Here is a 137,980-nt window from a genome sequence, read left to right on the forward strand (position 1 = left end):
CAAATGCAGTGGCAGGACAAGTGCAAGCTGTACGTTTCCATTACAAATGGAGAAACTAGAAGAATAGAAGGGATAACAAGCACCAAGCAAGTTAACAGAACACATTACATTATCCCTAAAGGCTTTGCAAATAATCCTCTGTTCTCTGAGACCATTTACACAATGGCCCAGCCCTCTAGACTCTAGGTATTGGCCACACTCTCCAGATTCTGAGCGGAGGCCCCAGAGCCCTGGGGTTCAGCTCTGCCTTCCTGACCCACTTTGATGGCAACTCTGCTCCCTCGACTTTAGTCATACCATTCTCCTGGTCCATCTGAGTGGCGACTCCACCCTTAGAAACACCAGAAGTCATGGCTCCACTTTGAAATCCCAGAGGTCAAGGCTATACCTTTTGAGACTAAGGCAGCTCAGCTTACAGTGTTCCTTGTCTCTTTTAACCTCTGCTTTTTGGCTTCTTGGCCCTCTGGCCTTATGCCCACATCTGTCCTATTGGGGCAAGTGTTCCAAAGCTCAGTAGCTCCCCCGATAAGTGCCTGGAGGCACTCCACTCTGCCAGGAATCCTCCAGCACACAGGCACTCAGCTCTCTCGCTTCTTGGGTTGACTTCAGCACTGCCTGGCCCTGGTTTCCTGGGTGTGCTGCTCCTGGCTCCCTGCTGCTGCTGGTCCTCTGCTGCTGTTTCTCACCATCGGTACCTTCTCCGGTGTTACCAGTTCTCCTCACTTCCTTCTGAGTCTGTCCATTTACAGTTTCAAAACCACTTCCACATTTTAAGTATCTGTTAGAGCAGCACCCCATTCTCTCGGTACCAAATTCTGTCTTAGTCATCTAGTGCTGCTACAACAGAAATACCACAAGAGGATGGCTTTAACAAAGACAAATTTATTTTCTCAGAGTCTAATAGGCTGGTGATCCAAATTCACGATGTCAGCTCCAGGGGAAGGCTTTCTCTATCAGTTTTGGAGGAAGTCTTTGTCACCTTCACTAATTGTGCCCTATTTTATTACTAGCACTTATCACCTCTAACATAATAAATATTTCCTAGTTTATTACATTTATTATCTATTGTCTCTCCACTGGACTATAAGCTTAGTGAGGACAGGAATTTTTGTGTGCTTTATGCATTGATATATCCCCCGATCATAGATAGAACACTTCCTAGTGTAGTATGTTTTAGGTAGTTCAATATTTGTGGAATGGATGCATGAATCCAAAGAAAGACAGCTCGAATAGGGAAACTCTCTGCTATCTCTTCTCCCAATAATGGAGGCACAACTGTCATATCTCTGGTGATTCCAGGGCTTTCCATGCATCTCATTTGCAGCCAAAGCTGTAGACTGGGATTTCCTAACTACTCTTTATGCTGGAGACATGCACGTGAAATGCTCCATGTCCCCCTCCCACCACTGAGATTCAAGTTGACACCCCTCACCCAGACCCAACCAACATCCCCTCTTTTTTGCTCTTTTGGGCACTCGCTGCATCTGATCTTGCGATGTCAGCAAGGGTCAGAAAGCCCCATGGAAAGAAAGAAAGGCCCCCCCGTGTCAAATCTGCGCCCCAAAACAGACACCAACCCCATCAGAAAATCCCAAGGCCACAGATCTTCTCATCAAATTTGTCTCAGAGGTGTCTCCTATGGAAGAATTCTGAGCTGACCATAGGGTCATGGAGCCTCACCAGGTCTAGAAGGAGGGAGTCACAAGTTGGGCCTGCGTGTATTGAGGTCAACACTCACACCCGTGCTTATGATAGAAGTAGACTCGGCCACTTCTGACTTCACCAATCCGTATTACTCTCCTTTGTACCTTGGTGGGCTGAGCACAGGAAGGAGCTTTTGGGAACCCAGCCATGGCTCTGGCTACTGCTCTGATATCCCGGTTGGGTTTGGGAATGAAGGATGGTTGCTCTAGGCACTTTTGATCCCCACCCCTCTCAGAGGTATGGCCAGTTGAATTGATGTAGATGTTTCTTCTTTATTCCCTGAATCTTCTTGAATCTGAATTCTTCATTTGGATATTCTAGGACCTCTCTCCTCAGGCTGGGATCCAGGGACCAGCAGCACTGGTAGCACCTGGAACCTTGATGGAAATGTAGACTCTTGGGCCTCAACCCAGACCTCCTGACTCAGACTCATCATTTTAACACGATCCTTAGGTGATCTGGGTGCACAGTGAAGTTTGGGAAGCACCATGACTGACCTGGATCTCAGAGAAATCAAATATAATGCATGTGAGTTCTTGGGCCCATTACAAAAGGGATTGTCATCCCTGAGATCTGGTTTGGCCCCATCTTTCTGTCAGTAAGTGAGATCTCTTCGGTTCCTTCTCAGGAGATAAGCCTTCCCAGCTTCTAGTTGAGGTCTTAAAGAGAAGTACTTAGTACCAAAGGACATGAAAAATAAACTTGAAAGAAAAATGTGTTCATTTCGAGGAGAAAACCCAGTGCAAAGTGTTGCATTTATACTTGGTATATTTTCAATCTCAGAGGAATTCACAGTTTAAATAATTCTGTTAAAACATTTTTTGTTAATTGACTGCTGAATTAATGTCTACCACTGGGACATGGAAACAACACTGATTTCCTCAACCTTGATAATGTGAATTTATCGTATTATTTCAGGAAGAAAATGCACGTTTCTTCATGAACGTGTAATTTAAATAGGGAATCTGCAGAGTTTTATAACTGTTTAACGGTTTAAGCAAGGATAATGAGATAAACTTAACAGATTCTTAGTGTGAATTCCCTTGGATTCACTTGTCGGAAAAGACAGGCAGAGGAGAGTTAAAACATATAGAAACAGTATGCTTCAAAAGCATTGATGATATGTCTTTTCATTTCTGTAGAGTTGTATGTGACTGTTGACAGTGTGTACTGCCCTGGTGGCACAGTGGCTAAAAGCTCGCTTGCTAACCAAAAGATTGGTGGTTCAAATCCACCAGCTGCTCCTTAGAAATCCCATGGGCAGCTCTACTCTGTTCTATAGGGTTACTATGAGTCGGAATCAACTTGCTGGCAGTGAGTTCGGGTTTTTTGTTTTTTTGGTATGTTCCCGTTTATATATGAGTTAAAAATTAGAAGAACCAAAAAGATAGCGTTACTGCCATGGCTACTGACTTATGGGAACCAAGATAAATTGTCAAGTGAAGAATGGTGCAGAGAAACATGTGGGTAGAGTGTGACCTAATCTCCAGAAAAGCAAACAAACCATAAAGCTACGTGTGTACCTGTGACTATGCATATGTGTTCCAGCAAACAGGAATGTGTGAAGAGGTACACATGTGTCTTTGAACATGGACACCTTGGAGAAGCAGGTAAAATTTACACATGTGGGGATAGCTCTTATTATAATTCTTATAAAGATCTGTGTTGTTAAATGTGTTATAATAAGAATACAAGAGTTTTCAAAGTAAAAAAAAATCATAGAAATATATATATGTATATATTTAAAACAGTTTTATTGGCTGTTATTTTATATAGGCAAAACACTGTCATCAATACTGGATTCAGAGACTTTCACCACTGGGTGAAGAGCAAACTCAGAGATGGAACAAAGGTCTCAGCAAATTTCTTGCTTGTTCTTGGAGCTAATGACCTCTTCTGGTCTCTATACCTGGAAATGGCCAAAAAGAGTTCTGTCAGGATTAATGCAGTCATTGTTCAAACATCTACTGCATGTACATGTCTTCGGGGTAAGGAAGAATGCTGGACACCATGTGCAATTCATTAAGTAACAAGTGGACCATTAGACAGTTCTTTCTCTGATGTCCCACTACCACGTTCCTCCCCTTGTTGCTCTACTGGAAAACCCACGGTATACATTGTAGGCCTTTTTTCAGGACTCAACATAGAGGAAGTTAACTGGAAAGATACATCTTTTAAAGATAAAGAAGATTTTGTCCACAAGGTCTTTAGACAGGTGGACCTCCCAGGCAGCCTCTGCATAGGATGGGAATGCAAGACCCCTCTCACTCAGTATCTCTGAGCATTTCAGTCTTTCTGTTTCTTTATCAGGAGACTGCAGAATTTACCCACTTCAGAACCCTTGCTGCCATCAACCCCAACCAGTCCCATATAGGACCCCTCACTTCCACTCTGAGAAATAAAAGTAGGACAGCCTGCAGGTGGAGGTGCCTGACCTGGAGTCCCTGTCTATCCTTCCTTACCCCTGAGGGCTTCCCTGTGCCAACTGGGGTTTCATTTCCCAGGGTGGACATACCTCTGGCACTTCCAGGGCTTCCCAGGCCCTGGAGCTTGATATTGAGGATGGGACTTGGGCTTTTCTGGGCCTGCAGAGCCTGGGCCTCAAGCTGCCCCTTCCTACCCTCAACCTTTGGTTATCTGTACTCTGGCTGTCTTTACCAGGTTTAGGAGGCCTTGCCTTCTCTTTTGCTCCTTTCATCTCAGTCAGGCTTTTCTCTTCCAGTTCTCTGATCTCGGGGCAGTTCAGGCTAGACCATAGAAAAGAGAAAGACGAAACAAGTGTCACTGATTATGTGTGAAGACTGCTGGGAAAGGAATTGACTGTCATTGGCTTAGGGCTTTATGCCCACTGCTCACCTGCAGGCAGGTTTCCCCACAGCCTACTGTCTCATTGGCTCCTTCTGCCACAAAGAACTTGGTGATGCCCCCTTCACCATCACACTTCCCTTAGACCTGTCATTACAGAGGCTCCCTCTCAGTCTCCCAAGTCCCACTGAAATCCCATTTCACTTTCCCTACTAATGCTGTGCTCATCCTCAAGGCCTCAAGAGCTCACCATCCAGATGAGGCCTGTCCTTTCCTCTCCAAGAGAGCCTCTGAGCAGACCTGGTGTCTATGGTCAGCTGTCCTGAGGTTTCTTCCATCCAGTTCCCCCTCGGGCTGGAGCTCTCCATGCAGTTAAGGGGGTGGAGTGGGGTGGGGAGGAAGGCACATGTGAGGGTTTTACAGGTGCAGTGGGTGAAAGGAGCCTGAAAGGACGTCTTTCCAGAAGGGCCCACATTTTGAGGCCATGCCTGTACCCTCTGTAGCCAGGTCTCCCACATCTGCAGCAGCACCAGTAGGTGCTGTAGCCTCTCCAGCCCCTGTCTCTGCTCCTCTAGATGCTCCTGGAGGTGCCCGGCTCTTCTTGCCAGGACTCCAGGATGCTGACCGAGGCTTAGGTATTGTGTAGACTGGAAGCAGAGCCGATGGGGCTGTCTTTGAGAACTTGGCCTCAAGACTGGGGGCATCTTGCCTACGGAGGCAGGGGATGTTTTGGTCTGCCGGACCACGGCTACCCCCTTAACTGTACACACTTGGGTGAAGTACACATGCTTGACTCATGGCTTCTCTGGAGTAGCTTGATGAGTGAGATATCTGTTCAGAGGAAGCTGAGAAAGAAGACCTCTCTGATTCTTAAGGAGTCTTCCTGGACCTGAAGCTTACGTTTTTTGCTTCCGATATTCTAGCTTGAGTGGCACTTTCCTCTTGGGTTGAGACTTCTGATAATAAAGAGTTAACTTACATGAACCCTCTGGGCACTGGGTCCTCAACTGTGACCCAAGACCCTGGTTTCAGGTGTCCCTGGGAGCCTCTCCATCATCACTGTCCTCCACCTCTGCAGGACCTGTGGTTTCTTCCTTTTTCCCTGGGGACCTTCCATCTTTGGGGAACATCACTGTGGGAGACCAAGTCTCCTCTGGGAAATCTTTTGTGATATTAGCACTTCATAACAGAAGTCTATAGTCTTTCAAAGGACTATAATACACTGATAATTTCTATTGCAAAGAGAGGGTCTCCACATTAATTTTTTTGGCATTTGTTGAATGCCAAATGAAATTGTTCCTTTGGAACTTGAAAATGACCTCATTTGCCTGATCTTTCATAATCACACATGACTTCTCTGAGAGACATTTTCTATGAAAGTGATTTTCATAACAGATTTAGAGTGTAAACAGTGAAACAGGAGAAATTGTCATCACTTTTTAAACTTTTTTCAGCCTTCTTTTAAGGGAAGGGTATTTATAGGAGGAAGCATACTTAGAAAAATTTGTATTTTATATGCATATAAAGCTTCTCCTTGTATCCTTAACCAACCCAGGGTAGAAGGTTAAAATTGCCCTTTTCTGAACAGAAGGTCCTTACCATGCTGCTATGAGAAGCACTCCTTCAGGGTGATGCAGAAACAGATGTCCATTTCTGAGAGTTTTGATGCCACAAACCTCAGGTGGGCAACATACAAGAACCTCACCTGAGTGTGTCTGGGTGTGCTGTAATGTCAGCCTAACGGTCTGTGCACATTTCTGAATATGAAGGAAGGATTGGTGAGTTAACGAAGAAATGAATGGAAGCAGTTTGGGAGGGGAGTGAAAGCTCCAGGGACAGACAGAAGATGGGATGGGGGACTTGTCAAGAGGGTGTCAGAAAACCAGGAAGGAGCAGGAAGCACGGCCAGGGGAGGGCAGCATAGGCTAGGGGGCAGCAGAGATAATGGTAGTGGGGAGAGCAACAAAACTGGCCTATGATACAGTGGGAAATTAGTAATCCTAGATGAAGCTCAGGTTAAGTCAAGTAGGAATGTAAAAAATTCTATCCTGTAGCTATCTTTGCTGTGAGGGATTTAGGTCCTTGGGGAGAGGTGGGGAGGAGACATAGGAGGAAAAGGCGCGTTCCTGGGTCTAGGGAAGGAGTGTGAAAGACCTTCTTCTGCCCTAACAGGCTGGGGCTGCATGGTTCACAATGATGTGGGCCCTGTGCTTCTTCACACCACCCACTCCTAGAACCTCCTGAAAATTTTCTTAGTTCTTCACATAGTATGTTCATTCCATTTCATTAGAAAATATAATAATGCAATACACTTTTCCCTCACCACCCTTTCCTCAGTCCTACATTCTCTGTCCCAGTTGTACACTGGCTTCCTTCCTTTCCATCAGGTTTAAAGGCCAGAACAATTGAGTATTATTTCTGCACTTATTCCAGAAATTTCTCAGAATCCTAAGTTTGATCATTGATTTATTCCTGCATTTCCCATGGACATTACAAACTTTGGTGAATTATCTACTAAATGACAGGAAATGCTTTCTTAGGTCAATCCTCCTTATGACCCTATCTGTTCACCTCAAATCCTTCATCTTCTCCTGTCATAGCTCTGATTTCTGTGGAAATCAGATCCCCTAGTTCCCTAGCTCTCACCCATCTGGGAGATTTTTCCTCTCACCCTTATTTAGAGTCTTAGAGAAAGGCCTCTTCTTTGTTTATCACTGATTCATCCTGTCTGGGTGAAGACATCCAAAAAATAATGGTACTCTGAAGGATCTCTATCCCTCCTCCCAGTTACTGATGATATCTGAATCTTTCATGACTTGGAGACTCTGATGTAGCCCTGAATTTCCTGGATTTGCTATCTAAAGACACTCTCCTGCAGGAGACCTCAGATCGACACCCTCTCCAAAGAGCAGTTGACATCTGAGCGAGCACCAAGACTTCCATAGCCCTTGTGTGACATCATTGTTGACACTGCTCGGTTCTATGGGCCCAGTTTGAAGCAAAGCTGGGCAGCAAGGAAAATATGGCAACTGTTGAAGTAGGGGCTTGGGGGCTGGGAGGAGGGAGATTATATATTAAAAATAAATTAAAACTTCTCTCTGCACTCAAAGAGGTTACCATCCCTTGGGAGGGAGAGAGAGCATACAGGGAATGAAAATAGTGTGAAGGGCAGTTGCTTCCACCAAATCCTCTCATTTAACTCAGTTTGAATCGTCTCTCCAGCCCTGGTCATACAACATCCACTCTGCACCCTTTTCAGGTCTCCTTAGCCTCTGAGGCTTCACACAGGCTCTTCACTCTGACTAGGAGATGTTGTCCCCCTTCCCATCTCCTGGCCTACTCTCCCTGGTGAAGTATGTGGTGAAGAGAACTGACCCTGTTGGAACAGGTTAGGCTTATGGCCTCACCAAAAAGCCCTAAGACTCAGGACTTTTATGCAGCCAGAATAGGAGGTTTAGGAGTTGACTTGGGAAAGCCCATGACCTCTGCTTCTTCCAGACTCTATTTTTGTTTTGGATGCCATTTAGAAAAAGATCCTGGAAATGGGGAGATCTATTATGGAAGAAATTAGGAAAGTTGGGGAGGTGACGAGAGAGGTGCTGACTTCTCGGTAGAAAATAGAAATTACAACACGAAGATGCTAGGGGCTCGTTTTGTGTGACTCCCAACTGTATAGGAGGGAGGACTGGTTGGAAAACAGAACAAAAGACGATCTGTGCCTGTTGACAAATGCTCCAGTGGCTTCACTCTGTCTCCTCAGAATGTTCTCATCAAGCCATCCCTCACCTCGTACTGAAGCCTCTAGAGAATTCTTGGGGTTTCCTGGATTCTGGGCCTTTGTCATCCCTTAACTATCCAACCATATTCCCAACTTGGTTCAGGCATCACTTCCTAGTTGAGATCTTCCCTGACCCTTTTCCTGGTAAATTTGTCCACTTCTTCCTCTGTACACCTTTGTATTTAAGATGCCCTTTACCACCACATAAAACACAATTACATTTACTTGCCACAGATGATTTTAGGAAGGTCGACACATTCTCCCTCTCTCTGTGTCCATGCCTTCTGTGAGACTCTGGAGCGCCTTTCCTCAGCAGCAGGAGTCTTTCTGCACCCTCATTTGAGGCTGACCTTACGGTTGCTTTGGCCATTAAGATAGTAGTGAACCGGATACAAGGTGAGAGTTGAAAGGACTTTGCATTGAGACTTGCCCTTTTGTTGCTCTTAAACCCTGAGAACCCATGGGAACGGACCCAGGCCAGCCTGCTGGATGGTGGGAGACCATTGGAGAGAGGATCCAGCAGTTTCACTGAGTTGATTTTAGACGAAATGGCTCCTAGCTGACCTGGAAGCGAACTGTAGACACATGAGGAAGGCCTGCTGCGAGTCACTGTGCTTGGCCCAGATAGGAAGATCCCCAAATTGACAACCAGAATAACTCTGAGCTTAGTAAGTGGTTGTTCTTTTAAGTGCTACATTTTGGGGTCATTTGTTACACAGCAATACACAACTGATACAACGGTTAACTTGGCTCTTTCTCTGATCAGGCAATGAGGGACCTTCTCTGAGTTATCTTATCATCAAGAGTACATGGCATAGGGTCTGACATGTAGTCAGTATACAGTAAATCTTTGTTGACTTAATGGATAAATGAATAATATGAATCATAAGTGTGAATCTGCATAAAATCCTGTGTGAAAAAAAGCATGATATTTCTTTAAATAAACTGAATTCCAGCTCAGAGCAGCCTGCTTACAAAATTGGGGGGCGGGGGGGGGGACGGGGTGGTGGATTTTCACCTTACTTATTTTTAGGTTTCCTCCTCATCCAGATATGCAATAATTCCTGGGGTCTAATGAAGGACCAAGGTTTGGAGACAGGCTTCAAAACACCCATTGCCCCAGCCTACGTGGGTGATTTCTCTAGAAGTATTGGCTCTGCTCCTTCCATTCCTAGCTGGAGCAGGAGAACCTTGGCAGGGCTGCGAACACCATGATGGGGTTTGTGTACCTATGTGCCTGCATTATCCTTTGAGGTGCTGCCGTCTACCCCAGGGCACTGTCAAGAAGCAGGGCCAACCCCTTTCCTATTTCTAGGACTCTGCTATCCGACTCTCACTCCTCCCCTGGGCTTCAGTTCACGCAGTGTGATTACTCCAGTGAGCTGAGGCTTTTACAACAGGCTCTTCAGAGTCTCAAAGTTTCAGAGGTTCAACCCTGTGAGTCCAACTACCTCCTTGAAATGAGACAGGGAAGGAAGAAAAATATAGGAAAATTTTATTTTGAATTTAATGTTTCAATAAATTTTCTTGCCATGTGTTTTGAAAGCGTCCTGCCTAAAAATTCCCCCTGTTCTCTTGCAATTTGCAAGACAGTGAAAAGGGAATGTTTGATTGTGTCATAATCTGCAGAGGATGTAAAGCACACGTGGGGTCCATTCCTCCCGATGCTCACACTAGAGCACCCCACCCACTTGGAAATTTCTGCAAGTATTTCGGAGTCCCTCACACGTCCACAATGAACAGCTTTCAAATTCTCCTAAGCAGGAATTATTACTGTCACAGCCTGTGACCCAATAAGCAAGGTTATGCATGGGTCCAGTTGTGCCTTCCCACTAATCTACAGTGCACCATTTCACCTGTCAACCACCACATCAAAGACGTAGTGAAACCCATGTGAAATTGCTCGCCGTACATTGTTGCTGTTGTGTTGTTGTTGTTAGGTGGGTCTAATCAGTTCCAGCTCATACTGACCTTATGGACCACAGATGGAAACACTGCCCAGTCCTGCACCATCCTCACAGTTGTCACCATGTTGGAGACCACTGTTGCAGTCACTGTGTTAATCCATCTCATTGAGGAACTTCCTCTTTTTTGCTGAGCTTCTACTTTAACAAGCACGATGTCTTTGTCCAGGGACTGGTTCCTCCTGATAACATGTCCAAAGTACGTGAGACAGAGCCTCATCATCCTCGCTTCTAAGGAGCACTGTGGTCATACTTCTTCCAAAACAGATTTGTTTCTACTTCTGGTAACCCATGGTATATTCAATATTTTTTTGCCAACACCATAATTCGAAGGTGTCAGTACTTCTTCGGCCTTCCTTATTTATTGTCCCAGCTTTTGCATGCATGTAAAAAAAAAAAAATGCATATAAGGCGATGGAAAATACCATGGCTTGGGTCAGGCCCACCTTAGACCTCAGAGTGTCATCTTTGCTTTTGAACACTTTAAAGAACTCTTTTGCAGCTCAATCTGCCCAATACAATAAGACATTTGATTTTTTTGACAGCTGCTTTCCTGGGTGTTGATTGTGGATCCAAGCAAAATGAAATCCTCTACAACTTCAGTCTTTTCTCTGTTTATCATGATGCTGCTTATTGGTTCAGTTTTGATGATTTTTGTTTTCTCTGTTTTCACCATACTTATTCAATCTGTACGCTGACCAAGTAACCTGAGAAGCCAGACTGTATAGAAGAATTTGGCATCAGGATTAGAGGAAGACTCATTAACAACCTGTGATATGCAGATGACAAGACGATGCTTACTGAAAGTGAAGAGGACTTGAAGCACTTAGTGATAAAGATCAAAAACCACAGCCTTCATTATAGATTACACCTCAACATAAAGAGAACAGAAATCCTCACAACCAGACCACTAAGAAACGTCATGATAAAAGGAGAAAATATTGAACTTGTCAAGGATTTCATTTTACTTGGAGAGACAATCAAAGCAGCACTCAAGAAATCAAATGACGTGTTACTTTAGGCAAATCTGCTGCAAAAGACTTCCTTAAAGTGTTAAAAAGCAAAGATGTCACTTTAAGGACTACGGAGTGCCTGATCCAAGCCATGGTGTTCTCAACTGCCTTATATGTGTGTGAAAGCTGGACAAGGAGTAAGGAAGACCAAAGAAGAGTTGGTGCTTTTGAATAATGGTTTTAGTGAAGAATATTTAATGTACTGTGGACTGCCAAAAGGAGAAAAAAATCTGTCTTGGAAGAAGTACAGCAAGAATGTCCTACTGAGCAGTTACATCACTCTTATAGGGTTGCTGTAAGTTGGAATCAACTCAATAACAATGGGTTTCATTTGGTTTAAGTGGCGTTCAAGGCAAAAATGTTTTATATAAATATCGCCAAATACATTTCCTAAATATAAATTGATAATTTATATTTAGGAAATGTATAAATTTTGTTGCATTTTTGATTTTATAAGAAAATAAAATTTATAACTCTTCAGGGTTATACTTTATCTATATTAATGGGGTGCCAATTATACTTTCTGAGCATTCTTTTTAGTTTATATGATTTTTCAGTTGAGTCTAATAGTGTTTCAGGATGATTATATCATACATAAATACCATTCGTTTTTGCTAGCTTTTCAAAGGTAAGATATTTTTGGTTCCAGTGTTGATATCCAGATCTACGATTTCCAAGAAAAGTGTTGAGTATTTGATCCTTAATGTTTGATTCTAACATTGATGGAAAACATTAACAGTGTTTTATTTTCCATTTAAAATATGTATGCATTTTATCATATTACAGATTTTTTTCTGCCTCTTCTAGACTATTAAAAAAAATTAGTATGTTTGTATTTAGTGTTCTATGGGAATTTGTATTATTTTTTACCAAAAATGTTTCTCCTCCACTGATGTGATGTTGGGGTTTTTCTCTAATTTGGAGTATTCATTGACTTCTCTCTTTCTCTAACATCTTATATACAACACTTTCTGTTGGTTGTATCTTCAGAATAGATTCCATATCTGCCCACTTCTAAATTACTCCCTTGCCAACACCCTGGGCCTGGCTGCCATTACAGCTTGCTCAGACACTGTAAGGGCCTCCTAACTGCTCTCCCAACTTTCAATTTTTCCCTCTAGAGTCTAATCAGACAACAACCAGGGAGAAGTTCTTAAAACATTACTCAGGTGACATGTCTCTCTGATCAAATCTTTTCAAAGATTTTAGATAAATCCAAGTCCTTTAGGCTGCCATGATAATCTTTTGGACATATCTCTCACCTCACTACAGAGCACCCCTCTCTCCCTTGATTTCTGCTGTGCATCCTCCTTGTTTTGTTTCATTGCCTCCAGGCCTTTGTACTGGGGTTGGTTCTCTCTCCTAGTATTTTTTTTTTTGTTTTTTTTTTGCATATTTTCCTGTTGGTTGTCTCTCCCCTTTCATTCAGATCTCTGCTCAGATACCACTCTTAAGAAAGGACTTTGCTGACCAACTAATTTAACCTATAAATTAACATTCTACTTCAATGCCTTGCTCATTTTGTAAGCATTAGCATTACTTTGAGTTTTACTGTATCTCTATTTGTATATGCATTTTTGTGTATTTCTACATTGGAATGTAAGTTTCTGATGGGTAGAGAATTTGTCTGATGGTTTACTTCCATTTCTATGGGACCTGAAACAGCAGTTGACAAACAATATGCACTTACTTAATATTTTTTAATGAATGGATGACTGTACTGGTCCTATTGTAGGACCATCTTAGGAATTTTGTAATTACAAATATATGTTTAAAATACAGTATCTTTTTATCTACTGATAGCACACATTTTCTGGGATTTTATTTATGGTGTTAAATAATATGCATAAGTGAGACTTGTCCAACTTTATATTTTTGTTCTCTTTGTTATCAAATGTTTCAGTGATAATGCCATAAATATTCATGATATATTGATAACAATTAAGTAGCAACTACAATATACCAAGCAGTGTTCTACACATTTTGTTTACAATAAGTCACTTAACTTTCACAGGGAGTCCCTAGTTGCACGAATTATTAAGCTCTCTTTGCTGTTAACCAAAATATTTGTGGTTTCAATCTGCCCAGAGGCACCTCAGAAGAAAGACCTAGTGATCTACCTCCAAAAGGTCACAGCAATTGAAAGCCCTACAGAGTACAGTTCTGCTCTGACACACATGGGTTTGCCATGAGATGAAATCAGTTGGATGGCAACTAGTTAATCCTCACAACGTCAAGACCTATTACTTCTATTGAATCTGTTACTGTTATTACTGCCATTGTACAGATGACAAAGTTGAGGCTCAGAGAGGTTAAGTAACTTGTTCTTGGTCATGCAACTAGAATTTGTATGATTATTATTAATCTCACGGTTTTGTTCTATTTTGTATTCTCCATTGTCTAAACAGAAGCATCGCAAAAGGGGGGCAGAGGAGGGCACGTGCGCCAGGGTCCAAGTCCAAGGGTGCAGCAGACAAGGTACAGAATGCTTTCAGGCGCCGCAAATATGAAAGCCAGACAAGAGGGGGAGACATTTCTGCTGACTCATCAACATCTATTCGTCTTGAAATTTGGGATAGGGAAAGGCTGAACTTAGAGATTGCCCCTGGAAATGCCTTACCCTCACTAGGCCCTGTGTCTGAAATATATTACAAAGTATAAGAATTGCAAGTTTCTTGATATTTTGATAAAAGTAACATAAAAATTATATGACAGTGATTTGCTTTGGATTTTACTAGTTCAGTAGCTTTCTAGTTTAGGTATTTTCTATTCAGTATTTTTTTGGTATTTTATTGATTATATTTTGTTAATGTATATCTGTGAACAGACTTACACGCGTGTATATGAACGCACACATGCATGCACACACTCCTACACTCGTGAACACACATATCCACTCAAGGATTTCATGGATAAAATTATAATATTGACATGAAGGTAGATCTCAATAATTCTTGAGATATAGAAAGTTAATGGTTAAGAAGACTAAATTCCACCAATACTGTTTATATATTCTATGCAAATCTAATAAAAATCACAACAAAATTTGTAAAGAAAATGACAAACTAATTCTAAAACTTACGTAGGTATGTAAAGGCCCAATAGTAGCTAGAGTAGTACTAAAAAATAAGTAACAGCCCCTACCAGATACCTGACATTTTGTAAGAAATGAACAGTGCTGTGTCCTTACTTAAATAAACAGACTTCTCATTTGACTAAATCTAGTTTATGTCATTGTTTAATTTCTATCTCTATGCTTACAACTACCAAATTTATATCTCCAAATAGAATCTCTTCCCTGAAATCTATGGTTGAATATCAACTTCCAAGTTAATATCTCCATGAGGATATATATTAAGTATTCAAAATTGACTTATTTGAAGTTTAAAGGTTGATTAGGCTCTCCAAGATATTTTCCTGCTCAATCTTCATCCTATCAATAAATGATGCCTTTATTCAACCAAAGCTTTAGTAGCATCCCTGACTCCACTGTTCTCTCAAAGAATGCATTATTCAGCATTTGCTCATTGTCTTCAGGATTTTGCTACTTTTGCTATTTTCCATACTTGATGGTTCAAGTCATCATACTTACTCACCTGTACTTTTGTAATATCTATCTAAATGGTCTTACTGTGCCCATCTTTGTACCATAAAGCACATGGAATAATCCATTTAAAGTATGTTAGATTTTATTAAGGTTCTATTCAATTTTACAAAAACCTGAGTTGAATGGAAAGCTTTTAAAACTAAACTCAAGGCCCAACTCCACCTGGCCTCCATTATTGTATGCTCCTCAATTCCTATTACATCACTGGGCTCTTTCATTGTATTACAGCTATATTTTGCTGAGGTTTCTTCTATTTTAGGGCTTTAGCCAGTTCATTTGCTTTGAGCAGTCTGCTTCTAGAAATGATAGAGAGACTTCATCCCTGAACCAGTTACTATCTTGTCCTTTTACCCTACTTTTTAAATTTTTCTTCAGATAGCAAGGCACCATCTAACTATATATATGTAATTATGTGTATCTATTTCTGTCTATCTACTACTAGAAAAAGAATTGATGCATGCAAACTCCAGCGTTGATGAAGAATGTTGAATATACCATAGACTCCCAATAGAATGAATGTTAACTCATTCAGTCGTAGAAGAAATACAACCAAAATGTACCTTAGAAATTAGGATGGTGTCTTAGTCATCTAATGCTGCTATATCAGAAATACCACAGGAGGATGGCTTTAACAAAGAAAAATTTATTCTGTCACTGTCTAGTAGGCTACAAGTCCAAATTCAGTCGTCAGCTCCAGGGGAAGGCTTTCTCTCTCTGTCTGCTCTGGAGGAATGCCCTTGTCATCAATCTTCCCTTGGTCTGGGAGCATCTCAGTGCAGGAATCTCAGACCCAAAGGACATGCTCTGCTCCAGCACTCCTTTCTTGGTGGTATGAGGCCCCCATGTCTCTCTTCTCACTTCTCTCTTTTGTATCTCAAAAGAGATTCACTTAAGACACTACCTGATCTTATACATTTCATCAACATAACTTCTGCTAATCCATCTTATTACATCATAGTGATAGGGTGTACAACACTTAGCGAAACCACATCAGATCGTAAAATGATAGGCAATCATAGAATCACACAAGGTAATCATGACCTAGGCAAGTTGACAGATATTTTGGGGGAGGGACACAATTCAATCCATGACAGATGGTGAGACTTCAAATTGCTTACTTTGAACATGTCATCAGGAAAAACCAATTGCTAGAAAAAGGTACCATGTTTGGTAAAGTAGAGAGCCAACCAAAATGGGGGAAACCCTCAGTGAGACGGATTAACCCAATAGCTGCAACAATGGACTCAAAATACCAAAGATCATGAAGATGTTACAGGACATGGCAATCTTTCATTTTATGATGCATAAAGTCACCGTAACTCGGAACCAACTTGATGGCAGCTAACAACAACTAGAATGCATATACTTTGACATCCTGCTTTGGTATCTGAAAAAAATATTTGTGTCCAGAAAGTATTTCTTGGATGAGTGAATGCAACTTGTGTAGATTAGATTATTAGTCACCAAATATTGACATTATTCCCCTGCTTGCCCCCCCCCCACAGACCTACACTGTCTCCATGGGAGGAGTATATTTCCTGACCCATTGACACTAGTCTTGGCCATGTTACTTGGTTAATGGAATGTGGATATGAGTGTGAGTGTGGTGTTTCCCAGCCTAGTCTGTAAGAGACTTCTCCTCTGAAAGCTTGAAGTTCTACCATGAGATGAACTTGCCTCAAGTGTCTGCCGCCCCTTCAACTTGTCCAAGGAAATTAAGAGATGCATGGAAACAACCTGAACTCAAAACCTAGCTGATCTGTAGAGTTGCATGAAATACTTTTTATTACTTGTCACTAAGATTTTGTGGTTGTCTTTTATGCATCATTATTGTAGTAAAATTCTGACTAATATCCCAACCCAGTGCCTTCGAGTCGATTCCATGACTAATATAGGAACATGATATGGAAGCCAAATACAGACCTAATGGTATATGAAGTATATGATTAATTCACTATACCTAGAAACAAGGGAAAGGGTTATCCTTGGTGCATCCTGAGTAGCGGGGTATTTCTCATCTCTTTCACGTCAGGATTTGCCATATGACTTGCTGGGCAAATGGAATATGAATGAAGTGAAAGATTCCACATTCAAACAGAAGAATTAAGTGCCATTTACCTGGTTCCATCCATATTCCTATGCATTTGCCATGATAGTGGCTAACATAAGAGCTGCTAACCAGAAATGAAATTAGAAAAGATGATAATACAGAGCAGATTTGCACTTGACTCACACCCAAGAGGTATTATAAATGAGAAATATCCCCACATTTTAAGTCAATGAAACTTGTGGATTGTCAATCAACTAGGATAGAGTTCAAGCCCAGTTCTAAGGATATAACCTAACCATTTCACCAATAACAGTAATCCCATTTGTCGTGGTTATTTCTGGAGCATGAATTAAACCAGATGTTGTCTAATTAGGTCAATTGTTTATTTATTCTAGAAGGGGTTCATGCACCTGTAATTATTATACAAGTTTGAACTCAGGTTTTTTTTTTTTTTTTTAACCCAGTTAACACAAATTTTAACTGATTTAGTGATAATGCAAAAAAAGTGCTTTTGCTGATGATAATGGTGATGATATACACCCGTCCCAACCCATATGTATTTTATATAATTAATACTGACAGAAGCTTGGGTGAAACTTTGACTTGCTCTACAAACATGACTAGAAACCAGTGAGATATCACAGGTGTCTCCTATGAACAATAGGCATATTGGTTTTTACAGACCCTAAACCAAAGATGTCTCTATAATAGCTGACTTGAATATCATATTTTTAATACCATTAGGTGACCATTAATATATATATATTTTTATTAACTTTTATTGAGCTTCAAGTGAACGTTTACAAATCAAGTCAGTCTGTCACATATAAGTTTACATACATCTTACTCCGTACTCCCACTTGCTCTCCCCCTAATGAGTCAGTCCTTCCAGTCTCTCCTTTCGTGACAATTTTGCCAGCTTCCCTCTCTCTCTATCCTCCCATCTCCCCTCCAGACATGAGATGCCAACACAATCTCAAGTGTCCACCTGATATAATTAGCTCACTCTTCATCAGCATCTCTCTCCCCCTCACTGTCCAGTTCCTTTCATGTCTGATGAGTTGTCTTCGGGGATGGTTCCTGTCCTGTGCCAACAGAAGGTTTGGGGACCATGGCCGCCAGGATTCCTCTAGTCTCAATCAGACCATTAAGTATGGTCTTTTTATGAGAATTTGGGGTCTGCATCCCACTGATCTCCTGCTCCCTCAGGGGTTCTCTGTTGTGCTCCCTGTCAGGGCAGTCATCTATTGTGGCCGGGCACCAACTAATTCTTCTGGTCTCAGGATGATGTAGGTCTCTAGTTCATGTGGCCCTTTCTGTCTCTTGGGCTCTTAGTTGTCGTGTGACCTTGGTGTTCTTCATTTTCCTTTGCTCCAGGTGGGTTGAGACCAATTGATGCATCTTAGATGGCCGCTTGTTAGCATTTAAGTCCCCAGACGCCACATTTCAAAGTGGGATGCAGAATGTTTTCATAATAGAATTATTTTGCCTATTGACTTAGAAGTCCCCTTAAACCATGGTCCCCAAGCCCCCGCCCTTGCTCCGCTGACCTTTGAAGCATTCATTTTATCCCAGAAACTTCTTTGCTTTTGGTCCAGTCCAATTGAGCTGACCTTGCATGTATTGAGTGTTGTCATTCCCTTCACCTAAAGCAGTTCTTACCTACTAATTAATCAGTAAAAAAACACTCTCCCTCCCTCCCCCCCCCCGTGAAATATTTCATAGTTTGGAGGAATCTGGAGGGCATTATGTTGAGTGAAATTAGTCAGTTGCAAAAGGACAAATATTGTATGAGACCACTATTATAAGAACTCAAGAAATAGTTTAAACAGGGAAGAAAATATTCTTTGATGGTTATGAGGGTGGGGAGAAAGGGAGGGAGAAGGATATTCGCAAATTTAGATAGTAGACAAGAACTATTTTAGGTGAAGGGAAAGACAACATACAATAAAGGAGAGGTCAGCATAACTGGACTAAATGAAAGGCAGTTTCCTGAATAAACCAAATGCTCCAAAGGTCAGAGTAGCAGGGGCAGCAGTTGGGGGACCATGTTTTCAGAGGACATCTAGGTCAATTGACATAATAAAATCTATTAAGAAAACATTCTGCATCCCACTTTGGTGAGTGGCGTCTGCAGTCTTAAAAACACTATCAAGCGGCCATCTAAGATGCATCAATTGGTCTCAACCCACCTGGAGCAAAGGAGAATGAAGAACACCAAAGATACAAGGTAATTATGAGTCCAAAAGACAGAAATGGCCACGTAAATCCAAGACTACATCAGCCTGAGACCGGAAGAACTAGATGGTGCCCATCTACAACCGAAGACTGCCCCGACAGGGAATGAAACAGAGTATCCCTGACGGAGCACGAGAGCAGTGAGATGCAGACCTCAAAGTCCCATAAAAAAATCAGACTTAATGATCTGACTGAGACTAGAGGAACCCTGGAGGTCATGGTCCCCAGACCTTCTGTTGGCCCAAGACTGGAACCATTCCCAAAGCCAACTCTTCAGACAGGGATTGGACTGGATTATAGGATAGAAAAAATAGTGGTGAGGAGTGAGTTTCTGGTCTCAAGTGGACACATGAGACTATGTGGGCAGCTCCCGTTTGGAGGGGAGATGAGAAGGCAGAGGGGGACAGAAAGTGGCTGACTGGACACGGGGAATACAGCGTTGAGAGGAGTGTGCTGTCTCATTGGTGGGAGAGGAACTAGGAGTACATAGCAAGCTGTATACTAATTTTTGTATGAGAGACTGACTTGATTTGTAAAATTTCACTTAAAGCACACACACAAAAGATGGAAAGAATACACAGAGTCACAGTACCAAAAGAAATGGTCAATTTTCAGTCGTTTCATGAGGTGGCATATGATCAAGAACTGGTAGTAGTGAAGCAAGAAGTCCAAGCTACACTGAAGACACTGGCGAAAAACAAGGCTCCAGGAGCTGACAGAATACCCACTGAGTTGGTTCAACAAACAGATGCAGCACTGTAGATGCTCACTCCACTATGCAAAGAAATTTGGAAGCTAGCTACCTGGCCAACAGACTGCAGGAGACGCACGTTTGTGTCCATTCCAAAGAAAAGCGATCCAACAGAATGTGGAAGTTATCAAATGTAAATCATAGTATTAGTAAATATGGTAAACAAAGAAACTCTATCTATTCTACACTGAATATGACATTCTATCCCCAGGAGATCTAGTGAGTTTATGATGTTGTTGTTAGGTGCTGTTGGGTCAGTTCCAACTCATAGCAGCCCTATGTACAACAGAACGAAACAGTGCCCAGCCCTGGGCCTTTCTCATTGCTATGTCTGAGCCCACTGTTGCAGCCACCGTCTCAATCTGTCTCATTGAGGATCTTTGTCTTTTTCACTGACCCTCTACTTTACCAAGCACGATGTCTTTTTCCAGGGACTGATTCCTCCTGATAATATGTCCAGAGGACGTGAGACCAAGTCTTGCCACCCACCTTTCTAAGGAGCATTCTGGCTGTACTTCTTCCAAGACAGGTGTGTTCATTCTTCTAGCAGTCCATGGTATATTCATTATTCTTCACCAACAACATAATTCAAGTTTCAGTTCTTTTGTCTTCCTTATTCATTGTCCAGCTTTAGCATGCATATGAGGCGATTGAAAATATCATGGCTTGGTTCAGGCACACCTTAGTCCTCAAAGTGACATCTTCAATTTTTAACACTTTAAAGAGGTCTTTTGTAGCAGATTTGTCCAATAAAATATGTCATTTGATTTCTTGATGGCTGCTTCCATGGGTGTTGATTGTGGATCCAAGTAAAATGAAATCCTTGACAACTTCAGTATTTTCTGTTTATTGTTCCAGTTGTGAGGATTTTTGTTTTCTTTATGTTGAAGTGTAATCCATACTGAAGGCTGAAGTCTTTGATCCTCATCAGCAAGCGCTTCAAGTCTTCTTCATTTTCAGTAAGCAAGGTTGTGTCATCTGCATGTCTAGGCTGTTAATGAGTCTTCCTCTAATCCTGATGCCCCTTCTTCTTCATATAATCCAGCTTCTTGGACTGTATGGATTATATGTTTTTTTAAAGACACTGAGTTTTTGGTAATTTACTATGGCAGCCCTAGAAAATGAATACAGAGCCCTTCACCAAGAACAAGTCAAGTTAGCACCAAAAATGCTCCTGTAAGGGTAGCCACGTAACATGAGACATGGCAGTTTTAAAAAGTATGAAGTAAAACTCTCAGCTTTGACAGACAAAGAGCTCCTCTAAGACTAAGTTCACTGCTGTTGAGTCGATTCTATCTCATAGCGACCCTAAAGGACAGAGTAGAATTGACCCACAGGGCTTCCAAGGAGTGGCTGGTAGATTCGAACTGCTTGAATAAGTATTGTGAAAAAATACAACCCTGACACACAACTTTTCTGAGCTTAGTATTAAAACAAAACAAAACAAAGTCGCTATCGAGTGGATTCTGACTCATAGGGACCCTATAGGACAGAGTAGAGCTTCCCCACAGGGTTTCCAAGGAGCGACTGGTAGATTCAAACTGCAGACCTTTTGGTAGCACCCAAATGCATAATCATCGCACCACCAGTGGCTTTCAAATCAGCTATAGGCTGATGATCTCCAAATTCTTAGAACCTGGAAAACTACTCTACCTCAGAGTGGTATCCACAGCTGGGAACTGTTCTCCACACTTGGATGACCTCAGACATCCAAATCTAACATGTCCAGAAAAAATCTTTTGGTCATTTTCTCAAGTTTGTTCCTCCATGGTTTTCCACATGGTAGAGAATGGCTCTGGTGACCATGCTCTCATGGTAGCCTGAATTCTAGAAGTCACCTTTGATTCTCCATTCCCCTCATCCCGTACGTCTGATCCACCAGCAATTCTTGGCAGCTCAAGCTCCAAAGTACACCTCAAGCCTGCCCACTGTTCCCACCTGCACTACCACCATCACTCCTCACCCTGACCACTGCAGAAGCATCCTGACTGGTCCTCTGTATTTGCTGTCTTCAAGTTCTCCTGGGCTACAGTTAATTCCTGGGACACATTCTTTCTCAAGACCATTGAACAATAGAAGGAGAAGGGCATTTAGTTGTATGCTACCTCCTCCGCTTGAGCTGCACGCCCCTCAGAAATCACTTTTCACTGTCCACTCTATAATGTCTCTATTCCAATTTCCTGTCTTTGGCCGCACTGCTTTGATAGCGTGCATGGATGTGTGCTTCAGGGGTCATGTAGACAGCTGCTTGGAGGAATTTTTCTTAGTACAATCATGGTTGTGTGCCATCAAGAGATTCTGACTCATATCAACCCTGTACGACAGCTTAGAACTGCCTCACAAGGTTTCCTAGGTTGCAGTCTTTATGGCGCAGCCCTGGTGGCACCGTGGTTAAGAGCTCGGCTGCTAACCAAAGGGTGGACAGTTCGAATCCACCAGTTGGTTCTTTGCAGAAAGACATGGCAGTCTGCTTCTGTAAAGACTTACAGTCTTAGAAACCCTATGGGGCAGTTCTGCTCTGCCCTATAGGGTCACTATGAGTCGGAATTGATTCAACAGCAACTGGTTTGGATTTTGTTTGGTTAGAATCTTTATGGGAGCCCATCTCCAGATCTTTTCAACTCCTGAGCTGGTGGGTTCCAACGGCCCACCTTTCAGTTAGCCAAGCACTTAACCGTTGCACCTCCAATACTTAACTCTGCGCCGGAGAGGGCCCTCTCCTGACGTCTCCTGTCTCCTCACCCCGTACACCTAGGCCTTGTCCTTGCTTCTAGACCCCACCCTCCCCTCTGGAGGCCCAACCCCCCCACGCCCGCCCCACACCCGGGCCGCTGGGCGGGGCCGGCAGCCATGTTCCTCGCCGTCCAGCCAGTTACTCCCGGAAGTGCTGGGACGGGTGGTGAGGGGCCCGGGCAGGTGGCGCGCCTTACAGCGGACGGTGTTCGTGCTGCTTTCTGTGCTGTATTTTCTGAAAGGTATGAAACTCCGGCAGCTGGGTGGAGGGACCCGCTCCCAGACTGAACAAGCCCGGCCCCTCGAAGGTGTGGAGGGAAGGCGCCAGGAGGGCGGGTCCCAGTCCCAGCAGTCCGTGGGCTCCAGAGGTTGGGGAGTCCGGACGTTGGGTTAGCAGCTGGCATCGCCCCCTCCGGGGTACCCCGTCCCGAGTGATCCCCAGGGGCGGATGCGGCGCGGGGGCGGGCGGACGCAGCCACTCTAAGGGCTGCGAGAGGGAGCCTCTGGCCCGGGAGACTCAGCTGGTCTGCGAATTTGCATCCCCGTGGATTTGCGGGGGGGGGGGTCTAGCCGCGGGATCCAGCTGCGGAGTGCCCTCGGGCCTGGGGGCTTGAAGGGCTTGGGGAGAAAGGCTGTGTCCAGGGCTGCGCCAAGGTCCCTACTCTGCCCGGGGAGGGTTTGCGGGCCAAGCTGGGGGATGGGCGCCTGTCCCCCCGCCCCCCACCTGCTCCCTGTGCCAGGGGGGAAACCAAGGCCCAGAGTTCGCCCGGGGGGGTGAGATTCCAGACTGAGGGCGGGGCACTCGCCCCCATTCGTCCTCCCACCTCCACCAGACTCCGTAGGGTGCCAGGGACAGGGGAGAGAGGGATCCCCCGCCCAAGGCCATGCTGCCCCTTATTGTTTTGGGTGCTGTGCCTGGGAGGCTGAGGCACCCCGCGCCCGCGCCCGCGCCGGCTGGTCTACTCTCCGGGCTGGGTCGTCGGCTTGGCCCCGGCCCCACCTGGAAAGGAAGGGGTCCTGGGAATCTGTGGAGCAGCGTGGGGATCCTACTCCTTGTGGATGCAGCAGCGATTCAGTGTCTGTTAACAGTGTGGATGCCGGGTCCCGCTCCCCCTCTGGGTGCCGGGGGTGGGGGTAGCAGGAAGGGGTCCTGAGCAACCAGGTCGTTTGTTAACTTAAACATTTGTGCGGCGCTGTGTACCGGTCGCTGTGGACGCGATCTCTGGTGCTGAGGGGATTTGAGGGTTCCTCACACTGGCGGGATTTGGAGCCTCTACCCTGGTGGCAGTGGGTTCAGTGGGTTACCCTGGTGGCGTAGTGGTTAAGTGCTAAGGCTGCTAGCCAAACGATTGGCAGTTCGAATCCACCAGGCGCTCCTTGGAAACTCTGTGGGGCAGTTCTACTCTGTCCTATTGGGTCGCTGTGAGTCAGAATTGACTCCACGGCAGCGTGTTTTTTTTTTTTTTTTTTTTTTTTACGTTGGAGGAGATTAGGTGTCTCTCGGGCTGACTTTTGAAGGTCTGGAGCTGGCCGTTTATGAGGGTTTATAAGGGTTTTAAGCGCTCCGGCCATGGGCACCAACCCGATCTTCCAGCCCCTGCGGACGGACTGCCCCCCCCCCCGCCCCGGGGGGATTGGCTGCTCTGGGACCCCGAGCCCAGAGGGCAGTGAGAAGCTGACAAACGTGAGTGATGCCCTGCAGGCTCCAGTCGGCGGGGCAGCCCTGCTCACACGGTCTCAATACGGGCAGTCGGCTTCGTGCTTGGGGGGTGGTTTCCGGATGTTCACTCGTGTCCCCCCACCCCGTGCAGGGCGACAACTCTGCTCTGGACGGGGACCTAGTAGAGGCCTGCAGGGCATCAGGGTGTGGAGGGGCAGAGCTTGGGCGGGGAGGGCGCGGCCCTGCAGGTTCCTGTACGTGACCACGGCAGGGGGATGCGGGTCCTGAAGGCTGGGCCTGGTCGAGGACCCACTAGGTCTCGCAGAAGGAGTGGGTTAGGATAATAACAGCATTAATGGGAGTATTGAGAGAGCGCCCTGGGGCGTTGGGTCCCTCGGGAAGAAAAGCTTCTGCTATCGCCACTGGAGCGGTACCCAGGTCGGTCCCGGCTTAGGTCCAGGAGGTTCCCATACTCAGAGGGCCTGGTGGGCAGAACAGAACCGGCGGTGCGCACGCCCTCTCGCGGCCTTGCACCGAATCGCTGAAGTTTAGTGACAGGCGATTCTAAGCCATGGTTTTGGAACTGAATAGTGAAGCAGAGCAAAGAAATGATGCAGTGCCTTGATGGAACCGGTGGAGACAACAAGAAGCAAAGCACAGCTCAAACTTCAAAATTCCACTGAGTGTTAGTACGATTTGGAGGGAGAAAATAGACGGAGAGTCGAGAGGCCCAGAGATGCAGAAGGGTTGGAGGATTAGGGTTAGGGGTTAGGGTTTGGTGCTAGGGGTCCAGGTTTGGGGGTTAGAGGTTTGGGAGTCAGGTTTAGGGGTATAGGTTTTAGGTGGTTGGGGGTTGGGGTTAGGGCTGGGGTTACTAGGCTAGGGCACAAGTGGTTTAGGGTTAGGGTTAGAGTGAGGCTGAGGTTGATTCCCAGTCTTGTGTACCGTCTCTTCCTTCACCAGAGTTACCACATATGTGTCGTTTAGTTGGAAACCCTGATGGCGTAGTGGTTAAGAGCCACCGGTGCTAACCAAAGGCCTGCAGTTCAAATCCACCAGGCGCTCCTTGGAAACTCTATGGGGCAGTTCTAATCTGTCCTATAGGGTCGCTATGAGCTGGAATCAACTCGACGGCGGTGGGTTTGGTTTTTTTGGTTATTGTTTAGTTGGCTTTTCTCTACCCACTCTTCGTCTCCCTAGTGAACATCAAAGATTGTTTCTGTGCGTAAATGTTTTCATGATAGTGGTCACTTACTGTATATGTCGTTTTGTGATTGACTTAGTGTGATGCGCTCCAGATTCATCCATGGTGTGAGATGTTTCGGAGATTCATCATTGGTCTTTACTGTCGTGTAGTGTTCCACTGTGTGTATGTACCGTAGTTTGTTTATCCGTTCCTCTGTGGATGAGCACTTAGGTTGTTCCCATCTTTTTGCTACTGTGAATAATGTTGCAGTGAACACGGGTGTGCATATGTCTATTCCTGTGACTGCTCATGGTAACCCTGGTGGCTAGTGGTTAAGTGCTATGGCTGCTAACAAAAAGGGTTAGGGTTTGGGCTTAGGGATGTTAGGGTTAGGGTTGTTAGAGTTAGAGTCCTTAGGGTTTGGTTTAGGGGTTGGGGTTTGGGGGTTAGAGTTTAGGGTTGGGTTTTTTGGTTAGGGTTTTGGGTTGGGTTAGGTGTTAGGTTTAGGGTTTGAGGTTAGAGTTTGGAGTTACAGGTAGGTGTTAGGGGTTGCAGTTTGGGGTTTAGGGTTTTGGGGGGTTAGGGTTTTGTGGTTTAGTCATTAGGGTTTGGGTAGGTTTTAGGGATTTAGGTTTAGGCTTGGGGTTGGGTTGTTTGGGATTTGTGGGTTGGGGTTAGAGGGTGGGTGTTAGAGGGTTGGGGTTTAGAGTTTGGGGGTTAGAGATTGAGGAGTCAGGGTGAGGGGTTAGAGGGTGAGGGGGTTAGAGGTTGAGAAGATTATAGAGTGAGGGAGTGAGAAGGTGAGGTGTGTGAGGGGGTGAAGGTTAGGGTTTAGGGTTAGAGGGTTTAGGCTTAGGGTTCAGAGGCTTAGGGTTGGGGGTTAGGGTTTGGGGGTTCAGAGGTTGGGGTTGGTGTTGTGGTTAGGGTTAGAGGGTTAGGGTTAGAGGGTTAGGGGTATAGTTTAGAGGTTTAGGTTACTGGTTAGGGCTAGGGTTTAGGGGTTCAGGTTTAGGGGTTTGGGATGGGTTTGGGGTAAAGTTTTAGGGTTTAGGGTTAGAGGGTTAGGTTTAGGGCTTAGGGCTTAGAGTTTAGGGTTTTAGGACTTAGGGTTTAGGGCTTAGGGCTTAGAGCCTAGGGTTTAGGCCTTAGGGTTTAGGGTTTAAGGCTTAGAGTGAGGGTTAGGGCTGGGGGCTGGGTTAGGGTGTAGGTTTTAGGGTTTAGCGTTAGGGTATTAGGGTTAGATGACTTAGGCTTTAAGTTAGGGTTTAGGGGTTAGTGGTTGGGGTTAAGGGTGTTAGTGTTTAGGGTTTTGGCATTTAGGATGTTAGGGTTATATGTGTTAGGGCTAAGGGTGTTAGGGTTTCGCGTGTTAGGGTTTTAAGTGTTATGGTTTAGGGTTTAGGGTTGTGTTAGGGTTAGGCTTAGGCTCATTCTTAGGTTTAGGGCTAGGGATTTGAGGTTTAGTGTTTGGGGTTGGGTTTGGGGGTTGGGGTTAGAGGGTTAGGGTTAGAGGGTTAGAGTTAGAGGGTTAGGGTTTTGGGTTAGGGTTTCAGGTTAGCATTAGAGGGTTAGGGTTCGAGGGTTAGGGCTAGAGTAGTTAGGGTTAGGGTCGTTAGGGTTAGGGTTGTTAGGGTTAGGGTGGTTAGGGTTTAGGGTTAGGTGTTAGGGTTTAGGGCTTACGGTTAGGTTTTGGGTTTCGGCTTTGGGGCTTGAGGTTTGGGTTTAGGGTTTCGGGCTTAGAGTATAGGGTTTAGTGTGTATGGTTTTTGTGTGTAGTGTTTTGGGGTGTAGGTGTTTAGATTGTAGGGTTTAGGGTATATGGTTACGGTTTGGGTTAGGGCTAGAGTTCAGGGTCTTGGTGGTTAGGACCTAAGGGCTTAGGGTCTTAGGGGCTTTGGGGCTCAGGGCTTAGGGGCTAGAGTTAGAGGGCTAAGGCCAGAGGGCCAGAGGGCCAGAGGGCCAGGGTTATGGTTTGATTCCTGGCTGGCAATTTTTTTCCTTCAATATTTTATATAAGTCATCCCATTGCCTTCTTGCCTCCATGATTTCTGCTGAGTAGTCCAAGTTTATTATTATTTACTTTCCTTTGTTGGTGACTTCTTTTATCCCTAGCCTCTCTTAAAATTCTCTTTATATTTGATTTTGGCAAGTTTGATTGTTATATGTCTTGGTCACTTTCTTTTGAGATCTACCGTATGTGGAATTCGATGAGCATCTTTCATGATATCAGGGAAGTTTTCTGCCAACAAATCTTCAACAGTTCCCTCTGTATTTTCTGTTAGCCCTCCCTGTTCTGGTACTCCAATCACTCATAGTTATTTCTCTTGATAAAGTCCCACATGATTCTTTGGATTTCTTCATTTTTTAATTTCTTTTCTCTGGTTTCTCTTCAAATATATTGGTCCCAAGTGCTTTATCTTCAATCTCAGTTATTCTGCCTTCCAGTTCTTCAATTGTGCTCTTCTTACTTTCTGCTGAGTTTTCTATCTCTGTAATTTTATTGTTTATCTTCTGAATCTCTGATTGCAGTCTCTGTATGGTTTCTTGCAGCCTATTAAATTTTTAATTATATTCTTGAGTAACCTTTTTAATTTCTTCAGCTGCTTTATCTGTGTGTTCCATGGCTTGTTCTGCATTTTGCCTCATTTCCTTCCTGATGTCTTTAAGAGTTCTGTATATTAATCTTTTGTATTCTGCATCTGGTAATTCCAGGATTGCACCTTCATCCAGAAGATTCCTTGAGTCTTTGTTCTGAGAGCTTGTTGAAGCAATCATGGGTCAGCTTTTTTTTTATTTCAATAATTTTTGTTGTGTTTTACGTGAAAGTTTACAAATCAAGCCAGTCTCTCACATGAAAACTTATACACAACTTCTTACATATTCCCAATTACTTTCCCCCCAATGGGAGAGCCCACTCCCTCCTTCCACTCTTTCTTTTTGTGGCCGTTTTGCCAGTTTCTAAGCCCCTCTATCCACCCATCTCCCTTCCAGGCAGGAGATACCAACATTGTCTCAAGTGTCCACCCAAACCAAGTAGCTCACGCCTCACCAGCATCCCTCTCCAACCCATTGTCTAGTCCAATCCATGTCTGATGAACTGGCTTTGGGGATGGTTCCCGTACTGGGTAAACGGAAGGTGTGGGGGCCATGATCACTAGAGTCCTTCCAGTCTCAGTCAGACCATTAAGTCTGGTCTTTTTATGAGAATTTGGGGTCTGCATCCCACTGTTCTCCTGGTCCCTCAAGGGATCTCTGTTATGTTCCCTGTCAGGGCAGTCATTGGTTGTGGCCCGGCACTATCTAGTTCTTCTGGTCTCAGGATGATGTAGTCTCTAGTTCATGTAGTCCTTTCTGTCTCTTGGGCTCGTTATTATCTTATGTTCTTGGTGTTCTGCATTCTCCCTTGATCCAGGTGGGTTGAGAATCATTGATGCATCTGAGATGGCCGCTTGTTAGCATTTAAGACCCGAGACGCCACATTTCAAAGTGGGATGCAGAATGTTTTCTTAGTAGATTTTATTATGCCAGTTGACTTAGATGTCCCCTGAAAACATGGTTCCCAAACATGTGCCCTTGCTTTGCTGACCTTTGAAGCGTTCAGTTTATTTAGGAAACTGCTTTGGTTTAGTCCAGTTGTGCTGACCTCCACTGTGTTGAGTGTTGTCCTTCCATTCACGCATAGTAGTTCTTGTCTATCTCTTTAGTAAATACCCCTCTCCTACTCCCCCTCCCTCCCCCCTCTCATAACAACAAAGGAATATGTTCTTCTCAGTTTAAACTATTTCTCAAGATCTTATAATAGTGGTCTTATACACTATTTGACCTTTTGCAACTAATTTCACTCAGCATAATGCCTTCCAGGTTTCTCCATGTTATGAAGTATTTCACAGATTCGTCACTGTTCTTTACCGATGTGTAGTATTCCATTGTGTGAATATACCATAATTTATTTATCCATTCATCCATTGATGGGCACCTTGGTTGGTTCCATCTTTTTGCTGTTGTAAACAGTGCTGCAGTAAACATAGATGTGCATATATCTATTTGTGTAAAGGCTCTTATTTCTCTAGGATATATTCCGAGGAGTGGGATTGCTGGGTTGTATGGTAGTTCTATTTCTAGCTTTTTAAGGAAGCACCAAATTGATTTCCAAAGTGGTTGTATACCATTTTACATTCCCACCAGCAGTGTATAAGTGTTCCAGTCTCTCCACAGCCTCTCCAACATTTATTATTTTCTGTGTTTTGGATTAATGCCAGCCTTGTTGGAGTGAGATGGAATCTCATTGTAGTTTTGATTTGCATTTCTCTAATGGCTAATGATTGAGAGCATTTCCTCATGTATCTGTTAGCTGCCTGAATGTCTTCTTTAGTGAAGTGCCTGTTCATATCCTTTGCCCATTTTTTAATTGGGTTGTTTGTCTTTTTGTGGTTGAGTTTTAGCAGAGTCATGTAGATTTTAGAGATCAGGTGCCGGGCGGAGATGTCTTAGCTGAAAACTTTTTCCCGGTCTGTAGGTGGTCTTTTTACTCTTTTGGTGAAGTCTTTAGATGAGCATAGGTGTTTGATTTTTAGGAGCTCCCAGTTATCTGGTTTCTCTTCGTCATTTTTAGTAATGTTTTGTATTCTGTTTATGCCATGTATTAGGTCTCCTAATGTTGTCCCTATTTTTTCTTCCATGATCTTTATCGTTTTAGATTTTATGTTTAGGTCTTTGATCCATTTGGAGTTAGTTTTTGTGCATGGTGTGTGGTATGGGTCCTGTTTCATTTTTTGCAGATGGATATACAGGTACGCCAGCACCTTTTGTTAAAAAGACTGTCTTCTCCCCAATTAACTGACACTGGGCCTTTGTCAAATATCAGCTGCTCATATGTGGATGGATTTATATCTGAATTCTCAATTCTGTTCCATTGGTCTATGTGTCTGTTGTTGTACCAGTATCAGGCTGTTTTGACTACTGTGGTGGTATAATTGGTTCTAATATCAGGCAGAGTGAGTCCTCTCACTTTGTTCTTTTTTAGTAATGCTTTACTTATCCACGACTTTTTTCCCTTCCATATGAAGTTGGTGATTTGTTTCTCCATCTTTTTAAAAAATGTCATTGGAATTTGGATCGGAAGTGCATTGTATCTATAGATGGCTTTTAGTAGAATGGACAATTTTACAATGTTGTCTTCCTATCCATGAGCAAGGTATGTTTTTCCAATTACGTAGGTTCCTTTTGTTTTTTTGCAGTAGTACCTTGCAGTTTTCTTGGTATAGCGGTTTTAGTTTTTGGTGAGGTTTATTCCTAAGTATTTTATCTTCTTGGGGGCTGCTCTGAATGGTATTCATTTGATGATTTCCTCTTCAATGTTCTTTTTGTTGATATAGAGGAATCAACTGATTTTGTACGTTTATACTGTAACCTGAAACTCTGCTGAACCCTTCTATTTTAATAATTTTCTTGAGGATTCCTTAGGATTTTCTGTGTATAAGATAATGTCGTTGGAAAATAGAAATAATTTTACTTTTTCCTTACCAATCTGGATGCCCTTTATTTCTTTGTCTAGCCCAGTTGCTCTGGCTAGGACCTCTAGCACAATGTTGAATAAGAGCGGTGATAAAGGGGATTCTGGTCTGTTTCCCCTTCTCAAGGGAAATGCTTTCAGGCTCTCCATTTAGGATGATGTTGGGTATTGGCTTTGTACTAATACCCTTTATTATGTTGAGGAATTTTCCTTCTATTCCTATTTTGCTGAGAGTTTTTATCATGAGTGGGTGTTGGACTTTGTCAAATGCCTTTTCTGTATCAATTGATAAAATTATTTGGTTCTTGTCTTTTTTTATGTGGTGGATTACATTAATTGTTTTTCTAATATTGAACCAACCTTGCATACCTGGTATAAATCCCACTTGGTAATGGTGGATTATTTTTTTGATACGTTGTTGAATTCTATTGGCTAGAATTTTGTTGAGGATTTTTGCATCTATGTTCATGAGGGATATAGGTCTGTAATTTTCTTTTTTTGTGTTGTCTTTAGCTGGTTTTGGTATCAGGGTTATGCTGGCTTCATAGAAGGAGTTAGGTAGTATTCCGTCCTTTTCCATGCTTTGAAATACCTTCAGTAGTAGTGGTAAGTCTTCCCTGAAAGTTTGGTAGAACTTTGCAGTGAAGCCGTCAGGTCCAGGGCTTTTTTTTGTTGGGAGTGTTTTGATTACCTTTTCAATCTCTTTTTTTGTTATGGGTCTATTTAGTTGTTCTACTTCAGTGTGTGTTAGTTTAGGTAGGCAGTGTGTTTCTAGGAATTCATCCATTTTTTCTAGGTTTTCAAATTTGTTAGAGTACAATTTTTTGTAGTAATTTGATATGATTGTTTTAATTTCAGTTGCATGTGTTGTGATATGGCCCATCCCATTTCTTATTCGGGTTATTGGTTTCTTTTCCTGTATTTCTTTAGTCAGTCTGGCCAGTGTTTTATCAATTTTGTTAATTTTTTTCAAAGAAGCAGTTTTTGGCCTTGTTAACTCTTTCAATTGTTTTTCTGTTCTCTAATTCATTTAATTTTGCTGTACTTTTTATTTTTTGCTTTCTTCTGGTGCCTGACAGTTTCTTTTGTTGCTCTCTTTCTCTTTGTTCAAGTTGTAGGAACGGTTCTTTCATTTTGGCTCTTCTTTAATATGTGTGCCTTTATTGATATAAATTGACCTCTGAGCACTGCTTTCACCGTGTCCCAAAGGTTTTCATAGGAAGCGTTTTCAGTCTCGTTGAATTCTGTGAATTTCTTTATTCCCTCCTTAAGGTCTTCCATAACCCAGTCTTTTTTGAGCAGGGTATTGTGCAGTTTCCAAGCATTTGATTTCTTTTCCCTGGTTTTTCTGTTATTGATTTTTACTTTTACGGTCTTTTGTTCAGAGAAGATGTTTTGTAATATTTCAGTGTTTTGCATTCTGCAAAGGCTTGTTTTATGACCTAATATGTGATCTATTCTAGAGAATGTTTCATGTGCACTAAAAAAAAAATTATACTTTGCAGCTGTTGGGTGGAGTGTTCTGTATAAGTCTATGAAGTGAAGTTGTTTAATTGTAACAATTAGATCTTCTGTGTCTCTATTGAGCTTCTGACTGCATTTCCTACCCTTCACCGAGAGTGTTGTGTTGAAGTCTCCTACCATAATTGTGGAGGTGTCTATCTCACTTTTTAATTCTGTTAACGTTTGTTTTATGAATGTTGCGGCTCTATCATTGGGTGCATAAATATTTAATATGGTTGTATCTTCCTGGTAAATTGTCCCTTTAATCATTACGTAGTGTCCTTCTTTATCCTTTGTGGTGGATTTAACTTTAAAGTCTGTTTTGTTGGAAATTAATATTGCCTCTCCTGCTCTTTTTTGATTGTTGTTTGCTTGATATATTTTTATCCGTCCTTTCAGTTTTAGTTTATTTGTGTCTCTAAGTCTAAGGTGTGTCTCTTTTATGCAGCATACAGACTGATCGTGTTTTTTTATCCAGTCTGCAACTTTCTGTCTCTTTATTGGTGAATTTAGTCCATTTACATTAAGTGTAATTATAGATAAGTATGAGTTTAGTGCTGTCATTTTGTTGCCTGTTTTTGACAATTTCATTTTTCCATTTACTTTTTTGTGTTGAGTTTTCTTTGTAGAATGTGTGTTACTCCCTTTTATAGTAGTTGAATTTATTTTGGTGAGTCGTTATGTTTATCTTGGTTTTTATTTTGAAGTATGGAATTGTTAGACCTCATTGTGGTTACCTTAATATTTACCCCAGTTTGACTAAGTAAAAACCTAACTTGTTTCACCCTATATCACCTTGGTTTCCTCTGCATATGTAAGATCTATGCCTCCTGTATTTAGTCCCTCTTTTTTGACTGTTGTAATCTTTTACGTAATGACATCAATGATTCCCTGTTTTGAGTAATTTTTTTTTAATTAATCTTATTTTGTTTTTGTGATTTCCCTATCTGAGTTGATATTAGGATGTTTTGTTCTGTGACCTTGTATTGGTATCTGATATTATTGATTTTCTGACCAAAGAATTTCCTTTAGTAATTCTTGCAGTTTTGGTTTGGTTTTTGCAAATTCTCTAAGCTTGCGTTTATCTGTAAATATCTTAATTTCACCTTCATGTTTTAGAGTTTTGCTGGATGTATGATTCTTGGCTGACAGTTTTTCCTCTTTGAGTGCTCTATATATGTTATCCCATTGCCTTCTTGGCTGCATGGTTTCTGCCGAGTAGTGCAAACTTATTGATTCTCCTTTGTAGGTAACTTTTCGTTTATCCTTGGGTGCTTTTAAAATTTTCTCTTTATCTTTGGCTTTGGCAGGTTTGATGATATGTCTTGGTGATTTTCTTTTGGGATCTATCTTGTATGAGGTTCGATGAGCATCTTGGGTAGATAGCTTTTCATCTTTCACGATGCCAGGGAATTTTTCTGCCATCAGATCTTCCACTATTCGCTCTGTATTTTCTGTTACCCCTCCCTGTCTGGAACTCCAGTCACACGCAAATTATTCTTGATAGAGTCCCCCGTGATTCTTAGGGTTTCTTCATAGTTTTAAATTCTATTATCTGATTTTTCTTCAACTATATTTGTGTCAATTGTCTTATCTTCCAGCTCCCCCACTCTGCATTCCAGTTCCTCGAGTCTGCTCCTCTGACTTCCTATTGAGTTGTCTGATTCTGTGACTTTATTGTTAATCTTTTGGATTTCTGAATGCTATCTCTCTATGGATTCTTACAGCTTATTAATTTTTTCACTATGTTCTTGAATGATCTTTTGGATTTCTTCAACTGCTTTATCCGTGTATACCTTGGTTTTTTTGTAGATTGCCTTATTTCATTTGTGAGGTCATTCCTGATGTCTTGAAGCATTCTGTATACAATTTTTTTTTTATTCTACATTTGGCAATTCTAGGAATGTATCTACATCCGGGAATGATTTTGATTCTTTGATTTGGGGCTTTGTAGAAGCAATCATGGTCAGCTTCTTCATGTGATTTGATGTCGACTGCTGTCTCTGAGCCATCTATAAGATTTTGTAATATTTTCTTTTATATTTGCTCACTGAGTCTTGTTGTTTTGTTTTGTTACAATACACCCACATGGGCTACTAGATTGTGGTATCGTGATTGCTGTAGCTTTTGAATCACTTACGTCCTATTACCAGCTTGCCTGAGCTGTTACCAGGTATATAAGTGTATGAGTCCATTCACTATTCTTGAATAGAATCAGCTCAGGTGTCCTGATAGCTGGTCACCTAGTGTGTGGTGTAGGCTCTCACCTATTATCTTAGAGGAGTAGTGGTGATGGTTGTATGTGCCAGTTTCTATTAGTGGCAGGGGGTCACATTTCGAGGAGGGCAGGATGCTGACAGCCTTCCTTCAAGTGTCAGTGAGGTAGGTGTGGCTCTATTCTCTAGAGTGCTCTGGTGGGTGAGCTCTGCAGCTGTATCTTAGGCACCCAATACTTGGGTAGACGTCACTATTCTCAGACCCCTCTAGCAGGTGGCTAGGTGGTGTGGGTGGAGTTTCAGCCTTCTTTTCGCTGGTGTGGACCAGTGAGGGCTCTGTTTAATAGGTACAGAGGTATCTGACCTCCAAAACTTGCCTTTCCATTGCTGAGCTAAAACAATTATGGTCAGATCTCTATCAGAATTGCCTCTGCATTATAATAGCCACCTAGTTACCTGTAGGGTGAAAGCCAAAGACTATGGGTCTCTTAATGCCTGGATGGAGCTGATTCTGTATTGTTAATTGCAGCTTAGGGAAGTCAGGGAAGGATTTTTTCTTTGATTGTTAAATGGTACTTTTCTCAGGCCAGGAGAATGGGTTAGAAAAGAAAGAAGAAAAAAAAAATCGAGCAGTGCACTTCACTCTCTGGCACAGGGAATTCCAGTCTTAATGAAGCTGGCTGGGGCAATGAGGGGTGGAATCAGATATATAGAAGAGAGTAGCCTGGCAAAATATACAAAGTTACTTATGTTGTTTGGTGAGGACTGTTTTTTCTGAGATTCCAGAGCGTTGTGTAGCTTGCGTGTGCTGGCTGTATCCCTGCTGAGACTGTCCCAGAGGGTTAGGGTTAGCGTCCATGCTCACACCATCTCAGGAAGCCACAATCAGCTCCCCTACACTTAGTCCAACACCCAGCACCAAGGTTTCCTTTCTGGGGCGCTGCACTCCAGGCTCCAAAACCAGTTGCTGCTTCCCCGTGGTTTTTCATTTCCCTGCCAGCCGCGTCTGTGTGGAGCCTGCGTGTGCTGCCTGGGTCCCCTCTGAGGTTGGTCCTGAGGTTAGGCCTACATCCGTGCTTCCCTGTCTCAGTAAGCCACAATCAGCCCCACCACTCTGACACCAGGAAACCGCGAGGGCTCAATGCTGTGGCGTGGGACTCTGGCTCCGGAAGCGGTCGCTGCTGCAGTGTGGCTTTTCACTCCCCTGTCACTCAGGTCAACTCCTTAGCTCTGTGTTTGATGGTCAGGGTTTGTAGATTGTCCTTTATGTAATTAATTCACTTGTTTTTTCAAGTCTTTGTTTCAAGAGGGATAAGCGGAAGCTTCTACCTAGTCAGCCATCTTGGTCCTGCCCCCGTGTCTGCCTCTTTATGTGATTTGATATTGACTGTTGTCTCTGAGCCATCTATAAGTTATTGTATTAGTTTGTTTTATGCTTGCTTTTTGTATCCTAGCTTCTTCCTTTGTTTAGTTTTGGTATACCCAGATAAGCTGCTTGAGTGCGTTAGGTTGATTATTTTCACCTTTGAAGCTCTAATGTACTATCACCAGATGGCTAGCACTGTTACCAGGTATAGGAGCCTAGGAGTTCATTTATTTTTCTTGTATGGATTCAACTCAGGTGCCCAGGTAGTTGGTCATAAAGTGTGTGGTACAGGCTCTGTCCTACAGTCTTAGAGGGGCAGGGGTTATTGGTGTAGGCAGAAGTATCTGGCTGCAGTAGGGGGTCAGGCTCTGATCAAGGCAGGGGTCTGACAGCTGTGCTCTGAGTGTCTGTGAGGAAAGTGCATCCCTGTTCTGTAGAGCACACGGGTGGGTTCTGCAGAAGGGCGGTGGGTACCCAATGCTTTTGGTTGTAAGTTCTGGGCGGTACTACTTACCCTTGGAGCCCTGTCACAGGTGGCCAGGTATTGTGGGTGGAGCCACCAGTCCTTAGGCCCCTGATGTGGGTAGGTGAAGACCCTGTTTAATAGGCAAAGCAGTGTCAAACATCAAACACCCATCTTTCCACCGTCCAGCTGAAACCATTGCAGTCTGGCAACAAGGGCCTATTCTCCTGAAATGGGCCCACGCAGGTCCATGCTGGGGTGAAAAATATTCAAAGCCCATGGACCGTTTGTGCCTGAACAAGAGCTACTTCTGTCCTGAGCTCCCCAGCTTAATTGAGCTGGCAGATTATCTTTCCCCCAGTTGTGAACTTATACCTTCTTCAAGGACGGAAGAATGGCTCAGAGTGCTACCGGGGCCTATCTCAGGCCCAGGGAAGTTGACGGCCACTGAAACCGGCTTGGGAGTTTGAGGAGTGGTAAAATAAACACAAGTAATTAGCTTTTGCCGAGAGTGCCATTCTTCTCTTGTTCTGGAGGTGTGAGTAGTCTGTGCAACTAGCTGTCTTTCCCTGAGTGAAGCGCCTCTGGAACGCTACTGCCAGCCTCACTGCAGTCGCTCCAGGGAATGGTGCCTGAGGGTTCCTGGCAATTCAGGTCCAGTAACTCCTCTCCCCTTCCAAATAGTCTCTCCCTCCCCCTGCCGTTGAGTCCATTTTCTAACTTTGCCTTTGATGTTCAGGGTTCCTAGCTTGTCATAAATATAATCGCTTCACTTGTTTTTTCGGGTCTTTTTTGTAAGAGGGATCACTGGCAGCATCTCCCTACTCTGCCATCTTGGCCTCGCCTCTCTAATATAATCAACAATTTTTTTTAAAAAGAAAGAAAAGAGTGAAACCTGTAGAAACAACAAATAACAGAATGAGATCCACAGAAAAACTAGATATTTGAACTATCAGACAAAGACAGTGAAATAACTCTATTATGTTCAAAGAAATAAAGGCAAGACTTAGAAATTTGGCAAAAAACTAGAAACTACGAAAAAGATCAACTTAGAAAGTCAACTGAAAACTATAGCTGAAGTTAAAATCTTAATGTATGTATATAACAGCAGATTACAAATGCTGAAGAGAGATTTAGTGAACTGGAAGACATGTTGGAAGAAAATACAGGCAAAGACAAAAGGAAAAATATATATAATATAAAAAGGAATAAGATACAGAGAATACAATGAGAATATCTAGCATAAAATACTTTAAGAAGGAAGAAAAAGAATGAGGCAGAAAAACTGAGATCATGGCTGAGAATTTTCCTCAAATGATTAAAGATATCAAGTCACAGATTCTAGAAGACTTACAAAACCCAAACCAAAAAAAAAAAAAAAAAAAAGAACAAAGCCACTGCTGTCAAGTTGATTCTGACTCAAAGCGACCCTACAGGACAGAGTAGAACTGCCCCGTAGAGTTTCCAAGGAGCGCCTGGTGGATTCGAACTGCTGACCTTTTGCTTAGCAGCCGTAACGCTTAACCCCTACGCCACCAGGGTTTCCTCATAAGACCCATGTAGGGTAAATACAAAGAAATTCATAGTAGGACTGCTGAAGCTAAAGACAAAAAACCCCACAAAAAGCAAATAATTGAACACTACTAAAAGATTATCTTTAAAGGACAAACAAAGAAACTGACCGATGACTTCTGTACAGAAATAGTGAAAACCGTAAGACAATAAGATGGTATATTTAAATTACAGAGAGAAAATCCATGGCAACCCAGAACTCTATGCTGAGGAAAAACATCCTTCATGAACGAGCAAAGACCTTTTGTTTTCAGACAAACAAAACCTAGATAAGTTAACATCAGCATGCCCACATTAAAGAAAATTCCAAAGGTATTCTTCAAGCAGAAAGAAAATAGGGTAAAAGGCTTAAGATGCAAGAAGGAATGAAAGTTAATGAAATGGGTAAAAATAGAGGATTACTGACTGCATAACATAATAAGAATAGACTTTATTGGGTTTAAAATATGTAAGAAATTAAAATGTATGATAACGACAGCATTTTGACTTTTATGGCTTTATGGTCAGGAAACATGCTGTGTAATATTTTGATGTCTTGGATTCTGTTAATGCTTGCTTTGTGGCCTAATACGTGGTCTATTCTCAAGAATGCTCCATGAGCGTTAGAAAAGAAAGTTTACTTGACTACCGTTGGGTGAAGTGTTATGTTTAAGTCTATGAGATCAAGTTGGCTGATTGTGGTATTTAGGTCTTCCGTGTCTTTATTGAGCTTGTTTATGGATATCCTGTCTGTCATCAGAAGCGGTATGTTGAAGTCTTCGACTATTATTGTGGAGCTATTTCTCTTTTCAATGCTGTTTGAGTTTGTTTTATGTGTTTTGGAGCCCTGTCATTGGGTATGTAAGTATTTATTATGATTTTGTCTTCCTGGTATATTGACCCTTTAATCATTATATAGTGTATTTCCTTTTCCTTTGTGGCGGATTTTACTTTAAAGCCTGTTTTATCAGAGATTAATATTGCCACTCTTATTTTTTATTGTTGTCTGCTTGATATATATATATATTTCCATTCTTTGAGATTTAGTTTGTTTATGTCTTTGAGTCTATGGTGTGTCTCTTGCAGTCTGCATACAGACGGATCATGTTTTTTAATCCATTCTGCTACTCTCTGTCTCCTTATTGGTGCAATTAAACCATTTACCTTTATCATAATTATTCATAGTTATGAGTTTAGTGCTGTCATTTTCTTCTTTTTTGTGAATGTCTTGTTGACATTTTCCTTATTCCACTTAATTTTCTCTGTTGAGTCATTGTTCTTTGTGCATTTTCTTTTCATCCTCTTCATTTTTGTTGCCTTTGTATTTACTGCTAATTAATTTTTTCTGTGCTGAATCGTTTTTCTTTTTAGTCTTTCATCTTTTTCCTTGTTGTTGCTTTTGTATTTGCCGAAAATTTATGTTTTCCTTGTTTTAATGTGTAGGATTGTTAGTTTCCTTTGGGTTACCTTAACATTTACCTCTGTTTTTCTAAATTTAAACCAATCTTTTATTTCTTTATATCGTCTTGACTTCCTCTCCATATGAAAGATCTATGACTACATTATTTAGTCCCTCTTTTTTCTCTTAATGTTGTCATCTTTTACAGATCGATGTCTCTGTTTCTACATTTTCAGTGTTTTAGCTTTGATTTATTTGTGACATCCCTACGTGGGTTGATATCTGGTTGTTCTGTCCCGTGTTCTAGTCTTGGGTTGTTAGCTGATGTTATTGATTTTCTAACTGGAGAACTCCCTTTATTATTTCTTGTCATATTGGTTAGGTTTTTAAAAATTCCCTAAACTTCTGCTTATCTGGAAATGTCCTAATTTTACTGTCACATTTGAGGGACAGTTTTGCTGGATATATAGTTCTTGGCAGGCAATTTTTTTTTTTTTTTCCTTCAGGGCTTTGTATATGTCCTTCTTGCCTGCATGGTTTCTGCTGAGTAGTCCGAGCTTAGTCTTACTGACCCTTCTTTATAGGTGACTTTTTGTTTATCCCTAGCTACTCTTAAAATTCTCTCTTTATATTTGGTTTTGGCAAGCAAGATTATTATATGTCCTGGTGACTTTATCTTGGCATCTACCTTGGGTGAGGTTCAGTAAGCATCTTGGATAGATATCTTCTTATCTTTCACAAGATCAGCGAAGTTTTTAGCCAAGAAGTCTTCAACAATTCTCACTGTGTTTTCTGTTATCCCTCCACCCCCTGCCCCGATTCTGGTGTTCCAATCACTCTCGATAGAATCCCGCATAATTCTTAGAGTTTCTTCAATTTAAAAAAATTACTTTATCTGATTTTTCCTCAAATAAGTTGGCATCAAGAGCTTTATCTTCAGTCTCACTAATTCTGACTTCCAGTGCCTCAATTCTGTTCCTCTCATTTTCTATTGGGTTGTCTAATTCTGAAACTTTATTGTTACTCTTTTGGATTTGCTTGCTGTCTTTCTATGGATTCTTGCAGCCTGTTACATTTGTCATTATACTCTTGTGTAACTTTCTTAAGTTCCTCTATTGTTTTATCTGTGTGTTCCTTGGCTTGTTCTTCGTTTTGCCTGATCTCCTCCTGGATCTCTTGAAGGGCTCGGTCTATTAATCTTTTAAATTCTACCTGCAGTAATTCCTGGAATTTTTTTTCATTTGGAAGTTTTCTTGATTTGTTGTTTTGGGAGCTTCCTGAATCCATCATGGTCTGCCTCTTTATGTTATTTGATATTTACACTTGTCTCTGAGCCATCAATGAGTTATTATATTCATTTATTTTATGTTTGCATACTGAGTCGGAACCTACTTGATGGCACTGGGTTTGGTTTTGTTGTTGTTGTATTGTGTCCTAGTTTCTTGTTTTATTTTAATATGCCCAAATAGGCTGCTTGGTTGAGCTAGTTTGATTATTGGCACCTTTGAAGCTCTTACATCCTGTCACCAGGTGATCAGAGCTGTTACTAGGTATGTGAGCCTAGGAGCCCTTTTACTTTTCTTGTATGGATTCAGCTCAGTTGTCCACATAGTCGGTCACCAAGTGTGTGGTTTAGGCTCTCACCTACAGTCCTGCATATAGACAGGGTTGATTGGTGTAGGTACAGGTGTCTGGCTACTATGGGGGGAATGACTGCCCCTGAGTGTCTGGGAGGAAAGCATGTCCCTGTTCCCTAGAGCACATAGGTGTGTGGGTTTTGCAGCCAGACCATGGTCACCCAATGCTGTTGGTTGTAAGGACTGGCATTCACCACTTATTCTTGGACTCCTGAATTGGGTGGCTAGGTGACGTGGGTGGAGCCACCAACCCTCAGGTCACTGATGTGGGTAGGTGAGGACCCTGTTTAATTGGCAGAACATTGTCAAATATCCCAAACCTGCCACTCCACTTTATAGCTGATACAGTTGAAAACAGGCTTCAGGTATATACCCTGTTGTAGTGTGCTAATGAGGGCTTATGCTGTTGAAATGGGCCCACACAGGTCTATGCAAGGGTGAAAGGCACTCAGAGTCTTTGGACCCCTTATGTCTGTGACTTCCCTGAGTTCCTGGCTTAGGGAAGCTGGCAGATTATTTTTTGTTGTTTGTTCCTGCTCCAGGGCATGTGATAGTTCCTACTTCTGGCCCAGGGGACCCAGAAATAGCTGAAGCTGGTCTAAGACTAAAAACAGAGAGGGAGGAAGCAGATAAATGGGAGAGATGTTCTTCCCAAAGGGGATGATTTTTGATTTGTGTGGCATTTTAAATGCATGTACTTATCTTTTGCCAACTTAGCACTGCTTTTCACTGGTTCTGGAGGCTTGTGTAGACTTTCTACCACTCGGTCTCTTCTGATGTGAAAAACATGTCCCGAGCGTCACTGCTTGCGTCACCGCACATGCTATTCAATCCAGCCTGCAGGGTGCTGGTTTCTGCCGGGTCAGATCTGTCCACCTCTCACTGCTTCTGAACCATATCCCCCTCCCCCTGCCACTAAGTCCAATTCTGTAACTTCACCTTTGATGTTCAGGGCTCCTAGATTGTCATATATAATCGATTTACTTCTCTGGGTCTTTGTTATAAGAGGGGCTACACAAAGCATCTGACTATTCTGCCATCTTGTCCCCACCCCTACAAGAGACATTTTTCATCACATTCCTGAATCTGACACTATCACAGAAACTTATCTCTGAGAAAATGAAATAGGGATGAGGCAGTAGGCAGAACAAACCTGTTGGGTTGGAGTCGATTGTGATGCATAATGACCCTATAGGTCAGAGTAGAACTGCCTCATCGGGTTTTCAAGGAGCGGCTGTTGCATTTGAACTACTGGGCCAGAGTATATTTGGAGCACTGGCAGTGCAGTGGTTAAGAACTCAGCTGCTAACCAAAAGCTTGGCAGTTTGAATACATTAGCTGCTCCATGGAAACCCTATGGGGGCAATTCTATTCTGTCCTATAGCGTTGCTATGTGCTGAAATCAATTCACCAGCAATGGGTTTGGTTTTTTGGTTTACACGCCTACATGAGTAAAATTTGTCTTGAATCTCTAAACTTAATTCTAATGTAAGAATGAAATTGTAGCACTTCTCCATAAAGCTTTATCTTAAGTCATCAGGATAAAAACCAAACCCACTGCCGTCGAGTCGATTCTGACTCATCCCGCCCCTAAAGGCAGAGTAGAACTGCCCGATAGAGTTTCCAAGGAGCGCCTGGTGGATTTGAACTGCTGTCCTCTTGGTTAGCATTCGTAGCACTTACCCACTGTGCCACCAGGGTTTCCTCGTCAGGATAAGCCTGTGCTGGTTTATTGGGTACCTTCAGGAATTCTTCATCAGTTATATTCACATTAAGAAGGAAAAAAATATCAGAAGGAACTTCATACATCTTCACCCTTCATTTCATGCAAGATTCAGGTGTGTCAGTGAGGATGGTTGTGTGAAATTGATCCCTGGCACTCAATACTTCTGGAGCATTTCTGTCATTTACTTGTTTCTTTTAATGCTTCTGCAACAATAAACTGCTTGATAATCAGTATTTGGCAGTATTTGTTTTATTGTGTTTTCAAAATATTCTCTTATGTAAATATCTTGTTAATAGCTGGTAGAGATCCATGCATGTCTATAAATTTACTTCTCAATCTTGGAGAATTGACTCATCAAATGAAAATGATGCAATATATTATTATACATAACAAACATAAATATATGGGCTGTGTTTCCATTTTGTTGGTGACGTTTTAAGCTTCTGTTCTGGTATCTCCTTTTTGTGACTGGTCTTCAGCAATATTCTCTGTGGCACCTAGAATCTGAGTGTGTGATTCCAGGATTGCACTCGTTGCTATAGCATGTGCTTCCCAGTGGGTATTAGAAAGACATTTTAATGCTGATCATTTCCTATGAAGAGGTCATCGGTGAATACAGATGGCAAAAAATTTGTAAAATATCTGAATAGAAGAAAAAATCATTTTTTTTACAAAAATCCATTGTGATACATCCTACAAAATTAAGTGAATATGCAGCACCTTGGTATGAAAATGGCATATTCATTACATTCCAGAATTTTCTGTTGCATGCCTTTATAATGCAGTGACGTAATGGCAGCATTGTCATAGGATTGGTCTCTGCACTTAGAAAAATCAATTTTGCAAACTTCACGTAATTAGTGAAACACTTGCTTTGCAATGTCTTTACCAGTATGATTTTTTAGATTTTTTAAGCTAGCAAACGTGATAAATCACCACACAGGTTTTCTATCTGTTGGAGATACGGATCTTTAAACAATACTTAGCTGGCCTGTATGAGAAGGCTCAGAAGTGGAATCCACAGACAAAATAAAATATCGAGCTATACTTATTTCACTGACAGTAGTTGATTGAACTTCATCACTTATCAAGATTATAATTTTTTTACACATTATTTTAGAATTATAGGATGGATTGCCCTTTCCTGTGTTACCATATTTTGAGATGTGACTTGCTAAAAATAGATCAAATGAGCAACAAGTTGAAGCCAACTTTAAAATTTTCCATTTCGTGGGGACCCAAAGACTTCATTTCTTTTTCACGAAGATAGTCCACATTCAGTGATTGTTAGGACAACAAAGACACATTACAAAATGGCTTTTCAATACTGATGTTCATTAATTTGTGATTCCAGTTCATAAATTAAGCCAGAACAATGTGTTTGGTTTAAATATGATAACATGATCTCTGTGAATTGAACTATTTTCATGTTTACCGATCCTATTCAATTTGCACCAATTGCTAAATTCATCTGTAACAATTCGAGAATTAAATGAGGATGAGGGGTTTGTTTGTTTGGTTAGTAGGTTTGCAAACAAAACAATACACAGAGCTGTCTGATGGAGATTGCAGTAGCCACTCCCTCTTATAATTTTCATCATTAACTTTGCACTCTAGAAAAAATTCTGGCTACAGAACTTTGTTTACCGTCCAGGAATTTTCAACACAAATTTACAAGTGGACAACTGTGATGTTGACAATCACTTGGGCCTCTTTTGATCCAGTAATTTACTTCATTGGAAGAAAATTATTCCACAAGGCAGGATCTGCATTTCTGTTATTTATGGGGTCTGCAGATGTGACAATTTCATATTCTTAGTTTCACTTTCTAGATCATTACTAATTTCTTTTTTTTTTACTACAGCAAGAAATAGTTGCAGAATTTGGAACAAATTCGGTTATATTTGTATTGCCATCGTTAATTTCAGCACTAGTGGTACTAGTAAGATGATTCCCACCCATTAAGCACGTACCTTTAATGCAAGAAGTCTCTGCTGATTTATTACATTCTAAAAACGAATTTTGGAATAGTCTTTAGGGATTCACAGATCATTTTCTTTTTATCTTCTGCAGGCTTCCTTTTTTGTACGGCACTTAGTTATTGCCGTTTCATTTTGCCTGGATTGAAAATTAATGTCACTTTTTAAATTTGATTCTGCCATAACAATAAATTTGAATAATAGAAAATAAATTTATAAAACCGGAAGTTTATAAAATAAAATTTACTTTAGAATTTAGACATAAACACAAAAAATTTATATTTGAAAATTAAATAACTCATTGCTGTGGATTAAATTTTAACTAACAGTGACCCTATTGGACAGAATAGAACTGCACAGCAGGGCTTCTAAGGAGAGGCTGGTTGAAACCTTTTAGTTTCAGCCAAGCTCTTAACCACTGTTCCACCAGGGCTACATTTGAAAATTAGTAAGTAAAAACGTTAATTTGGACCATGAGATTTTGTTCTTCAGGTCTTAGATAGTCCAAAGAAATAGTACATGATATCCTTCTCCATGGACTAATTCCTTCTGAAAACAGGTCCAAAGTACGTAGGATGTAGTCTAGCCAGCCATCTTTGCTTCTAGGCTAGGGTACATTCTGGTTATACTTCTTTCAGGATAGATTTTTTCCTTCTTTTGGCAGTTCATGGTATATTCAGAATTCTTCACCAACACAATTAAAAGGCATCAATTCTTCTACGGTCTTCCTTATTCATCAGCCAGCTTTCCCACACATACGAGGCCACTGAAAACACCTTGGCTTGGATCAGTTGCATCTTAGTTTTCAAGGTGATGTCTTTGCTTTTCAACACTTTGGAGGTCTTTTGCGCCGATTTGCCTGATGGCAGTGCATCTTTTGATTTCTTAACTGCTGTTTCCATGGGTGTCGATTGTGGATGCAAATAAAATGAAATCCTTGACAACTTCAGTCTTTTCTCCGTTGATCATGATGTTGCTCATTGGTCCAGTTGTGAGGATTTTTGTTTTCTTTATGTTGAGGTGCAATCTCTACTGAAGGCCGCGGTCTTTGATCTTCATCAGTAAGTGCTTCAAGCCCTCTTATCTTTTAGCAAGCAGGGTTGTGTCATCTGCAAAATGCAGGTTGTTAATGAGTCTTCCTCCAATCCTGATGTCGTGTTCTTGGTAAAGTCCAGCTTCTCAGATTATTTGCAGATTAAATAAGTATTGTAAAAGAATACAACCCTGACACACACCTTTCCTGACTTTAAACCACGCAGTATCACCTTTTTCTGTTTGAACATCTACCTCTTGATCAGGTTCCTTATCAGCACAATTAAGTGTTCTGGAATTCCCACTCTTCGCAATGTTATCCATAATTTGTTATTACCCAAGCAGTCAAATGCCTTTGCATAGTCAATAAAACACAGGTTTAAATATCTTTCTGGTATTCCCTGCTTTTGGCCAGAATCAATATGGCATCAGCTGTGATATCCCTCCTTCCATGTCCTCTTCTGAATCCTGCTTAAATTTCTGGCAGTTCCCTGTCAATGTACTGCTGCAGCTGCTTTTGCATGATTTTTAGCAGAATATTACTTGCATGTGATATTAATGATATTGTTTGATAATTTCCACATTTGGTTGGATCACCTTTCTTAGGAATAGGTGTAAATATGGATCCTTTCCAGTTCATAGGCCAGGTAGCTGTATTCCAAATTTCTTGGGATTAGACAAGTGAGTGATTCCAGTGCTGCATCCATTTGGTGAAACATCTCAGTTGGTATTCCGTCAATTCTCGGAGGCTTTTTTTTCTCACCAATTCCTTCAGTGCAGCATGGACTTCTTCCTTCAGTATCATCGGTTTCTGATCATATGCTACTTCCTGAAATGGTTGAAGGTCGACCAATTCTTTTTGGCATAGTGACTGTGGGTATTACTTTCATCTTCTTTTGATGCTTCCTGCGTCATTTAATATTATACCCGTAGAATCCTTCAGTATTGCAACTCAAGGGTTGAATTTTTTCTTCAGTTCTTTCAGCTTGAGAAATGCTGAGTGTGTTCTTCCGTTTTGGTTATCCATCTCCAGATCTTAACACATGTCATTATAATACTTTTTCTTCTCAAGCCACCCTTTGAAATCTTCTGTTCAGCTCTATTACTTCGTCATTTCTTCATTTCCCTTTAGCTACCCGACATTCAAGAGCAACGTTCAGAGTCTCTTCCGACATCCATTATGGTCTTTTCTTTCTTTCCTGTCTTTTAAAGGACCTCTTGCTTTCTTCATGTGTGATATCCTTGATGTCATTCCACAACTCACCTGGTCTTCAGTCATTAGTGTTTACCACATAAAATGTATTCTTGAGGTGGTCTCTAAATACAGGTGAGATATACTCAAGGTCATACTTTGGCCCTTTTTGACTTATTCTACTTTTCTTCCGTTTCAACTTGAACTCCCATATGAGCAATTGACAGTCTGTTTCACAATCGATCCCTGGCCTTGTTCTGACTGATGATATGAGTTTTCCCATCTTCTCTTTCCACAGGTGTAGTCAGTTTGATTCCCGTGTATTCCATCTGGTAAAGTCCACGTGTATAGCTGCCGTTTATGTTGTTGAAAAAAAATATTTGCAGTGGATGAGTCACTGGTCTTGCAAACTTCTGTCATGAGATTTCTGGCATCATTTCTATCAGCAATGCTGTATTTTTCAACTACTTTTCCTTCTTTGTTTCCAACTTTAACATTCTAATGACCAGTAATTATCAATGCATCTTGATTGCATGTTTGATCAATTTCAGGCTGCAGAAGTTGTTTAAAATCTTCAATTTCTTTGTCTTTGGCATTGGTGGTTGGTGCATAAATTTGAAGAGTCATATAAACTGGTCTTCCTTGTAAGTGTATGGATTTTAGCCTATCAGTGGCAACATTGTACTCCAGGCTAGATCTTGAAATGTTCTCTTTGATGATTAATGTAACGTCATTCTTTTGACTGTGGTGGAATATCCACGTTTGTAAGACTGCTCACAGACTGTTTCACCAGAGAGTTTTCTGGTACTGCAATATCTACCACTAATCTCTGTGATCCCTGTGAATTGGCAAAATAAGAATAGTGCTATAGATTTCTTCCAAATACAGAAAACATAATTATGAAAATGTTCTTGCCATTGATTATGTTCTTTACCAATCCGTTCCGATGGGATTTTTGATACTTCACTCGAAAAATGAGTCCAAGGTACTGTGATGTGATTGTTTACTTTGTGTGGCCTTCCTAGCCATGGTCTTATAACATCCACCCTGGTGCTTGGGCAGGACTGTGTGATAGGGTAATTGTGGCTCACCAAGGGGATTGTTTAGTTTTCCCTTCAAAGAGAACCAGTTCCAGAGCAAAGAGGAGGATTCAACTCCCATCAAGGAAGAACAGCCAGGAGCTGAGCATATATTATGGACCTGAGATCCCTGCACTGAGAAGCTCCTAGAAGCAGGAGACTGAGATAGAGAGAGGAAGCTGTAACCCTGAAGACGGTAAGATGCCATGGCAGGAGAGACCAAGCAACAGGGACCCGGCTATAGGAGATGCTGGCCCAGGGAGAAGGAAAGCTGAGTGCCTTTGGAGAGAGGCCCAAGGCCAGGCAGAGGCACACCTATGAGCACAGGAGGGAAGAGGCTGTCCTGATAGAAGAACTGTATCCTGAGTGTCTTTGAGCCCGAGTTATAACTGTTACTTCCCTAATAAACCCCATAATCATGAATATGGACTGTGAGCTCTGTGTGGCCGTTGCAATGAATTATTGAACCCAGCAGAGAAGTAGGGAGTGCTGTGTGAGGGACAGTTGGTGTCAGAGTTAGTGAAGATGGTGGAGAGAGGATAGTTTTTTCACCAATGCCTTCAATGCAGCTTCGATTTCTTCCTTTTATACCATCAGTTCTTGATCTTATGCTACCTCTTGAAATGGTTGAAAATTATCCAGTTCTACTGCAGTACTATATTAATATCAGACAAATTATACTTCAGAAAAAGGAGTATTATTGGGAATAGGTAGGGACATAACATAATAAAGGTTCACTTCTCCAAAAAGATACAACCATCCTAAATGTGTACATATTTAACAACAGGGCTCCAAAATACAAAAACTAATGAATCTGAAAGGGGAAATGGACAAATACGCATTTGTAATTGGTATCAGTACTTTTCTATCAATAATTAATAGAGCCCTGCTAGTCGAAGTCCAAAGCATCTGTATGAACCACTCATGGATGTCTATGTGTGTGTGTATGTATATAGTATAAAGACAAGTAATACAGAAATAAACATAGAGTCCTTGGGAGGTGCAAACGGTTAATGCATTCAGCTGCTAACCAAAATGTTGAAGGTTTGAGTCCACCCAGAGGCACTTCGGAAGAAAGGCTTGGCGATCTACTTTTGAAAAATTAGCCGTTGAACTGACACACTTGTGTGTCACTACTACTCTGACACACATGGGGCGAGGGGTCACCATGAGTCAGATCAGCTTGATAGCAATTGAATGATTTTTTTATTCATTCTGCCAGTGTTTGTCTTTTAATTGGTATCTTAGGCTGGGTTCTCTAGAGAAGCAAAACCAGTGATGTATATATATGTATGTATTTATATATAAATAGATTTATATCAAGGAAATGGCTCCCGAGGCTGTAGAGGCTGGTAAGTCTCAAGTCCATGGGTCAGCCTGGTGGCTTCTCCTGACTCACATAGATGCAGGGACTGCAGAACTGAAGATCTGCAGGTCATACAACAGGTCTGTGGCTCACAGGCTGCAAAGGCTGACAAATCTCAAGATCGGCAGGTAAGCTGGCAGCCCGTGGCTCACAGACTGCGGAGGCTGATGAATCCCAAAATTGGAAGGTAAGCTGAGAGTTCAAGTCCCAAAAACTTGAGATCAGATGAAGAGGAGCCAGCTGCAGGATTCAGAGTGAGCAAAAGCTCAAGAGCCTTGCCAGAAAGTCCACCTATATTGGATGCAGTCCACACCCCTGAGGAAACTCCCTTACATCTGATTGGCTACTCACAGCAGATCCCATCATGGAGGTAATCACGTTATATCACATCTCATCATGGAAGTGATTGCATCGTTTTACGACTGCTAAACTACATCATAACTGCCAAAGCACTGAGAATCATGGTCCAACAAAGTTAACACACAACTTTAATGATCCCAATTGTGAATTTAATCTATTTATATTTAAAGCAATTCATGATAAGGAAGGACTTATATCTTCTACTTTGTAATAGTAGGTCATATACGTATTTTGTTTCTCATTTTCTTCACTACTGTCCACTTTTGTGTTTGACTGATTTTTTTTCAAGTGTACAATTTTGATCCTCTCCTTGTTTCCTTTCCTTATATTTTTTAACTTCTTAGTGGTGAGCATGAGGATTACAATTAATATCTTATATTTATAACAATCTTCTTTTAATTAATACAAATTTAGCCTCAACAGTATACAAAATTCTGCTTTTATTCAGCTCAGTTACCTCCCCTACTTACGTTGCTGGTACAAAAATTGCATCTTTATACATTGTGTGTCCATTAAGAGAGATGTGTAAGTATTTTTATGCATTCGTGCTTTAAATCACATATGAAAAAAAGAGGCGTGATATAAAAATATTACTGACTTTGTTTTATCTAAGTAGTTACCTTTACGGAGTCTTTGTTTCTTTTTATGGCTTCCAGTTACTGTCTAGTGTCCTTCCATGCCAGCCAGAATGATTCCCTGTAGCATTTCTCATAAGGCAGTTCTGCTGCTAACACACTCCCTCAGGTTTTGTGTATCTGGGCATGTCTTAATTTCCCCTTCATTTTTGAAAGATAGTTTTGCTAGATACTGACATCTTGGTTCATAGTTTTGTTTCTGTATTTTTTTTCCAGTATCTTAAATACATCATCCCACTATTTTCTCATCTCAATGGTGTCTGATGAAAAATCAACAGTTAAACTTGTTGAGACTCTCTTCTTGTACATTAGGGGTCACTTATCTCTTGCTACTTTCAAGTTTCTGTCTTCGTCTTTTGACATTTTGATTATGTCTCTCTGTGGATATCTATGTATTTATTGTCCTTTGAGTTTATTGAGCTTCTTGGATATCTAGATGACATTTGGGAGACTTCCAGTCATTACGTTTTCAAATATTCTTTCTGTCCTTTCATCTTTCTTTCCTTTCTGGGACTCCTTAATGAGTATATTGGTATGCTTGATGTTGTCCCGCAGGTCCCTTAGGCTCTGTTCATTTTCTTCATTCTTTTTCCTTTACGCTCCTCAGTTAGAACAATTTCAGTTGTGCTTTTTCAAGTTTACATTTTCCTGCTTTCTTGCTCAAATCTGCTGTTGAGCTCCTCTAATGAAAATTTTATTTCAGCTATTCTACTTTTCAGCTCTATAATTTCTATTTGGTTCTTTTGTATAATATTTCTTTATTAATATTTTCTACTTGTTCATACATTCTTCTCTTGGTTTCTTTTTTTTTTTTTTTTTTGTCTATGGTTTCTTTAGCTCTTTGAGGAAATTTAAGACAATTGGTTTAAAATCTTTGTCTAGTAATCCCAATATCTGTGTTTCCTTAGGGATGCTTTGTGTTCATTCTCTTCTTTCTTTCTTCTTAACAAATGAACCATCCTTTTCTTTTTCCTTTTATGACTTAAAATAGTGTGTTGAAAACTGGATATCTTAAATATTATAATGTAACTCTGGAAATCAGAGTCCCTCCAGTCATTAGGGTTTGCTTTTTTTTTTTTTAATTGTTGAGGGCCAGTCATCCATTTGCTTAGTGATGTTTCCAAACTAGTTCTGCAAAGATTGTATGTCTTCTCATGTGTGGACACTGAAGTTCTGTTCTGTTATGACAGCAGTCAGTTCATGACCTGACAGTGATTTCTTTAAATGCTTGTAGCCAAAAAGAAAAAGTAACATTATCCCAGTCTTTGCAGATTGGCTCTGAACTGGGGTGTTCTTTCAGTGCTAAGCAAGAGCACCTAAAACTCTGCCTTAGCCTTCACTTCCTGCCCCCGTGGAGCCCAAAGATCAGCCAGAGGTGCAAGCCTAAAGCTTTGTCAGGATCTTTATGAGCATGTCTTCATCCTTAGGCAAGAATATTGCACTTCAGATTCTTCAGTATATGTGGTAGCCCTTCAAAGCCCTTAAACCACCAACCATTGTCCTCTCAGCCCCCTTTTTTCCAAGCTTTTGGATGTCTCTGCTGTTTTCTCTGTCCTTCATCCTTTGACCCTGGATGTAGGTTCAATTCTTATACCTTCGTACTGCTCAGTTTCCATCACATCATACATTTTTTCTTATGTGCTGTTGAGTCAATTCTGACTCATAGTGACTATAGGATGGAGTAGAACTTCTCCAAAGGGTTTCTAAGGCTGTAATATTTATGGAAGGAAACTGTCATATCTTTCTCCTGTGGAATAGTTGGTGGATCAAATCAAAAGGTTTAACAGCTGAGTGCTTAACCACTGCACTACTGGGGCTCCTTTTGACATCATGCATCATAATAGATTTTTAACACACCCCTCAGAAACATAGAAGTCCATAAATTGTCAAGGATACAGAAGATTTAACATGTATAAAAATACCAAATTGATATATGTGTATGTGTGTGCATTATCTAACCACTAAAGAATATACATTCATCTCATGCACATACATAGTGTTTATAAAAATTAACTGTATACTGTGTTATAAAGCAAGTCTCAACAAATTTCAAGAGTCTGCAATAATATAGAGGATACTGTGTAAGTACAGCATAATTAAAAAAAAAAAACCATCTTAGAAAAAGAAAATACAAAATCTCCATGTGCTTGGATATTTTAAAATACTAGGCATTAAAAAAGACATCATAATGAAAATTAGAATATATTTTGAAGTGAACAATTATGAACATAGTACATATAAAAATTGGTGCAGTACAGACAATATAATATAGGAAACTTATAGCCTTAAAAATATAATTGGAAAGAACAAATTTTGAAAAATAAGTGAGTTAAACATCCATTCAAAATGTTGGGAAAAAAACAGAAACAAACATTCATAGGAATTTTTGTTTCTATTAATGATTGGATACATGCAACAGACGATCAACGAAGACTAAAGTTAATTCTTAGAAAATGCTAGTAAAATTGACAAACTTTAGGCAAGATTGATCAAGTGAAAAAGAATGAAGGTATAAATAACGAATATCAGGAATTAGAAAGAAAATGACTGCAGATCTTGCAGAACTTAAAGATAATGTGAGAATGTTATGAACCATATTAGCTAATAAATTTGCAAATTTAGGTAAAGTAGGCAAACGTATCATACCATGTAAGTTAATAACAACGATTCAAGAAGAAACAGGAAGCAAAAGTAATTCCACAGTTGTTAATAGAATTGAATTGGAGCTCAAACTATTCTCAGAAAGAAAACTTCATGTCAGATGGCTTTTCCTGCAAATTCTGCCAAATATTCAAGAAATACTTCACAAATTCTTCAATATAAAATGAAATATATACCCAAACTCATTTTATAAAGCTTGTAGAATGAATATTGATACCACAACCTGACAAGAGCAGCACAAGATGGGAAAATTACAGGCCAATGTCACTGATGAACATAGATGCAAAATATAAAAATAAATAGGCAAAACAAATCCAGCAATACTCTAAAGAAGAATATATTATGACCAAGTTGGGTCTATCCCAAGAATTCAAGGTTAGTTTAACATTCAAAAATGAATCAGTATAATTTGCCATATGTACAGGAAAAATAAATGTGGTTATACTAATAGGTGTAATAAAATAAGTATTTGATAACCTCCAGCATCCACTCATGTTTTTTAAAAGAACATCTAGCATGCCATGAGACCAGAAGAACCAGAAGGTTCCCGGCTACTGTCGCTGAACATTTTGATCAAAGAGTCCATAGCAAAGCCCTGATCAAAAGGGGGAAAATGCAGAACAGAATTTCAGATTCTCATGAACCCTAGACTTTTTGGAGCCATTGAGGGTGAATGAACTCCTGAAACTATTGCCGTGAGATAATCTTTAAACATTACACCAAAAGCCTTCCCTTGAATCATCTTAAAACTGAAGTATAAAAAAGAAAACACCATACTGTTGCCATTGAGTTGATTCCGACTCAGAGACCCTGTAGGACAGAATAGCACTGCCGCATAGGGTTTCCAAGGTGCAGGTGGTGGATTCAAACTGCTCTTCTTTTGCTTGGCTACCGTATCACTTAACCACTGTGCCACGAGGGCTCCAGAACATTAGCTACTTAACTAATAAAAATGGTCTACCTTGAGCATATGCTCTTTTAAGAACTGTCTATATGGCATCAGATTGCCAACAGCTACTGAAAAGATTAGATAGGAACCTTAAGGAGCAGTGGGTTTATGCTAATGACAGAGGAACTACTCAGAAAAGGAGGGTAAGAATGGTTGCACAACTTGAATGTAACCGATGTCGTTAAATTGTACAGGTAGAAACTGTTGAGTTGGTGTATGTTTTGCTGCATATATTCTCAACCACAAAAAATACATTTACAGGTAATAATTAACAAAAAATGTCAAGGAGAGCTAAATATTTTGAAAATAAGACAGAGTTGCATGTGAGGGAATGAGTGGGGTGAGCTGTTTTAGATTAATAGTTAGTAAAGGCTTATGGGATCAGGATATTTGAGGAGATAACTGACCTATATCAAAGGAGAGAATAGCTGTATGAAGTTCTGGAGGGAGGATATTGCCAATAAAGGAAAGAGTTGTTTCTGAGGCCCTTTAATAACCAAGTGTTCTGGCATGTTTTGAGGAAGCTCAGGAAATAAGTCATGGCTAGTGTGGAGTGAACCGAGGGAAGACTGTTAGGAAATGAGGTTAGTATGGTGGGCAAGCCCCGCATCATGAAAGACCATGGGAAGGATTTGGGAATTTTTCCTAATTGCCATGAGAAGCCACTGAGGTGATGCTGTTATGTAGACTGTAAGAGGGAAGATCGGTGGCACGGAGTCCAGTTTTCACCAAGAGATGATGGTGGCTGTAAGGTGGAGGTAGTGAGAAGTGGATAGAGTCAGGATTTATTTTAAGGTAGCGCCAAGAGTCCAGAATATGTGTCAATGGATTGGATGCAAGATTTGAATAAAGGAGAGAAATCAAGGATGATTTCTAGGTTTTTGTCCTGAACAATCCAGAGGATAGTGAGAACATTTGCTGAGATAAGGAAGACTGGGAGGTAGATAAGACACTTGGACGAAGAATTTTATTTGAACCACATTAAGTTTCAGATGCCTAGTAGACATTCAAGGGGAGATGTGAGGTCAGCCATTGGTGAAGGAACAGGGCAGAGTATGTAAATGAGGGTATCCTAGGGCTCAGGTGGAATTGACTGCCATGAATTGGGTCAGATAACCTAGACAGTGAGAAGTGATGAGTGATGTTACTTAAACAGGGCATGGAAATCAATGAAAAAGGTGTGGGAGTGGCAGGGAGGCTAAGGTAGAGAAGTTTCTCTCTTCCTAAACCTGATTGGCTGGATTTGAAGACATCATAAGTTCCTGTATGAGAAATATCCAGCAAATTACCAGTTGATTTAATAAATTGATAACAAAGTCTACCTTTCAGCCAAAGATTGAAAAACAAACAAACCAATTGCCATCCAGTGAATTCTGACTCTTAGCAACCCTATAGGACGGAGTAGAACTACCCCATAGGATTTCTAAGGAGCAGCTGTTGGATTCAAACAGCAGACCTTTTGGTTAGCAGCTGAGCTCTTAACCACTGCACCACCAAGCTCAAACCAAGAATAACACACATGAGGAACTTACTCCTTAGTTCAATCAAGTATGTAGAAATTCAAATTTGTAATTTTGGAGATTCCCCCTCTTTTTTTTCAAAGTGGGGGGCATTGAGATGCAGGATTTTCCTATGCCCACCATCCTAAGGGATTTAATTAACCCATAGTTGAGACATTGTAAACATCTCAAGAAATTATTACCTTTGAGAAACTTGAGGGTGAGTAAGCATATCACCTGGCTCCTCTTAAACTCCTTTTAAAAACCTGACTTGAAGACTCACCTGCCTTTTTGAATAAGTGCCAGCTTGAATAGGCAGGGTTCAGGGAATTGCCAACCAAAGGTATGGTTTCTCCAGAGGCCTCCAAGGGGTGTAAAAGAAGAGCGGAGCCAGACCCCGTGCTTGGGACACACCCTTGGTAGGAAATATTTGAGTGTGTGTGTGGTGAGGGGAGCACTCGGTGTGGGAGAGTGGGGTGGGTGGGTAATAGGGAAATGCCTGTTTTTTTTTTTTTCTGGTTTTAAGAAACAGTTTTTTACTTTTTTTTTTTTTTTAATTACAACGAGCAGTTCAGTGGAGACATGTTCCTTGTCTGCAGGGGCTAGTGGAATTGCTGATAGCTGAGAATGTAGCCTGCTCCCCAAGTGCGAGTTGGCATTTTAGAGAGAAATCTTGATGTTTGGAGCACTGACTGGCCCTGCCTTTTCTAAATAATTAAGGGTGGTGGGGTGGGGGTGAGAGAAAGAGGATGGTCTGTGAACACTGACCCTGGAAAATTAACTCCCAAGTGTGTGGGTTGTGGATAGCAGGAAAAGAACATCACCCGCAAATGACAGCAGTGCCTTTATTTATTTATTTATGCTTCTTTTTAGTTCTGAGTTGTTTTTAAGCCACAAATTAATGGGGCCACCATGAGTTTTCAGAGAATGAGTTTTACAAAAATCTAAGTGTTTTAAATATTGCAAGGATTTACTTATATATGCTGTATATGAGAAAAGTCCTTACAGTTACAGGGAGGAGAAAGAAAGTATATTCAGGAATTAAATTTTCACAGTTCTCTGAATTCTTATATTTCTCTTGTTGTCCATTTTTCTTTTTTTGTCCTTCATCCACCCCTTCCACCTTTACCCACTGTCTTCATCATCTAGTGCTGCCGTAACAGAAATACCATGAGTGGATGGCTTTAACCAAGAGAAATTTAATACCTCGCATTAAAGTAGGCTAATAGTCCAAGGCATCAGCTCTAAGGGAAAGTTTTCTCTCTCTTTCGGCTCTGGAAGAAGGTCCTTGTCCTTATCCTTCCCATGGTCAAGGAGCTTCTCAGGTGCAGGGACCCTGGGTCCAGAGGACATGCTCTGCTCCTGGTGCTGCTTTCTTGATAGTCTGAGGACCCCAACTCTCCGCTTGCTTCCCTTTCCTTTTACCTCTTGCGAGATAAAAGGTGGTGCAGGCCACACCTCAGGGAAAGGTGACCTGAGTGAGGGTGGTGTTACAATCCCACCCTAATCCTCTTAAAGTAAAATTACAATCACAAAATGAAGGACAACTAGGCAATAGTGGGAATCATGGCCTAACTAAGTTGAAACACACGTTTTTTAGGGTCATAATTTAATCCAAACCAAATCAAACTTGTCACCATCAAGTTGATTCCAACCCGTACAGACCCTAGTTGATATTAACTCATAGAGACCCTATAGCATAGAGTAGAACTACCTCATAGAGTTTCCAAGGACTAGTTGGTGCATTCGAACTGCTGACCTTTTGGTTAGCAGCTGAGCTCTTAACCACTATGCCACCAGGCCTCCTCTTGATACACAGTCCACCCTAATTCACCACTGTGTTAGAAAAAGGTTTTGCTATTCTGAAATAAGAACTTTTTACTATACTTTTGTGTTCGTGGTTGCTTTGGGTATGTCTTTAAGCACTGAACAGTTAACTCATACCCATTAAAAACCCATTGCCACTGAGTCTATTCCAACTCATAGCGTCCCAATAGGGCAGAGCAGAACTGTGCCATAGACTTTCCAAGGAGCGCCTGGTGGATTTGAACTGATGACCTTTTGGTTAGCAGCCATAGCTCTTAAACACTACACCACCAGTGTGGGAGGGGTTTAATTGATAACATGATGTCTGGGCTCCAAGGGAGATGGAATGGATGTGCAGGAGAAGGGCATGCAGAGTCAGCCTGTATAGTCCCCTGAACTCTGTTCAAGATCATACCTCAGTAATCACTTGAATCTAAACATACAACTTTAACAGTTGATGTAAATGACTTTACACATGAATTTTGGAACGCAACTATTTCTCAATGGAAGTTTCTTCAACTAAGCTGTTTGTATTCCCTTGATAATTATGAAAGCTAACATTTATTGTGTTCATTCTGTGTGTAAGGCCTTTTTCTAAGTGCCTTGTGTGTTTTATTTAACCTGCGTAACAACCTTTTGAATAAGACTCATTTTAGAAATGGGAAACTGAGGCAGTGAGAGGTAAAGTAACGTTCCCAGATCAACCAGCTGATAGATTGAGTTAGGATTTAAACCCAGGCAGTTTGTTTCAGAATTTGCTTATGTAATCACTGTACATGACAGCAGTGAGCCCTAGTGGCTGTGTGGCTAAAGAACTTGGCTGCTAACTGAAAGGTCAGTGGTTCGAACCCACCAGCCTCTCTGCAGGAGACAGATGTGGCAGTCTGCTTCAGTGAAGACTTACAGCCTTGGAAACCCTATGTGGCAGTTTTACTCTGTCCTTTGGGGTCACTATGAGTTAGAATCGACTTGATGACAGTGGGTTTTGGCACATAATACTAATGTGCAGTGTATTCTGTATGCCGTGTATATGTTCAGAAACTAATTTTCCCAACATTTATGCCATATATAGATTACCAGTCCAGTTGCCGTTGAGGAGATTTTCACTCATGACGACCCCGTGAGTTTTCAGAGTAGGACTGCCCTCCATACGGTTTTCAATAGCTGTAACCATTTGGAGGTAGATTGCCAGGCCTTTCTTCCAAGGCAACTGAGTGGATTTAAACTGCCAACCTTTCAGTTAGTAGCTGAGCACTTAACTCTTTGTGCCACCTAATACATATATATACTAGGAGGTTTTCCTCCTTATTTGTACTTTAATGTTTTGTAGCCTCTTATGAATAGTTGTTCCTGGCAGTGAACTAGATGCTAAAGAACAGAATAGGCACATGTAACCCTCTCTCACCTTCTCCCTCCCCTCTTTCACAGAGATGAAATGAAAAGGAATTAATGAGGACAGATTATTGGATTAGGGCCCATACTCAGGGCTCTAACAGCATGGGGAGTTTCTCCTGTCACTTCAGTTCAGGAATTGGCACCTGCTTTTTGTGAATCACAAATACCAGTGCTTTATATCAAGCCATTTAGATTTGGGCTATGGAGCAGTGACTTAAAAAAATTAAATTTTATTTTCAGAGATTTTTTCTGTTAATTGTTTACATTTATTTTAATTGTATATTCTGAAACCGCTACAAAAAGGCATGAAATAATTGTTTAAATTTTAATTCGTATGGGTCAAAATGTATGTTAAACTACCTATTGTCGCCTTCACAGTCGTTGTTATGTTTGAGCTGGTTGTTGTGGCCACTTGTTACCAAGTATGACTTTCTTCTCCAGGGACTGATCTCTCCTGACAACATGTCCAAAATATGTGAGATGAAGCCTCGCCATTCTTGCTTCTAAGGAATATTCTGGCTGTACTTCTTTCAAGACAGATTTGTTCATTCTTTTGGCAGTCCGTGGTATATTCAATATTCTTTGCAAATACCGTAATTCAGTGCCTTCAATTTTTCTTTAGTCTTCCTTATTCATTGCCCACCTTTCGTGTGCGTATGAGGTGACTGAAAACACCATGGCTTGAGTCAGGCGCACATTAGTTTTCAAGGTGACATCTGTGCATTTGAACACTTTAAAGAGGTCTCTGGCAGCAGATTTGCCCAATGCAATGTGTCGTTTGATTTCTTGACTGCTGCTTCCGTGGGTGTTTATTGTGGATCCAAGTAAAATGAAGCCCTTAGTGATGTCAACATTTTCTCCGTTGTCATGATGTTGCTTATTGGTCCTGTTGTTAGGCTGTTGGTCTGTAGTCTTTGATTTTCTTCAGTAAATGCTTTACGGCCTCTTCACTTTCAACAAGCGAGATTGTATCATCTGCATATCTCAGGTTATTAATGAGTCTTCCTCCAATCCTGACGCCTTATTCTTCTTCAGACAGCCCAGCTTCTCGGATTATTTGCTCATCATACAGGTCAAATAGGTATGGTGAAAGGATACAATGGAGATGCACACCTGTCTTGACTTTAAACCATGCAGTATTCCTTGTTCTGTTTAGATGACTGCCTCTTTTTCTATGTACAGGTTTCTCATGAGAACAATTAAGTGTCCTGGAAATCTCATTCTTCCCCATGTTATCCATAATTTGTTATGAGCTGGAGTAGGTCTCAGAAAAAATGTGCCATTTCTTCCAGTTGGTCCTGCACGGCTGCCTACTTCCCTAGGCATGATTCTTCACACTGCTCCATCTTCTTTCCTGTGTGTGTCTCCTGCCCTCCTCAGTGGCTGGGGAAAATGATAGTAGTCCACTATGAGATTTATTCTTTTATTATACTTTATTTTATCATTTGTTTTTATAACATAGTTCCGTTAAAATCAAGGGTAATAAAAATGTTTGTGTGATGGAAGTGGATAATCCCACCCATTGTGTCCATCTAAAGTTTCATGAGAAAACTGTGCCCACAACAGAGGGCTCCCACTCCTCTGGCTCACTGTATTTTCTCCTTGTTTATTTGCTCTTCCCTCTTTCCTGATGCATGCATGGGACCACTGAGCTTCAGGACTCCACAATTCTCCTTTTCATACCAGTGTTACTGTAATCTTGGGTTCATGGGCTGCCTTGCCACAGATTTACTCATTCTGTTTCTGTTAATTATTTCATTACTTAAAAATCTCTCATGAATTTTTCCAGAAGTACATTCTATTCCTCAAAAACTTGGAAGCAATGGGAAAGTATGCAATAAATAACAAGAAAACATACGTAATGCATAGAATAAATTATTAACGTTCCGATATGTCTGTTATCTTACTTACATTGGCATGTATGCGTATTAGAGTCTCTGGTTGATGCAAATGGTTAATATCTTGAGCTGCTGACAGAAAGTTGGAGTTCAGGTCCACCCAGAATTGCTGTGAAAGAGAGGTCTGGCAGCCTACTTCCGAAAACTCAGCCATTGGAACCCCTATGGAGTACAGTTCTACTCTGGTACAGTGGTGTCATCATGAATCAGAACTGACTCAGTGGCAACTGGTTTCATGTGTGTATTAGCGCACACATTTATGTATATTAACACGGATATTATATCCTGATATTTTCATTCATCATTAGTCTTTTCTCATGATAAATTTTTTTTTTTAATGAGGGCATTAAATTACTTTATAATATTCTGTGTGCATGTAGTATATGTTTTTTAACGATTTGACTATAGTTGCAATAATAAATGTGCATGTTTCTAGTAATCTTCAACGTATACTTACATCTTTTTAACATACATCTCTGTCATTAAATCTCTTTGTTTAATTATTGTTTAACACTCTTTACGCCTAAGAGATGGTCTCAGAAGCAGCCCTGATCAGTTTTTCTCCCTCTTACTCATGAAGCCCCTTAATGTATCCCAAGGTATCAACTACGAAGGATTTTACGTACTTATCGTTTGTTTATTTTTCTTTCAGTCAGTATATTCCATGGGCCAGAAATAGTCTATGTTATGCAGATACAGTGGTGAAAGGTACACACTGTCCCTGTCGTCATGAAGGGGACAACCCAGTGCAGGTGGGAGGAGCACTGGGGAAATGCAGCTGAGAGCAAGGACAGACAACCCTCCAGGAACCACACTGGACTTCAGAGAGGCTTGTTGGCTGCTGTTCACCTGGCAGGCTTCTAGATACCCGAGTACCCTTGGGCTTGGTGCCTGCTCCTCTCTCTGTTGACACCCTCCCTCTAGGATGCCTCAGTGAGTTCACTGCTGTCTATTTGTAGCTAAGGACGTGAGGTTTATACCTCCATCCATTCAAACTCCTCCTGGGTCCAGACTCATATATTCAAATGTCAGCCTAACTCTCTGTATTGACCTCTTTATGCATTATAATGATACATTCCTCATATGGCCATCATGAAAGCAAACATGAAAGGAAAAGCACAGGAGTGCCTGGCACCAGTGTAGGTACTCAATGAACATTAGCTGTTGGTATTATCCTTGACATCTCCGTGTGGGGTGAAGTTTTATTACCTGACATCTCCATGTGAATATCTAACACCTACACCATGTTATCTAGGCTATGAAACAATTCTTGGTTCCAACCACCATTCTTTTCTTATCCATGAATTTCTCAAGGCTTTGGTGATGGGATTGTGTGTTTTTCCACACAATGGATGTGATTAGGAATGGTTGGCCAGGTCCTACACAATAAATTGCTCCAGCATTCCTTTGGGTGACCATTGAGACAAGTTTCAGCCAACAAATGTAGCAAAGAATTGGAACCACTCTCAGCTGTTCATGCGAGTACTCTCAATCCAGAATATCTGGTAAGTCGACTGTTAGGGATTGAATTGTGTCCCTCCAAAATGTATGTGGAAATCCTAACCCCTGTACCTGTAAATCTGACCTTGTTAGGAAAGAGGGGGCCTGCTTTTATTATGTGAATGAGGTCATACCAATGTAGGGTGGGTCCTAAGCCTAACTCTTCTTAGTTATAAAAGGAGCAGAATACACACAGACACAAACAGGTGAAAAGGAAGACAGACAAAGAAGACAGATGCTTCTAGAAGGCCAGGAACACAAATGATTGCTGGCATCTACTAGAAGCTGAGGTAGACAAGGAAGGACCTCCCACTACAGCCATGCCCTGAATTCGAACGACTACCTGCTAAACTGTGAGAAAATAAATTTCTGTTCTTTAAAGCCACCCAGTTGTGTTATTTTTTGTTATGGAGGGACTAGGTAGCTAACACACATACCCGTTCTTATAAGTTCAGCCCAGTGCAGAATAATTTTCTTCCCTCCTTGGTCTAGACCACCCAAACCTGCTCTTTCCCTATCAGTGTCCTTTGCTTTCACCTAAGAGCTATGACAGAGTCAGCTTGATGCTGATGCATTGAAATTTCAATTTATTTTTTATTTATGATTACTATTAATTCCATTATTTTCTACAGTTTTCAATGGAGACAGTCCTATAATCTATGAATAGCATTTATACTTTTTCTCTTTTTGTACTAGCTTACACTTCCGGTGTTCAATGTTTAATAAAAGTAATGATAGAAGCACCCTTATTTTATTGTTTATTAATTTTAAAGAGAATGTCCCACACGTCACCATGAACTATCATGCTAGTTGTAGTTTTCCACGTTCGGGAACTCCTTTTCTGTTCTATATTTGCTCCTAGTCCTTATCTCTCCGTGTGATTGGATTTTATCAACCTGCTTTGCCCCCATCTCTTGAGGTGAGCATATGTCTTCGCTTCTTTCACCTATGCATGTGGTGAGTGAAATTACTAAATCTTTAACGTTCACTCAAATTTGTATGCCTACAATAAACCGCCTTGATCATGGCATGTTACGTGGTTTATACTTTGCTGGATTTCCTTTGCTGGCATCTTACGTAGGGTTTTGCATTTCAGTTACTGAGTGTGCTTGTCCTCTAACTCTTCTTCTACCATCCTTCTCTAAAATTTGTTATCATTTTTAAACTAGGCTTAAGGATCAAGTTAGGGGAGTATCTCATGGTTTTCTAATCTCTGTTGACTATGTACAAGATTAAAATGACTGTTTCTTGCATGTTTGCTGGAACCTGACTGGAAACGATCTAGGTCTGCCATTTTCTTTGTAGGGAGATCTTGAACTACTGACCCATTTTATTTAGTGGTTAAAGGCATCTTCTGGTGCTAATTTACTTAGAAAAAATTCTGATGCATGTTCTAGGTTGCTCGAATCTCATCTTCAAATATTGATTATCAGGGCTTGTAGCCTCATGCAAGGCAATTCATCAATCCCAGATTTCCCCAAAGTCAGGCTCTGCAACTCTTCCCGGTACCAAATTCCCTCATTTAAGACTTATTTGCAAAGAGACAACAGTATGCTATCTATGCAGTTGTTTATCCGCAACCTTCTTGAGTCCATAATGTGAGGATACAGTCTTCTAATACTTTTTTTGTAATTGTTCTCTTTCTTATTTTTTTTTTCCTTTTTTCACTGCCAATACCCACCCCCCCCAGTCTAGTAGTTTTAAAGTTGTGCGTTTCAGGTTCAAGTCTGTAATCCAACTGAGCTTCTGTGTGTGCTGCATGTGTGCATCAAAAGAACGCGCTTCTAGAAGCAGAAAGCAGGCAGTGCGACTGTTGGGTGGTTGGTGGGGTAGGGGGAGGGGAGCTGCTGCCCAGAGAGGGCGCCCGAGGGAGGCAGGAGATGCCGGGCTGCCCACCGCAAGCCCACAGGCTCCAAGGAGGAGGAACCTGCGTGCGCCATGAGCCTTTTGAGACAGGCCCAAGCCCACCCAGCCGGGTGCTAACCTCGCATCCGCCAGGCTTGCAGGTTCCACCAGGACTAGGGGAAGCCTAAGGCCGAGGAGGGCAAGGTCTAGGGTCTGGACCTGAGAACTGGTTCTGCCACTTGTGATCGCAGCGCTTATGCTGGAAAGGAGGGCAGGAAGCATATCGCAACGTGTGTCCGGACGATGACCCAGAACGGGGGAGCTGTGGTCACCCACGGACTCTGGGTCTGCATATGGAGGCCCCCAGGGTGCAATTCCAGGAGCAGAAGGCAAAGCCACAGAGGCCAAAGTGCACCTCGCCGATGCTTCCCAGGGGCATTTCCCCAAATATGGGGAGCAGTCCCTCCTCTGGGCTAGGGACTTTGTTTCCTCCATTGTCATCACTGACTGTGAGCAGAATCTAGTCTATGCAGACTAATGAGGAGTTATCAAAATGAGCTCCAAACTCCGGATTTGAGTTAAGGATCATAAATTAACACAGAGAAATATGACTTTAGCAATAAGTGACTGTTTGAAGCCCAAGTTGCCTTAAAACACGGAATTTCAGTCTTTCAGCTCCTCTGCTAATCTAGTGACTAAGAACAGGATCTCACTGGAGCTCAAAGATGTGGGGCACTGGGAATACTCTGGGTCTGTCTGCTCACGGCTGATTGCCTGATCCCAGTTTTATTATACAGCTTAAATACAGACCAGAAGAGGAGTTTGGGGCTTGACACCTGACATCTTAACACCAGTTCCTGTTTCTTGAGGAAGGAAGAGGTAAAATAAATCAGCGTTTACTGTGTAGTTCTCCATCCCCAGAAGTCCTGATGAAGACCCTCTCAGGTAAGGATTGACAGGGAGTGGCTTGGTTTACTATTCAACTTTGTCCTTCAGTCACTTTGTTTATGTCCTGTATGTAAACTATTATGCATTGACAGAAGCATTCTAATTCTTATGCAGAATGACTAGACCTGCTGCAGAATGACTATATTGTGCCTCCCTTGGGCACCCCTGTCTGCGCAGCACCCCCCACCCCCAACTGCCCAACCGCCTCTCTCCTGGCATTCTGCTTCTAGAAGTATGTTCTTTTGATGCAGAGATGCAGCACACACAGAATCCCAGCTGGATTACAGACTTGAACCTGAAGACCTTATGCAGAATGACTATTTATGAACCCCTAAGCTTAGTACTAAAGCAGGTACTTACTCCTCAGAGAAGGCCCTGGGGGAGGTTGATACATGCATTCCCCAGTGCTCCTGCTGCTCTAGAAGTGCCTGAAATGCCTCTCTGGGAAAGGCCTTCAGAGTAGGCTCATGGCCCACGTGGGAATTCAGGCCTATTTTTCTGTTAGAACATCTCATTTCGCTCTGAAAATTTTATTATCCAGTTTATTCACCAGGCATGAGTACAGACATCTCATATTTTCAAAATAATCCCATTCTCTAATACTAATTTGCCACCAAGAGTATATTCCAAAGTGTTTCCAATAGGCTAGAAAGTCTTTCCAAAGAGGGGAGTCCTGCGCCATGTTGTGCAGTGACAGCAGGGTTGGCATAATATGTTTACCCAGATACCTACCACTTTTTAAAAATTTTTTATTGTGCTTTATTTGAAACTTTACAGAGCAAATTACTTTCTTGTTCAGCCATTTATACACAATTGTTTTGTGACATTGGTGGCAATATTCATGATGTGTCAGTATTCTCTTCTATGCTCCAGTTCCCCGTTTCCATCCGCCATGATTCCTGTTCCATCCTGCCCTCTTTTCTGTGCTTTTGGGCAGGTTTTGCACTTTTGGTCTCATACACACGATTGAACTAAGAAACACTTTCTTCACGTGTGTTATTGTTTGTTTTATAGACCTGTCTAATCTTTGGCTGAACGGCAAACTTCAGAAGGTACTTTCCACTTTGTTGCTTTCCATAATTCCTGAAATTCCAAGCCTGCCACCTGAAGAACTTCCTTAGTGTTTCATTTAGAACAAGTCTGGTGGCGATGAATTCTCTTAAGCGTCCTTCACCTGAGAATGTCAGTATTTTTCCTTTACTCATGAAGGAAATAACAGCCTATAGAACACTGGGTTAATGTTTCTTTTCTTTCAGTGTTGAAAAAATGTTGTTTTCACAGCCTTTTGGCCTCCATGGCTTCTGATGATGAATACAGAGTCATTCCAATTGTTTCTCCTGTGTGAGATGAGTTGTTTTCTCTCTAGCTTCTTTGAAGATATTTTCTTGGTCCTTGTTATTCCACAAATGACAGTGAGGCATTTGGGCGTAAAATTATGTGAGTTTAACTTGTTGGAGTTTGCATAGCTTGTTGAATCTGTAAGTTTATGTCTTTCAACAAATTGGGAAAGTGTTGAGCCAGTATTTCTTTAGATACTTTTTTCTACACCACATATTTTCTCTACACCTTATGGAATTCCAGTAAATAAATGTTAGATATTTTTGGATTTTTTTGAGGCTCTGTTCATTTTTTTTTTCAATATTTGTCCTCTGTTTTCAGATTGGATATTTTCAATTGAACTATTTTCATCTCATTGATCCTTTTGTCTGTCAACAGCATTCCGCTGATCAAGTGAATTTTTTATCTCTATTTTTCCTGTCTAAAATTTTCATTCGTGAATGGTTTCTATGTATTTTTCTATTTTTCTAAGGTGTGCCCGTTACTTCTTTGAGCGTGGTTAAAGTAGCTTTTTAAAGTTTTTGTCTATGATTCCAAGACTATGTCTTACTTCAATCTTACAGAAAATGTTGATGTTGTTTGTTTTAGCAATCACTTGACCCAGTTATGTTCAGGCTGCAGGTTCTTTCCCAACTTCTGGATGCTGTGGCTCAGATGTCAGTTCAGATTTTGAAGACTTTGCGATGATATTTGGTTGTAATCTATGGGAGTGTCACTCAGTCTGGGACCTTGTTGGTGTTCTAACCCATAATGCAGTTCTCAAAGGATTGATCTACTTCTTGGAGTCAGAGCAAAGCATATGCAACTATGGGAGTGGAGGGGGGTATGAAAAACAACTTTATGGTATCCCTCTCTTGAGCCACCTGGTCTCTGTCTCTCTGAGGCTCTCTGATGTCTGAGCAGCTACCTTCCTTGTCCACTGGCAAGAATGTTGGGGCTTTAATCTCTTCATTCTGCCGTGCAATTAAGTGACTGGGTCTGCCTATGAGGCCAAATATTGGTAAGATGGAGAAAATGTAACAGAGATTCCTCTATATTATTTGGTCCTTATATACTTAGGTCAGAGAGAAGGCACACTGTTTCTGGTGATACTTCCAAACAGGTGTGGAGAAAAAGGCATTAACAGGTGGATAGCTGCATACTAGGTGTTACGGATTAAACTCTGTCTTCCCAAAATGTATATATCAGCTTGACTAGGCCATGCTTCCCAGTATTGTGCGATTATCCACCATTTTGTCAGCTGGTGTGATTTTCCAATGTATTGTAAATCCTACCTCTAGGATGTTAATGAGCGAAGATTTGAAGCAGTTATGTTAAGGAGGCAGGGCTCAATCTACAAGATTAAGTTGTGTTTTAAGTCAGTCTCTTTTGAGATATAAAAGAGAAAAGAGCAGAGAGACAGGGGGACCTCAGTACCACCAAGAAAGAAGTGTCAGGAGCAGTGCATCCTTTGGACCTAGGATCCCTGTGCTGAGAACCTTCTTGTCCAGGGGAAGATTGGTGACAAAGACCTTCCCCTAGGAGTGACAGAGAGAAAGTCTTCCCCTGGAATTGGCACCCTGAATTTGGACTTATAGCCTCCTAGACTGTGAGGGAATAATTTTCTTTGTTAAAGTCATCCGTTTGTGGTATTTCTGTTACAGGAGCACTAGATATCTAAGACACTAGGTACCAGGAGATGTACATTTCCCAGCTCTTTCACTCCCAGGGCCACTATGACTAAGTAGCCATTGCCATAAATCCATGTGAGCAGACTATTCTGATTACTGCTTTGACTCTACTGTCTGTTATGGTAACCACACCCACCTTGTCTTTGTTGATTGAGTGCCACCACTTGGCTGCTACCACCACGGGGTCCAGTCAACTGCATTGTAGTTAGGTGTCTTAATTCAGTTAGGGCAGTTCTCACTGTGGACTCTTACTTACATAAAATAGCAACCACAGAAGTCTTCAATAATGCTGGGGCTTGCTGCACAAATTTGTACCTCACCGCTATGGTACAAAGAAAGCCCTCTGGGCACTCCGTGTGTGGGTCTGTGGGTCCAGCCTAATAAATCCATTCTAACCTGCCAGTTTCCCTCAGCCTTTGGTTACCTTCTCCTACAGTATACAATGGCAGATCTGCCATTTCCACTTGATTTATTGTAGGCCACCACTTAATCCATGCTTCAGTAAACCAACCAAATAAACTATGACGTCCTTTTCTAACCTCTCAAGCTGAAACACTGAATGAAGAATCTATGCTTCCTGGGTCTATATCAATAAACTCAGACTAATCCACCTTTATGTTGCTTGCACCATTATCCCACACCCATAATAGCCATTCCCACACATGTTCACCAGGTTTCTGTATGTATGTATGTATTAGAAAAATCAAGCAGTTCTTTTGGAGTTTAGCATACCTTCTCCTGGGTCACACTTCATAGTTCACCTTTTGGGGCTTGTTGGGACTGAAGTCTAGGTATAGGTCTAGAAGCAAAAATGGGCAGTGGCAGTGGGATGTTCAGCCGTGTCTTATAAGACATCTGCCTAAGGTGATGCCCCAGGCAATGCCCCAGATACCACCCCAGGAGATAACTCAAACAAGACACTTCAGGCACAGCTGAGGGTAATCTCATTAGATGGAGGTGGAAGGGATAATTGTTTTACTGGGAAGGGTGCCTTAGCAGGCAAAATTAGAGAATCTCTTCAGATGGGAGTAAGAGGTCTGGTTCTGTTAGGAAGAGCGATTCAACAGAAATTGGAGGTTCATTGTCCCCCGCTTCCTGACTGTCTGCCCATATGTCCTCATCCCAAGTTTCAGGATCCCATTTCTTCCCAATCAGTGCCCTCACTCTAACTTCAGACACCATTTGAGGCTGGATATTCAACTGGCGCTTTAATTCAGTCACTCTTATGATAAGAATCTGAGTTTATTTTTGGCAGCATTAGCCTTGTTACTATAAGAAATATGGTTTTCTTTCTGGGCACAAGTGGCAGCTTTCAGATCTTGTATGTGGTGCTTCAGCTTTGAGCCCATTTCTTTCATTCACCAGTGTGACTAGCAAAAGCAGGACTAACCAAGCAGCTTCCTTATTATTCTTATTCTGACAAAATTATAGAAAAGTATCAAATATGTAATCAGGCAGAGCCTTGTCTCTCACAAATATTTGATCCAGTGGTAGTAGTATTTTGCGTATTTCTATTGTCACCTCCCACCATGGATTAGCAATAGCCTGTTTACTACTGGAGACAGTCATCAGTGCCTTTAAGACTAGCCAGACTTGAGAATCAATTCAGAAAACTCATCCTTAAGATTTGGTTCCTCTAGAACCACAGTAGGTACCAAATGTCTTAGCTGGGATCTCTAGAGATGCAAAACTAGTGAAGAGAATATATATATATGGAAAACCTAGTCGCATAATGGTTAATAGCTATAGCTGCTAACCAAAAGGTTAGCAGTTCGAATCCACCAGGCGCTCCTTGGGAACTCTGTGGGGCAGTTCTACTTTGTCCTGTAGGGTCACTATGAGTTGGAACCGACTCGATGGCAATGGGTATATATATATACACACACACACATACACACATACATATATATATGCATACATATGTTAGTTGTGGCTGTTAGATGCCATCGATCCTGTGTAAAACAGAATGAAACACCGCCTGATCCTGAACCATCCTCACAATCATTGCTATGTTTGAGCCCATTCTTGCAGCCATTGTGTCAGTTCATGTTGTTGAGCGCCTTCCTCTTTTTTTCTGACCCTCAGCTTTTCCAAGCATGATGAGCCTCTCCTGGGACAGGTCCCTCCTGAAAATATGTCCAAGGCACGTGAGACGAAGTCTCGCCATCCTTGCTTCTAAGGTGCATTCTTGGTGTACTTCTTCCAAGATGGTTTTGTTTATTCTTCTGGCAGTCCATGGTATATTCAGTATTCTTTGCCAACACCATATTTTAAATGAATCAGTTCTTCGGTTTTCCGTATTCATTGTCTAACTTGCTCAAGCATGTGAGGTGATAGAAAATATCATGGCTTTGCTCAGGCACACCTTAGTCCTCAAAGTGACATCTTTCTTTCTCAACACTTCAAGGAGGTCTTTTGCAACAGATTTGCCCAATGCAATACATTGTTTGAATTCTTGACTGCTGCTTCTGTGGGCATTGATTATGGATTCAAGTTAAATGAAATGCTTGATGACTTCAGTATTTTCTCTGTTTATCATGGTGTTGCTTACTGGTCCAGTTGTGAGAATTTTTGTTTTCTTTATGTTGAGGTGTAATCCATACTGAAGGCTGTAGTGGTTGCTCTTCATCAGTAACTGCTTCAAGTCCTCTTTACTTTCAGCAAGCAAGGTCGTATCAGCTGCATATCATAGGTTGTTAGTGAATCTTTCTCCAAAACTAATGCCATGTTCTTGTTCTTCGAGACCAGCTTCTCAGAATGTTTGCTCAGCATACAGATTGAGTAAGTATGGTGAAAGGATACCACCATGACACATAACTTTCTGATTTTAAACCACACGGTATCCCCTTGCCCTACTCAAATGACTGCCTCTTGGTCTATGTAGATATTCCGCATGAATACAGTTAAGTGTTCTGGAATTCCCATTCTTTGCTAAGCTATCCATAATTTGTCGTGAGCCACACAGTTGAGTGTGCTTGTATAGGAAACAAAAATAGGTAAACATCTTACTGATATTCTCTACTTTCAGCCAAGATCCATCAGACATCAGAAATGATATCCCACGTTCCATGTCTTCCTCTGAATCCAGCTTGAATTTTTGGTAGTTGCCTGTCTGTGTACTGCTGCAACTGTTTTTAAATTATATTCAGCAAAATTTTTCTTGCGTGGGATGTTAATGACGTTGCTCGATAATTTCCGCATTGCGTTGGACCACCTCTCTTTGAAATGGGTACACATATAGATCTTTTCCAGTCATTTGGTCAGGTAGCTGTCTTCCAAATATATTGGAATAGTCAAGTGAGCGCCTCCAGCACTGCGTCCCTGTGTTGAAACATCTCATTTGGTACTCCATCAGTTCCTGGAGCCGTGTTTTTTGCCAATGCCTTCAGTGCAGGTTGGAGTTCTTCCTTCAGTACCATCAGCTCTTGATCCAATGCTACCTCCTGAAATGGTTGAACGTCGACCAATTCTTTTTGGCGTATTGAGTCTGTGTATTCCTTCCGTCTTCTTTTGATGTTTCCTGTGTTGTTCGATATTTTGCCCATAGAATCCTTCCTTCAGTATTGCACCTAGAGGCTTGAATATTTCCTTCAGTTCTTTCAGTTTGAGAAATGCCAGGTGTTTTCTTCCCTTTTGGTTTTCTAACTCCAGATCTGTTCACATTATTATTATCATACTTTGTCTTCTCCAGCTTCCCTTTCAGGTATTCTGTTGAGCTCTTTTACTTTATTTTTCCTTCCATTCTCTTTAGCTACTGTACATTCAAGAGCAAGATTCAGAGTCTCTTGTGACATCCTCTTTGGTCTTTGCTTTCTTTCCTGTCTTTCTAATGACTTTTTGTTTTTTTCATATATGATGTCCTTGCTATCATCCCACAACTAATCTGGTCTTCGATCATTAGTGTGCAGTGCATCAAATCTATTCTTGAGATGGTCTCTAAATTCAGGTTTGATATACTCAAGGGCATACTTTGACTCATGGACTTGTTTTAATTTTCTTCAGCTTCTACTTGAACGTGAATATGAGCAACTGATCATCTGTTCTGAAGTCAGCCCCTGGCCTGATTCTGACTCATGGTATTGACCTTCTCCATCATCACCTTCCACAAATTTGATTCCTATCTATTCTGCCTGGAATGGTTCACGAGTATAATCACCATTTATGTTCCTGACGAAAGGTATGTGCAATGAATAAGTCATTGGTCTTGCCAAATTCTATCATGTAAGCTTCATTGTCATTTCTATCATCAATACCTTATTTTCCAACTGCTGATTTGTCTGCTTTGTTTTCAACTTCGCATTCTAATTACGTAATTATCAGTACATCTTGATTGATGAATGCATCACGTTTGATCAGTTTCAAACTGCGGAACTTGGTAAAAACCTTCAACCTCTTCATCTTTCACATTCATAATTTGTGTGTAAATTTGAATAATAGTCTTATTAACTGGTCTTCCTGGTAGGCCTGTGAATATTATCCTATTGATCGTAGTGTTCTACTTCAGAAAAGATCTTGAAATGTTCTTTTTATCGATGAATATGATGCCGTTCTCTTCAGTATCTCAATCCTGGCATAGTAGAACATATCATTGTCTAGTTTAAAATGTCCAAAACCAAGCTATTTCAGCTCACTAATGCCTTGGATTACTGACCTTTATGCATTCCATTTCATTTTTGATGACTTCCAATTTCCCTAGATTCATACTTCCTTCATTTCACGTTCTGATTATTAAAGGATATTTGCATCAGTTTCTTCTCATTATGAGTTGTGCCCCATCAGGAAACGTCATTAAAGTGGGATCTACTTTGAGAAGGTAGCTCTTCCCCACTCATATTTTGAGTGCCTTCCAACCTAAGGGGTTATCCTCTGTCATTCAATCAGACAGTGTTCCAGTACTATTTGTAAGATTTCACTGGCCAGTTGTTTTTAGAAATAGGTCACTAGGTCCTTTTTCCTAGTCTGTCTAAATCCAGAGCTCCACTCAAACCAGTCTACCATGGGTGAACATGGTGGTATTTGAAATACCGGTGGCATAGCTTCTAACATCACAGCAACATGCAAGCCACCACAGTACAACAAACTGACAGAAGAGTGGTGGGAGTTAAAAATAGGAAGAACCAAAAAGAGTGCTTCTTCCATGTCTGCTGATTTAGAGGAACCATGAGAAATTGTCAAGTGAAGAGTGATTCAGAGAAAAACATGGGTAGAGTGTGACCTAATTTCCATAAAAACAAACAAATGAATGTACTTACATGTGTCCCGGCAAAAAGAAGTGTGTAAAAGGGTACATATGTATCTTTGGACACTGGACACTTTGGGGGAGCAGGTACAATATACTTATGTGGGGATGGCTCTTATTATAACTTCTGTATACAAATCTCTTGTTAAATGTGTTATAAGAATGTAAAACTTTTTAAAGTTTAATAACATCATAGGTGTATGTGTGTGTATTTGAAACCTTTTTTTTTTTTTGACTATTTGATATATGTGTTTTTTCGTTATCTAGTGTGGCTATAGCAGAGATTCCACAAGTGGATGCCTTTAACAAACAGAAACTTATTCTCTCACAGTTTAAGAAGCAAGAAGTTTGAAGTCAGGGCACCAGCTCTAGGAGAAAGCTTTCTCTCTTTGTGGCTCTGGGGGAAAGTCCTTGTCATCCATCTTCCCCTGGCCTAGGAAATTCTCAGCGCGTGGACGCTGGGTCAAAAGGACATGCTCCACTCCATGCACTTCTTCCTTGGTGGTATGAGGTCCCTCTCATTTCTGCTCACTTTTCTCTTTGTATCTCAAAAGAGACTGACTCAAGACTCACCCTTATCCTGTAGATTGTGTCCTCCCTCATTAACCTAACTGCCTCTAATCCCGCCTCATTAACATTACAGAGGTTAGAATTTACAACACATAAGTAATCACATCAGATCACAAAATGCAGGACAACCACACAATACTGGGAATCATGGCCTGGCCAGGTTGGCACACATTTTGGGGGACACTATTCAATCCATAACAATAGAGAAAACACTGTCTTCAATGCCAGATTCAGAGACTTTTATCCATCTATGAAGGGCAAACACAGAAATTGAACAAAATTCAGACCAGCGAATTATTGCTTGCTCTTGTAACTAATGACTTCTTCTGGTCTCTATGCCTCGAAATGGCCAAAAAGAATTCTGTGAGGATTAATGCAGTTATTGCTAAAACATCTACTGAATTTGCATGTCTACAGGTAAGGAAGAATACTTGATTCGTTAAGTAACACAGGGACCCTTAGACTATTGTTCTCCTTCTCTGATATGCCACTATCACCTTCTCCCCTTGTTGCTCTCCTGAAAAACCCACACTTGTATATTCTAGGCTTTTTTTCAGGATTGAATTTGCAGGAAGTTGAAGATATATCTTTGAAAGATAAAGAAGACTTTGGCCACATTGTCTTTAGACAGTCGAACTTCCCAGCCAACCTCTGTGCAGGATGGGAATTCACAATCCCTCCTACTCAGTACCTCTGAGCAGGACGGGATTTCTGTTTCATTATCAGGAGACTGTGGAATTCACCCCTCTTCAGAAAACTTACTTTCCTTTGCCTCAAACTGTCCCTCTCAGGATCTGTCACGGTCACTCTGAGAAATTCACATGGGCAGCCTGTATGGAAGTGCCCATCCTAGAGGCCCTGCCCTCCCTTCCTTGCTCCATAGGGATTCCTCTGACACTTGGGGTCACATCTCCCAGGGAGTACACACCTCTGGCACTTCCAGGGATTCCCAGGCCCTGGGATACTGTGGATGGGACTTGGAACTCAATCTGTTTCTTCCCATCCTCACCTTTGGTTATCTGTGTTCTGTCTTCACCAGATTTAGGAGGCCTTGTCTTCTCTTTGCTCGTTTCATCTCAGTCAGGCTTTTCTATTCCAACTCTCTGATCTCAGAACAGATCAGGTTAGACCACAGAAAAGAGAAAGACCAAGCAAACATCACTGATCTGTGCAGAAGCTGCTGGGAAGGGATTCGATTCTCATTGGTTTAGGGTTTTATGCCCGCTGCTCACCGGCAGGCAGGTTCCCCCCAGAGTCTGGCTTCTGTCTGGTACCTTGTACTACAAAGAACTCAGTGACCAGCCCACCTTCACAATCACACCTCCCTTAGAGCTATCTTTGCAGAGGCTCTTTCTCAGACTTCCATGTCCCACTGAAATCCCATTTCTCTTTCCTTACAAACATTATGCTCATTCTCAGGGCCCTGAGACCTCATCTGCAGGTGAGTCTTGTCCTCTTCTCTCCTTGGCGGGGGAAGCTTTTGAGTGGACCTCATGTCTTCGGACAGCTATCCTGGGGCTTCTTCCACCCTGGTGCCGTAGGGCTGCATCTCTCTTTGTACTAGAGGGGGCGTGGAAGGGGCACAAGGCTAAAAGAGGATGGATTTTCCAGGTGAGGTGGGTTTAAGAAGCCTGAATGAACTTCTTCCCTGAAGGGTGCATATTTTGCAGTCCAGACATCCTGCTTCTCTCAGTCTAAGAGTCCTAGCACGTCTTCAGGTGCTTTCTCCTTTGACCTTGAGGCCATGCCTGCAATCTCTGCAGCCAGGTCACCCACATGTGTAGCAGCACCAGTAGGTGTGGTAGCTTCTTCAGCCCCTGTCTCCTGCTCCAGATGCTCCTGGAGGTGCCTGGCTCTTCTTGCCAGGACTCCAGGATGCTGACCAGGGACTCAGTGTTGGTTAAAGGATGTCGGCCAGTGACCACGTGTCCTCATTTCCTTTGAAGGCTTAGGCTAGTTGCCTGGGCAGAAGACAGCCAAGGTCAGTCTGAGCCTAGACACCTAGTGACCGACCTGTGACACTGCAGCGAGTGATAGATGTTAATTTCCATACTCAGGTATCCGCAGGTGGCGGACTCAGAGTGGTCGGAGGTGAAGTGTAACTAGAGATCACACAATCATGAGGGCACGGGCCAAAGGTCAGGGAAAATAGCTGAGGTCGTGGAGCTCTAGCGGAGCCAGTCTAGGGCACAGGCCTCCCTCCTGTATGTGGCAAAGAGGCGATCCATATGCCGCCATGCGCAGACTCTGGACTGCTGGGGCCCTGGATGCCCGGATTTCGGCCTTGTCTTTGGAGAAGTGACGCGCATGCACTGTGCCACCGGGGGCTGTGCCCCAACAGAAGCAAAATCTTGACAATACGGGCTTCAGTTGACTTTGCCTGTGCTCTCCTTTGGCTGAGTGACTTCGTGTGTTTCCTAGCAGGTGAAGACATTCGTTGAGAGAGGCAATTTCCATGCGTGCAGGCAAAGTGTGTGCTGAGATGATGAGTTGCTGGAGACCAGGGTGGACTCTTCAGACCCAGAATAGGCCTCTGGCAGGTATGTGTCAATGTTTTCTGCCCATGGCACTCACCCGGGTATTTGCATAGAATGTTATCAGCGGAATTAGTAGTCTCCGGAGAGGCTGCCCCGTGTCAGCAAGCTTCACCTGGCCAGGGTCCACCCGTGATGTAGCTCCCCAATCAATGACTACTCTCTAGACCTTCCAGATAGACTAGCAGATCTTCTCTGCCCATGGGCAACCAGTAGAGCCAGAGGCCTTCTCCCTTTGCTCTTTCGTCTCTAGGCATTCTATCAGGCACTCCAAGCTGTGAAGTGCATGGGGGGAGAAAGAAGAGATTTCAGAGAATGAACACATACAGAGAGAGAGGCAAGAGATGGTGAGTGGGGATGTCTTGCATACTGATATCCTGAGGAAAGTGGGAAAATTGGACCCTGGCTTGCTCTGCCAATGCCGTGAAGCAGTCCGCACCAGGGGCTCCCTTGTGCCTGCATAGCCTTTCCCAGGGTGTGCTCAAATCCTTTGGCCACTAGGTGTCCTAGGTCACAATGGAGGACCCTGTGTCATCTGCCTGGTGGACTGGATCTCTGCCATTGGCTAAGTCTTGTCACCAGGCCCATCATAAGCTCTGCCCACTCTTCCGGTGGGGAGACTCTCTCCATGGTGATGGCAAAGAAACCTTAGTCCCGCCCACCTGGCCTTGACTTCACCTACCTGGCCTGCTGACCCTCACCCAGACCTCTGTGTGGATGAAAATGAATGTCCACCAGTGGCCCAGTGTCAGCGTCTGGTATAAAGGATTCGGGACGTTTCCTGAGGCAGAAGGCAGCCTACGTCTGCGGGTACCTGGAAGTCTAGTGACTTGTGATGCTGCTGCCAGTGAGAAATGGTGACTCCCACACTCACATATCCCCTGGTGGCAGAATGATAGTGATGGGTGGAGAAACATGGCTCCGGAGCACATGTTCAGTGGGGCACCGGCCAAATGTCAGGGCCAGGAGTGGACGTCGTGGAGCTGCATGGCGTGCCAGTGAAGGGCCCAAGGATTTCTCCAATGAGGCAAAATGCAGATCAAGCCAAGGAACACAAAGATAAAGCAGCTGAAGAAATTAAAAAGGTTACTCAAGAACATAGTTAAAAATTTAATAAGCTGCAAGAAACCATAGAGAGACTGCAATCAGAGATTCAGAAGATTAACAATAAAATTACAGAGTCAGAAAACTCAATAGAAAGTAATAAGAGCACAATTGAGGAATTGGAAGGCAGAATTACTGAGATGGAAGATCAAACTCTTGGGACTAATATATTTGAAGAGAAAGCAGATAAAAGAATTTTAAATGAAGAAATCCAAAGAATCATGTGGGACTTTATCAAGAGAAATAACTATGAGTGATTTCAGTACCAGAACAGGGAGGGCTAACAGAAAATACAGAGGGAACTGTTGAAGATTTGTTGGCAGAACTTCCCTGATATCATGAAAGATGCTCATCGAATTCCACATACGGTAGATCTCAAAAGAAAGTGACCGAGACACATAATAATCAAACTTGCCAAAATCAAATATAAAGAGAATTTTAAGAGAGGCTAGGGATAAAGGAAGTCACCAACAAAGGAGAGTAAATAATAAAAAACTTGGACTACTCAGCAGAAATCATGCAGGCAAGAAGGCAAAGGGATGACTTACACAAAATATTGAAGGAAAAAAATTGCCAGCCAGGAATCAAACCATAACCCTGGCCCTCTGGCCTTCGGGCCCTCTGGCCTTAGCCCTCTAACTCTAGCCCCTAAGCCCTGAGCCCCAAAGCCCCTAAGACCCTAAGCCCTTAGGTCCTAACCCCCAAGGCCCTAAACTCTAACCCTAACCCAAACCCTAACCCCTATTCCCTAAACTCTACAACCTAAACACCTACACCCCAAAACACTACACATCAAAACCCTACACACTAAACCCTATACTCTAAGCCTCAAACCCTAAACCCAAACCTCAAATCCCAAACCCCAAACCCTAAACCTAACCGTAAACCCTAAACCCTAACACCTAACCCTAACCCCTAACCACCCTAACCCTAATGACCCTAACCCTCGAACCCTAACCCTCTAACGCTAACATGAAACCCTAATCCGAAACCCTAACCCTCTAACTCTAACCTCTAACCCTAACCCTCTAACCCTAGCCCTAATCCTAACCCCAACCTCCAAACCTAACCCCAAACCCTAAACCTCAAATCCCTAGCCCTAAACCTAAGAATGAGCCTAAGCCTAACCCTATCACTTAACTCTAAACCCTAAACCATAACACTTAAAACCCTAACACCCTTAGCCCTAACACATTTAACCCTAACACCCTAAACGCCAAAACCCTAAACACTAACACCCTTAACTCCAACCCCTAACCCCTAAACCCTAAGCTTAAACACTAAACCGTCTAACCCTCTAACCCTAATACCCTAAACCCTAACCCCAGCCCCCAGCCTTAACGCTCACTCTAAGCCTTAAACCTTAAGCCCTAAACCCTAGGCTCTAAGCCCTAAGCCCTAAACTCTAAATCCTAAAACCCTAAACTCTAAGCCCTAAGCCTAACCCTCTAATCCTAAACCCTAAAACCTTACCCCAAACCCATCCCAAACCCCTAAACCTGAACCCCTAAGCCCTAGCCCTAACCCTAATCCTCTAAGCCTAACCCTCTAACCCTAACTCTCTAACCCTAACCACAACACCAACCCCAACCTCTGAACCCAAAAACCCTAACCCCCTAACCCCAAGCTTCTGAACCCTAAGCCTAAACCCTCTAACCCTAAATCCTAACCTTCACCCCCTCACACCCTCACCTTCTCACTCCCTCACTCTATAATCTTCTCAACTTCTAACCCCCTCACCCTCTAACCCCTCACCCTCTAACTCCCTCAATCTCTAACCCCCAACCCTCTAGACCCCAACCCTCTAACACCCACCCTCTAACCCCAAACCACATATCCCAAACAGACCCAACACCAACCCCAACCCTAAACCTAAACCCTGACCCCTAAAACCTAAACCAAACCCTAACGACTAAACCCCAAAACCCTAAACCCCAAACTGCAACCCCTAACACCTAACCTTAACTCCAAACTCTAACCTCAAACCCTAAACCTAACCCTAACACCTAACCCCAACCAAAAAACCCTAACCCTAAACTCTAACCCCAAACCCTAACGACCCTAACTCTAACAACCCTAACCTTAACATCCCTAAGCCCAAACCCTAACCCTTTTTGTTAGCAGCCATAGCACTTAACCACTAGCCACCAGGGTTTCCATGAGCAGTCACAGGAATAGACACATGCACACCCGTGTTCACTGCAACATTATTCACAGTTGCAAAAAGATGGAAACAACCTAAGTGCTCGTCCACAGAGGAATGGATAAACAAACTACGGTACATACACAGTGGAACACTACACGACAATAAAGACCAATGATGAATCTCCGAAACATCTCACACCATGGATGAATCTGGGGCGCATCACACTAAGTCAATCACAAAACGTCATATACAGTAAGAGACCACTATCATAAAAACTCATGAAAACATTTACGCACAGAAACAATCCTTGATGTTCACCAGGGAGACGAAGAGCGGGTAGAGAAAAGCCAACTAAACAATAACCAAAAAAACCAAACCCACTGCTGTCGAGTTGATTCCAGCTCATAGCGACCCTACAGGACAGATTAGAACTGCCCCCATAGAGTTTCCAAGGAGTGCTTGGTGGATTCGAACTGCAGACCTTTGGTTAGCACCGGTGGCTCTTAACCACTACGCCACCAGGGTTTCCAACCAAACAACAGATCGGTGGTAACTCTGGCGAAGGAAAGACGGTACACAAGACTGGGGAATCAATCTCAGCCTCACTCTAACCCTAACCCTAAACCACTTGTGCCCGAGCCTAGTAACCCCAGCCCTAACCCCAACCCCCAACCACCTAAAACCTGTACCCCTAAACCTAACTCCCAAACCTCTAACCCCCAAACCTGGACCCCTAACACCAAACCCTAACCCCTAACCCTAATCCTCTAACCCTTCTGCATCTCTGGGCCTCTCGACTCTCCGTCTATTTTCTTCCTCCAAATCCTACTAACACTCAGTGGAATTTTGAAGTTTGAGCTGTGCTTTGCTTCTTGTTGTCTCCACCGGTCCCATCAAGGCACTGCATCATTTGCTCTGCTTCACTATTCAGTTCCAAAACCATGGCTTAGAATCGCCTGACACTGGACTTCAGCGATTCGGTGCAAGGCCGCGAGAGGGCGCGCGCACCGCCGGTTCTGTTCTGCCCACCAGGCCCTCTGAGCATGGGAACCTCCTGGACCTAAGCCCGGACGACCTGGGTACCGCTCCAGTGGCGACAGCAGAAGCTTTTCTTCCCGAGGGACCCAACGCCCCAGGGCGCTCTCTCAATACTCCCGTTAATGCTATGATTATCCTAACCCACTCCTTCTGTGCGACCTAGTGGGTCCTCTACCAGGTCCAGCCTTCACGACCCGCACCCCCCTGCCGTGGTCATGTACAGGAACCTGCAGGGCCGCGCCCTCCCCGCCCAAGCTCTGCCCCTCCATACCCTGATGCCCTGCAGGCCTCTACTAGGTACCCGCCCAGGGGAGAGTTGTCGCCCCGCACGGGTCGGGGGACACGAGGGAACATTCGGAAACCACCCCCAGGCACGAAGCCGACTGCCGGATTGCCGGTATTGAGACCATGTGAGCAGGGCTGCCCCGCCAACTGGAGCCTGCAGGACATCACTCACGTTTGTCAGCTTCTCACCGCCCTCTGGGCTCCGGGTCCCAGAGCAGCCAATCCCCCGGGGGGGGAGGGGGGGCGGTCCGTCCGCAGGTGCTGGAAGATCGGGTTGGTGCCCATGGCCGGAGCGCTTAAAACCCTTAGAAACCCTCATAAACCGTCAGCTCCAGACTTTCAAATGTCAGCCTGAGAGACACCTAATCTCCAACCTAAAAAAAAAAAACAAAACACACCCGTTGCCATCGAGTCAATTCTGACTCATAGCGACGCTATAGGACAGAGTAGAACTGCCCCACAGTTTCCAGGGAGCGCCTGGTGGATTCAAACTGCCAACCTTTTGGCTAGCAGCCTTAGCACGTAACCACTACGCCACCAGGGTAACCCACTAAACCTACTGCCACCAGGGTAGAGGCTCCAAATCCCGCCAGTGTGAGGAACCCTCAAATCCCCTCAGCACCAGAGACCGCGTCCACAGCGACCGGTACACAGCGCCGCACAAACGTTTAAGTTAACAAACAACATGGTTGCTCAGGACCCCTTCCTGCTACCCCACCCCTGCCACGCAGAGGGGGAGCGGGACCCGGCATCCACACTGTTAACAGACACTGAATCGCTGCTGCATCCACAAGGAGTAGGATCCCCGCGCTGCTCCACAGATTCCCAGGACCCCTTCCTTTCCCGGTGGGGCCGCGCCGACGCCCCAGCCCCGAGAGTAGACCAGCCGGGCGCGGGCGCGGGCGCGGGCGCGGGCGCGGGCGCGGGCGCGGGCGCGGGCGCGGGCGCGGGCGCGGGCGCGGGCGCGGGGTGCCTCAGCCTCCCAGGCACAGTGCCCAAAACAGTAAGGGGCAGCAGAGCCTTGGGCAGGGGATCCCTCTCTCCCCTGTCCGTGGCACCCTACGGAGTCTGGTGGGGGTGGGAGGAGGAATGGGGGCGAGTGCCCCGCCCTCAGTCTGGAATCTCACCCCCCCCGGGCGAACTCTGGGCCTTGGTTTCCCCCCTGGCACAGGGAGCAGGTGGGGGGCGGGGTGGGCAGGCCCCCATCCCCCAGCTTGGCCCGCAAACCCGCCCCGGGCAGAGTAGGGACCTGGGCGCAGCCCTGGACACGGCCTTTCTCCCCAAGCCCTTCAAGCCCCCAGGCCCGAGGGCACTCCGCAGCTGGATCCCGCGGCTGGACCCCCACCCCCGCCCCCCGCAAATCCACGGGGCTGCAAATTTTGCAGACCAGCTGCGTCTCCCGGGCCAGAGGCTCCCTCTCGCAGACCCTAGAGTGGCTGCGTCCGCCCGCCCCCGTGCCGCGTCCGCCCCTGGGGATCACTCGGGACGGGGTACGCCTGAGGGGGCGATGCGAGCTGCTAACCCAACGTCCGGACTCTCCAACCTCTGGAGCCCCCGGGATGCTGGCACTGGGACCCTCCCTCCTGGCGCCTTCCCTCCACACCTTCGAGGGGCCGGGCTTGTTCAGTCTGGGAGCCGGTCCCTCCAGCCAGGTGTCGGAGTTTCATACCTTTCAGAGAACACGGCAGGGAACGCAGCATGAACAGTATCCTCTCTAAGGCGCGCCATCCGGCCCGGGCCCCTCACCACCCGTCCCAGCACTTCCGGGAGTAACTGGCTGGACGGCGAGGAACATGGCTGCCGGCCCCGCCCAGCGGCCCGGGTGTGGGGCGGGCGTGGGGGAGTTGGGTCTCCAGAGGGGAGGGTGGGGTCTAGAAGCAAGGACAAGGCCTAGGTGTACGGGGTGAGGAGACAGGAGACGTCAGGAGAGGGCCCTCTCCGGCGCAGAGTTAAGTATTGGAGGTGCAACGGTTAAGTGCTTGGCTAACTGAAAGGTGGGCCGTTGGAACCCACCAGCTCAGGGGTTGAAAAGATCTGGAGATGGGCTCCCGTAAAGATTCTAACCAAACAAAATCCAAACCAGTTGCTGTTGAATCAATTCCAACTCATAGTGACCCTATAGGGCAGAGCAGAACTGCCCCATAGGGTTTCTGAGGCTATAAGTCTTTACAGAAGCAGACTGCCATGTCTTTCCGCAAAGAACCAACTGGTGGATTCAAACTGTCCACCCTTTGGTTAGCAGCCGAGCTCTTAACCACGGTGCCACCAGGGCTGCGCCATAAAGACTGCAACCTAGGAAACCTTGTGAGGCAATTCTAAGTTGTCATACAAGGTTGATATGAGTCAGAATCTCTTGATGGCACACGACCATGATTGTACTAAGAAAAATTCCTCCAGGGCATCTGTCTACATGACCCCTGAAGCACATATGCATGCACGCTATCAAAGCAGTGCGGCCAAAGACAGGAAATTGGAATAGAGACATTATAGAGTGGACAGTGAAAAGTGATTTCTGAGGGGCATGCAGCTCAAGCGGAGGAGGTAGCATACAACTAAATGCCCTTCTCCTTCTATTGTTCAATGGTCTTGAGAAAGAATGTGTCCCAGGAATTAACTGTAGCCCAGGAGAACTTGAAGACAGCAAATACAGAGGACTGGTGAGGATGCTTCTGCAGTGGTCAGGGTGAGCAGTGATGGTGGCAGTGCAGGTGGGAACAGTGGGCAGGCTTCAGGTGAACTTTGGAGCTTGAGCTGCCAAGAATTGCTGGTGGATCAGATGTATGGGATGAGGGGAATGGAGAATCAAAGGTGACTTCTAGAATTCAGGCTACCATGAGCGCATGGTCACCAGAGCCATTCTCTACCATGTGGAAAACCATGGAGGAACAAACTTGAGAAAATGACCAAAAGATTTTTTTCCGGACAAGTTAGATTTGGATGTCTGAGGTCATCCAAGTGTGGAGAACAGTTCCCAGCTGTGGATACCACTGTGAGGTTTTCCAGGTTCTAAGAATTTGAAGATCATCAGCCTATAGCTGATTTGAAAGCCACTGGTGGTGCGATGATTATGCATTTGGCTGCTACCAAAAGGTCTGCAGTTTGAATCTACCAGTCCCTCCTTGGAAACCCTGTGGGGAGGCTCTACTCTGTCCTGTAGGGTCCCTATGAGTGAGAATCCACTCGATACCAACTTTTTTTTGTTTTGTTTTGTTTTAATACTAAGCTCAGAAAAGTTGTGTGTCAGGGTTGTATTTTTTCACAATACTTATCCAAGCAGTTCGAATCTACCAGCCACTCCTTGGAAACCCTATGGGTCAATTCTACTCTGTCCTTTAGGGTCGCTATGAGATAGAATTGACCCAACAGCAATGGACTTAGAACTTGGACTTAGAGGAGCCCTTTCTTTGTCAAAGCTGAAAGTTTTACTTCATACTTTTAAAAACTGCCATGTCTCATGCTACGTGGCTACCCTTAAAAAAAACATTTTTGGTGCTAACTTGACTTGTCCTTGGTGAAGGGCTCTGTATTCATTTTCAAGGGCTACCGTAGTAAATTACCAAAAACTCAGTGTCTTTAAAAAAACATATAATCCATACAGTCCAAGAAGCTGGACTCTATGAAGAAGAAGGGGCACCAGGATTGGAGGAAGACTCATTAACAGCCTAGACATGCAGATGACACAAACTTGCTTACTGAAAGTGAAGAGGATTTGAAGATGAGGATCAAAGACTTCAGCCTTCAGTATGGATTACACTTCAACATAAAGTAAACAAAAATCCTCACAACTGGAACAAGAAAAAAATCACGATAAACAGATAAAATACTGAAGTCGTCAAGGATTTCATTTTACTTGGATCCACAATCAATACCCATGGAAGCAGCCGTCAAGAAATCAAATGACATATTTTATTGGGCAAATCTGCTACAAAAGACCTCTTTAAAGTGTTAAAAATCGAAGATGTCCCTTTGAGGACTAAGGTGTGCCTGAACCAAGCCATCATATTTTCAGTCGCCTCATGTGCAGCTAAAGCTGGACAATGAATAAGGAAGGCAAAAGAACTGAAACTTGAATTATGTTGTTGGTGAAGAATAATGAATATGCCATGGACTGCTAGAAGAATGAACACACCTGTCTTGGAAGAAGTACAGCCAGAATGCTCCTTAGAAAGGTGGGTGGCAAGACTTGGTCTCACGTACTCTGGACATATTATCAGGAGGAATCAGCCCCTGGAAAAAGACATCGTGCTTGGTAAAGTAGAGGGTCAGTGAAAAAGACAAAGAGCCTCAATGAGACAGATTGACACTGTGGCTGCAACAGTGGGCTCAGACATAGCAATGAGAAAGGCCCAGGGCTGGGCACTGTTCCGTTCTGTTGTACACAGGGTCGCTATGAGTTGGAACTGACTCAACAGCACCTAACAAAAACATCATAAACTCACTAGATCTCCTGGGGATAGAATGTCATATTCACTGTAGAGTAGATAGAGTTTCTTTGTTTGTTTGTTTACCATATTTACTAATACTATGATTTACATTTGATAACTTCCACAATCTGTTGGATCGCTTTTCTTTGGAATGGACACAAACGTGCATCTCTTGCAGCCTGTTGGCCAGGTAGCTAGCTTCCAAATTTCTTTGCATGGTGGAGTGAGCATGTACAGTGCTGCATCTGTTTGTTGAACCAACTCAGTGGGTATTCTGTCAGCTCCTGGAGCCTTGTTTTTCACCAGTGCCTTCAGTGTAGCTTGGACTTCTTGCTTCACTACTACCAGTTCTTCATCATATGCCACCTCATGAAACGACTGAAAGTCGACCATTTCTTTTGGTACTGTGACTCTGTGTATTCTTTCCATCTTTTGTGTGTGTGTGCTTTAAGTGAAACTTTACAAATCAAGTCAGTCTCTCATACAAAAATTTGTATATGGCTTGCTATATACTCCTAGTTCCTCTCCCACTAATGAGACAGCACACTCCTTCTCTCAGCCCTGTATTCCCCGTGTCCATTCAGCCACTTTCTGTCCCCCTCTGCCTTCTCATCTCCAATCCAAACGGGAGCTGCCCACATAGTCTCATGTGTCCACTTGAGACAAGAAGGTCACTCCTCACCACTATCATTTTCTATCCTATAATCCAGTCCAATCCCTGTCTGAAGAGTTGGCTTTGGGAATGGTTCCAGTCTTGGGCCAACAGAAGGTCTGGGGACCGTGACCTCCAGGGTTCCTCTAGTCTCAGTCAGATTATTAAGTCTGATTTTTTTATGGGACTTTGAGGTCTGCAATCTCACTGCTCTCGTGCTCCATCAGGGATGCTCTGTTTCGTTCCCTGTCGGGGCAGTCTTCGGTTGTAGACGGGCATCATCTAGTTCTTCTGGTCTCAGGCTGATGTAGTCTCGGATTTACGGGGCCATTTCTGTCTTCTGGACTCATAATTACCTTGTATCTTTGGTGTTCTTCATTCTCCTTTGCTCCAGGTAGGTTGAGACCAATGGATGCATCTTAGATGGCCGCTTGATAGTGTTTTTAAGACTGCAGACGCCACTCACCAAAGTGGGATGCAGAATGTTTTCTTAATAGATTTTATTATGTCAATTGACCTAGATGTCCCCTGAAAACATGGTCCCCCAAATGCTGCCCCTGCTACTCTGGCCTTCGGAGCATTTGGTTTATTCAGGAAACTGCTTTTGATTTAGTCCAGTTATGCTGACCTCTCCTTTATTGTATGTTGTCTTTCCCTTCACCTAAAATAGTTCTTGTCTACTATCTAAATTTGCGAATATCCTTCTCCCTCCCTTTCTCCCCACCCTCGTACCCATCAAAGAATATTTTCTTCTCTGTTTAAACTATTTCTCAAGTTCTTACAATAGTGGTCTCATACAATATTCGTCCTTTTGCAACTGACTAATTTCACTCAGCCTAATGCCCTCCAGATTCCTCCAAGCTATGAAATATTTCATGGATTCATCATTGTTCTTGATCTATGTGAAGTATTCCATCGTGTGAATGTACCACAATTTATTTATCCATTCATCTGTTGATGGGCACCTTGGTTACTTCCATCTTTTTGCTATTGTAAACAGTGCTGCAGTGAACATCGTTGTGCATATATCTGTTCGTATAAAGGCTCTTATTTCTCTAAGATATATTCCAAGGAGTGGGATTGCCATATCCTATGGTAGTTCTATTTCTAGCTTTTTAAGGGAGTGCCAGATTGATTTCCAAAGTGGCTGTACCATTTTAAATTCCCACCAGTGGTGAATAAATGTTCCAGGCTCTCTACAACCTCTCCAACATTTATTATTTTGTGATTTGGGATTAATGGCAGCCTTTTTTTGCTGGAGTGACATGGTATCTCATTGTAGTTGTGATTTACATTTCTCTAATGGCATTTTTTTTTTAATGGCTAATGATTGTGAGCATTTCCTCTTGTATCTGTTACCTGCCTGAATGTCTTCTTCGTTGAAGTGCCTGTTCCTATCCTTTGCCCATTTTTAAAATGGGTTATTTGTCTTTTTGTTGTTGAGTTTTTGCATTATCATGTAGATTTTAGAGATCAGATGCTGATCGGAAATGTTATAGCTAAAAACTGTTTCCCAGTCTGTCGGTAATCAGTTTACTCTTCTGGGGAAGACTTTGGATGAGCATAAGTGTTTGATTATTAGGAGTTATCTCATTTTTCTTTGGGTGCTTGTACATTGTTAGTAATGTTTTTTGTACTGTTTATGCTATGTATTAGGGCTCCTAGTGTTGTCCCTGTTTTTTCTTCCATGATTTTTATCATTTTAGATTTCATATTTAGGTCTTTGATCCATTTCAGTTAGTTTTTGTGCATGGTGTGAGGTATGGATCTTGTTTCATTTTTTTGTGGAGGGATATCCAGTTATGCCAGCACCATTTGTTAAAGAGGCTGTCTTTCCCCCGTTTAACTGACTTTGAGCCTTTATCAAATATCAGCTAATAAGTGAATGGATTTATGTCTGGATTCTCAATTCTGTTCCATTGGTCTATGTGTCTGCTGCTGTACCGGTACCAGGCTGTTTTGACTACTATGGTGGTATAATAAGTTCTAAAATCAGGTAGTGTGATGCTTCCCACTTTGTTCTTCTTTTTCAGTAATGCTTCATTTATCTGGGGCCTCTTTCCCTTCCATATGAAGTTGGTGATTTGTTTCTCCATCACATTAAAAAATGTCCTTGGAATTTGGATTGGAATTGCAGCATATCTATAGATCGCTTTCAGTAGAAGAGACATTTTTACAATGTTCAGTGTTCCTATCTATGATCAAGGTATGTTTGTCCACTTACGTAAGTCTCTTTTGATTTCTTTTAGTAGTGTCTTGTAGTTTTGTTTGTATAGGTCTTTTATGTCTCTGGTTACAATATTATTCCTAGTATTTTATCTTCTTGGGGGCTACTGTAAATGGCATTGATTTGGTGATTTCTCTCTTTGATGTTCTTTTTGTTGGTGTAGAGGAATCCAACTGATTTTTGTATGTTTATCTTGTATCCTGATATTCTGCTGAACTCTTCTATTAGTTTCAGTAGTTTTCTTGAGGATTCTTTTGGGTTTTCTCTGTATAAGATCAAGTCATCTGCAAATAGAAATACTTTTATTTCTTCTTTACCAATCTGGATGCCCTTTATTTCTTTATCTGGCCCAATTGCTCTGGCTAGGAGCTCCAGCACACTGTTGAATAAGAGTCGTGATAAAGGGCATCCTTGTCTGGTTCCCCATCTCAAGGGAGTGCTTTCAGAGTCTCTCCATTTAGGGTGATGTTGGCTGTTGGCTTTATATAAATGCCCTTTATTGTGTTGAGGAATTTTCCTTCTATTCCTATTTTCTGAGAGTTTTTATCATGAATGGGTGTTGGACTTTGTCAAATGCCTTTTCTGCATCAATTGATAAGATCATGTGGTTCTTGTCCTTTGTTTTACCTATATGGTGGATTACTTCGATTGTTCTTCTAATGTTGAACCATCCCTGCATACCTAGTATGAATCCCATGTGGTCATGGTGAATTATTTTTTTGATATGTTATTGAATTCTATTGGGTAGAATTTTGTGGAGGTTTTTTGCATCTAAGTTCATGAGGAATATAGGTCTGTAATTTTGTGTGTGTGTGTGTGGTGTCTTTACCTGGTTTTGGTATCAGGGATATGCTGGCTTCATAGAATGAGTTTGGGAGTATTCCATCTTTTTCAATGCTCTAAAATACCTTTACTAGTAGTACTGTTAACTCTTCCCTGAAAGTTTGGTAGAACTCACCGGGGAAGCTGTCAGGGCCAGGGCTTTGTTGTTGTTGTTGTTGGGAGATTTTTAATTTTTTTAATTACCTTTTTCAACCTCTCCTTCTGTTATGGGTTTATTTAATTGTTCTACCTCTGTTTCTGTTAGTTTAGGTAGGCAATGTGTTTCTAGAAATTCATCCATTTCTTCTAGGTTTTCAAAGCTGTTAGAGTATGATTTTTCATACTAATCTGATATGATTCTTTTAATTTCAGTTGGGTCTGTTGTGATGTTGGGTAATTTGCTTCTTCTCCTTTTTTTCTTCTGTCAGTTTGGCCAATGTTTTAGCAATTTTGTTAATTTTTTCAAAGAACCAGCTTTTGGTCTTGTTAACTCTTTCAACTTTTTTTTCTGTTCTCTATTTCATTTAATTCTGCTCTACTTTTTATTATTTAATTTCTTCTGATGACTGAGGGTTTCTTTTGTTGCTCTCTTTTTATTTGTTCAAGTTGTAGGGATAATTCTTTGATTTTGGCCCTTTCTCCTTTTTGAATGTGTGCATGTATTGCTATAAATTGACCTCTGAGCATGCTTTACCTGTGTCTCAAAGGTTCTGGTAGGAAGTGTTTTCATTCTCATTGGATACTGTGAATTTCTTTATTCCATCCTTAATTTCTTCTATAACCCAGTCGTTTTTAAGCAAGGTATGCTCAGGTTCTGAGTGGTTGATTTCATTTCCCTGCTTTTTTTTTTTTGTTTTTGATTTCTACTTTTATAGCTTCCTGGTCAGAGAAGATGCTTTGCAATATTTTGATGTATTGGACTCTGTTAAGGTGTGCTTCATGGCCTAATATGTGGTCTCTCCCAGAGAATGTTCCATATGCATTGGAAAAGAAAGTATACTTGGCTGCTGTTGGGTGGAGTGTTCTGTATATGTATGTGAAGTCAAGTTGGTTGATTGTGGCATTTAGATTTTCCATGTCTTTACTGAGCTTCTTTCTGAATGTTCTGTTCTTCACCAAAGTGGTATGTCGAAGTCAGCTAATATTATTGTGGAGCTGTGTATCTCACTTTACAATGCTGTTAGAGTTTGTTTTATGTATCTTGAAGCCCTGTCATTGGGTGTGTATATATTTAATATGGTGATATCCTCCTGGTATGTTGTCTGTTTAATCATTATATAGTGTCCTTCCTTATCCTTTTTGGTGAATTTAACTTTAAAGTCTATTTTGTCAGAAATTGATATTGCCATTCTTGCTCTTTTTTGATTGTTGTTTGCTTGATATATATTTTTGCCATCCTTTGGTTTTAGTTTGTTTGTGTCTTTAAGGAGTGTCTCTTGTAGGCAGCATATAGATGGATCGTGTTTTTTAATCCATTCTTTCACTCTCTGTCTCTATTGGTGCATTTAGTCCATTTACATTCAGTGTAATTATGGTAGTTATGAGTTTTCTGCCATCATTTTGATATCTTTTTTTGTATGTTGTCGAGTTTCTTTTTTCTGCTTAATTTTTTGTACTGAGTAGTTATTCTTTGTATATTGTCTTTTCCTCTTATTCATTGTTGATTTTTTTTTTTTCCCGAGTTGTTATGTTTTTCTTGTATTTTATTTCGATGTGTAGGATTGTTAGTCTCCTTTTTGGTTACCTTAATATTTGCCATTATTTTTCTAAGTTTAAACCTAACTTTTACATCTTTCTATCCCCTTGACTATCTCTGTGTGTGAAAGATCTATGACTACATTTTTCACTCCCTCTTTATTATTTTAGTATTGTCATCCTTTACATAATAACATCACTGTTTCCCTGTTCTGAGCATTTTTTTATCTTGATTTATTTTTGTAATTTCCCTGCCTGGGTTGATATCTGGTTGCTCTGTCCTGCATTCTAATCTTGGGTTGATATCTGATATTGTTGATTTTCTATCAGAAAACCCTCTTTAGTACTTCTTGTAGGTTTTTTTTTTTTTTTAACAAATTCCTTAATCTTCTGTTTATCTGGAAATGTCCTAATTTCACCTTCATATTTGAGAGACGGTTTTGCTGGATATAATATGATGCTGGCTGGCAATTTTTTTCCTTCATCACTTTATATAAGTCATCCCATTGCCTTCTTCCCTGCATGGTTTCTCTCGAGTAGTCTGAGCTTATTCTTATTGAGTCTCCTTTGTAGGTGACTTTTCATTTATTCCTAGCCACTCTTAAAATTCTCTCTTTGTCTTTGGTTTTGGCAAGTTTCTTTATAATATGTCTGGGTGACTTTCTTTTGAGATCTACCTTATGTGGGGTTCAATGAGTCATCTTTCATGGTATCAAGGAAGTTTTCTGCCAACAAATCTTCAACAATTCTCTCTGTCTTTTCTGTTATCCCTCCCTAATCTGATACTTCAATCACTCATAGGTTATTTCTCTTGATAGAGCCCCACATGATTCTTAGGGTTTCTTCATGTTTTTTAAAAATAATTTTATCTGATTTTTCATCAAATATATTGGTGCCACGTTATTTATCTTCAATCTCACCAATTCTGCTTTCCATTTCGTCAATACTGTTCCTCTGTCTACTGAGTTGTCTAATTCTGTAATTTTATTGTTAATCTCCTGAATTCCTGATTGCTTTCTTTCTATGGATTGTTGCAGCCTATTAAATTTTTCTTTATGTTCTTGAGTAAACTTTTTAGTTTCTTCAGCTACTTTATCTGTGTGTTCTTTGGCTTGTTCTGCATTTTGCCTGATCTCCCTGATCTCTTGAAAGTTCTGTATATTAACCTTTTGTATTCTACATCTGGTAATTCCAGGAAAACACCTTCATCTGGAAGATTCCTTGATTCTTTGTTTTGAGAGATTGTTGAAGTGATCATGGTCTGCTTCTTTATGTGATTTGATATTGACTGCTGTCTCTGAGCCATCTATAAGTTATTTTATTTTATTTTTTTACTTTTGCCTACTGTATCCTAGCTTTTTGCTTTGTTTTGTTTTGATATGCCCAAATAGGCTGCTTGAGTGAGCTTGCTTGATCATTTGCAACTTTCAAGATTTAACATCCTGTCACCAGATGGCTCGACCTGTTACCAGGTATATGAGCCTAGGAGTCCATTCACTTTTCTTGTATAGATTCAGCTCAGGTGTCTAGGTAGTTGGTCATCAATTGTAGGTCCTCACGTCCTATAGTCTTATATGGGGAGGGGTGATTGTTGTAGACACAGGTATCTGCTTGCAGCAGGGGGTCACACTCTGAACAAAGACGGTTGCTGAGAACCATCTCCCAAGTATCTGTGAGGAAAGTGCACCTCTGTTTCTATAGTGCACAGGTAGGTGGGTTCTGCAGTCAGACCACAGGCACCCTACGCTTTTGTTTGTAAGGACTGGGAGGCACCTGTTATCCTTGGACCCCTGTTGTGGGTGTCTAGATGATGTGGGTGGAGCCACCAGTCCTCAGGCCCCCAACGTAGGTAGGTGAGGACCCTGTTTAATAGGCAGAGCAGTGTCAAACATCAAAAACACACCTCTCCACCAGAAGGTGAAACAGTTGAAGTTGGATACCCAGCACATACACCACTGCAGTAACAAGGGCCTAATCTACCGAAATGGGCCTACACAGGTCCATGCAGGGGTGAAAGGTATTCAAAGTCCATGGAGCATTTGTGCCTGGAAAGGAGCTTCTTCTGTCCTGAGCTTCCCAGCTTAGTGGAGCTGGCAGATTATCTTTTCCCCCAATTGTTAATTTATTCCTTCTCCAAGGCCAGGAGAATGGCTCAGGCTGCACAGCAACACCTATCTCAGGTGCAGGGAGATCTACAGCTACTGAAGCTGTCTTGGGGGCTGAGCGCACAGTAAAACGAATGCAAGTACTTAGCTTTTGCCAACAACACTGCTCTTCTCTGGTTCCGGAGTTGTGAGTAGACTGTGAGACTTGCTGTCTCCCCCGGAGGAAACTGCATCCTGACTGCTACTGCCAGCCCTGCCACTGTCCCTCCAGGGGACTGTGTCCAAGGGGTGCCCAAGAGACAGAAAGGGCTACATAAAGCAGAGACTCCATCAGCCTGAGACCAGAAGAACCAGATGGTGCCTGGCTACCACCAATGACTGCACTGAAAGGGAACATAGCAGAGAATCCCTGATGAAGCAGGAGGAAAGTGGGATGCAGACCTCAGATTCCAGTAAAAAGACCAGACATAACGGTCTGACTGAGATGGAGGTACCCCAGAGGTCATGACCCCCACACTGTCTGTCAAAACTAAAACCATTCTTGAAACCAACTCTTCAGACAAAGATTAGACTATAGGACATAAAATGATACTGGTGAGGAGTGTGATTCTTAGCTTAAGTAGACACATGAGACTATATGGACAGCTCCTATCTGGAGTCAAGGTGAGGAGGGAGAGGAGAACAGGAGCTGGTTCAATGGACACAGGGAACACAGGTGGAGAGAAGGAGTGTGCTGTCACATTGCAGTGAGAGCAACTAGGGTCACATAACAATGTGTACATAAGTTTTTGTATGAGAAACTGACGTGGATTGTAACTTTTCACTTAAAGCACAATAAAAAAAAATAAAAGAAAATCTAGTATATACTCACAAACAACTTTTATGACCTTCGGGAGATGATGCTTTTCTTCTAAACTTATATCCTAAGATTTGCTGAAGCAGTGCATCAGCTCCCGTTGAGGGGCTGTATTTCTTCCTTGGGTGTTCTGTGCACAATAATGCCAAAGCAAACTTTCCTGAAGTCAGGTATCATTACCTGGATCTTCTGCTCAGAAATCCATGATGAATTATCATTGCCAATTACTAGCTACACAAAGTTATTTTAATTCACATATATGTACATACATATATATCTTCAGTTTCTCTGCAATGCATTCCTTTCTACCCACTCACCCAATTTCCAAAGTTCTAGTTAACCAGCCCTTTTACTGGAGTGTCTATATGACATGGTCATTGTAGCTGCCATGACTCTCCTCAAGCTTTCCGCAAAGAAGAAGTGCATTCTGTCACTCTGGTTCCCTGATGCCTAGCTGACACAAAGTATTGCACAGTGGCACCTTCTCTTACTCATTTCTCTTTTTTTGAATTTAAAACTCAAGTTATATGGTGATTAAGTAATAGAAATGTTATAAATTTAAAAAGAAAAAGTATTGAGAGTATAAAGAGATTAAGAATGACAGCATGAGATGAGACAGTGAAAGATTTCAGACCCTTCCCGCCTCCCTGTCACAGCTGGCAACCCCCAATAATCTTCGGTTTCTATATATTTGCTTATTTCATACAAGTAAGATCATACAGTAGTTGTCCTTTTATGACTAACTTTCTTCAATCAGCATGATGTTTTCAAAGCCTAGCAAGAAAGAATTTTCAAATTCCAACTATAGCTAACCTCAGTTTCTGCTATCATTCCCAGTTCTCCATCCTTTCTCCAACTAGTGTACCACCTTTGTCTTTTCTGTTGCTGCCCCATTCTGCCCTTTGGTAGCTGAGCCCTGCTTCCTGCTCCCTCCTTGGTCTCTGTACCCCTCTAACACACTGCTGGCAGGTTCCGTTTCTGGATCTTGTCTTTGGAGCTTTCCCTCCATCCAACACACATGACCTAGCTCTATCTCTTTCTGGATCCTGAAGTCTACAGTCTTTCCCACATATTCACAAACATACACAGACCTTTAGGTTGACATAGGCAACCCACCCAGACACACCCAGTTAAGGTGGTTGTGTGCTGTCTGTCTGAGGTTTCTGGCATCAGGTTCTCAGATACGGATATCTCTTTCTGCCTCACGCTGAAGGAGTTCCTCTAATAAGGACAAGGGCTTCTATTCCGAGAAAAGCAACTTTAATCCCCTACTGTAGCTTGGTTAAGAAGGGTACAAGAAAGAGGTATACACGTAAGAGTCTTAACTAAATATACGCATTCTTCTCTTTAAGTATAACTTCTCCGTAAAACAGCCTTTCAGTAAAAGAGGTTGAAAAGAGGTGAGCATTGCTCTCCTTTGAGCGTTTACACCCCAAATTTACTAAGAAAATCACCCTCATAGAAAACTTCTTTCAATGACGTCACACATTTATTATGAAGTTTCAGGGGAATGAGGTCATTTCTAAGTTCCGAAGGAACAAATTCATTGGAATTCAATAAATGTGGAATTAAAGAAAAATAATTTCTTAAAAAATGAACTACCATAAACAGTGCCACTTTACAATGGAGACTTTGTCTTCCACAGCAGTGCCCCCAAAGGGTGGTGGGTCTCTGGGGAAGAAGAAAGAAACCATGGGGTCTGCAGAGGTGGAGGATATGGTGATGGAGAGGCCTCCAGGGGTCCCTATGACCAAAGCTTTGGGGTCACAGGTGAGGATAAGGACCCTGAAAGCTCAACTAAATCTACTATTCTCAGAGGTCTCTATCCAAGAGGAAAATGCCCAAGAATCAACAACATCCCAAGCAAAAAGCCCAAGTTCCAGGCCCAGGAAGATTCCAAAAGCATCAGAGAGCCCTTTTCCTTCATCTTCTACCGAGCAGACCTCTCACTCCTCCAGCTACAGGGCTACTTCAGAGAAACAATGGGTCAGGTGCGCATATTTCACCCAGATGCGCACAGTCAAGGGGGCGGCGGTCGCTTGGCAGACCAAAACCTCCTTTGCCCCCGTGGGCAAGATGCCCCAGGTCTTTGAGGCTGAGCTCTCTGAGGAGAGCACCATCGGCTCTGCCCCCAGTCTGGCCAACACTGAGTCCCTGGTCAGCACCCTGGAGCCCTGGCAGGAGGGGCCCCAGACCTGTACTTCGGACCCCACCGACCAAGGGGAGAAGCATGGGGAGAGCCCCCGCGCAGCCACCCCGGAGTGGCTGGTGACCCGTGAGCGCGGCTTCCGCTGCGTGGCCTGCGGCCGCCTGTTCCAGTCCCGGGAGGCCCTGGTTGCGCACGCGGCGCATGGTGTGAGCCAGAGCTTCAGCTGCCGGGTCTTCTTTCAAGAGCTGCTGGAGAGGCCGCTGCCAGGCTCAGTCCAGGGGAGGCCCCAACGCTGCCACCTGCTGGCCAGGCGTTACCTGATGGCCTCCAAGAAGAGGGAGGTGAGGGAGATGAGAGCAGTCTGCAGGCGCCTGGAGGAGCAGCTGGAGAAGCAGAGAGAAGAATTGAAGAGGCTGAGGCACCAGCTGGACAGGCTGCAGAGGCAGGCCAGGCCGCAGAAGGTGCAGCACCAAGGCCAGAGGGGGAAGGACCTAAAGACCTGCTAGCACCCTGGGACTAGGAGGAGCAGGGCCTTTGGGCTGGAAACGAGGGCCCTTCATGAGAGACCTCCATTCAGGTTCGTTTAACCCAGCTCCCCTGGAAGATCTTAGCCTCCTTCCCCTGTGACCACCAGCCTTCCACCCTAAGGGCACAAAGACCTCCAGCCCTAAGGAAGAAGCCCCAGATAGCTGAACACAGACACCAGGTCCCCTCAGAGGCTCCCCTGGCCCAGGAGAGGACAGGACAGGCCTCATCTTGATGGTGAGGTCTTGGGACCCCTAAGGATGAGCACAGAGTAAGTAGGGAAAGGGGAATGGGATTTCAGTGGGACTTGGGAGGCTAAGGGGGACCCTGGTGAGGTGTGATGGTGAAGGGGGTATCAGTGAGTTCTTTGGAGGAGAAAGAATCAGAGAGATGGCAGGGTGTCAGGAAACCTGCCTGCAGGTGAGCAGTGGGCATAAAGCCCTAAACCAAGGACTCTGGGTCCCTTCCCAGCAGCATACAGGCAGAGAAAGAGGTAAGGCTTGGCAGGAGGAGAGGAGGGCCCGGTGAAGGAAAATGAATTCACCCCAGCCATGTCTTCTGGTCTCCTAGGGTGAATTTGGGGTTCTGATTAGGATGCATTGTTGTTGCCTCATTAGGGGAATGTAAGTGGGAGGTGGTGTAGAAAAATCCCCCTGGGTGTTAACCATTTCTGGATAAGAGTTGATCCAGTGCTTACAGGGTATTTCTTGTAGAGTATGTCCTCGGGTAAGGGGTAGAGCTTTGGAACTTTTTCTTCTCCTTTAAATAAAGCTGTACATTCCAGTTCTTGACACGTCAATAAATCTCGTTAATTCCCCCCCCCCCCTCCGTGGTCAAATCTGTTCTGTCCCGAGGTCAAAGAACTGGAAGAAAAAGGCCATCTGAGATGAAAGAAGCAAAAGAGAGGAGAGGGTTCTTAACCTGGGGAGAAGAGCGAGAACACAGGTATGGATGTGAAGAGGGAAATTCAGGCCCAGGCTCAACAGTGGACAAAAAAGACCAAGTCTCAGTCACAACATCAAATCCCAGGTGTGGGGAAGCCCTGGACATGACAGGGATGTATCCATCTCTCTGGGCGATGAGACCTCAGAGGGCAGAGGAAAGGAGGGCAGGACCTCTAGGATGGGCACCTCCATCCACAGTCTGTCCTGTGTGTATGCCTCAGAGTGACAGAGACAGCTCCTGTGAGGGAGAGGGCCACAGGCAGAGAAGAGCCAAGGTGTTCAGACCAGGTAAATTCTGCAGTCTCCTAAGGATCCAGAACAAAAAATCAGAGATTCTCAGAGGTATCAGGGTGGGAGGGGTTGGCATTCCCAGGCTGGGGAGAGGCTGGCTGGGGAGGTACTGCTTTCTGAAGTCTTTTGATCAACATCTTTCTTCTTAAAAGCTACTTTCCCGGTTGATGTCCTCTATGCTCTAGGCTCAGACCTGAAAAGGGCCTCGAATGCACAAAGGCGGGTTATACAGTGGGTCAAGGCAGGGAGGAGGTGGTACCAGCACATCCAGGAAAGAGAATTTTCCGGAGCCTCATGAGTTACCTAGTGAATCGCACATGGTGTCCAGCCTTCTACATTTAGCTGTAGACATGTGCTTGCAAACGTGTTTGAGGGGTAACTCTACTGACTTCCCAAAATTATTTTTGGTCATTTCCAGTTATAGAGACCAGAAGAGCTCACTGGTTCCAAGAACAAGAAGAAATGCACTGGATCTGATTATTACTGTCTGTGGTGTGCTCTCCTTCCAGTGATTAAAATCTTTTGTCTGTCATTATAGAAAATTTTCACCTATTTAAAATATCTAACGAAACACATTAAAATATACATGTATCTATGATGTTTATCAACTTCCAAAGTTCTGAAATTGTTTTTTATTACATTTTCGAGATTACAGATTTGTATGACAAAAAAGTTATGTCAGGGTCCCACCCTCGTATGTAATTTGCTCCCACTCCCACAAGGTATCCAATGTTAATAGACACATATGTGTCCTTCCCTACACTTCTCTGCAGGGACACATATACACAGTCACAGGTACACAAGTACATCTGCTGGGATGTTTGCTTTTATGGAAACTTGGTCTCACTCTATCCACATTGCTCTTGCCCCTTCTTTCACTTGACATTCTACCTTGATTCTCTGTAAGTCATTAGATATGGCACTAACACTATATTTTTGGGTCTTTAACTTACATGAATAATTTAAATAGATGATATCAATTCAGTACACTTTATCTGGACTTGTACATGTTGTTGTTAGAAGCTATCAAGTCAGTTCTGACTCACAGTGACCCTAGGCACCACAGAACAAAACTCGGCCGGTCACTGCAATCCTAATAATCGTTGCTATATTTGAGCACACTGTTGCAGCCATTGTATCAATCTCATTGAGGGTCTTCCTCTTTTTCCCTGGACCTCTGCTTTACTAAGCATGATGTCCTTTTCCAGGGACTGGTCCCTCTTGATAAGATGTCCAAAGCCATCCTTACTTCTAAGGAATATTCTGGCTTTCTCTGCTCAAGACAGATTTATTTGTCCATACATAACACCACTAAAATGGAAACATTATCATCCATGCTTTTTAAGTCCACTCTTCCTGCATGTTCTAACTCTCCTCCCCCTGTTCTTTCCCACAAGTGAATCCAAGGTAATTCAGGTTAACAATGTGGTAAGTAGTCTCTCCTATCCTTGCTTAAACAAGCCCACACAGACTTGCATGTACCCTCGTCTTCTCATTTATACACACACATAAACATACACAGGTATTCAAGCATATTCAAACAATTGATATTGTTTAACCCAGATGTGCTCATTTTATATACACTTCTCTGCACCTTGATTGTTTCAGTAATACTTCCATAATACTTCATAGAGATTTCTCCCACTCAACTACTACAACTCTTTTTCATTCTAATGACTCCCTGTTTTATTGAGGATGTAGCTTTACCATAAGTTATCTATCATTCCACCATCAATGGACAGTCAAAGTTTCGTCATATTAATAATAACTATCCTTTGTGTACTACAGGATTTGTTTCTGTGGAATAGACTCCACAGAGTGAGATTTCCAATTCAAAGAATGTTAAAAGTACAGAGTCATGGCCATATCTTTCCCCTAGAGGCTGCCATAATGCACCTCTCCAGCCACCTCTCAGGGCATCCTTCTCCCCACAGCCCAGCCAGCTATAGGTGGTGCTGATTTTCAAATTGTGCCAGTTTCACTGGCAGTTTGATATTTTCTGAACTTGGACTATGTTTACTGGGCATGTGGATTTACTCTGAATGAACTGTTTGAATTCACTGCTCATTGTTCAAGTGCATAACTTTTATCCTTCTGTGTAAAATGGAAATTGTTATTAAGGCTTGTCATCTCCATTTCACATGATTTCCCAAATCTATGATTTGTGTATCACATTTTTGCAAGCTTTGTGCCCCAGAACGATCACTTGAGTCAGCACCATTTATTAAATAAATATAATTTTCTTGAAATACGACCTTTGTAAGTTATTGTGACTTCTTAACAGATTTTGTTTCATTGGTCGACTTGTCAGCTTCTATGCTATGTAATATCAATTTGTTCTGTTACCCGAAGAGGTAGACACCTGTCACTATCCTGCTTTTTCATGTTTTACTTTGGTAAAACCGCCCTGGTTTTGCAGCGATTAAGTGCTCAACTGCTAGTCCAAAGAAAGTGTGGCAGGTCGAACCCACCAGGTGTCCCCAAGGGAGAAAGACCTGGTGTTCTGCTCCCATAATGATTACAACCTAGAAAACCCTATGGGGCAGTCAAATGGGATGGCTTTGAGTCAAAAATTGCCTCCAAGTCTCGTAACAACAGGAATATTCTTTGTTATCTATTCTTTGTTATCTACTGTAGTATTTGTAGCATATGATTACTGTATACAGTTCAAAAACAACTATCTTAATATTCTGGCTAGAAATGCATTCCACTTATATATTAGTTTTAAGGACCTCCATTTAATCGACAAGACGTTCCATTTGAAAATATGGCATATTTTTGCATATATTCAGGTTTCATTTTATGTACTTTAATACACTGTTTTCCCTCATAGAGGTCCTTTGCTGCTCTGGTTAAAACAATGTTTTGCTAAATATTTTACAGTTTTGGACACAGTGTGGTACAGTCAAGTAGTAAGGGAAAGAGAACGGTCTGCCCTTCCCACCCTTGCCAATTTTAGACCCTTATTCTATACTGGAGAGAAACCATTGATTTTGATGCATTTGTCTTTTATGCAGGTATATAATTATATCATCATTATTTTAAATATCTCTTTTAATACTTGTACTAGTTATTTAAATTTTCTAGTTTATTCCTTCACCTAAAAACTATGTTGAGTGATAGCAAAATTTTTGTCTAGTTCCAAATTTATCGGAATGGGTTTAATATTTTTCCATTTATCTCACACCTGATAAGTTTGGGGAGAATTTGTTATGCACCAAGAGATAACTAATACTCTGAGCTACTGACCTTTATGGTAATCTACACACGACTTGTTTCTGACAGTTAAGTACTTCCACCTGGCCTCTGTTCAGCTGGGATTTACATTGCTACTAGGCAGCCCAGCTCCCACTAAAACCTGATCCTATAGAGAATTGTTCTTGTTAGCTGTCATCAAGTCATTTCTAACTCATGACAACCCCATGTGGGCATAGTACAAGTGTTCAATAGGGTTTTCAAGGCTGTGATCCTTTAAAAGCAGATCGTCAGGACTGTCTTCTGAGGTTCTTTTGGTTAGGTTCAAACCTCCAAACTTTCAGCTAGTATAGAACACTTAACTGTTTGTGGCACCCAGGGACCCCCTGCAAAGGATACATATTGGATAAGCTCCATGTTGCTGGTGCTCCCCTCATCTCCACGTTCCTTATTCTTTTGATGAAATGGGTGTCCTTCAGGACCTCCAAGAAATGCCCACATATTGGAGGCTTTTATTTCTTCTTCCAACACCCGACACAGTAGGTCTGGCATTTCGATTTCATAGAATTTGGGCCGTTGCCTTTTCCAACCTTCCAAAAGCAATCCCACAGCATATTAAACCCATTTCCAGAACCCTTGCTACGGCAATAAATCCTTGTCAACAAACTCTCCTTGACCCAACTTTATATTAAACTCCCCTTGACTCAGCACCTTCAGCACTCGTCCCTCAGCACACCCCCGTCCTGCTCACACAAGGCAGCCAGATCTTGCAGCTCCTTCAGTGTACAGTCCCTCCCCCTCAACCACAACCAGCACTTCCCCGGTGGCTATGCTGGTATCTGACAGCTAAGTATCTGGACAAATGCATGGGACTCTATCTGAGGATTCTGCAAGGGAAACTGTTGAAGGTGGATTGGGGAGGTGGCGGGAAACCAGAACAAAGAGTATGAACATTCCAGAGGTTGAAATTAAATGAGCCCAAATCCCAGAGCTGCACATCCGTTGTGGACAGAAATAGCTCCAAGAGAAGCCCTCTCTCATATAAATGGGATAGAGGGTCCATAAAGGAGAGAGACGGGCAGGTGGGCAGGTGGGCAGACACCTGAAACTCTGGCAGAGGAGAATCCTTCTCTCTGACCAGAGTATGGAAGAACCAAATATTGTAGAGAAAGCTCCATTACATTTTCTCTCTCTCTGCTGTTAACTGGCACCTAGTCAATTCTACCTCAAAGGCTGAGACTTTTCAAAAGCAGATCACCAGGCTTGTCTTTTGAGGTGCTTCTTGACAGGTTCCAACTGCCAGCCTTTTGGCTGGTTGTCCATCCAGTGCTTTGGCCCCATAGGTAGAACCAGTCACTTATGTGTACAACAGAATGAAGAGATTAAAGCCCCAGCATTCCTGCCAGTGGGCCAGGAAAGCACTCCTTCAGAACTCAGACAGCAGCAGAGAAATAAAGAGAGGAGACTGTGCAAGAAAGAGATTCTGCAGACTTGCTATGAAATCCTGGTTCACCCCCCAGATGCATCTGCATTGCCCTGACTCTAAGAAGCATTATCAAATCCTTTAAGAGGCGCCCTATGGGTTAGAACACCATCAAGGTTCCAGACTGAGTGGGGCTCACATAGATTAGATCTGAATACAGCTGCAAAGCCTTCAAAAATTGAACTTACATTTGAACCATAGAATACAGAAGATGGGACAGAACTTGGAGCCTGAACATAACTGGGTCAATAGACTGCTAAAAACAAAAAACAAAAAAGAAAAAAATTCTCATAAAATTAAGCCAGACTTGTAGTCTTGAAATCATAAGACACAGATTTTAAAATGCTATTCTAATCATTCTCCAAGAAATAACACGGACACTTTTTAAATAAATGGAAAGATAATAGGTGCTATTTGCAAAGGAAAATTTTACATGGTAAAAATACATGGTAGAAATAAAATTCATTTGATAGTTTCAAGAGCAGAATGGTGATGACTGAGAAAAAAAGATGAGTTTAAAATATTTACTCTGAAAAGAGAGAAAAAATATGGAAAAAAATGAACAGAGCCTCAAGAATTAGAGAAAAAGTCTGTTTATTTATTAGAACTCCAGAAGAAGTGGAGAAAATGTGTGCTGTAGGAAAACATATTTGATGAAATACTGGGCAAACACTTTCCAAATTTGATGAAAGACGTAAACTTACAGCTTCAGAAGGTCAGCAAACCCCAACAGGTTAATCCTAAAGAATTCTATGTGAAAATATATTTTTATGCAAATATTGTGTTACGTGTTTTTTGCAAATCACACGCTCCCCTCCCCCCAAACCGGCATATTTGCAAGTATGCTATGCTAGTTTTTTACACCAACATATAAAAAAAATAAATAAAATTAGGCACCATTCTCATAAGAGTACCCGGGAAGGGGAAGGCTCAGTTGGCAAAGAATATCTATAATGTGTGCATTATTTGCACAAAAATACAGTACATCATAATCAACTGCAGAATAACAAAGATCAACAAAATACCCAGGAAGAAGCTAGAGAGAAAACAATAGATTTCACATGGGAAAAATAATTTCACTGACTCTTTCTTCATTATCAGAAAACCACAGAGGCTGAAATGTTGTGAAAAAACATTTTTTCAACACTGAAAGATCAGAAACATTACCCCAGATTTCTATATCCAATCATTACCTTCAGGAGTAAAGAAAAAATAGTGCCATTCTTAGCGAAGGAAAACTGAGAGAATTCATCGCCACCAGACTTCTCCCAAACGAGACTCTAATGGAAGTGCTTCAGGAGGTAGACTTGGAATTTCACCCGTATTTCAGGAAAGCAGAAAACATGGGAACTATGTGGGTAAATATACTGTGTTAATACTGTAGTCACTGCACAACATGGCGCTGGACATGACTCTTTGGAAAGTTTTTCCAGTCTCTTGGAAATGCTTGGGAACATACTCTTGACAGAAAATCATTACTAGAGAATAGAATTAATTTTGACAATATCTGAAAGATGTCTGTAGTCAAGTCTGGTGAATAAAATGGAAACTAAATTTTGGGACCCAAAATAAGGTGTGGTAACAAAAAATGAGTCTCAATTCCGATGTGGCCATGAGCTGGCTCTGAAGGCCGGCCTTCCCCAGAGAGGCGTTTCAGGCACATTGGGAGCAATGGCTTGTTGTTCTTGTTGCTAGGTGCTATCGAGTGGATTTCTGAGTCATTGAGGCCCAGAGTGAAGGCAATACTGTCCCAACAGGGTTTCCTGAGTTTTAAGCTTAATGGGAGAGGATTGCCAGATGTTTACTCCTTTGAGCCTTTGGGTGGGTTCAAACCATTGACCTTTCGGTTAGCAGTCAAGCACTTAAACTTTGCACCACCAGGGCTCCTTGGAATAATGGCAGCACCGCAGAATTTGGTACAAACTTCCCCATGGGCCTTCCCTGAGAAGTAACCTCTTTGCTGAAGTACCAAGTTTAGTTTTCATACATAGTCATTCTGTACAAAGTCTACATAAGAATTAGAGTGTTTCCTTGAATAGACAACATTTTACATGCCCTCCATGAAGAAAATGCCTCAAGGGCAAATTTTAAGAGTAAACCAAGGCATTTCCCATCACTCCTTAACCTGAGAGGCTCTTCGTGAGGATTTCCTAAACACATGGAAAAGAACATAGTAGACACTGCCTTCTTTTACCTCTTCCCTCCTAAACAAACTGAAACCTTTGCTAAGATGTCAGGTGTCAAGCCCCAAACTCCTCTTCTTATCCTGTATGTAAGTTCTGTAATGAGACCAGGACCCAGGCAGTATTTCCCATCTTCCAAAGTTTCGAGGTCCAGTGAAATCCTGTTACAAGTCACTAGATCAGCCCAGGAGCTGGAAGACTGAAATTCCTGGTCCTCTGACAACTGGGAAGGGCAGGGTGGGATTGGGCAGAGCCTCCTTGACCATCACTTGCCCCAAGAGGCTCTGGAGGCTGCTTCATGTTATAAGTCAAAGGCCCTTCCAGCCCAGTCGCATAAGAGCAGGGAAAGGCTTTTGCCATTGAAAGAAGAAATGGGCTCAGGAGCAGCGGGTTTGAGGCCATTCAGCTTCTGTCAGCTTTGCGGCTTCGGACATCTTGGCCGCTGGTCGCCTTCACAACTGGGTCTTTATACCTCTCCACCTCTCTCTCCCTCCCAGTACCATGGGCTGTGGCTTCTGCTAGTTTTAATGATTTCAATGTTTCAGTAGCTCCTCGCCCCACTCAGAGGAGGCAGATTTGCAGGGTGTGAGGGACAAACCCATAGTTCTGCTTAGGTTTCCTTCAACAGAAACACTCCTGAGGTGACAAGCTGTCCTGACTGATCCTGAGACCAAGACAGAGAAACTCAGTGAGGGGGTCATTGGCTTCTGGAAGTGTCAGCACTCTCAGAGACATGTCCTGGGGTCATGCCCAATTGCAGGAAAAATGAAGTGGCTCTGAACCTCGGTGTGTTGATCGTCCAGTACACAGGACCCGGAAGCCTCTGGAGGATTCTCAGTCTTAGTCTAACCCAGCACTGGGGAAATCCTCACAGGGTGGGAGCAGTGATATTCCTGGGTATCTTTATTCTAAAAATCTCAGAGTAGTTGATACAGTCTTGGGAGGTGGGAAAAGAGAAAGATTGGGACCACAGGAGGGCGGCAAAAGAAGGAGGCTCCTATCACTCACTCCCTCTGGGATCTTGTTCAGGTTTTTTTGTTTTTTAATGCAACTTGGGCTCCAGGCAGACACTTATTGCTAAAGTTGTATTTCTCTGTTTTAATTTATGATATCTAAGTCAAATCTGGAGTCTTGAGCTGATTTTGATAATTCGTCTTTCGTCTGTGCAGACAAGAGTCCGCTCACACCCATGATGAGAGCAAAGGAAATAAATTCCCTAGCCTAGACCAGGGCGGGCTCTCTTGCTCCTCAAACTAAGAGTACCACACATGGGGAGCTCTCCTAGGGCAGCGCAGGCGGTGAGTCCAGTCTGGGGCCCTGGGAAGGGGACAGGGTGGGTGCCAGGCAGTGTGGCCTCTGTGGCTTCACCTTCTCCTCCAGGAAGTGCATCTCGAAGGCCTCCACGTTCAGATCCTGACGCTAACCACAAGTTCTCACCCTTCTGTGTCCACTGTCTGGACCCAAGTCCCCATATGCCTCCTCTGCCCTCCTATCCCATCATATGCGCTGTGATCAGGCTCAGGTATGTACCCTGGGTCTCGCCCTCTATGGCCTTAGGGTCCCCGAGTTCTGTTGGGACCTGCCAGTCTGGCCAGTCTTAGGTGTGGGTGGGGATGGGTGGGCTGGGACTGTCACAAAAGGCTCCTGAAGCCAGCTCTTTCCTGCTCCCCGCCAGCTTGTGGTAGGGCTGCCCAGGACCCCGCACCTCTCCCGGGTGCCCCTCTCTGAGCATCCCTGCCGCCCTCTCCCCTAGTTCTTGAAGCGCCTTCTCTTGATGCACAGATGCAACTGAGCACCTCACCACACTGAACCCGGAGTTGGCTCTCAGCTAGATTAAAGACCTGAACCTGAAATGCACAACCTTAAAAGCACTAGAACCAATAACTCATTGTTGTCTAATCCATTCCGACTCATAGGGACCATAAAGGACAGAGTAGAACTGCCCTATAGGGTTCCCAAGGAGCGCCCGGTGGACTTGAACTGCCAACCTTTTAGTTAGCAGCTGTAGCTTTTAACCACTACTCCACCAGGTTTCCTAAAACTGCTAGATAGGTGGGAAATGAAAAAAGAAAAAAAAGTAAGTAAAAAAATTTTAAGAAAAAGAACAATTACGGAATATGTAAAAGAAAAAAAATAACAAAACAAAAAAACAACTACAAAAAAAATCACATAATATGAGACTGTAACCTCACATTATGGACTCAAGGCTGGGTTGTATCTTTCTTTGCAAATAAGTCTTAGATTAGGGAATTGGTACCAGGAGTAGATACACACTCTCACTTCAGGAAAACGGAAAATCTGGGATTAATTGACCTGGATAAGGCGGAAAACAGTGATAACCACATAATATTTAAAGATGAAATCCTAACAGCCTAAAACATGCAGTGAAAATTTTCTAAGTAAAGTAGCATCAGAAGAGGCCTTTAATCACTACACAAAATGGGTCAGTAGTTCAAGATCTCCCTACAAAGATGGAATCAACTCAATGGCCAACTGGTTTTGGGTTTGGTAGATCACTTTCAGGCAGGTTCCAGCAAACACGCAAAAAACAGATCATTTCAATCTTGTACACAGTCATTAAAGAAGAGAAAACTATGAGATGCTTCCCAACTTGTTCCCTAAGGCTACTTTAATATTTATACCAAATTAGAAAAGGAAGGTGTAAAAGGAGTTACAGGACAAGCATAGTAAGCAATTGAGATGCAAAAACCTACATAAAATGCTGGCAAAGAAATCCAGCAAGGTATAAAGCAGGTAATACGCCATGATCAAAGGGGTTTATTTAAAGGATGCAAGCTTGAGTGAACATTAAAGGTTTAACAATTTAATTCACCACATGTGTAGGTTAAGGAAGAAAAGACATAGGCTCACCTCAAGAGACGGTGAAAAGGCAGTGATAAAATCCAACCACACTGAGACATAAGAACTCTGAGCAAACATGGAACAGAAAAGGAGTTCCCGAATGTGGAAAACTACAACTAGCATGATAGTTCCTGGTGAAATATGGGACATTCTCTTTAATATTCATTAGCAATAAGGATGCTTTCTCTCATTATTTCTATTAAATATTTAACACTGGAGTACAAAAAGAAAACGTATAACTCTTATTATTCATAGATTATAGGAATGCCTCCACAGAAAAATTTAAAAACCATAGAAAATATTAGAATTAATATTAGTTAATCATAAATACAAAGTAAAAAATAAAGTTAATGTCTATGCAGCGGCATCAAGACAACTCTGTCACAGCTCTCAGTGAAAGCAGAGGACACTGACAGGGAAACAGCGGGATCCAGGTGGGTTAGACCACGGAGGGGAGAGCACTATTTTACACTGGGCTGGATTTATAAGCACAGGTATGTGTGTTAGTTACCTAGTGCTGCCGTAGGAAAAAAAAAGATAACACAGTTGGGTGGCTTTAGAGAATAAAAATTTATTTTCTCGCAGTTCAGGAGGCTACCTGCCTCAATTCAGGGTATGGCTCATGTCTACTCTAGCTTCTAGCAGCTTCCAGCCACCCTTTGTGTTCCTGGTCTTGTAGGTGCATCTGCTCCATTGTCTGTCTTCCTCTCCCACTGAGTGTGTCTGCGTCTATTCTGCTGTTTATATAACTCAGAAGGGACTAGGTTTAGGACCCACCCTACACTGGTATGGCCTCATTAATATAATTTTAAAATCCTCTATATCCAAATCAGGTCACATTTACGGGTACGGCGGTTAGGATTTCAACATACCTTTTGGGGTTATACAATTCAGTCCATAATAGTGCCCTCACCAGATATTCTGGACTGAGAATACTAGCATGAGCAGCTAGGAGTGGTTCTATTTTTTTCCCGCATTAGTTGGTTGTAACTTGTCTCAATGGCCACTCATATGAACTTTGGAGCAGCTTATTATGAAGACCCTGGCCAACCTTTCGCACCCATGTCCATTGTGTGGAAAAACACACAGACTCCCATCACTGAAGCCTTGGGAAATTCACTGATAAGTGTGGAATGGAGTTGGGACCAGAATTGTTTCGTGGCCTTGATAACATGGCATAGCTGTTAGATATCCACATGGAGATGTCAGGTAATAATACTAACAGCTAACACTTACTGAGTACATGCGCTGGTGCTGGGATTCTTGTAAGGGCTTCTCCTTTCCTAAGATATTTGTTCTGCATGATAGCCCTATGAGGAATGTACCATTATAATGCACATTTTATACATGAAGAGGCCGATACAGAGATTTAAGCTGATATTTGACTATAAGTCTGCACCCAGGAGGAGCTGAAATGGCTGGAGGTGTAAATCTCACGTCCTCAGCTACAGACCAATGGCTGTGGACACACTGAGGCATTCCAGACAGAGGGTGTCAATAGAGAGAGAGGACTAAACACCGAGCCCTAGGGCACCCTGACGCCTACAAGCTGGCCAGGTGAACCACAGCCAACAAAGCTCTCTGAAGGTCAGTGTGGTTCCTGGAAGGTGGTCTGTCCTTTCTCTAAGCCGAATTTCCCCACTGCCCCTCCCACCTGCACTGCCTTGTCCCCTTCGTAATAGCAGGGACAGTGTGTAACTTTCACCACTGCCCAAGATCCCAAGGTTACAATAACATTGGTATGGAAAGCAGAATGATGGAGTCAGGAAGCCTGGTGGTCATATGCAGCCAGTTGGAAACAGAAAAGAGCAAATAAACAAGGGGAGAAGACCATGAGTCAGAGGAGAGGGAGAAATGAATATTTCCTGAGTGCTAAGTAAGGCTGGGCGTCTGCTGGAGGCATGTAGTTCCTCATTTAAACTTCAGAGGGACACAATGGGTGGAATAGTCATTGCTGTCCACTTTCATCATGCAAACGTTTTATTTCCTTTGATTTTAACAGTAACTTCTTATAAAAACAAATGAGAAAATAGAGAAGAGTATAATAAAAGAATACATCTCATCAATTCAGTACTATCATTTTGCCTCAGCAGCTATACATTTTTGTTGTTGATGTAAATATAACACAAACCTTTGCCAAGTGAACGAGTTGTACAGGTGTACACACTATTAAAAGGAATTAATCGGTTGTGCAACCCTACCCTTAATCAGTGTGATTTTTCAATCATTGTAAACAGAAACTCAGTTTCCATATGCAATAACACCCCTTTATTCCCTCCCTCCTGCCCCTGGGAACCCTTATAAACTTTCGTCTCTATACATTTGCCTGTTTTTGTAAAAGGCATGCTTTTTAATTTGAAAGTTGATGACAAGCTACAAGGGTGAATTCATGTGGAAGCAGAAGTTATTTGCAATACATACATCCTACTACAAACTTGGTTCCAGAATATACAAAGGATGATTCATAAAGAAAAAAAAAGAAGAATTCAATAGAAAGCCAAGTAAATACTTGAACGCTCTATAAAAGATTTCTGTATGGCCAGCATACATATGGAAAGGGACTACATCAGTTATCAGAGGAATTCTAATAAAAACTCACAATGTGATCCTAACCCTGCACACCAGAATGGCTAAAATAAAAAAAAAAAAAATGGAAACACCAACTATTTGGTAGAACATGGAGCAACTGGAATTCTATTCTACTGCTAGTGAAAGTGTAATTTGGTACAACCACTTTAAAAATGCTTTGGCCATATCTACTACAGCTGTGAACATCCATATATTCTATGACCAAGCAATTCTACTTCTAGATACATACCCAGTAGAAATGGGTACATATGTTCACCAGAACACATAAGTCTAACTATTTCCTAGGGAATGAACACCCTCCTTCTGAATGCCTAACTTTTGTTTTTAACGGTTCTTTAGATGAAGGTTTACTGAGCAAAGTAGCTTCTCATTAAACAGTTAGGACATATATTGTTTTACGACATTGTTTACCAACTTCAAGATATGTCAATACCCTCTCTTCTTAAACTTGGGTTCCCTATTACCAGCTTTCCTGTCCTCTCCTGCCTTCTAGTCCTTCTTCCTGGGCTGGTATGCCCCAGGAGTCTCATTTTGTTTTATGGGCCTGTCTAATCTTTGGTTAAGGGTGAACCTCAGGAGTGACTTCATTATTGAGCTAAAAAAGGATGTCTGGGGGTCATATTCTCAGGGTTTCTCCAGTCTCTGTCAAGCTAGCAATTCTGGGTTTTGCTTTTTTTTTTTGAATTAGGATTTTGTTCTACATTTTTCTCCAGTCCTGTCCTGAATGCCTCACTTAAAAAGCACTATTCTCGTCTGTTCTAAGGTGATGGCCATATATAATGATAAGCTTATAAAGAAAAGTCTAGAGCTTTCTGTGAAATGCAGCAGCAAATCTCTAGAGGCTCATGTTCTTATAGCTTCTGTTCCCTCTGGAGCTACTGCTTCTGTCTGTCCTTCTGCTGGGCTGCACCACATGGAACCAGTTATAAAATTCAACTTCATCTTATAAATTCACAGGAGTCCTACTCACACAAAATTTTTATTGGCTATGAGAACAGCTGTGTAGAAAAGGTATCGAAGGGATTTCTATTCCAGCAAAGCAAAACCTTAAAATGAAATGGCTGGAAATGGCGGGCCTCCTTCTGTAAAAATGTTTTTCCATATGGAATATGGGAAAATGCAGTTAAGATATGGCTTATGCAAAAAGGCAAAAAGGAGTGCTTGCAGCAATTTGGTAATCATTTAGATCACCTGTAAAAATATTTTCATCCTTTTTCTCACAGCTTTCAGGAAACGAAATTCCAAAAGGATCACATATTCAAAAGTAAAATATGCCACCATAGAAATTTCAGAAGAAACTATGAGAGATTTTGTTTTGCTTTTTATTGGTAAAAGAGAAAGATTTTCTAAAAATCCCAAAGCTGTGAAGGTTAAAACTGGTAAGATACAGATATAGATGTTAGGCATATCAAAAACTATATGAAGAAAGCAAAAATACAGGTAAAAATCTGAAGAAAAATTCATAGGCTAAGGATTTCAATAGACATTTCTCCAAAGAAGGTATAGAAATGGTCAATAATCACATGAAAAGAAGCTCAACCTCATTAGTCATTAGGGAAATGCGAATCAAAACCAAAACGCACTATTATTTCAAAACCACTAAGATGGCTCAAATCAATAGGATGGACAACACAAGTGGTGAGGATGTGGAGAAACTGGAACCCTCATACATTGCTGGTGGACATGTAACATGATCCAATCGCTTTGGAAAACAGTTAGGTACTTGCTCAGAAAGGTAAACATAGAGTTAGCATGCAAGATAGCAATCCCATTCCTAGGTATGCATCCAGGACAACTGAAGCACGTTCACATAATAACTTACAAAAGAATTTGCATAGTAGAATTATTTATAAATAGCCAAAACGTGGAGAGAATCCAAAAGTCATGAACTGATAGATAAACTGTGGTATACTCGTAAAACGGAATATTACTCAGCCATTAAAAGGCATCAGGTACTAATACATGGCACAATATGGACAGACCTTGAGAACGTTATGCTAGGTGAAAGAAGCCAAACAGAAATGACTGCGTGGTACATGATTCCATTTACATGAAATATCCAGGACAGACAAACCAACACAGACAGAATGTAGATTAGCAGTTGGTACGTCTTGAAGGAAAGGAGTAATGAGGATGACTACTAATATGCAGGGCGTTTATTTACAGGGTACTGAAAATATCCTGAAGCTAGACAGTGGTGATTGTTGCACAACTCTGTCCATATACTAGAAACCACAGAATTGTGCACATTATAAAAGGCAATGTTATGGCGGGTGAATTATATCTCAATAGAAATATTTGTGACTCCCGAAAGACTAACATTTCAATTAAATATATACAACCTATGAATCAGTAGGCGAAAACAACCCAATTTTACCACCTCTTTCTCCAGCCAAAGTGAAGGGGTACATTCTACTAATACATCTTATTTTTTTATCTCTTCATTAACAAGTTCTGTTTTCATTATACATAACTTTGAGTTATACGAGTCCTAGTCTCCATTTCCTTATGCCTGTTTTCACTATTGTAACTACATAAACAGAACTCTTCCATGGTTTTTATAAAAACCCACCCACTCATTCAATCAGACATATCATTTTTGGAAGCTTCTTAGGTGCCAGGAACCAGGATACTCTGACCAACACAGCAGAAAGGTCCTGCCTGCATGGGCCTTCTATTTTTGTGGAACAGTCAGATGATAAACCAGCCAAACAGTATGTAATGTTACCTAACATCAGGAGGGAGACGTATCATTTTGGAGGTGTCCCAAGCTGTGTCTCTCGCCTCTGAACCCAGTGGAAAGTAAACACTTTGAAGGAACTGTGAGGTCAGTAAGTGTGAAAAAGACATTTCATTTCAGTTTCATTTGGTTGGTTTTACCTGCTATGCTGTCAACATTTTTTTAAACTCTATCCTGCAGCTGACATCAACCAACCCCCCAAAAAGCAAAAACAAAACCTGATGCCATGCAGTCGATTCCGACTCACAGTGACCCTGTAGGACACAGTAGGGTCTCCAAGGAGTTCCTCGTCTTAGGACACAAATAATTCCTGCTTATGAGAATCTGAAAGTTGTTCACTGTGGATGTGTGAGGGACTCAGTAACACTTGCAGAGATTCCATGTGGGTGTGGTGCTCAAGTGTGAGCATCGGGGGGAATGGACCCCATGTGCACTTTGCATCCTGGAGATTATGACACAACAAACATTCCCTCTTCATTGTCCTGCATCTTGTAAGAGAACAGAGGGAATTGTTAGGCAGAACCATTTGAAAATGCATGGCAAGAAATTTTATTGAAACATTAAATTCAAAATAAAATCTTCCTATGTTTTTCAACCTTCCCTACCTCATTTCAAGAGGTAATTAGACACACAGTTAAAGCCCTGAAACTTCGAGACTCTGAAGAGTCTGTTGTAAGAGTCTCAGCTCATTGGAGTAATCACACTGAGTGAACTGGAACCCAGGGGAAGAGTGGGAGTCAGACAGCAGAGACCTACACATTGGGAAGGGGTGAGGCCTGCTTCTTGATAATGCCCTGGGGTAGGTGGCAGCACTTCAAAGGGTAATGCAGGCACACAAGTAGACAAACCACGTTATGGTGTTCCCAGCCCTGCCAAGGTTCTCATGCTCCATCTGAGAATGGAAGCAGCAGAGACAATGCTTCTAGAGAGATCACCCACATAGGCTGAGGCGATGGGTGTGTTAAAGATCTCCAAACCTTGGTCCTTCTTTAGACCCCGGGGTACCTAGAAAATAAACCAACACCAAATATACCCCTATAAAGAAGTAAGGTTAAAATTTTACCCCAATTTTGTAAGCCGAGAGCTCTGAGTCGGAATTCAGTTTATTTAAAGAAATATCAAGTTTTCTTGCACACATGAATTTGTGCTGATTCACTTACAATTCATATTATTCATTCATCCATGAAGTCAGCAAACATTTACACTATAACAGCTACATGTGAGACCCTATGGCAGTTGCTCTTGATGATGAAATGACTCAGAGAATTTCCCTCAATGCCTGGTGAGAGAAACAGCCAAGTTAACAGTTGTATCAGTCATGTATTGCTGTGTTACAAATGACCCCAAATTGTCGTGTCTTAAAAGAGCGACAATTTACCAGCTCACAATTTTTCAAGTTGTCAGTCTGGAGCTCTTCTGATCTGGGCCAGCCTCAGTGGCTCACAACACGGCTTCCTCATGTGTCTACAATTTGCTTCCAGGTAGCTGGGAGCCAGTTCATAACATCAAGTCAGTGAAACCGCTAGATCCTCCCTCCACTGGTCTTCCATCATCTAGCAGGCTGGCCTGAGGATGTTCCCATGAGTTCTCAGGGTTTAAGAGCAACAAAAGGGAAGTCTCAATGTAAAGTCTTCCAACTCTCTCATTTTATCAGGTTTTCTACCATCCCAATGTCCAAAACAATAATGTCAGCCCCAACTAAGGGATGGAGAAAGACTCCTACTGCTAATGAAAGGCGCTCCAGAGTCTCATAGAAGGCATGGGCACAGAGAGAGAATGAATGTGTAGACATTTCTTACATTAACCACAAAAAGTAAATGCAATTGTGTTTTATGCTGTGGTAAAGGGTTTTGCAGGTACAATGGAGTAGGGAGCAAGAAGTGAAGAAATCTACCAGGAGGATATTTAGGGAAGTGATGTCTGAACCAAGTTGAGAATATGATTGGATAGTTAAGGCGTGACAAAAGGCCCGGGTCCAGGAAGCCCCATGTCTTCTCCAGAGAGAAGTCTGAGGAGACAGGCTGAAGCCACTGAGGCATCTGAAACATTTGTGACCAGATGCAGATCATCTTTTGTTCTACTGTTTTCCAACCACTCGTCCCTATTTATAGTTTGGAGTCATACAAGAGTAGACCTTAGCATTTCCCTGTTGAAACTTTTATTTTCCTCTGAGAAGTCATCAGCACCCCAACGTTCTTAATTGCTTCCTCAAATGCTGTCTCCATTTACCAGCTCCTTTTCTAAATGGGCTCCAGAGTGAAAGCAGAGCCTGGAAGATGCAGAGGTCATGGACTTTCCCCAAGTCAACTCCTAAACCTCCCATTCTGGCTGACCACAAATTCCTGAGTCTTAGCATTTTATGGTGAGCTCATAAGCCCAATCTGTTCCAATGGGGTCAGTTCTCTTAACCACCATGCTTCACCAGAGAGTAGGCCATCAGATGGGATGGGAGAGAAAATCTAGTCACGGGGAAGAGCCTGTGTGAAGCCTCAGAGGCTAAGGAGACCTGAGAGGTGTTCAGAGCGGACATTGTATGACCAGGGCCGGAGAGACATGATTCCAAGAGAGTCAAATGAAAAGTTTTGGACAAATCAACTCCTGGTCACACTGTAACGATTCCCTGTACTCTCTCTCTCCCCACCAAGGGATAGTAACGAATGGAGTGCAGAGAAAAGTTGCAATTCCTTTTTTATATCTAAGCCCCCTTTTCCCAGTCTGGGACTGGCAGTATTCAAGCTCCTACTTGAACTGTTTCATATTTTTGTTTTTGCTGTGTTTCTATTTAAAGTGGGCTCATGGAACTGAGCAATGTCAGGAATGATGTCACACAGGGTTATGGAAGCCATGCCGTTCATGCTGATCTCACCTACTCTTTTGGAGAGGGTGTCGATCTGAGATCCTGTGGGAGAGCACCTGGAACTACTCTATCACAGAAATTCTGGACTAAACCGGGGTCCCCAAGTCATCAAACGGTCATGCATCATGAAGAACTGGGAAAAGGGATAAAGATCCTTCAGAACATCACTATGATTGGACATCTTCACCCAGAGAGGATGAAACAGTGATACACAAGGAAGAGGCCTTTCTCTAAGACTCTAGATAAGGGTGAGAGGAAAAATTGTCCCAGATTGATGTGTGTTACGGAACAAAGGGTCTGGTTTCCACCAGAAAAGAGAGCCGTGATAGGACAAGATGAAGGAATTGGGAATGGATAAGGTCATAAGGAGGAGCGCCCTGAGAAAGCATTTCCTGTCATTTGGTAGGCAATTAACCAAATTCTTATATCAATAAGAAATGTAGGAATAAGTGAGGGATCAAGCTACAGAATTCACTGGGAGTTCGAGAGCTTTCCAGGCACTCTGTTGTTTAGGCTCTGTACCTGGTGGAAAGGAAGGAAGCCAGTGGACAACTAGTGCAGAGAGTATACGATGGGGGAAAGGGTGGTTAGAGAGAAGCGTACTTATTATATTTTCTAATGACATGATATTAATGTACTATGTGAAGAATTAAGAAAATATTTCAGGAGGTTCTGGGAGTGAGAAGTTGAAGAAGCCCAGAGCCCACATCATTGAGGGCAGAAGGTGGCTTGCAGACTCCTCCCCTAGATTCAGGAACTCCCCTTCTCCTCCTATGTCTTCTCCCCACATCTCCCGAAGGGCCTAAAAAACCCTCACAGCAAAGAGAGCTAAAGGATAGAATTTTTTTACATTCCTACTTTTCTTAACCTGAATTTTGTCTAGGATCTTTAATTTGCCACTCCTTTCAGGGCAGTTTTGTTGCCCTCTTCACTACCATTATTTTTGCTACCCCCCACCACTACTCTAGCGCTGCCCTCCACTGGCCCTATTTCCTTTTGCTTCCTAGGTTTCTAACTGGCCTCTAAAACCCTCTTGAGAGATCCCCTGCTGCAGCTTCTGTCACGGAGCTTGCACTCCACTCCCAAGATGCTTTCATATCTTTCTTCCTTAACTCGCCAATCCTACCTTCATACTCAGAAAAATACAGACCCTTATGTTGACATATACAACCCACCCACACACACAGTTGATGTGATTGTGTCTTGGCTACTGAGATTTGTACCATCGGACTTTCAAATATGGACATCTCTTTCTGCCTCACACTGAAAGAGTATTTCTCATAATGACATGGTGAGAGCTTTCTGTTCAGGGAAAGGCAATCTTAAAGGAGAAGCTTTAAATTATACATAAATATACAAATTTTGCTCTAAGTATAATTCCTTGAATAACAGGTCTTCCCTTAATGGCCACATAAACCAGAGACGCCATCAGCCTGAAACCAGAAGAACTAGGTGGTGCGCAGCTACAGTCAATAACTGCCCTGACAGAGGATACTTGCAAGTTATAAAAATGATGGTACCCTCAAATACAGCCCTTATACTGAAAGAAAAGACCAATATGAATGTCAGAGATACTCTGAAACTTGCTCTTGAACGTAAAGTAGCTAAAGGAAATGAAAGAAATGATGAAGTAGAAGAGCTGAAGAGAAGATTTACAAAGGGCGGCTCGAGAAGACAAAGTATGATAATGACATGCGCAAAGACTTGGCGTTAGAAAAACAAAAGGGAAGAACATGCTTGGCATCTCTCAAGCTAAAGGAACTGAAGAAAAAATCCAAGCCTCGAGATGCAATAGTGAAGGATTGTACGGGCAAAATATTGAACAACACAGGAAGCATCAAAATAAGATGGAAAGAATACACAGGGTCACTGCACAGACACACACACACAAACACACACACACACACAAAAGCATGGGTCAATGTTCAACCATTTCAGGAGGTAGCATGTCATCAAGAACTGATGGTATTGAAGGAAGAAGTCCAAGCTTCACTGAAGGCATTGGCAAAAAACAAGACTCCAAGAACTGACAGGTACCAGTTGAGATGTTTCAACAAACAGATGCAGCACTGGAGGTGCTCAATCGTCTATGCCGAATAATTTAGCCATCCGATTGGACGAGATCCATGTTTGTGCACATTCCAAAGAAAGTGATTCAACAAAATTCAGAAACTATCAAACAATATCATTAATATCAAAACCCAGTAATATTTTGCTGAAGATCATTAAAAAGAAGTTGCAGTCAATTGGCAAAATAATTCTATTATGAAATCATTCTGCATCCCACTTTGAAATGTGGCGTCTGGGGTCTTAAATGCTAACAAGCGGCCATCTAAGATGCATCAATTGGTCTCAACCCATCTGGAGCAAAGGAAAATGAAGAACACCAAGGCCACACGACAACTAAGAGCCCAAGAGACAGAAAGGGCCACATGAACCAGAGACCTACATCATCCTGAGACCAGAAGAACTAGTTGCTGCCCGGCCACAATCGATGACTGCCCTGACAGGGAGCACAGCAGAGGACCCCTGAGGGAGCAGGAGATCAGTGGGATACAGACCCCAAATTCTCATAAAAAGACCAAACTTAATGGTCTGACTGAGACTGGAGGAATCCCGGCGGCCATGCTCCCCAGACCTTCTGTTGACACAGGACAGGAACCATCCCTGAAGACAACTCATCAGAAATGAAAGGGACTGGTCAGTGGGTGGGAGAGAGACGCTGATGAAGAGTGAGCTAATTATATCAGGTGGACACTTGAGATTGTGTTGGCAACTCTTGTCTGGAGGGGGGATGGGAGGATAGAGAGAGAGGGAAGCAGGCAAAAATTGTCAAGAAAGGAGAGACTGAAAGGGCTGACTCAAGAGGGGGAGAGCAAGTGGGAGTAGGGAGTGAGATGTATGTAAACTTATATGTGACAGACTGATTGGATTTGTAAACGTTCACTTGAAGCTTAATAAAAGTTATTAAAAAAAAAAAAAGAAGTTGCAACAGAAATTCAAGTCAGATTCAGAAGAGGGTATGGAATGAGGAATATCATTGCTGATGTCTGATGGATCTGGGCTCAAAGCAGAGAATACCAGAATACCAGAAAGATGTTTCCATGTGTTTTATTGACTATGAAATGGCATTATACTGTGTGAATCATAACAAATTATGGATAACTCTTCAAAGAATGGAAATTCTAGAACACTTAAGTTTGCTCATTTGAAACCTGTACATAGACCACGAGGCAGTTTTTCAGAGAGAACAAGGGGCACTATGTGGTTTAAGATCAGGAATAGTTTGTGTCAGGGTTCTATCCTTTCATTACATTTATTCAATCTGTATGCTGAGCAAATAATCCAAAAAGCTGCACGATATGAAGAAGAACGTGGCATTAGGCTTAGAGGAAGATTCATTAACAACCTACGATATGCAGATAACACAAACTTGGTGAAAGTGAAGAGGACCTGAAGCACTTAGTGGTGAATATCAAAGACTACAACCTTCAGTATGGGTTGCACCTCAACATAAAGAAAACAAAAATCTTCACAACTGGACCAATAAGCAACATCATGATAAACAGAGAAAAGATTGAAGTTATCAAGGATCTCATTTTATTTGGTTCCCCAGTCCACGCTCATGGAAGCAGCAATCAAGGAATCAAATGATGTATTGCAAATCTGCTGCAAAAGAACTCTTTAAGCTGGTGACAAGCACAGATGTCACTCTGAAGGCTAAGGTGTGCCTGACACAAGCCATGACATTTTCAAACGCCTCATACGCATGTGAAAGCTGGACAATGAATAAGGGAAACCGAAGAAGAAATGCTGCCTTTGAATTATGGTGTTGGTGAACAATATTGAATATACCACAGACTGCCAGAAGAACAAACAAATCTGTCTTGGAGGAAGTACAGCCAGAATATTCCTTACAAGCACAGATGGTGAGTGTTTGTCTCACACGCTTTGGACATGTTATCAGCGGTGACCAGGCCCTGGAGAAGGACATTATGCTTGATAAAGTAGACAGTGAAAAAGAGGAAGACCCTCAGTGAGATGGATTGACACAGTGGCTGCAACAATGGGCTCTAGCATAATAACAAGTGTGAGAATGGCACAAGACTGGCCAGTGTTTTGTTCTGCTGTATATAGGGTCACTATAAATTAGAACTGACCTGATGACACCTAACAACAACAATACCCTGTTCGGCTTACTGCCTGTCTCTTAGTTTGCTGTACTGTGGTGGTTTGGATGTTGCTATGATGCTGGAAGCTAGGCCACCAGTATTTTAAACACCAACAGGGTTATCCATGGTGGACAGGTTTCAGTGGAGCTTCAAGACTAAGACACACTAGGAAGAAAGACCTGGAGATTTACTTCTGAAAATTAGCCAATTAAACCCTTACAGATCACAAGAGAATACTGTCCAATTCACTTGCTTTGGACATGTCATCAGGACAGATTAATCAGTCCTAGAGGAGAATATCATGGTTGGTGAAGAAGAAGGCCAACAAGGCCGTAGGAGACCCTTGGTGAGATGGACTGGCACATTAGCCATAATGATGGAATCTAAATTGCTGGCACTTGTGAGGATGACACAGGACCTGGCAAACTTTAGTTCTGTGTTACCTAAGTTCACCATTAGTCGGAGTCACCTCAATGGCAGCTAGCAAAAAATTACTGTTTGAGAGGAGAACTGAGATATGAACTTGATACAATATACCAAATATTAAAATGTTCAAAGATCTCATGTTTGCTATAAAAGAATAGGAATTGAAAATACAAGTTTCAAATCGCTAGAAGGAAAAAGAAAGTAAGAGAAATTTCACCATTCCAATAAAAAAAAAACAGGAAAGGCAGAATAATAATAATAAAAAAAAGAACAGTGAATATGAAGTATAATATTGGAATTATGTCTAAATGTATGAGTAATAGCAAGAAAAAGGGATTAATACCTAAGGAAAAAACATGTACACTCAGCTTAGACTTGCAAATCCAGCCATATCTTATTTATAAAAGTTAAAACATAATGATAGAAACTTTTAAATTATGTAAATGAAGAAATTTCTACTGTCTAATGACCACATGAACAACCCTCTGCCAGATACTGTTGATACAGAAATGATTAAGAAAAGATTCCTTGCAGTCTGGTGAGAGAAACAGCCCAGTTAACAAATCAGTTATCAATTGCTGTATAACAAATGACCCAAAAATGAAGTGCCTTAAAAGAACAAGCAGTTACTTCACTCACAGTTTTGCAGGTTGGCAGTTTGGGGTTCTTCTGGTCTGGGGCAGACTCAGCCGCTCTCGGCTGGGCGCCCTCATGTATCTGGAATCAGCCACCATGTGAGCTGGCGGGCAGAGGGCCTGAAATCTTCTCAGCTGGATTCTCTCTCTAATGGTCTCTTGTCATTTATTAGGGTGGCCTGGGCTGTTCCCATGGGTTCTCAGTGTTTGAAGAGCAGCAAGAGGGCAAGGAGGAGCCCTGGTGGTGCAGTGGTTAAGGGCTCAGTTGCTAAAGGAAAGGTAATCAGTTTGTACCCACCAGCTGCTCTGCAGAAGAAAGACATGGCACTCTCCTTCTGTAAAGATTACAGCCTTGGAAACCCTATGGGGCAGTTCTACTCTGTCCTTCAGGGTCACTATGAGTTAGAATATACTTGAGAGTGATGGGTTTCATTTTTGGTAAGAGAGCAAGTCACGATGTGTCTAATTATATTCGGTCTCTGCTTCTATTGGTCTTTACACTGTCCCAAAGGCCAAAGGAATCATAGATCAGTCCAAATTCAAGGACTGGAGGAGGAATCTTGCTCTTCAGAAAGGGAGCTGTAGGTCATATAATATGTATGGATACATACATATTAGAACATGTGGCCATTTTTGCTATCCATCACAACATGTAAATGCAATCAAGTTTGTCCCTAGTTGTGGCACAAGCGTTTCTTAAATACAATAGAGTGTGGAGCACGGTTGGGAAATTCTACCAGGTGTAGGGTCGGAAAGGCTCCACCAGGAAGTGATGCTTGACCTAAATTTTGAAATACGAGTGGATGGTTAGGAGATTTTCTTTTTTTATATATTTCCAACCACTTGCCCACATTCTACCATCTGTCGTCACACAAAGCGAGCCCTCTGCTCCCATGTTGACATCTTTCATTTTCCTTCAAATCCTCAGGCTCTCCTCTACCTACCAAGCACAACTTCCCAAACCCTGCCTTAAAATGTTTCAACAATTTGCTTGTTCCTTTTCTAATTGCCCCCTGGACAAAAAAGGAGATCAAGCAGAGGACAGTGGACCTTTCCCCGAGGGCTCTCCTAAGCCTCCCAGGCAGGTTGACCATAGACGTCTGGAGTCTCAGTGCTTTTCTGTGATGATGTAATCCTACCCTTTTTAGTGGCTCCAAGGGAGAAGCGTGTGGACAGGCCAAGAGGCTTCACAGGGTTTAGAGTCAGGAGGTCAAGAGAGAGTGGCCTAGACACCACCACTGAGTGATGGTACCTCCAGGCAACAGACCAAAAACTCCATTGTACATGGATGGCTACGAAGGGTGAGTCTTTTGGAAGAGTTTTCTTTTATTTAATCAATAGATATATATTGGGTATCTCCTATGGGTGGGGTTCTGTCTCACTTTCTGGGACTGCCAAATATGAGGCAGACCTCATCTTTGTCCCCAAGTTATTTACAACACATTTGGAAGACACAAATTGGAAATTGAGCATCTCCTATCACTCAGTGCTATGATGGAGGATTACTAAAAGATTACTAGGTCCTCTGAATACATAAACCAGAAGCACAGACTGGGTACCTTGGAGGAGGAACCAGTCAACAGGAAGGGAGAGAACGTCTACTAGTCAGAGGGAACAGCCTGTGTGAAGCCTAAGTGGCAAAGGGGGCCTGAGAGGTGTTCAGAGTGGACATTGTGTTTCTAGGGCTGGAGAGATTTGATTCAGGGCCAGAGAAGAGGTTTGGGAGAAACAGCGACTCATTATACTCTTCTATTTCCTCAACTCACAGTTTCCTTCCTCTTAGATGTTGACTTCTTTAAGTGAACATTTCAATTCATTTTTAAGATATAATTTCCCTCCTCCCAGCCTCCTAGCCTCTCCCACAACAGTTGCCATATTTTTTCCTAGTGCGCTGTTTAGATTCAAACTGGGCCCTTGGAACTGAGCGATGTCAGCGATGATGTCACACAAGAGTTACTGGAAACCTTGGTGCTCACTCAGATCCCAACTGCTCTTTGGAGAGGTTGTGGGTCCGAGGTCTCCTGTGGGAGAGCGACTTTGGATACCAAATTACAAACGGTTCTGCCTACATCAAGGTCCCCAACTTGTGAGAGTTTGGGACATCATCTCTACGTGGGAGGAGGAGAAACATCTTGCCGGTGACCATCCTTCGTGGTTCATCTTCACCCAGCCAGAATGGAGCGGCAATACGTGAGGAAGAGGCCTTTCTCTAAGGCCCGAGGTAAGGGTGGGAGGAAAATTCAGTCTGTGCGATGGGTGCTGGGCAGCAAGGGGTTTGATTCACCCCGGAAACAAGGACCACAAGGTATCACCGAGGCTTTCACCTGAAAAAACTTCCTGTCCATTAGTAAACAGTAAGAAATTATACTGTGAATAAATAAATGAAGGAATAAATATGTGAGTGAAGTATAGAATTCTACTGTCATCTGAGGGGCTTTCCGTAACAGTAGCAGACAAGTCAGATTTGTGAACTCTCCTGCTTTGTTAGTGGAAAGAACGCAGGTGGGCAACTGGGGCAGTGGGTATAGAACCAGGGAGAAGGGTGGTTACAGAGTCTTGTACTTAATTTTTTCATGAGAATGAATTAATATATCATGCGAATTAAAAAAATATATCAAATTTATCAGGAGGTTTTGGGAGTGGGTGGTGTGATGGAGCACAGTACGACACATTCATTCAAGGTTCCCAGTCAATGTAAGCTGCCACAGTCCTCAGCCTGGACTCAGGCAGAAGAAGGTCCAGGAAGGCCCTGCCCCTCTAGCTCTAGGGATTTCCCTTCTCCAAGGTCTCCTGACCATCTTTACCTAAGGGTTTAACATTTCTTCTAGGTAAAGACAGCTATAGTATAGATCGTTTTTTTTTCTCTTGTAATTGAAAAGTTTTATTTTTTTAAATTGTCTTGAAAATATACATAAAACATAACTGAATAATTTCTAATGTATGAGTCAGTGATACTTATTACATTCTTCAAGTCATATAACCATTCTCAATATCCTTCTCCAAACTTTTCTACAACCATTAACATAACCTCAATGCCCCAGTGGAAAAACTTCCCCTTCCCCCTGCCCACACCTGGCAACGACCAATAATCCTTGCTTTCTATATATTTGCTTATTTCATGTAAGTCAGATCGTACAGTATTTGCCCTATACTTAGGGCAAATACTAACTTATTCCATTTAGCATTATATTTTCAAAGTCTAGCAGGAAAGAATTTTAAAATTCCAACTATAGCTAACCTCAGTTTCTGCTATCATTCTTAGTTATCCATTCTTTCTCCGACTAGTCTGCCCCCCCTTTGTCTTCTTGGTTGCTGCCCCATTCTGCCCTTCAGTGGCTGAGCCCTGCTTTCTGCTCCCTCCTTGATCTCTGTATCCTTCTAACACACTGCTGGCATGTTCCATCTCTGAATCTTGTCTCTCTCTCAGGCTTTCCCTCCATCCAATGCACCCGACCTAGCTCCATCTCTTTCTGCATCCTGAACTCTGCAGTCCTTCCCACAGATTCAGAAACATACACAGACCTTTAGGTTGACACAGACAACCCACTGAGACATACACAGCGGAGGAGGCTGTGTGTTCTCCATCTGAAGTTCTCGCATCAAGGTTCTCAGATATGGCCATCTCTTTCTGCCTCACTTCATCTACTAAGGACTGGGCTTCTATTCTGAGAAAAACAATTTTCATCTTCTACTGTGGCTGGTTAAGAAGGGTGCAAGGAAGAGGTATACATGTAAGAATCATAACTAAATATACACATTCTTCTCTTTACGTATAACTCCTCTATAAAAAGCCTTTCAGTAAAAAGAGGATGAAAAGAGGTGACCATTGCTCTGGAGTGTTTACCCTCCAAATTTACTAAGAATATCACCCGCATACAAAACATCAAGTCACACATTTATTTTGAAGCTTCATGGGAATGAGGTCATTTCTAAGTTCCAAAGGAACAAATTCATTGGAATTCAATAAATGTGGAATTAAAGAAAAATAACTTCTTAAAAAATGAACTACCATAAACAGTGCCACTTTACAATGCAGACTTTGTCTTCCACAGCAGTGCCCCCAAGGGTGGTGGGTCTCTGGGGAAGAAGAAAGAAACCATGGGGTCTGTAGAGGTGGAGGAGGTGGTAATGGAAAGGCCTCCAGGGGTCCCTATGACCAAAGATTTGGGGTCACAGGTGAGAATAAGGACCCTGAAAGCTCAAGTAAATTAACTCTCTATTCTCAGAGGTCTCTATCCAAGAGGAAAATGTGCAACAGTCAACAACATGCCATGAAAAAAGTCGAAGCTCCAGGCCCAGGAAGATTCCAAAACAATCTGAGAACTCTTTTCTGTCATCTTTCACCGAGCAGACCTCTCACTCCTCCAGCTACGGGGCTGCCCCAGGAAAGCGATGGGTCAGGTGTGCATATTTCACCAAGGTGCGCACGGTCAAGGGGGTGGCGGTCTCCTGGCAGACCAAAACCTCCTTTGCCCCCGTGGGCAAGATGCCCCAGGTCTTTGAAGCCGAGCTCTCTGAGGAGAGCACCATCGGCTCTGCCCCCAGTCTGGCCAACACTGAGTCCCTGGTCAGCACCCTGGAGCCCTGGCAGGAGGGGCCCCAGACCTGTACCCAGGAGCCCACCGACCAAGGGGAGGAGCATGGGGAGAGCCCCCGCGCAACCACCCCGGAGTGGCTGGTGACCCGTGAGCGCGGCTTCCGCTGCATGGCCTGCTGCCGCGTGTTCGAGTCCGGGGAAGCCCTCGTGGCCCATGCGGAGCATGGTGTGACTCAGGGCTTCAGCTGCCGGGTCTTCTTTGAAGAGCTGCTGGAGAGGCGGCTGCCACGCTCAGTCCAGCGAAGGCCCAGACGCTGCCACCAGCTGGCCAGGCGTTGCCTGATGGCGGCCAAGAAGAGGGAGGTGAGGGAGAAGAGAGCGGTCTGCAGACGCCTGGAGGAGCAGCTGGAGAAGCAGAGAGAAGAACTGAAGAGGCTGAGGCACCAGCTGGACAGGCTGAAGAGGCAGGAGACCAGGCTGCAGAAGGAGCAGGCACACCACCGAGGCCAGAGGGGGAAGCGCCTGAAGACGTTCTAGAACCCCAGGAATAGGAGGAGCAGGGCCTTTGGGCTGGAAACGTGGGCCCTTCAGGAGAGACCTCCATTCAGGTTCGTTTAACCCAGCCCCCCTGGAAGATCATACCCTCCTTCCACTGTGACCCCAACCCTCCCAACCTAAGTGCACAGAGAACTCCAGCCCTAAGGGGGATCTGGATGGAAGAAGCCCCAGATAGCTGACCACAGACACCAGGTCCCCTCAGAGGCTCCCCTGACCCAGGAGAGGACAGGACAGGCCTCATCTGGATGGTGAGATCTTGGGACCCTAAGGATGAGCGCAGCATAAATAGGGAAAGGGAAATGGGATTTCAGTGGGACTTGGGAGGATTGGGGGGGGCCCTGCTGAGGTGTGATGGTGAAGGGGGTGTCACTGAGTTCTTTGGAGGAGAAGGAATCAGAGAGATGTCAGGCTGGTGGGAAACATGTCTGCAGGTGAGCAGTGGACATAAAGCCCTAAACAAACAACTCTGGGTCCCTTCCCAGCAGTATAGAGGCAGAGAAAGAGGCAGGGCTTGGTAGGAGGAGAGGAGGGCAGGTTGAAGGAAAATGAACTCACCCCAGCCATGTCTTCTGGTCTCCTACGGTGAATTTGGGTTTATGATTGGGATGCATCCTTTTTGCCACATTAGGGGAATGTAAGTGGGAGGTGGTGTAGAAAAATCCCCCTGGGTGTTAACCGTTTCTGGATAAGAGTTGATCCAGGGCTTGCAGGATATTTCCTGTAGAGCATGTCCTAGGGGAAGGGGTAGAGCTTTGGAACTTTTTCTTCGCCTAAATCAAGCTGTACATTCCGGTTCTTGACATGTCAAACAAACTTGCTAATTTTCTTTTTGTTTTCCTGTGGTCAAATCTGACCTGTCGCGAGGTCAAAGAACTGGAAGAAAAAGGCCCTCTGAGGTGAAAGAACCAAAAGAGAGGACAGGCTTCAAACCCAGGGAGAACAGCGAGAACACAGGTGATCAGAGGTAATGGTGGGAAGGGGCAGATTCAGGGCCAGACTCAACAGTGGACAACAAAGCCCCAGTCTCAGTCGCGACATCAAATCCCAAGTCTGGGGAAGCCCTGGACATGACAGGGGTGTATCCATCTCTCTGGGAAATGAGACCACAAGTATCACAGGGAACCCCCCAGGGGCAGAGGAATGGAGGGCAGGGCCTCTAGGATGGGCACCTCCATCCACAGTCTGTCCTGTGTGTATTCCTCAGAGTGACAGAGACGGCTCCTGCGAGGCAGAGGGTCAGAGGCAGAGAAGAACCAAGGTGTTCAGACCAGGTAAATTCTGCAGTCTCCTAAGGATCCAAAACGAAAAATCAGAGATTCTCAGAGGTATCAGGGTGGGAGGGGTTGGTATTCCCAGGCTGGGGAGAGGATGGCTGGGGAGGTGCTGCTTTCTGAAATCTTTTCATCAACATCTTTCTTCTTAAAAGCTACCTTCCCAGTTGATGTCCTCTATGATCTAGGCTCAGACCTGAATGGGGCCTAGAATGCACAAAGGCGGGTTATCCAGTGGGGCTAGGCAGGGAGGAGGTGGAAGCAGCATATCCGGGAAAGAGAATCTTCTAGAGGCGCATGAGTTACCTAGTGAATTGCACATGGCATCCAGCCTTCTGAATTTAGCTGTAGACGTGTGCTTGCAAGACGTGTTTGAGGGGTAACTCTACTGACTTCCCAAAATTATTTTTGGTCATTTCCAGTTATAGAGACCAGAAGAACTCACTGCCTCCAAGAACAACAAGAAATCCACTGGATCTGATTATTACTCTCTGTGGTGTGCTGTCCTTCCAGTGATTCAAATCTTTTGTCTGTCATTCTGGAGAATTTTCACCTATTTTAAATATCTAACAAAACACGTTAAAATATACATATATCTATGATGTTTATGAATTTCCAAAGCTCTGAAATTGCTTTTTATCACATTTGCAAGATCACAGATTTGTATGACAAAAAAATTTATGTCAGGGTCCCACCCTCATATGTAATTTGGTCCCGCTCCCACAAGGTATCCGATGGTAATAGACACACGTGTATCCTTCCCTACACCTCTCTGCAGGGACGCATACACACAGTCACAGGTACACAAGTACATCTGCTGGGGTGTTTACTTTTATGAAAGCCTGGTCACACTCCACCCACAATGCTCTCGCCCCTTATTTCACTTAATATTCTACCTTGATTCTCTTTAAGTCATTAGATATGGCACTAACACTATATTTTTTGATCTTTTAACTTACATGAATAATTTAAATAGATGATATCAATTCAGTACACTTTATCTGGACTTCTACATGTTGTTGTCAGAAGCTATCAAGTCAGTTCTGACTCACAGTGGCCCTTTGCACCACAGAACAAAACACCACCCGGTCATGTGCAATCCTAATAATCTTTGCTCTATTTGAGCACACTGTTGCAGCCACTGTATCAATCTCATTGAGGGTCTTCCTCTTTTTCACTGGACCTCTGCTTTACCAAGCATGATGTCCTTTTCCAGGGACTGGTCCCTCCCTCTTGATAACATGGCCAAAGCCATCCTTGCTTCTAAGGAACATTCTGGCTTTCTCCCTTTAAGACAGATTTGTTCATCCATACATAACACTACTAAGATGGAAACATTATCATCCATGCTTTTTAAGTCCACTCTTCCTGCGTGTTCTACCTCTCCTCCCTCTGTTCTTTCCTGCAAGTGAATCCAAGATAATTCAGGTTAACAATGTGGTAAGTACTCTCTCTTATCCTTGCTTAAACAAGCACACGGACTTATACACACTCATAAACATAAACAGGTATTCAAGCATATTCAAACAATTGATATTGTTTAACCCAGATGTGATCATTTTATATACACTTCTCTGCATGCACCTTGATTTTTTCAGTAATACTTCAATAATACTTCACAGAGATTTTTCCCACTCAACTACTACAACTCATTTATTGATGATGTAGCTTTACCATAAGTTATCTATCATTCAACTATCAATGTACAGTCAATGTTTGGTCAACACTAATAATAACTATCAGTTGTATACTACAGGATCTGTTTCTGTGGAATAGACTCCATAGAGTGAGATTTCCAGCTCAAAGTATGTTTTTAAAGTACAGAGCCATGGCCATGTCTTTCCCCTAGAGGCTGTCCTAAAGCACCTTTCCAGCCATGTCTCAGGGTATCCTTCTCCCCACAGCCCAGCCAGCCATAGATGGTGTTGATTTTTAAATTGTGCCAGTTTCACTGGGACTTTGATATTTTCTTAACTACCAGTGTTTTTGAGCAACTTGGACTATGTTTATTGGGCATGTGGATTTGCTGTGAACGATCTGTTTGAATTCACTGCTCATTTTTCAAGTGCTTAACTTTTATCCTTCTGTGTAAAATGGAAATTGTTATTAAGTCTTGTCATCTCCATTTCACATGATTTTCCAAATCTATCATTTGTGTATCACATTTTTGCAAGCTTTGTCCCCCAGAACGATCACTTGAGTCAGCACTGTTTATTAAATAAATATAATTTTCTCAAAATACCACCTTTGTATCAATGGTTATTGTGACTTCTTAGCAGATTTTGTTTCATTGGTCGACTTGTCAGTTTCTGTGCTATGTAATATCAATTTGTTCTGTTACCTGAAGAGGTAGACACCTGTCAGTATCCTGCTTTTTCATGTTTTTCTTCTCTATACCTTTTAAAGCAGCCGTAGTGTTGTAGTGATTAAGTGCTCATCTGCTAATCCAAAGAAGGTTTGGCAGGTCGAACCCACCAGGGGGCACTGAGGGGAAAGACCTGTTGTTCTGCTCCCATAATGATCACAGCCTAGAAAACCCTATGGGGCAGTGAAATGGGATCACTATGAGTCAGAAATGGACTCCAAGTCTCCTAACACCAGCAACATCCTCTGCTATCTACTGTACTATTTGTAGCATATGATTACTGTATACAATTCAAAAACAACTATCTTAATATTCCAACTGGAAATACATTCCACTTATATATTAGTTTTAGGGACCTCCATTTGATTGACAAGACTTCTCATTTGAAAATATGGCATATTTTTTGCATATATTCAGGTTTCATTTTATGTATTTTAGTACATTAGTTTTCATCATAGAAGTCCTTTGCTGCTCTGGTCAAAACAATGTTTTCCTAAATATTTTACAGTTTTGAACACAGTTTGATCCAGTCAAGTAGTAGGGGAAAGAGAACGGTCTGCCCTTCTCACCCTTGCCAATTTGAGACCCTCATGTCTATACTGGAGAGAAATCATTGATTGTGATGTATTTGTCTTTTATTCAGGTATGCAATTATATCATCATTCTTTGAAAAATCTCTTATTATACTTATACTAGTTATTTAAATTTTCTAGTTTATTCCTTCACCTTAAAACTGTGTTGAGTGATACCAAAATTTTTGTCTAGTTCCAAATTTATCAGAATGAGTTGAATATTAATTTTCCATTTATCTCACACCTGCTAAGTTTGGGGAGAATCTATTATGCCCCAATAGATAACTACTACTCTGACCTGCTGACCATTATTGGAATCACACACAACTTGTTTCTGACAGTTAAGTACTTCCACCTGGCCTCTGTTGAGCTGGGATCCCATGATTTGCATTGCTACTAGGCAGCCCAGCTCCCACTAACAACCTGAGCCTATAGACGATTGTTGCTGTTAGTTGTCATCAAGTCATTTCTGACTCATGACCACCCCATGTGGGCATAGTAGAACTAACTGTTCAAGAGTGTTTTTAAGGCTTTCATCCTTTAGTAGCAGATGGCCAGGACTGTCTTCCAAGGACCCTCTGAGTACGTTCAAACTGCCAAACTTTCGGATAACAGTCAAGCACTTAACTGTTTGTGGCGTCCAGGGACTCCCTACAAAGTATACATATTGGTAAGCTCTATCTTGCTGGTGCTCCCCTCATCTCCGCATTCCTTATTCTTTTGATGAAATGGGTATCCTTCAGGACCTCCAAGAAATGGTCTTATAGAAGACTAACTCAGACATGCCCACATATTGGAGGCTTTTAATCCCTCTTCCAACATCTGACACAGCAGGTCTGGCATTTCGATTTCAGAGAATATGGGCCATTGCCTTTTCTAAGATTCCAAAAGCAATCCCACAGCATATTAAACCCATTTCCAGAACCCTTGCTACGGCAATAAATCCTTGTCAACAAACTCTCTTTGACCCAACTTTATATTAAACTCCCCTTGACTCAGCACCTTCAGCACCCACTCCTCAGCACACCCCCGTCCTGCTCACACAAGGCAGCCAGGTCTTGCAGCTCCTTCAGTGTACACTCCCTCCCCCGCAACCACAACAGCACTGCCCCCGATGGCTATGCTGGTATCTGACAACTAAGTATCTGGACAAATGCATGGGACACTATCTCAGGACTCTGCAAAGGAAAGTGTTGAAGGTGGATGGGGAAGGGGCGGAACCAGAACATAGAGTATGAACATTCCAGAGGTTGAAATTAAATGAGCCCAAATCTCAGAGCTGCACACCCGTTGTGGACAGAAATAGCTCCAAGAGAAGCCCTCTCTCATATAAATGGGATAGAAGGTCCGTAAAGGAGAGAGACAAGCAGCTGGGCAGGTGGGCAGACGCCTGAAACTCTGGCAGAGGAGAATCCTTTTCTCTGACCAGAGTATGGAAGAACCAAATATTGTAGAGAAAGCTCCATTACATTTTCTCTCTCTCTGCTGTTAACTGGCACCTAGTCAATTCTGCCTCAAAGGGTGAGACTTTTCAAAAGCAGATCACCGGGCTTGTCTTCTGAGGCGCTTCTTGACAGGTTCAAACTGCCAGCCTTTTGGCTGGTTGTCCAGTGCTTTGGCCCCATAGGTAGAACCAGTCACTTATGTGCACAACAGAATGAGGAGATTAAAGCCCCAGCATTTCCACCAGTGGGCCAGGAAAGCACTCCTTCAGAACTCAGAGAGCAGAAGAGAAAGAGAGAGAGGAGGCTGTGCAAGAAAGAGATTCTGCAGACTTGCTATGAACTCCTGATTCACCCCCCAGATGCATATGCATTGCCCTGACCCTAAGACGCATTATCAAATCCTTTAAGAGCCGTACTATGGGTTAGAACGCACTCCTTCAGAACTCAGAGAGGAGAAGAGAAAGACAGAGAGGAGGCTGTGCAAGAAAGAGATTCTGCAGACTTGCTATGAACTCCTGGTTCACCCCCGAGATGCATATGCATTGCCCTGACCCTAAGAAGCATTATAAAATCCTTTAAGAGCCGCACTATGGGTTAGAATGCCATCAAGGTTCCATACTGAGTGGCGCTCACATAGATTAGATCTGAATACAGCTGCAAAGCCTTCAAAAATTGAACTAACATTTGAACCACAGAATACAGAAGATGGGACAGAACTTGGAGCCTGAGCATAACTGGGTCAATTGACTGCTAAAAAAAAAAAATTCTGCATAAAATTTTTGAAGGACTTGTAGTCTCAAAATCATAAGACACAGATTTTAAAATGCTGTTCTAATCATTCTCCAAGAAATAACACAGACACTTTTTAAATAAATGGAAAGATAATAGGTGCTATTTGCAAATGAAAATTTTACATGTTAAAAGTACAATGGTAGAAATAAAAAATTCAGTTGATATTTTCACAATAGCAGAATGGCGATGACAGAGAAAAAACTAAATACTTGAAATAGATCAGTAGAAAATATCCATTCTGCAAACAGAGAGGAAAATATGGAAAAAAATGGACAGTGCCTCAATAACTAGACAAAAAGCTTATTTATTGGAACTCCAGAAGAAGTGGACAAAATGTGTGGTGAAGAAAATAGTATTTGAAAAAATACTGGCTGAACACTTTCCAAATGTGGTGAAAGACATAAACTTACAGATTCAAGAAGTTCAGCAAACCACAGCAAGTTAAAGAATTCTATGCCCCAATACCGTATTTGCACAAAAATATTCTGCGGGTTATGGGTTTTTTGCCAACCCAGTGGGCCTTACCCCACATCCCAAGTATATTTGTAAGTACATTACTCTAATTTTTTTTTTTTTTTTAACAGCAGCGTGTAAAAAGAAAAAAACAGTGTACTGTACTTACAGACATACCCGGGAGGGGAAAAACAGTTGACACACATATATATATATAGAACATGGGTTACTTGCATAAAAATACCATACATCATAATCAACTGCAGAATAACAAAGGTCAAGAAAATACTCAGGAAGGAGGTAGAGAGAAAACAACACATTTCACCTGAGAAAAACAATTTGAATGACTCTGTATTCACTATCAGAAGCCATGGAAGCCAAAAAAAAAAAAGATTGTGAAACAACATTTTTTCAACCCTGAAAGATGGAAATACTAACCCAGAATTCTATGTATCATGTATCTATGTATCATTACCTTCAGGAGTAAAGCTCAAATAATGCCATTCTTAGGGGAAGGAAAACTGAGAGAATTCATCACCACCAGACTTCTAAGTGAAACACTAAAGGAAGTACTTCAGGTGGTAGACTTGGAATTTCAGTTGTTATTTAAGGAAAGCAGAAAACGTGGAAACTATGTGGTTAATATACTACGTCAAAAAAAAAAAAAAACACTGTAGTTACTGCACAACATGGCGCTGGACAAGCCTCTTTGGAAAGTTTTTCCAGTCTCTTGGAAACGCTTGGAAATACGTCCTGGCAAATCATTATTAGAGAATGGAATTAATTTTGACAATACCTGAGAGATGTCTGCAGTCAAGTCTTATGAATAAACTGGAAAATAAATTTACTGACTGAAACTAAGGTGTGGTAACAAAACATGAGCCTCAGTTCCCGTGTGGCCATGAGCTGGCTCTGAAGGCCAACCTTCCCCAGAAAGGCATCTCAAGCACATTGGGGGCAATGGCTTCCTGTTGTTATTGCTAGGTGCCATCGAGTGGGTTTCTGAGTCATTGTGGCCCAGTGTAAAAGGAGAACTGCCCCGATAGGGTTTCCTGGTTTGTAATCTTAACGGAAGCAGTTCGCCAGGTCTTTACTCCTTAGAGCCTTTTGGTGGGTTCAAAAAACTAACCTTCGGTTAACAGCCGAGTGCTCAAACTTGGCACCACCTGGGATCCTTGGAGCAATGGCAGCACCACAGAATTTGGTAGAAACCTTCCCATAGGCCTTCTCTGAGAGGTAACCCCTTGCTTAAGGACCAAGTTTAGGTTTTATATATACTCATTCTACATAAAGTCTAGATAAGAACTACAGTGCTTCCTTGAGCGGACAATATGTATATGCCCTCCATAAACAAAATGTGTCAAGGGCAAAGTTTAATATTAAACCAAGGCATTTCCCGTCAGTCCTTACCTGAGAGGGTCTTCGTGAGAATTTCCTGAGACTCTTGGAAAAGGACTTAGTAGACACTGCTTTCTTTTTACCTCTTCGCTCCTGAACAGAAACCTCTGCTAAGAGGTCCTGCGTAAAGCTCCAAACGCCTCTTCTTATCCTGAATGTAGGCCGTGTAATAAGACCAGGAACTAGGCATTCAGCTGGGTGAAGAAACCCAGGAGTACTTCCTGTCTTCAACACCTTCCAGTTCCAGCGAAATCCTGTTACAAGTCACTAGATCAGCCCAGGAGCTGGAAGACTGAAATTCCTGGTCCTCTGACAACTGGGAAGGGCAGGGTGGGGTTAGGCAGAGCCTCCTTGACCATCACTTGCCCCAAGAGGCTCTGGAGGCTGCTTCATGTTCTAAGTCAAAGGCCCTTCCAGCCCAGGCACATAAGAGCAGGGGAAGACTTTGTCCATTGAAAGAAAAGATGGGCACAGGAGTGGCAGGTTTTAGGGCACTCAGCATTGGTCAGCTTTGCGACTTCCGGACATCCTGGCCCATGGTCGCCTTCACGACTGGGCCTTTATAGCCTCTTCACCTCTCCGTCCTTCCCAGTTTTCTCCCAGGACCATGAACTGTGGCTTCTGCTAGTTTCAGTGATTTCAGTATTTCAGTAGCTCCTCACCCCACTCAGGGGAGGCAGTTTTGCAGACTGCAGGACACAAATCCACAGTGCTGTTTACGTGTCCTTCAGCAGAAACACTTCCGAGGGTACAAGTTGGCCTCAGAGACTCTGAGACCCAGGCAGAGAGAAGCCCAGGGGGAGGGTCACTGGCTTCAGGAAGTGTCAGCACTCTCAAGGGTCATGTCCCTGGGGTCGTGCCCAACTGCAGGAAAAATGAAGTGGGCTCTGAGGCTCCCTGTGCTGACCGTCCAGTACACTGGCCCTGGAAGCCTTGGAAGGATTCTGTCTTAGTCTAACCCAGCACTGGGGAAATCCTCACAGGGTAACAGCAGTGATATGCCTGGGGATCTTTATTCTAAAAGTCTCAAAGCAGTTGATACAGTCTTGTGAGGTGGGAGATGAGAAAGCTTGGGACCACCGAGAGAGGGTGGCAAAAGAAGGAAAACTTTATCACTCCCTCTGTTCAAGTTTTTTTTTTTTTTAATTCCACCTGGGGCTCCAAACAGGTCTTTGTGTTAAAGTTGTATTTCTCTGTGTTAATTTATGATACTTAACTCAAATCTAGAGTTTCGAGCTCATTTTGATAATTCCTCTTTAGTCTGTGGAGACAGGAGTCTGCCTTCAGCCAGTGGTGAGAGTGGAAGAAATAAAGTCCCTAGTCCAGACTGGGGCAGGCTCTGCTGCTCCGCAAACTAGGGGTGCGGTCTCTGAAGAGCCCTTCTGAGGACAGCACAGGAGGGGCGTCTCGCCTGGAGAAAGAGCAGAGGGGGGTGGGGGATTGTTTGTGTGAGCAGTGTGGCCTCTGTGGCTTCGCCTTCTCCTCCTGGAAGTGCAACCTGTGGCCCTTCACGTGCGGAGCCAGAGTCCTAGGGTGACCACAACTCTCCCACCCTTTCTGGGTCACCCTCTGGACCCAAGTCCCCATACGCCTCCTCTGCCCTCCTATTCCAGCATAAGCACTGTGACTGGGCTCAAGGGTGTACCCTGGGACTTGACATCGGTAGCCTCAGGCTTCCCCTAGTTCTGGTGGGACCTGTGAGCCTAGAGGGTCTGAGTTCAGGGCAAGGCTGGGTGGGCTGGGACTCTCGCGAAAGGCTCCTGCAGCCAGCTCCTTCCTGATGCACGTGAGATTGTGGTGGGGCAGCCTCCGACCTGGCACCTCCCCTGGGCGCCCCTCTCCACACAGCCCTGCCCAGTTCCCTCCCCCACCCCCGCAACCGCCCAACCACCTCCTCCTGCCTCCTAGTTCTAGAGGAGTGCTCTTTTGATGCGCATTTGCAACTGGCACCCCATGGCCCTGCACAGAGTCAATCAAGCTAATGACCTCAACCTGAAGTGCACAACTTTGAAACTGCTAGATACGTGGGAAATGAACAAAAAAAAAAGAGGAGAAACACTTAACAACAGTTACAAAAAAAGTTATATGGGACTGTATTCTCACATCATGGACTCAAAGATGCTGGGTTGTATTTTTGTTTGCCAACAAGTCTTAGATAAGGGAATTGGTGCCAGGAATAGATGTAGAGTCTGACTTTGGAAAAATGAGGGAAAATCTGGGATTGATTAATTGATGTGGATGAGACTGAAAATAGTGATAACAACATAACATTTAAAGAGGAAATCCTAGCAGCCTAGAACATGCAGTGGAAATTTTTCTAAGTAGCACCAGAAAAGACCTTTAATCACTACACAAAATGGGTCAGTAGTTCAAGATCTCCCTAAGAAAACAGGAGGCCGAGACCACTCTCATTCAGGTTGCAGCAAACAGGCAAGAAAAAGAGCATTTTAATCTTGTGCAAAGTCAGAAAAGAAGAGAAAAAGATGAGATGCTCCTCTACTTCATCCCTAAGGCTACTTTAATATTGACACCAAATTAGACAAGGATGACAGAAGAAGAGTTACAAGGCAAGCACACCAAGTAACTGGGATGCAAAAACCTACATAAAATACTGGCAAAGGAAATCCAGCAAAGTATAAACCATGTAACACGCCATCATCAAGGGGGTTTATCGTCAGCATGCAAGCTTGAGTGAACATTAAAGATTTAATAATTTAATTCATCACATGCATAGATGGAAGAAGAAAAGACATGCTCATCTCAAGAGATGGGGACAAAGCAGTGGATAAAATCCAATCACACTGAGAGATAAGGATGCTGAGCAATCATGGACCAGAAAAGGAGTTCCTTAAGTTGGAAAAATACAACTGGCATGATAGTTCATGGTGAAATGCGGGACATTCTCTTTAAAATTAATTAGCATTAAAATAAGGATGCTTTCCCAATTTGAAGAATGGCGTCTGGCATCTTAAACATTAGCAAGCAGCCATCTAAGATGCAACCATTGGTCTCAACCCACCTGGATCAAAGGAGAATGAAGAATACCAAGGACACGAGGTGATTACGAGCCCAAGAGACAGAAAGGGCCACGTGAATCAGCGACTACATCATCCTGAGACCAGAAGGACTAGTCGGTGTCCGGCTATAACCAATGACTGCCCTGACAGGGAACACAATAGAGAAACCCTGAGGGAGCAGGAGAACAGTGGGATGCAGACCCCAAATTCTCAAAAGACCATACTTAATGGTCTTACTGAGCCTGGAAGGATCCCGGTGGTCATGGCTCCCAGACCTTCCGTTGCCCCAGGACAGGAACCATTCCCGAAGCCAACTCTTCAGACATGGATTGGACTGGGCAATGGGTTGGAGAGGGATGCTGGTGAGGATTGAGCTTCTTGGATCAGGTGGACACTTGAGACTGTGTTGGCATCTCCTGCCTGGAAGGGAGATGAGAGGGTGGAGGGGGTTTAGAAGCTGTGAAAAGGACACGAAAAGAGAGAGTGGAGGGAGAGAGCAGGCTGTCTCATTAGGGGGAGAGTAATTGGGAGTGTGTAGCAAGGTGTATACGGGTTTTTGTGTGAGAGACTGACTTGATTTGAAAATTTTCACTTAAAGCACACAAAAAAATCATTAAAAACAGAAGGATGCTTTCTATCATTATTTATATTAAATATTTAACACTGGAGGTCCAAACAAAACGACAACAAAAAGAAGGAAAAGCTGCAACTGCTATTATTCATAGATTACAGAAATGCCTCCACAGAAAAATTTCCAAACCATTGAAATTAATGCTAGTCAATCCTAAATATAAACTAAAAAATAAACTG

At 42.6% G+C, this 137,980-nt stretch overlaps 1 protein-coding gene and 1 long non-coding RNA gene across 2 annotated transcripts; both read left to right on the top strand.

Moving 5' to 3' along the window:
• The first annotated feature begins 22,775 nt into the window (after positions 1 to 22,775).
• Positions 22,776 to 81,753, top strand: LOC135229609 (uncharacterized). Its single transcript, XR_010320293.1, has 5 exons — positions 22,776 to 22,885; positions 64,856 to 65,003; positions 72,017 to 72,191; positions 76,245 to 76,363; positions 76,611 to 81,753. It is a non-coding gene; the product is annotated as an uncharacterized LOC135229609 (long non-coding RNA).
• Positions 81,754 to 83,862: 2,109 nt separating this feature from the next.
• On the top strand, positions 83,863 to 107,567 carry LOC135229608 (protein FAM170B-like). Its single transcript, XM_064279059.1, has 2 exons — positions 83,863 to 97,330; positions 98,039 to 107,567. Exon 1 carries the CDS (start codon positions 95,305 to 95,307, stop codon positions 96,364 to 96,366), a length of 1,062 nt encoding a protein of 353 aa, XP_064135129.1. The 5' UTR covers positions 83,863 to 95,304; the 3' UTR covers positions 96,367 to 97,330; positions 98,039 to 107,567.
• The last annotated feature ends 30,413 nt before the right edge of the window (positions 107,568 to 137,980 follow it).

Source organism: Loxodonta africana, unplaced genomic scaffold (assembly GCF_030014295.1).
Source record: "Loxodonta africana isolate mLoxAfr1 unplaced genomic scaffold, mLoxAfr1.hap2 scaffold_423, whole genome shotgun sequence".
In the NCBI taxonomy this organism is placed as follows: domain Eukaryota; kingdom Metazoa; phylum Chordata; class Mammalia; order Proboscidea; family Elephantidae; genus Loxodonta; species Loxodonta africana.

Bases quoted from the DNA above. Each gene is read 5' to 3' on its own strand.
- LOC135229608 (XM_064279059.1), top strand. From the start codon at position 95,305: ATGAACTACCATAAACAGTGCCACTTTACAATGGAGACTTTGTCTTCC.